The 121896-nt window shown below is 37.1% G+C and overlaps 13 protein-coding genes, 2 long non-coding RNA genes, 1 other non-coding gene and 1 pseudogene across 22 annotated transcripts in view; 11 read left to right on the forward strand and 6 right to left on the reverse strand.

The window, feature by feature from the left end:
- Nucleotides 1–3379, forward strand: part of LOC147520433 (cytokinin riboside 5'-monophosphate phosphoribohydrolase LOG1-like) — a 3416-nt gene extending 37 nt beyond the window's left edge. Inside the window, exons 1-7 of the mRNA XM_086591941.1 lie at nucleotides 1–638; nucleotides 1099–1196; nucleotides 1330–1360; nucleotides 1461–1560; nucleotides 2544–2614; nucleotides 2709–2852; nucleotides 2949–3379. The exon at nucleotides 1–638 is cut by the window's left edge and continues 37 nt beyond it. Coding sequence (XP_086448067.1) covers nucleotides 522–638; nucleotides 1099–1196; nucleotides 1330–1360; nucleotides 1461–1560; nucleotides 2544–2614; nucleotides 2709–2852; nucleotides 2949–3044 — 657 coding nt within the window. The 5' untranslated portion in view covers nucleotides 1–521 and the 3' untranslated portion in view covers nucleotides 3045–3379. The remainder of the gene's footprint in view (nucleotides 639–1098; nucleotides 1197–1329; nucleotides 1361–1460; nucleotides 1561–2543; nucleotides 2615–2708; nucleotides 2853–2948) is intronic.
- Nucleotides 3380–13586: 10207 nt separating this feature from the next.
- LOC147520434 (uncharacterized) lies at nucleotides 13587–16568 on the reverse strand (annotated as a pseudogene). The gene is made up of 3 exons (XR_015212641.1): nucleotides 16010–16568; nucleotides 14570–15371; nucleotides 13587–13945 (listed from the first exon to the last, which is right to left on the reverse strand). The product of XR_015212641.1 is annotated as an uncharacterized LOC147520434 (transcript).
- On the reverse strand, nucleotides 16268–16573 carry LOC147520435 (signal recognition particle RNA). Its single transcript, XR_015214693.1, has one exon.
- Nucleotides 16574–30651: 14078 nt separating this feature from the next.
- Nucleotides 30652–33373, forward strand: LOC147520436 (glycerate dehydrogenase-like). 2 transcript variants are annotated; one of them, XM_086591944.1, is made up of 8 exons: nucleotides 30652–31561; nucleotides 31659–31766; nucleotides 31859–31939; nucleotides 32116–32160; nucleotides 32253–32367; nucleotides 32538–32650; nucleotides 33008–33064; nucleotides 33256–33373. In XM_086591944.1, the coding sequence occupies exons 1-6, from the start codon at nucleotides 31553–31555 to the stop codon at nucleotides 32564–32566; spliced, it is 387 nt and encodes a 128-aa protein (XP_086448070.1). In that variant the 5' UTR covers nucleotides 30652–31552; the 3' UTR covers nucleotides 32567–32650; nucleotides 33008–33064; nucleotides 33256–33373. The 2 variants fall into 2 exon arrangements, with proteins under 2 accessions (XP_086448070.1, XP_086448071.1); XM_086591945.1 differs by lacking the exon at nucleotides 33008–33064.
- Nucleotides 33374–33710: 337 nt separating this feature from the next.
- Nucleotides 33711–34162, forward strand: LOC147520437 (uncharacterized). Its single transcript, XR_015212643.1, has 3 exons — nucleotides 33711–33766; nucleotides 33868–33940; nucleotides 34032–34162. It is a non-coding gene; the product is annotated as an uncharacterized LOC147520437 (long non-coding RNA).
- Nucleotides 34163–34276: 114 nt separating this feature from the next.
- On the forward strand, nucleotides 34277–37299 carry LOC147520438 (putative mannitol dehydrogenase). The gene is made up of 4 exons (XM_086591946.1): nucleotides 34277–34462; nucleotides 36503–36656; nucleotides 36777–36942; nucleotides 37218–37299. The coding sequence occupies exons 1-3, from the start codon at nucleotides 34331–34333 to the stop codon at nucleotides 36800–36802; spliced, it is 312 nt and encodes a 103-aa protein (XP_086448072.1). The 5' UTR covers nucleotides 34277–34330; the 3' UTR covers nucleotides 36803–36942; nucleotides 37218–37299.
- On the forward strand, nucleotides 37298–43140 carry LOC147520439 (uncharacterized). The gene is made up of 5 exons (XR_015212642.1): nucleotides 37298–37827; nucleotides 38244–38359; nucleotides 40280–40363; nucleotides 42387–42487; nucleotides 42609–43140. It is a non-coding gene; the product is annotated as an uncharacterized LOC147520439 (long non-coding RNA).
- Nucleotides 43141–48266: 5126 nt separating this feature from the next.
- On the reverse strand, nucleotides 48267–50815 carry LOC147520440 (GDSL esterase/lipase At1g71250-like). The gene is made up of 5 exons (XM_086591943.1): nucleotides 50460–50815; nucleotides 50206–50333; nucleotides 49754–50014; nucleotides 48989–49244; nucleotides 48267–48805 (listed from the first exon to the last, which is right to left on the reverse strand). Exons 1-5 carry the CDS (start codon nucleotides 50731–50733, stop codon nucleotides 48600–48602), a joined length of 1125 nt encoding a protein of 374 aa, XP_086448069.1. The 5' UTR covers nucleotides 50734–50815; the 3' UTR covers nucleotides 48267–48599.
- An 11361-nt stretch (nucleotides 50816–62176) lies between these two features.
- Nucleotides 62177–62776, reverse strand: LOC147520441 (uncharacterized). The gene has a single exon (XM_086594282.1). It carries the CDS (start codon nucleotides 62774–62776, stop codon nucleotides 62177–62179), a length of 600 nt encoding a protein of 199 aa, XP_086450408.1.
- Nucleotides 62777–69045: 6269 nt separating this feature from the next.
- On the reverse strand, nucleotides 69046–72617 carry LOC147520442 (endoglucanase 24-like). Its single transcript, XM_086591947.1, is given in 7 exon segments — nucleotides 69046–69663; nucleotides 70131–70297; nucleotides 70733–70871; nucleotides 71321–71758; nucleotides 71879–72109; nucleotides 72111–72163; nucleotides 72274–72617. Coding segments are annotated over 7 exon segments (1569 nt in total). The 5' UTR covers nucleotides 72485–72617; the 3' UTR covers nucleotides 69046–69333.
- Nucleotides 72618–76237: 3620 nt separating this feature from the next.
- Nucleotides 76238–77984, forward strand: LOC147520443 (L10-interacting MYB domain-containing protein-like). The gene is made up of 3 exons (XM_086591949.1): nucleotides 76238–76436; nucleotides 76850–77191; nucleotides 77292–77984. The coding sequence occupies exons 1-3, from the start codon at nucleotides 76266–76268 to the stop codon at nucleotides 77844–77846; spliced, it is 1068 nt and encodes a 355-aa protein (XP_086448075.1). The 5' UTR covers nucleotides 76238–76265; the 3' UTR covers nucleotides 77847–77984.
- Nucleotides 77985–78628: 644 nt separating this feature from the next.
- LOC147520444 (uncharacterized) lies at nucleotides 78629–82549 on the forward strand. Its single transcript, XM_086591951.1, has 7 exons — nucleotides 78629–79125; nucleotides 79330–79736; nucleotides 79868–79946; nucleotides 80115–80206; nucleotides 80305–80474; nucleotides 81530–81610; nucleotides 82304–82549. The coding sequence occupies exons 1-7, from the start codon at nucleotides 78960–78962 to the stop codon at nucleotides 82350–82352; spliced, it is 1044 nt and encodes a 347-aa protein (XP_086448077.1). The 5' UTR covers nucleotides 78629–78959; the 3' UTR covers nucleotides 82353–82549.
- Nucleotides 82550–83684: 1135 nt separating this feature from the next.
- On the forward strand, nucleotides 83685–87997 carry LOC147520445 (uncharacterized). 5 transcript variants are annotated; one of them, XM_086591952.1, is made up of 7 exons: nucleotides 83685–84245; nucleotides 84531–84596; nucleotides 84674–84772; nucleotides 84865–84921; nucleotides 85039–85102; nucleotides 85197–85406; nucleotides 87294–87997. In XM_086591952.1, the coding sequence occupies exons 2-7, from the start codon at nucleotides 84565–84567 to the stop codon at nucleotides 87804–87806; spliced, it is 975 nt and encodes a 324-aa protein (XP_086448078.1). In that variant the 5' UTR covers nucleotides 83685–84245; nucleotides 84531–84564; the 3' UTR covers nucleotides 87807–87997. The 5 variants fall into 5 exon arrangements, with proteins under 5 accessions (XP_086448078.1, XP_086448079.1, XP_086448081.1 ...); XM_086591953.1 differs by having other exon boundaries at nucleotides 83784–83912; XM_086591955.1 differs by having other exon boundaries at nucleotides 83792–84245; nucleotides 87297–87997.
- A 4651-nt stretch (nucleotides 87998–92648) lies between these two features.
- Nucleotides 92649–99362, reverse strand: LOC147520446 (transcription factor E2FC-like). Its single transcript, XM_086591948.1, has 14 exons — nucleotides 98987–99362; nucleotides 98433–98664; nucleotides 98260–98301; nucleotides 98066–98151; nucleotides 97797–97885; nucleotides 97658–97712; nucleotides 94200–94252; nucleotides 94070–94120; nucleotides 93930–93978; nucleotides 93781–93846; nucleotides 93629–93705; nucleotides 93345–93540; nucleotides 93209–93266; nucleotides 92649–93127 (listed from the first exon to the last, which is right to left on the reverse strand). The coding sequence occupies exons 1-14, from the start codon at nucleotides 99221–99223 to the stop codon at nucleotides 93000–93002; spliced, it is 1419 nt and encodes a 472-aa protein (XP_086448074.1). The 5' UTR covers nucleotides 99224–99362; the 3' UTR covers nucleotides 92649–92999.
- Nucleotides 99363–100745: 1383 nt separating this feature from the next.
- Nucleotides 100746–104115, forward strand: LOC147520447 (RNA demethylase ALKBH9B-like). The gene is made up of 6 exons (XM_086591957.1): nucleotides 100746–101261; nucleotides 101381–101866; nucleotides 102335–102420; nucleotides 102700–103010; nucleotides 103313–103384; nucleotides 103476–104115. Exons 1-6 carry the CDS (start codon nucleotides 101096–101098, stop codon nucleotides 103924–103926), a joined length of 1572 nt encoding a protein of 523 aa, XP_086448083.1. The 5' UTR covers nucleotides 100746–101095; the 3' UTR covers nucleotides 103927–104115.
- A 1063-nt stretch (nucleotides 104116–105178) lies between these two features.
- Nucleotides 105179–112695, forward strand: LOC147520448 (Calcium-binding EF-hand family protein). The gene is made up of 6 exons (XM_086591958.1): nucleotides 105179–105534; nucleotides 107455–107729; nucleotides 110770–111066; nucleotides 111232–111447; nucleotides 111681–111809; nucleotides 112352–112695. Exons 2-6 carry the CDS (start codon nucleotides 107478–107480, stop codon nucleotides 112556–112558), a joined length of 1101 nt encoding a protein of 366 aa, XP_086448084.1. The 5' UTR covers nucleotides 105179–105534; nucleotides 107455–107477; the 3' UTR covers nucleotides 112559–112695.
- Nucleotides 112696–119550: 6855 nt separating this feature from the next.
- On the forward strand, nucleotides 119551–121660 carry LOC147520449 (protein WUSCHEL-like). Its single transcript, XM_086591959.1, has 3 exons — nucleotides 119551–120354; nucleotides 120455–120552; nucleotides 121202–121660. The coding sequence occupies exons 1-3, from the start codon at nucleotides 119970–119972 to the stop codon at nucleotides 121508–121510; spliced, it is 792 nt and encodes a 263-aa protein (XP_086448085.1). The 5' UTR covers nucleotides 119551–119969; the 3' UTR covers nucleotides 121511–121660.
- Nucleotides 121661–121896: the final 236 nt, after the last annotated feature.

Raw genomic sequence — 121896 nt, forward strand, 5'->3', positions numbered from 1 at the left:
GCAATAGCATGTTGCTTTTTATTCGCGAAGATTATTAGTTCATCAGCATAGGCGTACAGTCATATATATAGGAGTAAACAAAACATGTAAAATTTCATTAATAAGAAGATAAATATGTTCATTCTCGTGCTAAATCATGTTTTTTTTTTTCGATACATGTTTTTTTTTACTCGTTAAAGTGTTAAACCATTTGGTCTCGTTCTTGTGAAATGTGGAGTACATTTTCCTTTCCTGCGAAGAAATAAGAAAATTTCTCATAAGATGAGAAGTTAGATAGTCATTTTCTCACGAGTCCAATTAATTGGTTTTAAAAATTGTAAACTTCTATATATAACTACTGAGTTAGTACATGACAGTATGACACAGCCTCTCATTTGTTATTGTCTTTGGTTTTTGGCTTTCAAGGAATTGTGGACACACACGAAAGCCTTGAAAAGGAGTTGGTCTCTCTCGCTATATCTAGCTCTCTCTCTCAGTAACGCAAGCAGTTAGTCATATTTGCAGTTGAAGGAGTTCCTGTTATGGAAAGCCCACAGTTGATGGAATCGAGGTTCAAACGTGTTTGTGTTTTCTGTGGAAGTAGTCCTGGGAAAAAGCCTACTTATCAACTAGCAGCTATTCAGCTTGGTAATCAACTGGTATGCTCTTCTTTTGCCTCCTTAGTACCCAATTGAGAAACGAAGGGATAAGAGAATAACACGTGCTCAATTTAGCTACCAATTGTGTTCCAAAAGCCCAGCTATTCTAGTTACTAACCATAGTATCAGACTCAGAGTGATAGATGCTGTGCAGCCTAGTTTTTTGTATAATGATAGGAATCGTCATGCTAGTATCAAAACAAGCTAAATTGACGAAGATCATATTTTTGCTTTGTTTAAACTGAAAAATATGCATTAGCTCAGTTAGTCATTATGTTGATTGGCGTTATGAAGCAAATACAAAGTTGGGATATTACGTTTATTACTTAAGTTCAATGAAACAAGAACTACTTGTATAGAGATCGTTGTTTAACCTGAATAACTACTCTGTTACGTTGTTTGTTAGTTCTATTAGTTAAGTTTTGTTCTGTTTTTTAAAATAAATTCAATGCAAGTGCAGGTAGAAAGAAACATTGACCTTGTTTATGGAGGTGGGAGTGTTGGTTTAATGGGCCTAGTCTCTCAAGCTGTTTATGACGGTGGTCGTCACGTAGTAGGGTAATTACAATATTCTTTGATTTTTTTTCTTTAATTATTAAAAATCTCTACCATATATCGATTTTTAAATGGGAACAATTTATACTGGGAAAAGTGACTAATTCCTCCATTTATTATGTAATTGTGTTTGCAGGGTGATCCCCAAGACCCTCATGCCTAGAGAGGTACTAACAAAAAAAATTATTTTCAAGTTAAATCACAGAAATTAATTTTTATAAATAAATTGAAGTGTAATATTGGAATTATGAATTGGCGAAAATTCAGATTACAGGAGTGACGGTTGGAGAAGTTAGAGCAGTGTCGGGTATGCACCAAAGAAAGGCGGAAATGGCTCGCCAGGCTGACGCTTTCATTGCTTTACCAGGTATTTATTTAATTTCTTCAAGCATGTAGCATTTTCATGCAACGTCCAACTCTTCTAATAGTTGCACAAGCACCACTTCAAATAGTTTGTTAAAAGTTGAATTGCTTACCACATAAGTTGTCGTCGTTGTAGTCGTCATTTTGGTTCAATTATTTGAGGCTATCTACGTCAACTTTGATTATGACATGACCTAGATAGGTAGGTTAAATTCCAGTTAATACTAAAAGGAAAATTTCATAGATATTAGAAATCATCCAACAACGCTAACAAGTAACAACAAAATGGTTTTGGCGAAATATCAATCACGCGATAACGTGCAAGTACCGTCACAAGTTCACAACAATGATTGTGTTCTCCCAAAGCCATTTTCATCCTACACTCACTCTCAAAGAATTTCTCTTTTTAGTATCTTTGATGTTGGGACTTGTGAGTTGTGACTAGTCAATACATACTGCATTTAAAAGACATTTTCGGGTGCCCTTTCTTTTCATTGCTTTACTGCAGGGCCCAAAATATCGCCGAGATATCCGATATCTCGCCGATATATCTCGGTAAATTGGTACACCGATATCGATTTTTCCGAGATATATCCACCGAATAACATCCCCTTTTTTTCCGAGATATATCGGAATTTTATGAAAGTTTTAATCGAGATAATCGATATTTCGAGATAATCGATATATATCGGTTACTTTTTTGACCAATTGTTAATAATTTAATATTGAAATTTGAAATATCCTATATATCCGAGATATATTTCCGAGATAATCGGGTGAGACATCCGATATTTTTTGGTGGATATATCCGATATATCCGATATATCTCGGTTTTTGGGTACACCGATATATTAACCGATATCGAAATTTTGGGCCTTGCTTTACTGTACATCTAGGTCCACAAAATGATAAAATCCAGCATTTTCTTTTTAAAAATTTTGACAGTATTTTATTTTGAGTAACGTTAATTGTTCATCGAAAAATTAGGTGGATACGGGACCCTTGAAGAGCTCCTCGAAGTGATAACCTGGGCTCAGTTGGGTATTCATGACAAGCCGGTAGACTAAATGCTTCCACATTTCATTATTGCACAAGGTCAGAGAAAAAATATGAATTCTATACAAATTTAACTTTGTTACTTCGTTTGGGTAGGTGGGCTTGTTGAACGTCGATGGGTACTACAATTCACTATTATCTTTCATAGACCAAGCTGTGGACGAAGGTTTCATACCACCTGCAGCCCGTCACATTATTGTTTCTGCACCAACGGCCCACGAACTGATGTGCAAACTCGAGGTATTTCAGTTGCGAACACATGCTGGTACATTATTTGCAGTATATATGATTGCATCAATAAAAAAAATTATGACATTTTTCTCCACATTGATACAGGAATACGTGCCTAAACACTCGGGAGTCGCATCGAAATTAAGCTGGGAGGCAGAGCAACAGATAGGATACTCAACCAAGACAGAAATTGCCAGATAACCCATTCAAATATAACGGACCATTGATGATACAAAAAATCGTACAAATTTGATGACATCCACCAAAAGAAATGAAAACAAAATTAAGGCCACAGTCATTTTAGTTTACTGTGGATAGCTCTTCTTTGTATTATTTCTTCTTAATTTTGTGTGTATGCTTTTTCTCTTTTTCAATTATTTATTTTGTAATCATTTACCTTTAGAATCTGACCATGGAGAACATACTCTAGACTCTAGATAGATACTTTTTGGAACATATCATGTATGTGATCAATGTAAAAATATATTTCTTGTGATAGTAATGAATGGTTTGTTTGAGACTGTTCATTGACAAAATCAGCATGAATAGCGAATTAGTGATATGTTCATTGTCATGTTAATCATGTATCAAGGTGAATTGTTTCCGTTCCCATCCCTTCCTGTCTAGCTTGTAATATCTGAGTTGTGTAATACTTCTCTTCCTATGTTCTCTAGAGCGGTGACGGAGCTACATGGGGAACGTGCTCAGGTGAACTCGGAGAAAATGTCTAGTATACTTACCTGCTTACCAATATATTTTAGAAATGATTCCAGTCATATGGCCAAGTCTAAAACCTTGTTAATATTAAAGCTCTCATAAGGAGTATTTTTCTATCTCTCTTAAAATTTCACATCATCAACTCCTCTTAAAACGGGAATTTCTCTCCAATTAAAAAGAAAAAATTCTAGCACTTCTAATTAAAACGGGAATCATTCTCATATTATAATAGAAATTCCTCTCCTACTGAAAAAGAAAAATCTTGCACTTCTAATTAAAACGGGAATCACACTTTTAAATTAAAACAGATCCCTATTCCAATTAAAAAACATGAATCATTCTCCAATTATAATGTGAATTCTTCTCCTATTGAAAAAAAAAAATCTAACACTTCTAATTAAAACAGGAATCATTTTCATATTAAAAAGGGAATCACACTTTTAAATTAAAACAAAATCCCTCATCCAATTAAAAAACGGAAATCATTATCCTATTATGAGAATTCATTTACTATTGAAAAAGTAAAATCTAGCACTTCTAATTAAAACGGGATTCCTCCTCCAATTAGAAAACGGGTTTTTAAAGATTTGATTAAAATAATTTGTTAGGAAATTATAACGGGTTATCGACGAAAACAGGAATCACGATTTGTTAGAAAATACTATAGTTATGATTGTTGAACAAGTTTTTAAAAGAGTCGGTACGTATGCACGGGTCTACTTTCTAGTTAATATTACAGCTCCCACAAATAGTATTTTTTTAGCTCTCTTAAAATTCTACGTCATCAACTCCTATTAAAACGGGAATTCATTTTCTATTGAAAAGAAAAATTATATCACTTCTAATTAAAATGAGAATCATTCTCCTATTATAATGAGAACTCTTCTCCTATTGAAAAAGAAAAATTTAGCACTTCTAATTAAAATAAGAATCCTTCTCCTATTAAAAATGGGAATCACACTTCTAAATTAAACGGGATCTTTCCACCAATTAAAAAAATGGGTTTTTAAAGCTTAATTAAAACAATTTGTTAAGAAATTAAAACATACACAAGGGTAATTTTCTAGCTCTCTTAAAATTTCACATCATCAACTCCTATTAAAACGAGAATTTCTCTCCTATTGAAAATAAAAATTATAACATTTCTAATTAAAATGGGAATCATTCTCCTATTATAATGGAAAATTTTCTCCTATTGAAAAAAAAAGATCTAACACTTCTAATTAAAATGGGAATCTTTCTCCTATTAAAAATGGGAATTACACTTCTAAATTAAAACGGGATCCCTCCTCCAATTTAAAAAATAAATTTTTAAAACTTAATTAAAATAATTTGTTGAGAAATTAAAACTGGTTTTAAAGAATTGATTAAAATAATTTGTTAGAAAATTAAAACGGGTTAGCGACAAAAACATGAATCACGATTTGTTAGAAAATTTATATATGTATAGTTATGATTGTTGAGTAAATTTTTAAAAGAATCGGTGCGTGTGCGGGTCTACTTTTAAAATATTAAAGCTCCCACAAGGGATATTTTTCTAGCTTTCTTAAAATTCCACGTTATCAACTCCTATTAAAACGGAAATTCCTCTCATATTGAAAAAGGAAATTCTAGCACTTCTAATTTAAACGAGAATCATTCTCCTATTTTAATGGAAATTTCTCCCCTATTAAAAAGGAAAAATCTAGCACTTCTAATTAAAATGTGAATTATATTAAAAACGGGAATTACACTTCTAAATTAAAACGAGATCTCTCCCTCAATTAAAAAACGGGGTTTTTAAACTTATTTAAAACAATTTTTTGAGAAATTAAAACGGGTTTTTAATACTTGATTAAAATAATTTGTTAAGAAATTAAAACGGATTAGCGACGAAAACAGGAACCTCGATTTGTTATATATATAAAGGTGAGCACCCCCAAAATAATCAACATTCCTACCACACTTAGCAAAGAGCCAAAATTAAATGGTAATTATTTTGTATTTAGTATTCTCATCAGCTTGAAATATTATTTATTGACCATTAATATTACATATTTACATAACTGACTCTGTCATAATTATTGACTAACAAAGTGATATGGAGTATTTTGTCGGTCAAACATGTTTACAAGCCATAGAAGATAGTTTTGATAATGTAAATCTCGTAAGTCAAGTCTAAGTTCGTATGAAAACTTGATATGTAGACTTTTTTAAGTGGGTCGGTGTCGGAATATGTGATGTATACCATGTCGAATTTTTGAACATTTGGAAAATCTTCTTTGAATTTTTGGAATTTAAACCTATATTGTTGTCTATGACTCAGTGATCGATTTCTATTAACTCCTAGTGAGGCTATATTTTTCTAATTATATTTCACAGGTTGGGGAAAACAAAATGGATTTAGCCCTAGATTCCCAGTGCCCTATGTTCCTTCGGTGACCGATCCAACTGAAGCCCTTTTTTCTTTAAAAATTCATTGAAAATTTGAAAGTAGTGTGTGAGAGAGAGAGAGGACTCAAAAACATTGAGAAGGTTGGTTACTATGCCTTTAATGTATATGTTTTAATTTGTTTAGTTAAGAAGAAGTGGAAAAGGCGCATAGCATGTGGAGATTCTACCATATATTGTGGGATTTTATATTTTTTTTATTCTTTCTAATTAAAATATCTAACTAAATGAGGACACTCTCACAAAATTAAGATAACTACTCCAGATGCAAATTTTGTAGTGGTCTATTAGATTAAATTTTCTTCAAACCAATTCTCTTCCGAGATTTAGTATGTGGGGAGAAAACAAATAGATTCCTAATATCTTTTTTTATGTTTTTTTTCTTTAGGAAATTTTGAGGCGTTCTAAATCTGAAGCCTTAGGAGTAAGGGGCTATTTGTTTTTTTGGGTTAAGTTATAAGAAGGTCTTATAAGACCATGTGTTATAAGAGGGTCTTATAAGATGGTTTTATAAAGTGGTTTGTTTTTATTTTAATTCTTATTATAACTCTTAAAAATATGGATGACATCTTATAGATGGTTATTTGACAAATATAACCCTACTTTACATCACATTTAATGAATATATTAATTTGAAACAAACGATAGTTTGATTTTCGGTTTCAAATCAATTTTGATAATTAGAATATCGATTTTAGGAAACTACTTCAAACCAATGGTGGTGGTAGTGGTTTTAATAGCATGGTGGTGGTGGTAGTGGAGGTGATGATATTGGTTTTAATAAAGACGGTGATGGTGGTGGTAGTAGAAGTGGTGGATATCTTAATAATGGTGGTGGTGGTGATAGTTTTAATTTACGATGGTGGTGGTAGTGGAGATGATGATATTAATCTTAATAAGACATTGGTAGTGATGGTGGTGGTGGTAGTGGTGGTTTTAATAAATAAGTGGTGGTGATGGTGGTAGTAGTGATAGTCTTAATAAGAATGCGGTGGTAGTGGTGATAGAGGTAATAATGGTGGTGGTGGTGGTATATAGGGTAATAGAGTTATTTGGAAAATAAGATAATGAAAAAAGAAGAAAAGAGACATGAAATTTGGGGTATATGGGTTTCGGGTGTTTCCGCCATTTTTCTGCTTATAGAGATTATGAGATCCATTTTAAAGGCTTATAAGTTCTTTTATAAAAGGCAAAAACAAACCAAAAAAAATTCCTTTGGGTCACATCTTATAAGAGGTTATAAGACCTCAAGGTCTTATAAGAGGCAAAAACAAATGGCCTCTAAGTCGCCTTATGGATGAGCCGGTATTGTTCCCATGTGGAAGTGTTTCCGGGCTCCGCCACTGCTCTAGAGTATGCACGTAAAGGCAAGTTCTTTTAGGTAACTTTCGAAATGCTATATAGAGATGTATCACTCATTCATTGGGCCTCCTCATTCATTGAATGGAGCAAGCAAAATGCAAAACTTCCGTCTGTTTTTAGCTTCAATTTTCATAAACAGAACGAAATTATTTCTGTAAAACTTGTCCTTTTCCGTAGTACAAATGTACATCAAGCTTCCAAAATCAAATGTACCCAAGTGAGAGAACCATGTGAGAACCAAAAGATAAACTAGAGATGGTCCTTCACATTTATTGGTGGTGCTGCTATAGTAGATAAGATGAGGCGTCGAAGACCTGTGTACTACTACGATTAGGGTGATCGAGAGGGGGAGCACGACATTCTACCAAGAATGGTAAATTATTATCCATACATCACCATATAATGTCACTGTTTAAAAGAATCTGTACCTAATTAAACAGTAGATTCATGTCCGTCACACTGTCAGAGTGGTAAAAAGGTAATTATGCTGTTTTTTGAAACTCTAATTTTTACTATTTGGTCATCATTTTAACAAAAGTCGCTGTATTGACACTCTACTTTTTGGAATTGGCATCATTTTGACCAATTCAAAGGTACTGACACCTTTCCATTAATCACATAAAAAAACACTTACAGTAAGAAGTTGTCGTGTGATTGCACAATCCATGGCATCGGATTGCCGCAAGATCTTATATCCCATGAAAGGTGGTTGTCGTGGGTCATTTTTTTTTTTTTAATTTTTTAATAGCCATCGTAAAAAAAGTAAGTTGATGCGAGATGATTGTGTTCACTAAAATAGAGTCTTTGTTTGTGTTAATTATCAAAACTCTTATTCATTAATTTGATCACAAGTTTTTCTTATAGCATATGAAATATATTTGTCGCGAGATAGCAAAATTATGTCTCGATTGTATATTTTTTTTGTCATGGTTTTGGTGTTGTTCTTAAAGTTTATAAAGAAGTTTTTAAAAAAAAAATGAGGTATTCATATGTCATGTGTGTTCAATACGCAAAATTTGAAGTGAAAAAAAAAACAAAAAACACAAAAAAAAAAATGTTTCGCGGCAACTCCCTGCCGTGGGATATGGGATCTCGCGACAACCCGATGCCGTAGATTGGGCAATCTTGCAACAACTACCTGCCGTGGGATATGGGATCTCGCGACAACTCGATGATGTAGAACTATCGGGTATGTGGGGTGTAAAAGGACATATAAAGAATAACCATTATTGTTTTACTTTTTGCCATAAGTCCCAAACTGGGTTGACGTCATCATTTTTTACTTATAATTTCGGCTCAAGGACACATTTGGTTGTTGGATATGAGGATAAAGATTATGATCTCTTAGAGAATGAGACTAAGTTGTTTTATGGATGCTGCTACAGTAGCCCCAACAATTGGTTTGCATAGGAGCTCATCATCATAGGTAATGCCTTCTAAGGATCAAAATCAATGGACTAATGTGAAGCAAAAAAAACAAAATGATCCAAGAGTGTTCTTCATGAGAAATAGATCGAGCCTACGCTTGCAATTATGAAGAAGTTAAAGTCGCTAATGAAAAACAAAAAGATGAGAAATCTTGAATACTACACCAAAGAGTTTTGGGATGATACTTTGAGACTTACTTATGTGTGTTGTGCTTGTGAATATTTCTTTTGCAACTATGAGAAAACGCAGACTCATCTTAAAAAGGATCATCCTTGTTAAAGAAATCATGACTAGGAAGTAGGACTATTATCTCTACTTTCTTATGTTCGATTGTAGGATGACTAATATGTTATCTTATGTATGTTAGACTTAGGAGGGTAAAAAAAAACCATTAACCCATTATCCAGTAGGGTACCCGGTTTTCACCCGCCACCCAAACCCGCACCGACCCGAAAACAAACCTGTCTCCGCCACCATTTTTACGCGGTCAGGCTATGGGTGTAGGTTCTATGCTCAAACCCGATCCGTCAAGCCGCCTGACCCACACCGTGTCAAAAGCCGTTGACCCGCACAATTTCTAGACTATAACTCTAATATTTTTGTATTTTGTTTATATTTTGTTTTAACTTTTGTAGGAATTTGGAAGATATGAACACAAACGTATGAGTTCAACATCAATTTCAAATATTCAAGTTTAAACATTGGGCAAATATCAAAAGTTCTAATTCAAGTTTGAACATTGGGCAAATATCAAAAGTTCAAATTCAACTTTCAATTTTTGGAGAAGATGAATCATTCATCCTTGTATTAATTTCGAATTCTTTTAGTTTACATTTTATTGTTTTGTACTATAGATCCTAGCTCCCATCTTCATTTTATCATGTTATGGAAAATAATCAATTTACAAATGATAAATCACGAGAAAGAAGTTTCAAATTTGCAAATATGGTTTTGGGTTCAAGTTCAAGTTTTATTTATTTATTTTTATTTTTTATTGATTGATTCCATTTTTTTCTCTATGTTGTGAATTGGAAATATATTACTTGCAGAATTAGAAAGTTTTTTTTTTGGTGAAATTGGGCTAAAATGATAATTTCCACCTGACCCGGATAACCCTCCCCAAAAGCTGACCCTAACAGGCCGGGTGATACTTTTAAGACATGACATTTCAACCCACCCCGCCACACCCCATCGGGAACCACTGGATTTGTATCGCCTAGGCCCACTCCAACCCGACCCATCATTATTTGACCCGCAATTGACCCGGCCCATCGAGTATTACACCCCTAGTTAGGCTTGAAGCATATTAATATACTGATATAGTGTCTTTGTGTTCCTCCTTTCAATGATCTAATTCTTATGAAGGCTTGTAAGGTTTAACATTTAGCAATAATATCATGTGGGGGTCTGCGTTAACCCCTAACTTATTTTTATTTTTATTTTTTTTAAATGACACATTTTCAATTTTCATTTCGTCACAAGTCCTATGTGAATTTAATTTTGCATATGAAAATAGAAATTTACATATAAAATTTTAAATTTACATAGTTTTTTTTTTTCATATGTAAATTTAAATTTATATATTTACATAATTATATATTTATATATGTAAATTTAAATTTGCATATGTAATTTTTTTTTTCATATGTAAATTTAAATTTACATATTGTGGCGAAATTAAAATTAAGTGGACTGTTGGCGAAAATATTTGAAATTTTTGGCTCTCAGCCCAATTACTTGTAATTTAAAACCATGTTATCCAAAGAAGTCAGAACTGAGGTGATAATGTGATATGTCTGCAAAAAAAAAAAAAAAAAAAAAGCCTTTTGATGGTTTAAACCTATGTATGAATTTATTCTCTTTCGGTAAAATTGGGGATAATGTACAATTCCAGTGGACCAAAAAGAGTGGTACTGGTACAAAAATCCATTTCTCAAGTTACAAAACTTGAACTGCTGTACAATGCATGCTACGCCAACTTTTCTAACAAATCGAATGTTAGCAAGGAAGCTTTCTGTCGGTCCAATCTACTGATAAGTCCTTCCGAAAGTGTGTTGTAGGCATTGTCCGTTTAAATGTACCATACCACTTGGCTTGCATGTACTTATGTTTCCTCCATGACCCATGTGTATCTTCTTCTCGCTCATGCGGTGTTTTTGTAGCAGAGCACATGATCTTGACTAAGGTATGTAATCTGCTTTCTGCCTTTCCATCAAAATTTCAGCTCGAAAGTTCAACTCAATCACTACCCTCACTTATCATTTCTCCATATTTTAAATTTTTTATCCACCACATGTCCACATCTATATAGATTTGTTTCCCTACAGATACCATGACATATACTCTTAGCAAATGACTCCAATAACGCTCATTTAAAATTACTATTCAAATCCAAATATTGAAAAATACAAATTGCAATTGAGTTTTTCACAGAGATTTCACAAATCAGAATTTTTCTAATAAATTTTATATATAGTTAACCATATCAAATCAAGGGAGTAAAGAAGAAAACCATTCTCTATGTGGTCAACTAAGGTTTTGCAGATATAAACAACCACGATTATCAAATTAGTGGTCAAATTACTCATCAAAAGAGTGAATATATATAGATCATAGATGAGATGCGATAACTTGCCATAAGATTAAAAAAATGTCATTCTATCAAGGACTTTTGGTTATCAGTCAAATAACTATACCAAAACAGAATTAAAAAATTATATTTGGAAAACAAAAAAAAATATAGGGAGTAAATGCTCACAGGAAGAAGCATGAGAATCAAATAGAGCGACAAATGTTAATGCATTATGTTACGAAACTTCTAATCATATTGTGACTACTTCCAACAGTCGTACCTCCAACACCTCCATTTCTATGTTCTCCTGCAATGTTTCAAACTTCTTCAATATCCAATGTTTCTTGCAAACCTAAGACCAATAGAAGTAGTATCACTTTTGCCTCTAGCTGTAGAACCGACAATGTCTTGAAGCTCTATGTAATTAATTCCATTTCCATTGGTAAGTTATTAAGATTTAAGTTATCCATTACCACTTTTCTTTTAATTAAATTATAGGGATATCATATATAACACACTTCCCAGCTTCTACATATGGTCAAAGTATCTCAGCCCCCGCAATCAAAACATAATAGTAAGATGTACAATCAACACGCTTCTTATTTCATTAGGTTTTAAAAACCATTATTGATACATTTCAACTCACCAAAAACTTTTGCAACACAATATTGTCTAATGCCTCAACAGCTCCATATTGCTTGTTTAGCTATTTCTCCAACTTCTTTAGACTCTACAACACCAAGTGGTTATGCTTCACTCAGTCATTTATTGTAATGACACTAATAAAATGGTAATATTTGTCAGGAAAAACCAAAGAATCAAAATGCAAGGCCAACTTTAATCGCAACTCTCCTACTCGCGGTAAACTTCAAAGTTTCTACTTCCATAACCAAAACCTAAAGGCATTAGTGCGGCCGTTTTGAGTTAGGTATAAATAAGTCACCTTTATGGAAATTACCGTGTCCTTGTGATTCTAAAATCGAAACACCATTAAAAAGTCAAAAGTCTGGGTGAGCTAAGCCCAAAGGTGGGTATAGTTCTCACCGAATTTAATAATTATAGGAATAGTTATAGATCTAACTTCATATTAATTGGCACCATTGAACTTATCAAACCCTCTGAAAACACAGTGCTCACTTGTTGTCAAATAATCAAAAGTCTGAGCACCCAAAAATCTATTATCTTCATCATTCCAAATTCCATCTCCCATTACACTCTCCTCCTTAATCTCTCTCATTCAAAACCCAAAAATCTAACTGCCCAATAATGTTTCTTTTATTCAACATTAACCAAAATTAGTCCTACCCATTACCTAAAACTTCAACCCCATATCTCAAAACCAACTCATTTACCAAAAAACAACGTTTCAAATACTTTTTTTTTTTTTTTTTTCAAATTAACTAACATTCATAGTAATAGAAAATTGTGAAAAAAGAAAAAGAAGATAATGGCAAATAAACATTCATCATAAGAAGAAGAAGAAGATATCAGAGTGCGTACCTAACAATAGCAACATTTTCAGAGAGATGCATAGCTTTTTCTTCGATCAAACCCTCAATATGCATATGGCTTCCCTTTTCTAGCTTGATCTGTTTCAATTTATTTGTTCAAAACTTTTTTTTTCCTAATAAATAAAAAAAATTATTAATAATAAACTTTACAAATAATTAAAACAAACGGGCAACAAACTGCCGCCGCAAGTCTTTTTTGAATGGCAAATTCATACTAAGCCGCTAAAGCCTTATCAAAAATTTGATCTTGATGTATGTACACACTGCACAGTAAAACTGGTCGAGTGGATCTCGTTGGGTAGGACTACAGTAGAAAATTTAGGTTTTAACTTTCAAATCATATGATGCGAAGTCCCTGTGTCAGTTCAGTCATCATATGCTCAGAAAAATCAAAACAGTCAGAATCATCCTTCGAAATAGAGTTTAAACTATGACTGAACTGTTCGATGATCACCAAGATTTAGCCCATACTTCCATACGGGCATACGGCCTGTACTTGGAAATACATACTTCCATACGGGCATACGGCTTGTACTTGGAAATAAAACTCGGTAACCGTAAAATTATTTCCCAACATATCTAGGACATATAAAAAGATCACGTCAACCTTCAGATAGTACTATAAAAGAAAAAACACTGAGCGATAATAGACTACCGAGGACCTCCCTTTATGTTGCACCACCACCCGATTCTTCCACCTTGAGGAAGAGAACAAGGAAGACAGCCTGTTGACTCCTTTTTCCATTTAAAATCAACTAATTTGGGGATCTCGTACATAAGAGGTATTGTAAATTTGGCTATCAGGAGAAAGGTGCCGTTAACGAAGTTAAAAGCAATACTTCTCAATGTTTACTTTCATCTGAGAGCACTAAACAGATTGTGGATCAAGTCCGAAGATGATAAGAACTAGACACTATAGGTGTTTAAGAGCCATTTCTTTACATTGTTCATTCATGGCCAAAAGTTGGGCCTCTTTCTTGTCAAGCAGAGACGCAAGCCTGATATTCTCTGTCATAAGTTTCTTTACTTCAGCTTCTTTCTTTACCTTCTCTCCCTCCAACTGAGATGCCAATGCAACTAACCTGCTTCCAATAAACCACACATCCAGTGAATCATCTTTCAATAATGAAAAAGAAATAGAGACTTAAACAAGAAAATAAAGGTTTGTGACAATCTAAAGTACTCCGAAATTTCCACACAGACACGATTCATTTCAGGTCCAGAACCACAAAGGAACTCAACTTTTCATTTCATTAACTTTGGAGGTATCATAATTGCGGCAGTTGGTGCTGAAAGCTATGCCTTCATAGTTTAAGCATAATAGATGAACTTTGCTACTGTGTTAATAATGAGTTTATTCGTTTTCATATTTGACAGTGCTAATTGTGTGTTGAATGATATTACTTAGTTGTTTCTTCTGCTAATTATGAGGAAGGGAGAAGTAAAATGTGACGAATATCTGATCTTTCATTGGAAGCACGAGCAAATGCTAGTATAAAAACTGCATGAATTATCTACTATCTAGACATGCATAACAGAAATAACATTAGATAGGAGATGAGATTACACTAAGTGCAAGATGAACCATAAAAAACATTTGATTCATACATATAGATAACAGAGAATATAAGGAACGAACCAACTTTATGAGCATTTAAATCTCTGAAAAAGGAATATCTGAGAAATATGCCATGAACTTGACGCACCTTTCAAATTGCATTTCATTTGTTTGGTGCTTTTCTGAGGATAGAATCATTTCTCTTACACTGATGAGACTACTGACATAGGATCTCAGTGACTCAAAATCCTGCTTGACACGACAAAGTTCCTGTTCATTTTCTGCTGCCCGCTGCCTTTGCCTCGAAGTTTCTAGTACCATATCTTCAACCTTCTGCTGCATTTCATTCAAAAGACAATTTGTACTGAGTGAAAACCTTTCCATCTCCTTTACCTTGGCAGACATGCTCTCAATTTGGAGAACTTTCCTTTTGATTTCCTCTTGGCCTAAACTTACCTTCTCTTTCTCAATGGAAATTTCAGTTTCAGCCATCATAACCATCTTAACAAGGACCTCCACCAGATCATTTACCATATGTATAGACTTGAGTACTTCTCCAATTAAAGAACAATCACATTCATCTAATGATCCATGCCTACTGCTTAATCCCATACTTGTTTCCTCACTTGGACAGTCAGAAGAAGTAAGACTGGCAACCCCTTCCTGATGTTTAATCCCATTCAAAGTATGAAGACGTGAAAAGACATGCGGTTTGCCTTCGATTTCAAGCAGGTCAGTAACGTTGCAGTATCTTTGACCCTTTGCCGAAGTCCTTCCAAGTCCTTTGCATTCCGCTCTGAACCTTGTATACAAGTCTTCACCTCCAGAAGCTTTGCTTGCAAATTAGCTAGGGACTGGCCTTGTTCAAACTCTTGCTTCCCTACATTGTTTGTTTGACTCAAAGACCTGGGGGACAACAGCTCTACAACTTCCTCAGCCATCACCTTTCCCTGAATAACACGCCAAGTAAACGAAAATAGACCTTGGAAAACTATCTGAGCCAAAAAGACCTGGAATATTCAATCCTAATTCATCGCAACAGGAAGATTCAAACTTAAAATTAAACGTGTAGAAGACATCCTGGCATTTGGTGACATTAAATGTACCAAAACATTGACACAAGACGTCACAGTTTTAACTCATCCTACTATACAATAGTTTTCATGGTTTTGCTTCACTGATGGTTAGCTCTTAACAATGGAAAATGCTCAAGTTGAAAGCAATTATAATCTCATAGTTAGTCCCAATGTCAATCCATACGACATTTTGATTAGCAGACTTCCACAACAGGTTTTTCACATAAAACTTTTCATCAGAGTTAAAGATATATAACGCAATTTGCTACTAAAGATATATGCCTGTTTCTTCAACTACAAAATCTAACATTAGTATCATACTTGAAACTGGTTAGCCGAAAACTACTGTCACTGATCAACATTTTTATATCGGCATAGTCTTGAAATTTCGAATTCCAAATAAGTTATTCTAATTGGAAATCTATTCAAGAGTTTTTAGAATAAAATCAAAGAAATGAATAAAAGTCGGAATTATGATTCTAGAAATCGGATTGAGAGTTTGATTGGTTTACCTTGATTTGGAGGTTTCTAGAATCCAGAAAGAAAGCAACACGCGTTCTGATAAGAAAGAAGAGAGAGAAAATAAATTGTTGGAAAAGAGGTTGGTGATGATGATTGATGACACACACAACACAACACACTGTGTCTTCATCTTAACTCTCTTTCTTAAACTAATATTAATCACTTCACTTTAGTTTCTCCATTAATAATCCACTGCTACACGACCCTACACAGTTAACCTACATCCGTTCATCGAACCTTACAACAAAAAGAGTGGTTGTCTGATTGGGCTAGCTGTCCGGGCTTTGAATGGGCCTATGAAGCACTGGCTCGTTATCCTTCCACGGTTGAGAGAGGAAGGTGACGCTGCTCTGTTAGACCAGCCTGACGTAGTACCCTTCTCTTTAGGACCCACATGGATCAGGCCTTCGTCTGGCCCATGGAGATCAACTCCCAACTTGGAACGGGCGAGCCAGCATATTAACTTCATTAAGCCCAACCCATCAAGTCAAGCCCAACATTCAACCACACTAATGCTTCCACTTGAATTACAAGCCCGCGTTACCGAACTCAGCGATAAATGAAGCATCAGAAGGGTTTATAAACATTGCACGCTGATTGTATTTATACCATGTGGGACTAAACACAAATCACTGATAGGAAAGATCATTTCTCTGCATTGTGAATGACTATCCTAACATACCCTAGTTAATTTTCGTATATCAACTGAGCTCTTGTGTTAATTCAACAACTTGTAGTTCACTGAGCAAAAATTTCTTTTGTTTACCGAATTTTATTTTGGGGAGGATGTTTGGAACAATCTTTATGCTGTTGTTGTTGTGATGGTTATTAGACCTATATTTCTCATGTAGAGTGTGCAATTTACAAGTCAACCTATTGACAGCTTTGCATGCTTAAGAGTACTTGCTTTTCATTAACTAATTGATTATGTTAAAATTTCAAAACCTGAACAAAATTGGCTCTCCTAGTACAAATCCAATTTCAATGACTAAATTTTATGATTCAGTAATCCCATTGTGTCTACCAATTTTCAAAAGCCTTAGACTTGTCTCTAATGCGACTAGTTACATTTGTGACGAGCTTCCACTGTAACTACTGTGGTAGTACTGCCAGATTATTATGCAAGCCAAGGCAGAGGAAGATGCATGACGAGGGGTCAAGGGTTAATGTCAAAGAGCATCAAGAGTCGTCTCGATCAATTCATACTTATGTCAATGAGATCCTTATGTCTTACATAATCAAACTACAACCATGAAGGCATTCTTGTTCTTCTGTCCATGTAACTTTGGATACAATGAGTCTATCACCTGTTAGTGTCTCAATTGCAACAAAAATCACCAAAGAATTGTACTTCTTTTTTTAGTTGTAATGAATGGCATTAACTAAAAAAAATGGTAGCTTGCAACTGCACTCCAAGTTGACACTACAGTCTACAGACCAAAAGATCCACTACAGTAGCTAGGTTGATATATATAGATTTTATGTGTAATACAGCAACAAGGGATTAAACAGCCAAATTATGAGAAAGACTACACAACAGAGGAGATCTTGACCAAGCTGGATAGAAGACCCACTAATAGAGCACTGTTGTAAGTGGTCGGTTCTGTTTGGAAGGTGTTGTTCCTTGACTCATTAAAAGTTTCATTCAGGAAAGGCCCGCCAACAAGACCTCCGATCGCCACATTAGGATTAGGCATTTGCCGTGTTTAACCAATGGAAACCGTCACAGCCCGTGTTTGCATTAGCCGGAATGGAAGCACCAACATGGTGTACATGTTTTGGATATTTCCTCCCGTAACTAACGAGAAAGCTCATCTTTAGTGGATTCTTCCCCAAGACGTAGTCAGCCTGGATAAAATTTTGAAAGAGGTTAAGAAGGCCTATAGAATTTCTTTGGAAGACTATGTATGCGAAGGGGGATATGGCTCTTATAGATGTTGCAACAAGAAGGACCCAAGATTCAAAATCAACTCTAAAGTATCACGACGATTGACAATCTGATATCAGAAAGTTCTGAAACACTCACTGAATTGCCCTGTGACTTAAGCTATACAGGATACACTCTACACAATAACTCATTCGATGGTAAATTATGAGTAGTTGGAGAGATTTTACTTGTGATATAGCAAACTTGCGGAGGTCTTTAGGTGTGTACAACTTCCCATTGCAAGAAAAGGTTGCTCTCCTAGAGGAAAGCATGTAGTCACTGGCAAGAGGGAACAACGGGTTGAAAAACCCTTCCTTCATACATATTAGTGGGTTCCGGGCCCCCAGCCCAGTAGCAATTAATGATTTGGATTAAATGGACCTGGCCCAATTGACGCTGTTTGGGCCGAAGCCATTGAACCCATAGATGATAGATCGATTGACGTTTTTGATGCACAAACGTCAGACGTAGGGGTTCTCTTTTTCCGAAAACCCAATTTTTCGGAATTCCGAACTGATATTTTTAAAAAATTTGGCCATGATATTTGTGTTCCGATATTCAAAATTTCGATATCCGATTTTTTTCGAAAAATAGTTGGATCGGAATTGGATGTGTTTTAAAAATCCAATCCGATCCGATTTCCGATTAATTTTGAATTTTTAACATATAGCGGTCTATTTTATATAGTTACTAAATTAAAACTGCAGATAGTTTACAAACCAAATAAAAACCCTAGAGAAGTAGAACATTATCTCTCACACAATTTCAAAAAATCAATATCTTTATATCTACTATCTATATACTAAAGTAGAGCTTTTTTAAAGGAGGATTTTTCTCCATGTATGGTTTTCTAATATGAGAGTTAATTTTTTTCTATCATATGTAACACTCTAATATGAAATATAGTATTTTTTAATAACCTACAATCCCACGCATGGAACCTCTTTGGAGTTTGAGTGTATTTTTAATTCCTATATTTGGAGTTTTGGGTGTATTTCCAATTCTTATATATTTTATCAAATAAAAAAAATTACTAAAAAAAATAAGTAATTTGTAGAAGGTAATTTTCTATTACTACTGAATCAAACACTTTTAGTGTTCCAATTCTTATATATTTGATCAAATAAAAAATTGCTAAAAAAAAGTGATTTGTATAAACTAATTTATATTTGATCAAATAAAAAAATTGCTAAAAAAATAGGTGATTTGTATAAACTAATTTTCTATTACAAATCATACAATTTTAGTATCTATGATAAAACACCTAACTTATTTGAATATATCCTTAACATGGCCTCAAAACATAGTTAAAAACAATTATACAAAATATATAATAGAAAATGAAAAAAAAAACTTGACAAAGCAATAATGACAAATATTTTAAAAATATATATAATCTTGAATAAAAACTAACGACAAAAACAATTAATGGGGAAGCGAAAAAACTGGATGCAAATGCATCGAACTAACCTCAAATAATATTTAACGGAAATCGAAATGAATGCAAATGCAAGCATTAAACTAATCTTAAAAAGTAATTAATAGAAAATCGAATGGAGGATACAACTGTATTAAACTAACCTCAAAGAATAATTAATGGAAAATCAAAACTTGGATACAAGTACATCAAAAAATTATTGTCGAAAAATCATAAACTGGATGCAAATGCATTGAGCTCACCCTCAAAGATTAAATTAACAGGAAATCGGAAACTGGATGCAACTGCATTGAACTAACCTCAAAGAAAAATTAATTATAAATTGGGAACATAATGCAAATGCGTGGAACTAATCTTAAAAACTAATTAATGGGAAATCAGAAACCGGATGCAACTGCATTGAACTAATCTCAAAAAATATATTGGATGCAAAACCTCAAGAAATAATTAACGGAAAATCGGAAACTGGATGGAAACTCATTGAACTAACCTCAAACAATAATTAACGGGAAATCAGAAACTAGATGCAAATGCAACTTTATCAAATAATAAATACGAGAAATCAGAAACTAGATGCAAATGTATTAAACTAATCTAACATAATAATTAACGGGAAATTAGAAACTGGATGCAAATGCATTGAACTTACCTCAAAGAACAATTAATAGAAAATTGGGAATTTGATGCAAATGTATTGAACTAACCGAAAAGAATAATTAACGATAAATCAGAAACTGGATGCAATTGTATTGAACTGATCTCAAAAAATAAATAACGGGAATTGAAAATTGGATGCAACTGCATTGAACTAACCTTAAAACATAAATAACGAAAAATTAGAAACTAGATGCAAATGCATTAAACTAACCTCAAAACATAGTTGGGTTATATGTTGTGGGAATGTCTCGATAAGTATAGTTTTGCATTTAAAATGATGTTTATCTTATCTCTCAAGTAGCTTCAATATATATGAACTTCGCCTTATTAGGCAATCTCACAAAACTTCAATCAAACTTCTATTATTAAACAAAAAATGAAGTTGAAGGATTTTATCAAAGGGCGAGTTATTTTTTTTTAATGAAGAGTGAGATTTTCATGTTATAAGAAATTTGGTTGAGTGATCAATATAATATTAATATATAATAGTTATGCATATTTGCAAATATTTTTAGAATAATTAATATAACAACACCCGTTAAGTAGATAATTTTTGAAGATTCCACATAGTGAGTCATGCATAATTTAAAGAATAATTAACGGAGAAATCGGAACTGGATAATTTTCGATGATCCCACATAGTAAATTAAGCATAATTTACTTTTTATGTCATGTTTGCAAGGACACTACAAATGGATCGATAGAAGTTGGTATTACACACCACATTAGATAATTATAAAGAAATCGAAACTGGATTCAAATACATAACCGAGCTTAAGGAGTAATTAACGGAAATCATAAACTTTATGCAAATTGCATTAAACTAACGACAGAGAGTAACTAACGGAAAATTAGAAATTGAATGCAAATCCTTGAAAAATATTTAACGGAAAATCGGAAACGGTATGCAAATACATCAAACAAACTTCAAATAATAATTAATGGAAAACTGAAAACTTCGATACAAATGCATTGAACTTAACTCAAAAAATAATTAACATAAAATCAAAAACCGAATGCAACTGCATTGAACTAACCTCATAGAATAATTGGTGGGAAATTGAAAACTAATTGCAAATGCATTGAAATAACCTCAAAGAATAGTTAACGGGAAATCAGAAACCAAATATAATTATATCGAACTAACCTCAAAGCATAAATAATCAGAAGATGCAGATGTATTAAACTAACCTTAAAGAGTTATTAACAGGAAATCGGAAACTGGATCCAAATCCAATGAACTAATCTCAAAGACTAATTAATGAAACATTAAAAAATGGATGAAACTACACTGAACTAACCTAAATGAATAATTAACGGGAAATTATAAATTTGATGTAATTGCATTGAACTAACCTCAAAAAATAATTAACAGGAAATCATAAACTTCAAAGAACAATTAACATAAAATCGAAAATTATATGCAACTGCATTGAACTAACCTCAAAGAATAATTAACGGAAAACCAAAAACTGGATGCAATTGCATTAAACTAAAATCAGAGATTAACTAACGGGAAATTAAAAATTGGATGCAAATGCATTGAAATAACATCAAAAAATGGTTAACTAGAAATCGGAAGTCGGATGTAACTGCATCGCACTAACCTCAAAGCATAAATATCCACTTTTTTAGCCTTCTCATATGAGTAATTACAAGTAATTAGGAACCCAAAACGAAAGTGAGTTTATACAAACAAACTCTTACATGTATGCAAACTGTATAGAAATTGTAAACTATCGAACTAACCTAGAAAAACAATTAACGAAAAATCAAAAACTGGATGCAAATATATTGAACTAACCTCAAAGAGTAATTAACGGGAGATTGGAACCTGGATGCAAATGCAATGAACTAATCTCAAAGACTAATTAACGAAACATCAAAAACTGGATGCAACTGTACGTACTAAATTAACCTTAATGAATAACTAACGGGAAATCATAAAGTGGATGTAATTGCACTGAACTAACCTCAAATAATAATTAACGGGAAATCGGAAACTTGATGAAACTGCATTGTACTAACCTCAAAGAATAATTAATGAGAAATTAGAAATGGGATGCAACGTACTACATTAAACTAACCTCAAAGAATAATTAATGGAAAATCAGAAACTTGATGCAAATGCATTGAACTAATAACTCGAAAACATATTTGTATTTTATGTATGGGGAATAAATGTCTCGACAAATATAGTTTCGCATTTTAAGTAGTGTTTATTATAATTCTTTTTATGGTGATTGGGAATACCTTGCTATTCAAGTAGCTTCAATATTATCTTCGCCACATTAGGCATTCTCACAAAACTTCAATCAAACTTCTATTATTAAACCTAACAATAAAAAAAAAAAAAAATCGAATAGTTTTATCAAGGTTTGGTGCTTCCTTTTTATAGAGAGTGGTGCAAGAAATTTAAATGAGTAATTAATATAATTTTCATATCTCATAACTATGCATAGTTGCTAATATTTTTTAGAATAATTTAATATAACGACACCCGTTCGTAGGACACGTGCATATGATACATCTTTTCAAGTGGGAGTAGTGTATTCTTTGAGGATATGGAAACAATTAATCTGTTTTAGTGATTTGTACACATTAGTCACGTAAAGCGAGCGGTGATGATTTACCGTTAAATCACCATAAATCTAATAAAACTATTATACAAGCTAGATCGAGTTTAAAATAATTCTATTTGAAAATTACAGATTAATATTCTAAACCACAAAGTGAATAGGCTATCTCAATTTGATTCCTTAGTTTCCAAGTACTTATGCACCATAATCGCTGCTCATTAACGTATTTGGTTTATTTTCAATAAAAATATATTACGATTCAAAAATTTGCCGCTAAATCACCATAAATCTAAGAAAACTATTATACAAGCTAGATCGAGTTTAATATAATTCTATTTGAAAATTATGGATTAATATCCTAAACCACAAAGTGAATGGGCTATCTCAATTTGATCAATTAGTTTCCAAGTACTTATACACCATAATCTGCTTCATTAACGTATTTCGGGTTTATTTTTAATAAAAATATATTACGATTCGAAAATTTGCGCTAAATCACCATAAATATAATAAAACTATTATATAAGCTAGATCGAGTTTAAGATAATTCTATTTGAAAATTACGGATTAATATCATAAACCACAAAGTGAAGAGGCTATCTCAATTTGATTCCTTAATTAGTTTCCAAATACTCATGCACCATAATCGTTGGTTATTAACATATTTCGGTTTATTTTCAATAAAAATATATTCTGTTTCGAAAATTTGTGTGAGACATTTTGTAAAGCATTTTCAGCACACAAAATATTTAATAGATCCCGGGCGTATGTCCGGGTCCAAAATCTAGTATATATAATAGCAGTCCCTTTTCAAGCCTTCTAAAGGTGTCCACGTCAACAGGGAGATTACTAAAAATTTGGAGAAAAAAAAGGGAAGTTCTCCACAAAACCCGACTTTCTTTTTCACGTAGGAAACATTACTAAAAATTTGGAGAAAAAAAAGGGAAGTTCTCCACAAAACCAATAAATCAGGACAGAAAAAAAATGGAAACAAAACCTACAAAAGAATTCACATGCACTATCTAAAACCCATCGCACCTTTTTCCAAAACCAAGCAATGTGCTCTCCCTTCTGTTAAAACGCAAGTCTACAAAGCAATATTCCACAGGATCTCACAAGCCATTGATGCAACAAGTGTCACAGCCCGAATTTCTAAACAATTAAAAAAAAATGAATATTTGAAATATAAATATCTCAAACATCACTTGGTTCAATTGTCTAAAAACCCAGGCTATGACGGGGTGGATACAACACGTGTCAAAACCTAAAACCCACCTCATAAAGAATCTTAACAACAAAATAATCTCCAAAAATTCTCTTTATTACTTTATGCAAGTCTATCTTCCATCAAAAATCATCAATATAACATTCTAAGAATAACAGGTCCTCAACATCGTATTCTCATGTCATATGAAAAGAAAACTACGTTATTACATCCTTCCAATAATAACAGACCTAATAAAAGGACTAACGGATCGCCTCGGGCCGAATCCCAATCACTGCGCCCGGCGGTTCCTTTGCGCTTCCACTGTGTTCTTAAGAACACACCCACGTTCTGCCAAAACAAAGCAAACATGGATTGACAAAATGGAATTTTCTTTGGTATGAGTAGACTAACCACATATAAATATTATCATACTTTAATTATTCAAACCATCACTTTATATTATCCCATAACTTAATCATTCACAGCTTGGAAGACAGGTAGTTCCGTCATTTCAACCGGCATAGTGTCTTCCCAAGCAAGACTTCCATTCTATTAACTTCGTTATTATAACTAGGTGGCGAATTAAAACCTCTTGATATCCACGTTTGGATAAAGGGTAGGACAGCGTCCTCTGCACAAAATGTTATTAAGTCCTACCCTCCGCAAAGAAAGTTAGAACTTTAACATTTGTCGATATCCTATAGGTATTCAAAAGTAAACCCAAGCACCCATTTCGCACAATCAAATTAATTTCTCTTATTAATTAATCAATTATTTTTCTTATACACATATTTCACAACCTATGTACCTTAGGTCATTCCCCGCCACATTCGAGGAATACCCAACCTTACATTCCGTACTGTTTCAAGGAATACAACTAACCCTTAAAGGCGAATACCTTAGTTCCTCTCTAGGGTAGTCCAAACAATATGGTCATTCATGGCACATTCAATGAATATCCGGGTCATTCATGGCACATTCAATGAATACCCATAGATAACGCTAACGGGCCATTTATGGCACATTCAATAAATACCCACATAACCAATGACATCAACAGTCATAAAACTCAATTCCAAAACTTGAGACGTGGAGAGTTCTAAAAGAGTGCGGTAAATTTTGTTTACGCATTATTGAACTCTATTGTATATATCATTTCAGAGAACGAAAGAGTATCTTGATTCATGTATTTTTTTTTGTTTACGCGTTATTAATTTCATGGATGTATAAGTGTCATAACGTTGCATATCATAAAAGATTGAAATATCACATAATAGTTAATACATACACGCATTATATATATATCTGGATCTTAGCCTAAAGTTAAGCACCTATCCCAATAGACTTAATCATAGCCAAGTCAAAGGTCTTTATGGCTATGTCTCTTAAAATATAAATCTTGTCACGATGTCTAAAATCGGCTATATCAGCGTCAAAGTCAACATATCGTGGTTGAAAGTCAAACTTTATCATTTCCATTATTCGACGGGTTCAGGTCATAGCCGTGGTTGGTTCATTTAAAGCCAATGTCGTCTTTCATGAGCTCATGCCGTAATAATGGTTAACCGGCCAAGCCCCAAACCTTAACCCTAAGTCTAAAAAAACTTATTTATTTACCGACCCGATTGGGATATATATTAAGTCCCATGACCTACTATGCAATATATTAAACTGGCCTAAAACTGAAATAGAACTCGGCCCACAACTAACACTAAAACTGGTCCCAACACTTAATGAAATCGGGCCCAAACAAAACAATCTAATTGAAAAAAGCCCAACCAAAACCAAAAGAAAAGAATCCGGCCCAACCACCTAAACCACCTAAGGCCCAAGCCCCAGGCCCAAGGAAAACCATCAGGTTGTCTTCCTCACCTCACCAGCCACCACCGGCTAGAATCCCGGCCACCACCATCTCATCTCCTCCTTCCAGCGGTTTTGCTCCAAATCAAAACCCCTATAGCTTTAATGAAAGCTCCAACTCGATTCCTCACCTCACAACAGCGCCAGCGCGAATTTCAGCCCAAATTGCGCCGCCATTAACGCCTCATTCAAGCTTTGTCATCCCCCATTCGACAGCCCACCCAACTCTCCAATACTCAATCATCCATACACCAACAACCAACATCACAACTAACCTCACTACAAAAAGTGCAAACCAACGAACTGGAGGATGGGCGACGCCATTAGCGCCTGTCGAAGCTCCAAGCTTCCAACAGTACCCAAACTTCAATCCCGACGTCCCCCGACATAAACCAAATCAAAATCAAATCAACCACAGAACAACAGTATAGCCGTTTATACAGTTTCAAAACAATATATATCCATACCCCCACAGTATCTCAGTCACGCAGACGGACAGAGGAGCCGCCATTGACGCTCCTCGAAGCTTTGACAGTTCAAAATAAAGAAGCCAACACTATACTAACATTAGCCCATTTAACACTTGGACATTATAGAGAATAACTACAGCAAATGAACGAGACCTTAGACTCGACATTATAGCAGAATATCTACAGAAAATGAACGAAACCTTAGACAGTAACTTTTTGTCTGTAAACCCGAAAACTATAAATCCGGTGAAATAAAGAAATAAATTTCTTCACCTTTAAGTTCCCTGTTCAAAGAAAATCTCCAAAGAAGAAACTTCTCTCTTTCCTCTCTGTGAAACTATCTTTTCTGAAAAACTCTCTGTTCTTCACCAACCCTATTTTTTTTTTTTTTTCGTTTCAAAACAAAACCCCCGAAATAGGGACGAGAGTTTATCCCATAAACCCACGTCTCCTATTTCCACTAACACTTATTTTTATTATATCTATTATCTATTATTATTATCTTTATTATTATTATAGAAAAAAACAAATAATAAAAACACGGGGTGTTATAACAAGATTGTCACAAAGTTTGGTGCATCACTCCACCATCTATCAAGAGATTGATACATGTATAACTTCTCATTTGTTTGGCCAAAATCCTCTTCAATCTTGGTAATTCAAAGGTAAAACGGATTTTACACTTGCTTGATTAGAATGTAGATTTCCTCACCGGATAGAATCCGGTAGTGCATCTGTTGTTAGGCGTTAAATTTTGTCACCTAATATCGGATGTACTCAAGTAGTACCTTAATACGAGTTGTTGATAATTTTCATGTTCAACTAATTAAAACCTTCCATCGGTGTTTTGTCTCTTTTCCGAAGGTGCAACCGATGGTAGAGAATTTCGGCGTCCATCTTTCGAATGAGAATTATTTATCTCCAAATAGGCGGCTGGAATCCTTGGGACCTTCCCGGTAATTATGAAACTTCTTGGTACTTTTATTTTAGTTAGTAGTCTCGACTTTGTGTTGAACTCATTTTTGTTTTGTTTATGCACAAATCTTGCGGGGATCCGGAATGGTACTTCTTTTGTCCAAGAGACATGACTAATCGTGCACTTTGAAATTGGATATTGGAAGGCGGTGGTAGAGATAGACCCATCCGGAATGGCCCGCATTAATCGTGGGGATGAAGAAGACACTGATTTTCCATTTAGGAAGGGCACCGCGAGGAGATAGGACAAATTGGGTTATGCATGAATATCGACTTGAAGTCAAGCAATTGTTTGACACCGGTGTCTCGCAAGTAAGACTTTGTTTCAAATTTGCATGTAGTTATATTTCTTTGGTTTATGACCTGTTTTGTCAAGTTAAATTGTTGTATTATGGTTAATCTAATATTAGAGTATGTGATTCTGCTAAGTGCTATACTACATATTTTGCAAGCAGTCTTTTCTATATTGCTGTCAAATGAGATATGTATCACTAGCACAAAGTACATAGAGCATATAGGCAGCTGCTGAGTCTGCTGAAAGGGCAAGTTTTGCTGCTAGGGCAAGCAGTCTTTTCTATATTGCTGTCAAATGAGATATGTATCACTAGCACAAAGTACATAGAGCATATAGGCAGCTGCTGAGTCTGCTGAAAGGGCAAGTTTTGCTGCTAGGGCTGCAGCAGAGCTGTCAGGCTTCGGAAAGCAATATTCCACAGGATCTCACAAGCCATTGATGCAGTTCGTGTATGCTATACCTTAGAATCACATCTCTGCAAATTGAATTTTTTCGTCTTGCATGACAACTTCACAACATATTAGGCGCGCAACTCGCAATTCACACACCCAATGAAATCAGGCATGTCATCATAATTATATCTACTTGGACCCAAGAACCTCTTTTGGCAGCTTCATACCAGTACCGCAGGTACGTCTTTGTGTAGAATGGTCAAGAAATGTGTTTCTGAACTGTGAAATCTTGCGAACATAAAGTTCATCTCCTTAATTCAATTAAGGTACCCTCTAAGATCATAAAGAGTTACTAATGCATTCATGTAAATCATATAAATCACTAATAATAATGTAAAACCATACGTTCTTAAAATAGATCAAACAATTTGAAGGTCTTAAATATCCTTAACAAATCAGTAGACGGGTTGAAACATCATTGCCTAAATCAGAAGCAAACTACTATGAGCTCTACTTAAAACCTAACACGACAGTAAATTAAATATTGTCTAAAACCATAAACAAAGGACTAAATCTTTGTAACTTGAAGTCCTAAACAATGCACTCGAATACTTGACTTTTAATAAGCCAATCACCATACTCGATATGCTTTTACGTCAAGTGAACTCCATCCCAATTTATATATTGATCCGGATCGAACATGCAAAAACTCCTTCCATCCCGCACATACTCATCAAACTAAAGTTGTAGTCACCTCGGTTCATAACATACTTTTAGAATAGACTTTGTTTCAAACCCTAAAATTCAAAAAAAGCGAAGTTAATATTAGAATTAATTCATTAGTACTTGACATTGCTTCGGACATATTGGTGTATAAACTTACCAAGTTGAGGAGCATTGGTAAGAACCCATTCGGCTGACTTGATAGTAATCAAGGCATACACTATTGCCACATTAGGGTACTCTAACCTTAAGCTGTTGCAAGGCATTTTGTAGATACCGATTGATGATACGGCAAAGCGTGTTAAGACCCTTCAAACAACCTTTGTCATCGTAAGAAGTTGAATCATTGTTTTAAAGAGCGTAAAAGGTACATAGGTGAGCATCAATTGGAAAATTCGGGAACAACTAATCGAGTAGCTCCAAGGTCAATCGGCCGTGATCCAAAGACCCAATATCAAAGCAATTTCGGTTAGTATTTTGCATGCTAGCTTAAATTAATTATAACGTAGTAAATCAGCAATACATATATCTCCAAACAATATTATTGATATATATAACTAAATCTTACCTTGGCAAGCGTCTCGATGTTGTTAACCACAAGAGGCACTAAAGCGGTGGCATCCTCGATGCTTTTACCTTGTAAAAGGCATAGTTGTAATCATTACCTCGGTTTAAGCCCACCATGAAGAGAGACCCTTTGAGTATGTTATATGTCTCTTAATCTACAAATAACCAATAAAAGAAATAAATTAGTTATGAGGGTACAAGTATTCAAAGTTCATATAAAATTCAATAGTATGATAAATCTCATTACTTTTGGCGATCTCCGCGAGAGGTTCCGTAATGGGCCAAGAACCAATCCAGTTGAACAAGAAGAGAGCTATTGGTGGTGGTGAAAGAATTCGTTCGAAGCAAGGCCGAAGTGTTAAGTGTCATTGATCCCTCACGGCAAAATTCACTCCATGATTGAATGAAACAGCCGGAGGTTCACCGAGGTTCGAGTAACGGATTGAGTAGGTAAACCAAGTTCAGTGCGGCGGAGTAGGTAAACCAAGTGCTTGTGCTGCAAAATCATCAAATTAATACACCGCGATAATGACTAAAACTGTATCTACAATATAAGGTACCCAATGATATATCAACAAACGATTAATAAGTGTCTTAGGGAAATCCATCTTGTGGTAGTTCAGTTATGGGTGCCAGTATTCTTGGGAGGTTCGTGTACCAAAAGCCTCCAAAGAATAGAGACGTTGATGTTTGTGAGAGCTCCTTTAATCCAATCCATCCAAATACTATTAAACCCAAATTTATTTAAAACAGCACACATATACAAATTCTCCCATTAGCTTTATCTTATGACTCCCCTCAATCTGGGTATCCTTTTTTGTCCTAACTTTCACGTCCGGTTTTGAATTCTTTTGCTAGGCTCGTAATTAAAAAACAGACCCACTTTCTTATGATTATGATTATGAAAAGGTTACGACAACAGTCAACATACTCACCACGCATGGCAGTTCACAAACCCAAGAGTATACCATGCATGCAACATGTTAAAAAGGAAATTTTAAATAAACATACACTTACCAATAAAATCAATCATAAGACGACCATTGGAGCATCGACCAGTGGGTTCACCAATAAGTTTCTGACCATAAGGGTTGTGCGCGCAAGGAGAGCGTGAACCAGCAGCCTCACGGATCTGATTTCCAGTATCTGAAATTGAGTCGCCAAACTGAAAAATCCCATCGTACTTGCATCTTTGTGGTTCTGGTTGTGGTCTAAGGGGGCGTGGCTGTGGTCTTGATCTGTGGGTACGTGCTAAATCTATCTGGTCTTCGGCATCACATTGAAGAAGGGCAATAAAAAAACTTGACAGAACCAAAAAGAGAACTAAACTTGTCTTCGCCATAATTGAACTAAGATTTAATATTGGTACCGTAGAGGGTGAAGCTTGTATTTATATAGACATAAGGGGTGTCCTAGTTTTAACAGGATTATACACTCATTAAAATTCGTTGTCCTGATGATGCTCGAATTCTCCCAATTAGGATTTAAAACTTCTACTTGGAGTGGTCGAGTGGAATATTCCAGTAGATAATTTGGACTACGAAAACATTGGAGAAAAAAAAGGAAGTTTAACTCGACTCCACAAAACCCACACTTTCTTCTTCTTCACGTAGAAACCCAATAAATGAGGGCAAAAAAAAACGGAAACAAAACCTACAAAAGAATTCACATACACTATCTAAAACCCATCACACCTTTTTCCAAAACCCAAACAAAAGTTATTCTTCATCTTCTCTCCCATCCCAATCTCATCCTATCAAGATTAATTTACTAGATGTCGATCAGAAACAGTCCAAAGTATTACAACCCAGAAGCTGACCATACTCATCTCTGGCAAATCCACCAACTCTTCAAACCCAGAAGAGAGAGGGTTTGAGAGAATTGTATTAAAGAAGCTGAAGAGGCTAAAGAAGACATTGCTGAAAAGTGTTATCAAGTGACTGCAGCTTTGAAGACGAGAATGGAAGCTCATCCTGATTACTATGAGCCCATACTTCGAGCAGAGAAAGTCGCAGAACAAGAGGCGATAAAGGAGTTGGTGAAAAAAGCTAAAAAGAATTGGTGGCAGTAATGCTAATATTTAAGGATTAAAATTTTGTTCAGAGCCTTACTTCAATAGTCTATAATTGGACCACTCACTGATGAGCGATGATTGACGCTTCTTCCAGATAAGGCTTCATCCTATCCTGGATAAAACAACGTACCATTTGATCAACAAAGATAGGCTTGCCATCATGCAGGAGTCTATAACCGGGTACAGAGATTGATCATTGATCTCTGTACCACACACACACACGTCTCGTATCTCGACACACATACACACATCTCGGAGCACACACACAGGTATCGAGGCACACACACATCTCGATTTCGACTCAACAGTGAAATAACACGGTTACAGAGATCAATCTCTGTACCCGGTTGTAGAGATCTCGAACCCATCATGCAGAAGGTGTTGTTCTATATTTGTGAATGTCAATTATTCATAATTTAGGTGTGATATATGCAATTCCAAGTTAACCTAAAAACAAAGTGGTTTCTTAATATAGGAGGCAATCCTTATAAACTGTAGTAGGGGGCCAGTGGTTGACGAAGTAGCATTGGTTGAACATTTGAAAGAGAACCCCATGTTTCGGGTTGGCCTTGATGTCTTCGAGGTCTGTTACCTCACTTTTATCTATCAGTTTAGATCTGAGTTACTCAGGTTGAATTTATTGTTTAACTAATTTGTATCATTTTCCTCCAATAGGATGAGCCTTACATGAAACCTGCAGGACTGGCTGACATGAAAAACGCCGTTATTGTACCACATATTGCTTCCGCTTCAAAGGTAAAGCGGATTTTACACTTGCAGATTAGAATGTAGATTTCCTCACCGCATAGAATCCGGTAGTGCATACAGCTGTTAGGCGTTAAATTTTGTCACCTAATATCAGATGTACTCAAGTAGTACCTTAATACAGTTGTTGATAATTGACATGATTGTAAGCTTTTTTGTTTCTATAGTGGACTCGCGAAGGTATGGCAACACTAGCTGCTTTGAATGTCCTGGTAAAGGGAAAATGAGCATCCGTTTTTTTTTTTCTTCTAATGAATTATAACTTTGGGGAATGGAATTAAACTGCCGTCCTCGCATATAACAGGGGAAGATCAAAGGGTATCCAGTTTGGTCCAATGCAAACAATGTAGAACCGTTCCTGAATGAGAACTCTCCCCCTCCAGCTGCTTCTCCAAGCATCGTCAACGCAAAAACCTTAGGTATGGGATTCATCTTTTGAAGTCATGAATTTTGATTCATGGGTTTACTCTATTTCTCCCTCTTCCGGTGTCTCTGTAACTTCAAATTTCTTTTAATTTCATCATTGATTGCATTTGAATTCATCCAAAGTTAGGCTAATTTGGTTGAATGCTTTGACGGGTACCAATAGATGTGCTGCTGATAAGAACTGCATTCTAGCTCAGTATCGACTCAAAAGGTCAACTTCACACCACAACTAATTTCGACATCAAGGCTTCAAGCTTCGAGATATTTGAATTATTGGTTAGTAGTTTACATATTTACAATGCTAAAAGCTGATAATTTAATCTATGCATATTTGCTTTGATTTTTTTTTTAAAAAGGCGACTTGAACTTTGGTTATTCTTATGTACATGTTTGCTATATTGCCTAAAGAACCATTCGATTGCAAATCTTACCAAGTTGTTTTGGTTGAGAACTTTTGTTAACAGTTTTATAATCCGGGGAAACGATCAATGCTAATTAGTAACCTGTTTGGAGAAAAAAGATAATACAAAATATGGGTGTTAGTTTAATGACTTCTGATCATAATGTATGTGAATACATGCGTATATGTCGTTTGAAGAAATGCCATCACCCTAATCTATGGATTTCAATCAAGTGAATTCACACGTGTTCGGTCGGCGTGCTGCGAAATTTTTACAGAGCTAAATAGTGGTAAGTGCATTATTTTCTATAACACATCTATTCAAAAGCTTAACCCTACATAACAACGTTTCTTACAGTCTAAATTTGAAGTGCTTCTAGATAATATATACTTTCCATTAGTCTGTTCAAGATGCTTTATTCATCTACTGATTTGGATTTTATCTATATTTTTTACTGTTTTGATACTATTTCGAATGTAGGCCTTTGTAGTTTAGCAAACACTCTTTTGCTTTGAAAGAAATCATGGCAGACCAAGAAGATGTACCAACTCATTGTGCTATAATGCGAGGACAAGCTCAAGTTCAAAGGGTGGATCAAAGGAGGTATGCAATCCTTTTATTTTATTTTTATTTGTGATCAAACACAATTTCCTAGACGATCCTCAACTGAGAGAATTTTTCCTTCTTGCGGTGGATGTAAGACCTCTGCGACCAAGCAACAACAACAATTTCGAGTTGACATTGTTCTTTGAATCGATGTATGTATGTCGTGTGCGTAATCTTTTCCAATATATATATATATATATATATATATATATATATATATATATATATATTATTTTTAATAAAGTATACATTTTCACTTCTCTCTCTCATAAAAACTCATTTTACATTTTCTAAGCTATAATTGAGTATTTATTGTTTCCCATTTGCAGTCGAACATAGGAATTCATGGGGAATGGTGCGTAAGAAATTTCGGAATGAAGATGAGGTTCATGTGATTTATTTTTGTGGGGAATGTTCCTGTAATGCAATGCTATCACGTCTTGATGTTTTTTTTATTAAATTATTATTTTTTTTTGGCAACAATAGCCATCCATACATGCTAAACGAGGAGAATGAAGTCTATGCGATTGATATAGTAACGAGCACAGGGGACGGCAAGGTAAGTGTCATCTGTTATTAGCTCACACAAGTTTATAGGACAACTCTTTTTGTTGTGTGTCCTTTTTATACTAAGATGCAAAATGTTTCAGCATAAGCTTTTAGATGAGAAACAAACTACTAGAGAGCAGTTGACATGAACTATCACTTAAAGATGAAAGCCTCAAGATTTATTTTCAATGAAATAAGTCAGAAATTCCCCGTCATCCCATTTACTACAAGGTTAGCAAACTTCTTATTAATTATGTGGTAGAGTTATTCTTGCTGTGTTTTGAGTTTTGTATTCTTTGCCTTGACCAAGATTTTGCAATTTCAATCGGGGCCTTGAAGAAAGCGAGCTCGCTTGGGATTGGTGGAACGTGTGAACCATGACCTTTTGCTGACACTATCCATGTTTTATAGGGTTAACATTGTAGGTTCATATGACACTTTGTTAGACTTGAGTGGAGCACATTACTTCTACCAGTATTACATTCAAGGATCAATTGATTTCATTTTTGGTAATGCAAGATCACTCTATGAGGTAAGGTCCCAAACCTTCATACGACTAAAAAATTTAAATGCATATCTCATATCTCAGTGTTGTATTATCCCAAATCCTTTTCCAATGCTCATCGTCAATATATATATATATAATAGCAGTCCCTTTTCAAGCTCTCTAAGGCTATCCACGTCACCAGAGGGATTACGGAAAAATAGGATACCCAAAATTGGAAATTTAACTTAAGAGTTCCATGAAACCCTTCGTTCTTCATGTAGAAAACATAGGTTTGAATTTTGAACTAATTTTTCTCACAGTCTCCTCTCTCTCTCTTATCTCCGCGGTGTTGTTTTTCTCTGATTACCTAACTAAGATGATGGCAAGTGCTTCCTTTTTTTCCCTCAACAGTCAACACAACAATCCAATCATCAAAGTATAAAGGCTTTTTTACCTCTTAATCCGATATTTCAATCATATAATATGCTTGATTATAGGTTAAACCGTACTACTTGGACGTCTTTTCTATAGTCAAGTGTTTATTTGTGAAGAAATTATAAGTAGCCATCGTGCACAATTGCACCTGCTTTTTTTTAGGGCTAATGGGGACAATGATATTACCCTGAAGATACTGTATTGTGGAATTTGTCATTTATATATATATATATATATATAATAGCAGTCCCTTTTCAAGCTCTCTAAGGCTATCCACGTCACCAGAGGGATTACGGAAAAATAGGATACCCAAAATTGGAAATTTAACTTAAGAGTTCCATGAAACCCTTCGTTCTTCATGTAGAAAACATAGGTTTGAATTTTGAACTAATTTTTCTCACGGTCTCCTCTCTCTCTCTTATCTCCGCGGTGTTGTTTTTCTCTGATTACCTAACTAAGATGATGGCAAGTGCTTCCTTTTTTTCCCTCAACAGTCAACACAACAATCCAATCATCAAAGTATAAAGGCTTTTTTACCTCTTAATCCGATATTTCAATCATATAATATGCTTGATTATAGGTTAAACCGTACTACTTGGACGTCTTTTCTATAGTCAAGTGTTTATTTGTGAAGAAATTATAAGTAGCCATCGTGCACAATTGCACCTGCTTTTTTTTAGGGCTAATGGGGACAATGATATTACCCTGAAGATACTGTATTGTGGAATTTGTCATTTTGACCTTCACTCCATTAAGAATGAATGGGGCAATGCTGCATATCCTATTATCCCTGGGTAATCTGACATTTTCTAAGATTTCAATATACAATCACAAATGATCACGATATAAGCGGAGAAGCACTCACAAGTCACAATCACCACCAACACACCATAATAAAAAATTTATTTGGTGTAGGCATGAGATTGTTGGTATAGTGATTGAAGTTGGAAGCAACGTAACAAAATGTAAAATAGGTGATAAAGCCGGTGTAGGGTGCATGGTTGGATCGTGCCGCTCATGTGATAGATGTGCCAAGGACTTAGAGAATTACTGCACCAAGATAATACTTACCTACAATTCTCGACTAACGATGGAACTAAAACTTATGGTGGATATTCGATATGGTAGTAGTTGATGAACACTTTGTGATTAACTTTCCAAACAACATTCTCTTAGATGGAGCAGCTCCATTATTGTTGTGTGCTGGGATTATTGTTTATAGTCCAATGAAGTACTTTGGACTTAGCAAGCCTGGCATGCATTTGGGTGTGGTAGGGCTTGGTGGGTTGGGTCATGTTGCTGTTAAATTTGGCAAGGCTTTTGGACTGAAGGTTACAGTGATCAACACTTCACTTAGCAAGAAACAAGAAGCAATTGAACATCTTGGTGCTGATGACTTTTTGGTCAGTTGCAGGTAAACAAATACTTATGATTCTAAGTTCTAACGAGAAGGGTGCACCAAAAAAATGGCTACCAAAATTAAAAGTCTTAGTTGATCTCACTGCCACAAGCTGAAAACTGCCAGCAAGAGACCTAATTTGCTCTGTCATTAAAAATGATAAATTAATTATTTTTGTTGTTCATTACTTCATTATATTGCTGATCTTACATATAATGCTCTAATGATCGATATTGTTGGTATATTATTAGGCTGCCATGGGTACCTTGGATGGTATCATAGACACCGTTTTTGATGTTCACCCTCTAATGCCCTTGATCAGTCTACTGAAGAATCATGAGAAGTTGGTTATGGTTGGGGCTCCTGAACAACCTTTGGAACTACCAGTTTTCCCATTACTTATGAGTAAGTGCAAGCTAAATGTGTTAGCCAAATTGTTATGGACACTATTTAAGTTCAAAGAACAAATTAAAAATTAGATATGATGTTTAATCAAGTTATATGATAATGTTCGTTGTTTTGTAGGGAGGAATCTTATAGCTGTTCTATAACTTCAGTCATTTTCATTATGATGTAATTGCAATTCACTATATTGAAGGAGACATTTTCAGGGAATGTTTAGATCCTTTTGATGAACCTGAATGTGAAGCCATTGATCTCTTTGTTAATGCGACTCTTTGCATTGGAAAAGGTACTATTTATGCCCAAGTTCTTTTATTGTTTGTAGCATCATGAGATAATCATGTTGCTATTAGATATGATTAGATATGTTAGATGGAAGCAATGTATCCTTGGGAATAAAAAAAAAAAAAATGAAAAGGACTAATCCCATATATGTTCCACTCAAGAAGTGTCTATCCTTTCATCCAGATGTCCTCAAAGATTACCTAGAAAGGCTAGAATACACTTTTGGAGTTTGCTAATAATCAAAATACTGATAATTCATTATTTTGAGTACTTTTCAAGGGTGTCCACATTCATGTGTACAAAGAGCACCTCATGCCTTCTCATTCTCATCAATTGGTGCTGCATTAATTAATTTCTCAAGGTGAGCTTATTATTTATTTTATCTTTCTATGTATTTTATTGATAAGATAGTCTTAAATCTTTCATGAGCAACAAGTGCTACCAGTCTACCGCATTCTCTGTTTCTTTGAGGATGCCTTCTTAAAGCTGGCAGAGTTTGTGTCAATGGCAAGATTTAAAAATGGGGAGTCAATTTATTCTTCCTACCAGCCTTATTCTCCTAGAAATTTTCTGTAAATCACCATGTCCTTATAAAAAAAACACGTTATCTTGGCGATAATTTAGGAAAAAGCAATTTCGGGAAAGGAAGGAGAAATAGTGAAACAACTTTACCAAACCGATACACGTACTTTTTTTAACCCATGTCAAAACCCCAAAAACGCTTCTCCGACCGAAACCACTTTCTTCTCCACTTCATCACTTTTGCAAGAGTAGAACGAAGATCAAAGGGTAAGATTGTTGAATCACTTTTTGTTCCCCTCAATTCTCATCAACAAACTTGCTGATTATGTCAAACTGGAGCACGAGAAATCAGAAATCACTATTGAAAGTAAGTTTTTTATTCTCCTTTTCAATGTGTGCACAAAGCGTTGTTATAGAATTGTTAGAATGATTGCTAGGGCAGAAACACTTATCTCACTACTCAGTAAAGACTCCTACCCCTCTTTGATAAATAAATAAAAAAAAAACTTCCCTTAATTAAAATTTTAAAGGTTGAACTATGCCGCTCTTTCAAGCTCTTATCCATGAGGTTTTTTATATGCACACCTTCAACAGTCATTGGATTGTTTAAAAAAGATTAAAGATGTTGAATTATATAAAAACTCTACTAGATATAAGTCTACATTTAGCCTTAATCACCATATATATTCTCACTAACTTCTTAGTTTACGAATATTTTTTTTTATATGCCATAGAAGGTGTTAAAACCCAATTCTCTATTTTAATTTCTAAATTGGTTTCCAGCAAAACAAAACGATAGATTTGTCGCCTTTCCATCATAGTACTGGCTATTGAATATCGACATTGATCTCCCAAGCTTGAAATTAGCTGCGTTTCACTTTCAATCAACTACTGTTCAGGTACACAATGTTTAACAATTGTATTTTGGTTTTTAATTATCAATGTTAGATCATCAATTAGTTTTTATATTTGTTTATATTTTTACTTACCAAGTATCGACATTGATCTCTATTCAGACTATGCATGTATGTGATCAATGGCTACCTAAGCTATCTTTGCTTTGGTGTTGCTCTAGCTCAATGGTTTTATCCATAAAAAAATATGGATAAATAAACAGTAAGATGGTTAGAAATTGAGTGATAGGCGATAGACATAAAGAAAAAGCATACCCCAATGGGATTGTGCATATCAATATCTCAATTATGCCAGGGTTTACTATTGATTGTGTATGTCCATTTCTTTATATATATATATATATAATAGCAGTCTCTTTTGCTGCTCTCTGAGGGTACCCACTTTACTCATGGGAAATCAGGATTGCATACTTCTCTTTTACTATAAAAAAATTTCCCTTTTTTTTTTTTTTACAGATATGGATTTTACTGATCATAATAATACTAGTCATTTTAATTTGGTTTTTTTTTTTTGTATACACAATAATCTGGATTTATTCATATACGCCTTTTTTTATCAAATCTAATTATCAATTTTATTCGGATTATGAATACAATGGATATAAAAGGGTAGTACATTTCTCCACCCACAAAAGAGAATACTTTGGACCTAAGATTAAGAAGATTATGATGATTCATTCCTAGATATAATTGCTAAGCCTAAGTTAAGATAAAGTCATCGAATCATTATCATGTACGAATGTAATATAACACAAGGCGCATGTGATATTTGTTTGCCTTCATATACCATACCGGATATGCCACTTGATCCGCCCATAGGAAATTCATTATCAACTAATTCTTAATCGTGGATACATATGTATCCTTGACATCTTGAAAACGACTACCATTATTGCTATCAAACCAATAGCGATTCATACAAGCTAAATCTTCTAATCGATAATTGGGCCAAAAAATAATTTTAATTTAAAAAATTTATTTGTACCTACATCAAGATGCTTATCCTCATACAAAAATTTACCACAGTTCTTTGCATTATTCCCATTGCAAAAAACTTTGGTTCTTTCCCCAACATTGAAATTTATCGAATTTAAACAAATTTGAATTCTAAGCTCTCTACGACGTCTGGGAGATAAAATATTTTCAGGAACAATAAAATCATTATGATTTTCGTCTCTATTTCCAAACAACTTTTCATGTTGTGCAATGGATTCACTAATACTATACCATTATTATTAATATTTTTTTTTGCTTGATATCTTCGATTAGTTTGGTGCTTACTCTTATGCACCCGCGAAATAGCTATGGTTTGGTACATGAGAAATTGTCCATCCCATTTTATGGATAGCCGAACCGTTTCAATAATAAATATTCCCTTTTTTTTCAATTTTGTAAGAGTTGTAGTCTTCGGAATCAGCATTACAGACTAAATAGGAAATCAAACTTTTGACACAAAACACTAAAATCCTCTATTCTAAAACCCATCCAAAGCCTACGTAAAGGAAGGAATAACTAATACTCACAAACAAGAAACAATGAAGAAAAAAAAAAAACTAAAAGTACAAAAAGTGCCTTTGGATAGCCTCCTTCTCCATTAATGGATTTCTCGGAAAAACAATTTATTGGCCTAAACTTCGGTATAAGTCAAGTCAGGCAAGTTTTATTAATTTTCCTAATCAATTATTCACAATTTTTCATATTATTGAATTGGTTCTTCCCTAAAATGAAGATGCGCTAACCCTGGCTTTCAGTTCACACCCTACTTTTTCTTCACTTCCTCCCTATCAACGACATGGCAAGTTTTTTGTTTGTTGAACTTTCTTCTATTTATTTGAGGCCTGAATTTTCATTCAATTTTGATATATTTTTTTTCCTTCCAATGATTGTTTTATGTGAATTGATTAGGTCTTGGGAGTATAAAGTGGGATATGATCCTTTTCAAATATCTCGGCATTGTTTTGATGTCAATTTACCCCTTGCCTTGAAAAGGTTAGTGATATCTACCTTTTTGTTTTGTGAATCTGACATTGGGTAAAAGTTACACTTTCAATTTAATCGTTCAATTTCCAATTCATTGTCGTATAAAGTTCACCTGATATTCTCATGGTCAAATTCTGCAAGCATTATTTGTGGACAAAAAATATCATGTAATTTTAGTATGGGGAAACTATACTTAAAGAATACAAGTGGTAAAAGTAATGACTCCAACTCCCCTATCCACAACTGACATGGATTGATTTCCTTTCTCTGTGAGCAACACAACATCCGACAAATTAAGTAAACTCCCCGGCATTTGTTTCTATTCTTCCCATCTATTTTTTTCTTTCTTTTTTCCTACTCATGAAGAACAAAACTATTTGTCTTATTTCCTATTTATTCTAGGTACTCTTTTTAAATTTTCTCCATAAACCGGCTAGACATTGATCAAAAAGCAGAAAAAAGAACTCTTTGCATAATCTTTCTCCTCTCTCTTTGTTTCTCATGCTTTTTCCTACTCACAAACAAGAAATAAAATGAACAAAATTTCTAAATAGTAGAATTGATCAAAGCAGGTTCTCAACAAGCTCGGACAATGAAGGTATCATATTTTCTTTTGCTTTAGTGATTCCCAACTTTGTTATTTAATCAATTTTATTCTTATTTTTTTTGTATTGTTAGGTTTTACAATATGGGGTTGTATATTTTTTGTATTTAATTAGTCCAACTTGAGTTCTTATATATTAACCACATGATTAGATGGGTTAGATCGACTTAAAACCTCCATTTCTAAGTTTCCCAAGTGACGATAAACAAATCGACTAACCTAAAATACTAAAAGTTAGTGTCCGATACTAAGTTTCTCAAGTGATGATAATAAATTCTGACTAACCTAAAATACTAAAAGCGATTGTGCGATACTATCTTTAGAAGATAATATCCTCTTATCGGTACGTTACCGATATGTCGTAGGTGAATATGGGGTAATATATCTATTTTGGAAACAAATAATAAGTAGTAATTCCTTTTGACTCTTGGATATAGTTTCCTTGCACTAAGGCTCTCAAACATCTTTGAATTATCTGATTGAGGATATAGTTCCTTGGATGAAGACATATAGTAAAGTTAACATTCACAAACACATAATATGTGTAGTCTTCTTTTAGTATGGTTATATTAAATCGGGTGCAAAGAATAGGAGAGGAGGGTTGTGTTTGGATACCTTTTAGTTCTGAGGCTTATAAGAATTTTCAGGTATTATTTCAAACATTTTGTCTACAACTATTTGAAAAAAAGTAGTAGCTATGGAGAAACGAAAAACATAGTTGTTTTGTAAACGTTGAATTTTATTTTATCTCCTTCAACTTTATCCTGGTCCTATGTGATTTGCTATGAGAAAGGGAGCAAAGAAAGGGGGGTTAATTGCCTTTTTACTTACTGATGGGATTTTAAGCATTTTTCATCTATCAGGTTCAATTTTCTTACTTGCTGGATTAGTTTCCACAAGCCTGAAAGAAGTTTATCAGCATATCCGTGTTATTATATATTTCTAACAATTCATATTTTCCTTAAAGATATATCCAAGTTTATTGACAATCCAAAAATGAGTTTGAGCGATTGTTCTGGGTCAATGTTGATATTTCTTTCATATTTGAGGGTCAGTTGCAGCTTATTGTTTTCATCTATTAGTTTCAATTTTCTTACTTGCTGGATTAGTTTCCACAAGCCTAAAAGAAGTTTATCAGCATATCCGTGTTATTATATATTTCTAACAATTCATATTTTCCTTAAAGATATATCCAAGTTTATTGACATTCCAAAAATGAGTTTGAGCGATTGTTCTGGGTCAATGTTGCTATTTCTTTCATATTTAAGGGTTAGTTGCAGCTTATTGTGCCAGTAACTCCTTTCTTTGGTACTTTGGAAGCTTTTATGATTTTGTAGCATATTAGTGTATATGTTGACTCTTTATCGTCCCCCTCCCTCCGATTATGCTATATGCCTACCTCTCTTCTAACTCAACTGTGTTTTGTAGAGTTTTGAAGCTTTAAATAAAAAAGTAGTACCATGATACTTGGCCAAGAACCAAGGGAGACAACATCCAATCTTGGGCATCTCACCAAGCCGTCCATACAAGTAAGTAGATTCTGAACTAGTATGTCACTAATTGCTCAAAGTTTATTGTTGAATGCACCTTAACCAATTTGTTTTCTTTGGTGACATCCATCTTCCATGCATTGATCCATGGGTTGAACAGACATTATTACTCGATAGTAATCAATTACAGGAAGAATGAACTTGAGGAGAAGATGCTGCTGAATCTACATAAGAAGAAGTGGACTGATGGTCTAATGCTTCAGTGATTTGATACCCATTCCAAAACCAATGAGCAGACCGTCAAAGTTAAAAAATATTCATTCTCTTTATTCAGTTTTCGTGCTGTCATCCTATTTGCTTGCCAACTAATTTTGATTACAGAATTGACCAGGAGATGGAAGTGTCATAGTCGATTGTGTCTATACAATAGTACCACCCAATCTCAAAAGTTCATCCAATTGCGTAGAGATTGATAGTTATGAATTTAATACCAACAATATGCAAAAGAAAGTGTTGTCTTATTTGTTAAAGCTATTACAATGATGATTAGCTTATAGTGAATTTTCCCACTATGCCTAATGTACAGGCTGTCGGATGTCATATATATTCTTTGCAATTAGAGTACTATGATGCGACTTTGTGTTTGTCAAGGTTCGTCAAGGGTTGAGAACGCATCACTTTTGTTCCCTAAACTAACACTTTATTTTCATCTATATCTTTAATCATCATTCTGCCAGAATTTAGCTACAAAATATATTTTTCACAACCACCTTAGGAATTTGGATGTTAAGGTACTCATATTTGATTAATAACCAAAATATTTTGGAAGCCAAGTGGTGACATGTCTTTACAATGACGTTGATATCTCCTTTTCGAATTTGAATTTTGGGAAAATTTTATTTGACTTTTTCTTGAATGTTCTTAGTTTATAGATTTAATTGAATGACATGGCAATAGAGACTTTAGGCAATGCTTTGATAGAAGTGGTCTAACGTAAGAATGGCTGTTTAGAAGCTTAATTGGATTGCATGAACTCTTACGTAAAATGTCTCAGTTTTTCTATGAACAAAAGAACAATATTCCTTTGTTTTTTTTTTCTCGGTAAAGTGACTAAGCATGAAGAGATAAAACTCTAGAATGGTCTTTTTGTTGTTAGCATGGTCTCCTTGGTGATGTGGTCATAGTAGCTAACAGTTGACCTTTGATTCATCTCCTTATGGACCAAACGAGGAGCATGAGAAATGAAAGTGGTTTTGACATCAACAGTTGTTGTTTGCCTATTAGATTAGTGAACTTGGGTTTTTCAAGAGATGCTCAAAATAAAAATTGATCAATTTCTATATACTTATTCCACCTTAAAGGAATCAGTACAAATATAAAAGAGCAAATTGTGGGTATAACTGGAAAAAAATCACGTAGCAAACCTAGCCGTATGCAAAATATAGTGAAATTGTTGGAAAATCACTATCAAATAATGAGCTTTACAACGAAAAAAATCTTGATAGGCCCAAATCATTTTAAAGCCCAATACACATGAATAAGAGAATTAAGCATGTCAAAATTAATGGGCTTTTTCATTTATCAATGTAGCAGGTCCGGCCATGGGCCGGGCTTTAAGGCTATACCATATATATATATATATATATTATTTAATGGGCTATACCATATAAAGTATTGAAATGTTATTCCAATTTTGTTGATGTTGACATGGTTTGAGGATATTTAGGTTAGCAGGTCACATGTGGCTAAATTAAAATTTGAGTTGCATTTCTCATGAAGTTTATGCGATGTTAGCCAGTAATAGCAATAAGATCTGCAAGGCGCTTGAATTGAACGTTAGTTCTGAAAAATGTTCAGCAGCTCTGACCCTTGCAAATGTGTAACATAGCCGATCATGAATTGATATGGATGACAATCAAGTTTGAGATTAAACCGTGGTTGAAGCAATTTTTCATTCCGATATTATAGTTCAAAGAAATGTGGGATGGAGTTTTATTTATTATCTAATCTGATTATATATGTGTGTATAGATTGAGATGATTTAGGAATCTAAAGTCTCAAAATTTAAAGTTCAAGTTCAAAGCTCTCTGAGTTGCAAGTACTAATTTGAAAACCTGATTTATTCCTTTACTTACACTCTCGAGCTTGCAAAAGAAAATTTCCTTAGCTTGACAGCAATATATGGGAACTTCTATTAAAGCCTCCTGTAATGTTATTTCAAAACTTTGAGTCTTTCAATCTTTAATATATGTTTTGAAGTTTGAACTATGTCTACTTTTCTTAAAAATTCCCTTTGTCATGAACTATACCATCCATTACTTTTGTATTATGTTCTTACAATATTGGCTATTATAATAGTTATATTAACATCCATTGTAAGTAGACGTTGATTCTTTTATACCTATGAAAAATGATTGTATAGGATCTTAATGTGAGCTAGGTAATCTAATTAAAGATTTCTTGGTCAATTATGAGTGCCATCAATAAATTCAAGGATTCACCTTGTTGTGGGTGCTATTTACTAAAATTGCATAGAGCAATTGAAGTCATAGAATAAGATGAATGTCGTGGTCGGAGTCTTCTAGATATTAAAATGATTAATGCATATGTGACCTATTTTCTTCTTCATGAATTGCATGTTATCTATAATGTGTTTCTTATTATGGTAAAGAACGCCTCGTAGACCGCCATAGTTTTCGACACAACTCAAGAAATAGACCAATGATCAAGAGAAATACGAAAATCCTACTTCAATTTTCATTTGCATAATTTCACTTTTCACTGTTGTAGTTTGAGATTTTCTTAAAAGGTGAACTATGTTTTTCAAATGGTCAGAGAATGTTAGATTTTTGGCCACCATCTTTTTATAGTGTTGAATACTTGAATGCACAACTTGGATTGTTATTTTGTTTGTTTCACCTTTAATGAATTGAACTTGGGTAGAACTGTAGAAGCCTTAGTCAACTTTATGTATTACAGTCAGTTTTGAGTAATTTTTGCAAACAAACCTACATAAATAATATAGTATATTCAAAACATTTGCTATAGTGCTAAAACACTTTCTGATTGGTATGTGTTCTGCCGGTCTCATGCATATTAGATAATTGCCCTTATAGTAAGAGTAAAGTGTATATTTGCAGGTTTTTATGAAGGCATGTCCCTCAGAGTGATCATTCATTCATCTCAAAGTTGAGTTTACAACCTTTCATACCGGCTCCCATCCAAACCTAAGCACATCACTATTAGTTCACATTTGATGTAAATTTCACAATTATAGTTGGAAACAGAATAAACAAAAGATTGATAGTTCATGCGAAGGATTTGCACAAACCAACACACAAACTTTAGCATTACAATTTTTCCTACACTTAGACCTCATAATTTATAGATACTCCCAATTGCAAATCATTCAATACCCACAAATTGTATTGGAAAATGCATTCAAAGAATAAGCACTTGAAGTTAAATTCATGATTAACTAAACCTTCAGCCCATGTCAGGAGGTGCATGCAAGCCTACCCAATATATTAGAGCATCCATTTTTTGTTTGGTAAGTCATAAGAGCAATCAAACAACCTAGGCATTGGAATCTCATGTTATTCATGACATTTTAATGCCTGATAGAATATTTTAAATTAGAAACCTCTGTATCTGATCCCTATATGATCATAGGAATTATTGGGACTTTGTTATAACTGGGGTCAATGTTGTAAAGTTCCTATGAGTACGAGAATGTCATAATGAAGATGATATTAAGCTATAAGTTACTCGAGTTGTCCCTCCATTGCAGATACTTGCTTCAGTCAAACGTCAAAGAGATCACACAATGTCTACGTAAACTGTTGGGTTGTAAAAGGGTGACCGAGTGAGAAAGGAGTTAAATTTGATGCCTGCTAGAGAGTTATAATTATTTGACACTATAAGGCAAAACATGAATCCAATGTCTGATCATGGAGATCCTTGATGGCATATTAAAGTAAAGTGTGGCAGAAAAAGAGATCACCGACCTGTCATTCTGAATATGTAGAAAATTAATATCTCAAATTAATATGAATAGTGCATGGGAACGAAGAGAACTGCATCTATACATATGTTATGGTGATCAAATGACCACATAAATTACAAACTTGGGTTGAACTAACTCGAAAGAAAATAATTAACGGAAAATCAAAAACCGTATGCAAATGCAATTAACTTAACTTATCAAAGAATAATTAACGGAAAATCGGAAACTAGATGCAATTGCACTGAGCTAATTACCTCAAAGAAGAATAATAATTAACGGTAAATCAGAAACTAGATGCAAATGCATTAAACTAACCTCAATAAATAATTAATAGGAAATCGAAAACTTGATGCAAATGAATTTAACTAACCTCAAAGAAGAATAATTAAAAGCGAAATCATAAACTTGATGCAAATACATTGAACCAACCTCAAAGAATAATTAACGGGAAATCGGAAACTAGATGGAAATGCATTTAAACTAGCATCAAAGAATAATTAACATAAAATCAAAAATTGAATGCAAATGTAGTGAACTAACCTCAAAAAATAATTAATGGGAGATACGAAACTGAATGCAAATGCATTGAACCATGCATCCTCAAAGCTTAGTTGTATTATTTATAGTGGGACTGGAATGTCTCCACAAATATAGTTTTGCATTTAAAATGATGTTTATCATATTTCTAATTTTTGTATGATGGAGAATGTCTTGCTATTCAAGTAGCTTCAATATGATATTTGTTTTATTAGGCATTCTCACAAAACTTCGATCAAACTTATATTATTAAACAACAAAAAATAAATCAAAGGGTTTAATCAAGGATAATGGGGTTTTCACTTTGCAAGAAATTGGATAAGTAATCAATATTACATTCATATCTCATAGATATGCATAGTTGTAAATATTTTTTTGAATAATTTAATATAACGGCACCCGTTCGTAAGACGGGTTCGAAAACTAGTTATCATTCTAATACATGTCTCAATTTCTCTCATCCTCCTGGCCTATTTACTAAATTAATACATTAACATGGAAAAAAAAAACTTGGTGAATGAACATGTTAAAAGGTTTAACTTGTTTACTTAATTAATACATTTCAAAATGATTGCTAAATAAATGTATTAACTGGATAAAAAATGGTTATCCTAAAAGAGAATCCGATTATATAATTCAAATTTCCGATTTACTTCCGTATTTTGTGGATTCTGAAATTTTTGAAAATTTTCCGATTTTCCGAACTTTCCGAATTCGAAAAAAATTATCATCCCAAAAATAATTGGATTGGATTTGGAAAGGATATTGCCATCCGAAAATAATTGGAAATTTTTCCAAAAGCCCTTTATCCAATCCGATCCGAAGTCACCCCTAGTCAGACGTATCTGACAACAATTTTGCTATTTTCTTTTTCTTATTTACCGGCATTTTTTCTTTCGAATCATTTCTTACTTGAGATGAAATTTCTTTCAGTCACCATTGATTTAATGCGCCATGGTATGATGGTACAAATTACAAAAGATATTTTCCTTGTAAACAGTTTTACTGTTGTTATATTGTATTGTATTGTATTGGTCATTTGGTTTTGCAGATACTGGATTTAATCTCCCTGGTGTGTTGATTTTGGATTAGCCATGCCTGTTGCACTTGGTACGTGTTGAATTCACTGATCGAAACTGTCGGTGCGGGACTTTGGAATCCCACAATGCTCGTGCCTCCGACATGGAAACTTTGGAAAGTGCCTTAATTTGAACTATCAGTTGACGCTAGTTTGTTGCCCTCAGGGTGGCATCAATAATGCTCAACTAGATTATGTCATGTAGCATATTTTGTTGTTACCTTTTATCTTTGCATTGACAAGCCAACGAGCATAAGGTTTCATACTTTTACATTTAGGAAGCATAAAATTGAGATAAGGATGAGGTGATATTTGAGGGACCTGAAATTGGGGTTGGATGCTTTAACTGGGTGCGTGCTTGTTTGAATGTTAAAAGAAATTTTCAAGAAAACTCTGTAAGGACCTAGACTTTGTGTACCTTGGATACACAACAACCACAAAATGGCCAATGAGCAGTACGTCAGGAGTCAGGACTCAGAAGTGGTTGTCACATACTCACATTTAGCACCAAAGAATTGATCAAGCTGCAGCTAGAGTTGAAGAAGTTGCTTCACATTCATGGGATAAGTGGTCTGTATAGTACCTTTGTACGCTTGCTTGGCCAAGATTTCATTTGCTACATCCGTAGGGTGAAAATCATCCCAGAACACATATTGAGATCGATCAGGACACACCAAATTCCCAGGTAAACATATTACTATACAGTCGCAACACCCAGTGTGTGAATACTTGAATCCTAATAGATAGTTGAAATTTTGAAATGTATCAGCCAAACATTAATTCTATGCTAAAAGACCTACTCACATACACACACGTTCCCATTATCCCATATATGACCACATTAATAAACTTCGAACACCACCGTAGTATAAAAGTATATATGATCATGAGTACGTGTAGACAGAGATAGATGATTTACCGTACTCCGAAGGATTATCAAGAACCTGTCTCATATTAGTGTATATGTCCCAGTAAAGTATATAGACACCAGAAAGCTCCTGGTTTAATTGTAAAACCATTGTCTTGACCTTGGCATTGTACTTCACTGATATTTCGTTGAACTCCTCGAAACATTGTTTGCTATCCTGGCTGTATGATCTGATAATATTAGGAATACATCCCAAAACTCCTAATCCAAAAACCAAGAACTTCCTTGCACCAAATTTGTACAGTTTCTGCACCCATCAACAGATAGAGAGGAAAAGCTAATTAGAATTAGCGTACTATACCAGTTAAATTATACATTATTTATGATTCATGATTTTCGTTTTCTTTCTTTTGATAACCTTCATAAGTTCATATCAATACTCTCGACGAGCGACGCCAACAACAAAGTCTACCTACAAATTAAAAGAACACAGACCCGCCCATGCCTTTAAGACCATGTTGCTATTAAATGGATCTAAAATGAACTAAAATAGGTTTAGCCCATCTTGTCATTCATGAATCATGATCATTGACATTTTATTCAGCTGGTTCTTATCTATAGAAAAGCCGTTCTGGCTTATGGAACAATTGTCAGAAAGCTAAAACATGGCAACTAAGGATATGGATCTGATTTGAACGGCCTATGATGATGGGCCTCCAGGCTCCTACAACATGTGGAGTGGGGTCTGCTTCATAAAACAAGGAATTAACTGATACTTGCTGAGAAAATGTAAGGAAGAAATAATAATGTGTATACCTTGAGATAGAGTCTGTATTGATCCACAAGTAAATTATAAAAACTTGGTGGAACCTTTTTATGTAGTGGATTCGCCATGTGAACGAAGTAATGGTTGAGAAAATCATCATTCCCAATGTCGGAAACAAAAAGAGATTTGGCTAAATAATCATCAAAATTGGTTGTTGCATCTTCATTGCTTGTCAACAATAGCGACCTCATTTCTGGAAGTACCATATTTCCAAAGGCCTCGACTTGTTGGTACATTGCGAGTACTTGTCCCTGATGAATCACGTCAGCAACGTGGTCAGTTGGTCACGCAATGTACATTAATACTGGCTGGCCAGGCCTTTGGCCGTCATTGCGTTATTTAAACCTTAACACTGGCACCCCAAAATTTTGCTAGATTCCTGGTTCGGGCCCTGGATTAGAGCAAGACCGGGCACTGGCTTAAAAGTTAAAAGAGCACTTACCGCGCGGTTGCCAGTGTCATTGAGAATACCAGCGCCTGATGAAGCAAAGTTAACTCCTTGTAAAATTTTAGGCCCTTGTGTGCTTGGGTCATTGAACGCTGGGATCACACCTAACCCAAGGAGGTAACCTGCAACATTGAACTAGATTTGTTGGAGCACGCATGACTTTTAGACTCGTACGTACCAACTATATAACATTCTTATTTGGTTGTCGACAATATCATGAAAAAAAGATTCAAAATATAGAAATTTACCTAAATGATCTACGATTGTGGCACCATTGCAAAACCGGCCTGTTGCACCATATGGAAAATCAATTCCATTTGGAGGATAATTGGCTTTTGCTAATGTTATGTAATCATTGTTATTTCCTGCATCAAGTAAGGAGTCTCCAAACACAAACATGGCTGGAAGTTGAACTTGCGCTGACGCTAAAGTGAAAGTGAGCATTCTAACTTGAAGGAGGAAAAGTACGAACCATGAGAACGCCTCCATATATGGACCAGAACAACGAATGCTTGAACTCATTTTTCTTGTGTTTGGCTTTAATTTATATACAAAACAGTTGAGGTATTCAATTGTTTTAGATACAAATGAGAAATAATATAGTCATTGTAAAGGTGTGATATGATATTCCCTTACAAACAGTCTCTGGGGACTGGTATGAATGTATAGGTGAGACCGAGTTCGGCTTTTGGAGCGAACTGCCTACGTATCTTGCTCTGGGGGCTGGGCTCAGAGTAGAATCAGGTCTGGCGTAGTTCATAGGAGTGGTATTTATAGAGATTCGGAGTGTATCCTCACCCTCCACGTGTAGAGGATATCACCAACGTGGGGTGTGGATCATGGGAGCATGTGAGAAATATCTACATAGGTCCACTTTGTGATGATGAGGAGTGATACCGAGCAAGTAGCTTTGCGTCGCGTGATCGATGGATCGACGGTCGGGGATTAGTGCAAGTACTCCGTCAGTCATGATTGCTTATGGATAGGGAGTATGTGTCACTGCCTGATGTAGTTCGCGTGATGATGCGATCTGTCTTGTGGCGCGTTGTTGGCTCGTGGATGCGACCTGATATCACAGGTCGGTGCCTTAGTTCCACTATGCTAAGCTGGCGTCTTTGTATAGAGAATATCACTCCCCCACCCCTCTTAGTAGGTTGTGAAAACGACTACCGAGAGAGAAACGGTGGCACGCTGGCACTATGTGATAGTTGGGGATCGGCCACGCATCGATTGTAGAAACGACTAGTGCTAACCGCGTGAGTTGGTTAGTGTGATCGTGTGGACGCTGCAAAAGACGTGACGGATCCGGCGATTTCGCGAAAGGGAACGTGGCCCGTTTTTTTCGGGATGTGAAAAGACAAGACGCTTACTTGGAAGTCGTGGGGGCTAGGGCTACGGTGTAATCATAATGCCTTGAAATTGAGGGCGGTTGTTCAAAAATCTTACTTGCTTGGATCGAGGCTTCATTTGGCTACTTCGTTTGGTAGAGAACTTCATTAGCGCATCAACCCTCACCGGGTTAGTTTTTACGCCATTTTGAACCCGTTTCCCTTGTTTAGTGTTAAGCTACGTGCTAGAGTAGTTAGGGTGCTCTGTTAGATACCGTAGCTAGGTTTGTTAAGTTTAGAGGAGAAGAATGTCGGATTCGATGACACTCGTTCGCATCGAAGTCGCGTGAAATTTCCCCTTGGTTGGGAAGAGGAGGAGGAGACCGGATGAATCACCGGTAGGTGGGTGAGGAAGATAGGGATGAGGCCGAGGTCGTGAGTGAAAGAAGCGATGCTCGACCGCATACGTGGTTGCCGACGCGTTGGCACTTCAGACGCCGGTGAGAGGTCGGCTTCGCGAAGCCGCCCTAGGGCTGTGGATAAACACGCCTTTGAGGGCGTTTCCATATCCGAGGAAAAGATATGGTATAACCGTAGAAGGTCCGGAGATCCACGAAGCCCGACCGGCGCCCCGGTCTTTAGCGATAGGTACGCCCCATCAAGACTACGGGGTGATCGTCTGCGGGGGGCAAACCGAGGGCTTATTACGACGATACCCTTCGGTTGGTTTGTCAATTTTGAACGGCTGTGGGCAAAGCGCTGCGGTAGTTCGTGGGGGTAACACCGGCGGTTGTTAAAGGTGTTCGACTGTTGAGAACGCCCGGTGAATACCGGATCGGGTCGCCGATATTATTGAGCACTTCACTTTGAAGCGATCTAGGGCATACAATTTTAGCTTGCAAACCCGAAGCTACTCTGTCGCCGCTCGGATGGAGTGAGTAACGAAGTCTTGGGATAAAAGACCGTTCCTGCTAGTCGGTAACTACTGTGCGAGCGGGTTCAGTGTGGACAGGAAAACGTGTGATTTCACTGGTGGGTACCAGTACGCTTTCTTAGGTTTTTCGCTGATATCGATTGATTTTGTCGATCGAACATTTGGTGTTTTGTCTTTTGTACACGATATCCGACCGCATGCATTTAACCGAAGCAAGCGATGATCGAGATTCGCCTACCGACTTCGGGACGAAAATCGCCTAAGATTGCCGAGGTCGCCGAATTCTTTTAAGGAGCGTGGAGGACCCGTTGTTCGGAAGAGAAGAGAAGCTCGAAAAGTAGGGCTCGTGGTAAGGAAGCGCCCAAAGTAACGATGTTATGGAGAAGCGTGGAAGTGATTTGGTGACCGGGGAGGATAGAAACCGGGCCGTCTTGGGGGAAGCGACCCCCCGGGGTCTTTGGGGGCCTCCGGTCCGGTCGGGCATGGGTCGGAGGATGCTCCCTTCGGCGTTGAGGACGTTCCTTCCGATGTTCGGAGTACCGACCGCTAAGATCTGCGAGGGTGGCCCGGATCGCATGTGGTGGTGAGGTGCGAATGGGTGGGAGGGCAGCTCGCAACCCGAGGAGGTCGAGGCCGATGCCCGACTTCGTTCTAGCCGAGGATGCCGCTGGAGGTTGCCCCTGCAGGTCATTCGACCCGGTGGTTGGAGATGCCTCGAGCAAAGATGAAGCGGGAAGGTTGGCTCGAGAGGAACTGGTAAGGAGCCGCCCCGCACTTGGCAAGGACGAAATGGAGCGCTAAACCTGATGTATGTTGATGAAGTAATCGGGAAGAAGCGCCTGCGGAAGAGGTCGGATGCAGCTACAAGTCCGCACCCATAGCCGCTTTGCTTGCTAGAAGGGATGACACTTGATGGTGACAGGGAAAGACCTTGACTCCAAGGAACTAGAGTCGAATGTGAGAGCGTGGATAAAGGCGATTTGCCCGGTAAGTGGAAGTGTTATTACCGATTGTGTTATCCCTTATTGTATTAATCGTTGCTTATCGTTTGTTTGCGGTAATATAAAGCGAAGCTGCCGCAGATGGTTGCCGTATCGTAAACCGAAGACAACCGCCTTTGTTTCTTTGAGATGGAGAAGTCGGAGGTTGAGGCCTTGAGGCTTGAGGTCTCCGATCTCCGGGCGATATCTCAATCGGAGAAGGTGGGAGCTGAAACGCGAAGGCGCAACTAGTTACATCGTCTCGGAGAGGACGTCGGTGTGAACGAGGGCGGCCGGGGCGAGGCATGAGGTCGATGATCTAAAGAAGAAGGTATTCTTGCCGCTAATACGCCGCTGCGTTGTAAAGCTACCGCAATGGAGGCTAAGGCGGCCTATCTTGCCATCCGTCTTTGAAATAGAAGAACTGGAGGCGCAGGTATGGCGACTCGCCCGAGGAGCGGCTTCAAGGACTGCGCAATAGATCGACAGTCGACTTCGCCGAGGTCGGTCGTGGCCGGGTTCTCATGGGTCGCTCTTGCTCCCCGGCGGTGAGATGGTTCGCGGATCAACCTCCGTCGTTGGCGGTCCGGGGGACGCTTAACCGAAGCAAAGATTGGCGTCTCGGTGATCCGAAGCCGTTCCCTGCTTTGGACGCCCCTCCGGTTGAAGGCTTTGAAGATGCTGTTTGAAAGTTGAATGTCTGGTTTTTGCGTTTGTAAGCGGCCACTGGCCTAAAACAATAGAGCTGTTTTCGGGGGTTACCAGGCGGTTAAATCTTTTCTTCTTTGTCCGTGCTTATGATAATCGATGTTTTAGCCGGGCTGATTTTTTCGGGTAGACCAGCCATTTCGGCTTATCCGGGCGAATTCGGTATCGGACTGCGGGTCTTCCGCTTGCTAACCGCTTTATATTAATGCCATGTTGTTATCCGTTGTTTTTCTTTCCTTGCGCATCGTGATGTCTGTTTGATTTGTATGCCCCTTGGGTTGGTCGACTTGTATCAATCTTGAACTGTGTTTGCGTGAGGTCGGTGTTAGCGTCCTCTGGTTACTCAGTATTGGTACGACTGGAGCGTCCTGTGAGCAATGGTCACTTCCATTTCAGTGCGTGCTTGGCACGTGTGCGGAGATGAACAGTTTGCGAAATATGAAATGATGGTTGCCAGTTGGATTGGCGTTTGGCGTCTCGATGCCTTAATGAGCTGCCTCGGGAAGAGACGTTTCTTTTGCATAAATAGAAACTGTTCGGGGAGAGCGATGGCATTTGGACTTCCTGTTGCTGCTGTCTTCACTCCGCTGAACGTGTTTGCTTTTGGTGGTCATCTTCTCAGGTATGGTGGTTCTGTCTCTCTTTTGATCATTGTAAAGGTGTTATCTCTTCCTCATTGCCTCTGTTTTGCTCTTTGTGCTTTAGCTGTTCATATGGCTCGTTGTTACGCTTTTGGTGTGGGAGAAGGCAGTAGGCGAGAGAGCTCTCCTCTGCTGATGGAGGAGATGGAATTTCATCCACATGTGCACGACGACCGTGGCAAGAGGAAGGCAGTAGCAACGGGGTCCAAGAAAGCTAAACGGCCCCGGAGGTCGGGGCGAGCCACTGGAGGTGTGGTGATCAGGTCGCCCCACCGAGAGGACGGCCTCCCTCGGGTTGCCGAACGGATGGACGACCTGGCGCAAGGGGGCCACGTCGCTAGTGGGAGTTCTCGCTCTCACGTTGGGGACGTGGGGAGCGAGTTCTTCTACGTCGGGAGGTCGGGGAAGAAGCGTCTTTGTGGAAGCGTTCGATTGCGGCTTCCACTCTGCGCCTATAGCGACGAGTCTTCTGAGGGGTATTGTGCTGGACGGGGACAAAGCTGAGGTCGAGGACGACGACATGGATACGCTCTTGGGGACCATGGACATGGCGAAATCTCGGTGAGTACCGTTTGCTAGTTTCTACCGTTCTTTCGATTGATTTTTATTGCTCTTTCGTACTTGCAGTTTCTTGCCGGTTATGATAAGTTGAAGAACGCCAGGTAACGCTACCGCTATCGATGTTGATGTCCGAAGTCGGTTGGGATGTCCGCGAGCCGCCGGGTAGCCGATAATAAAAAGGCCGGAAGCTATGTCGCCAAATGTCGCGGCTTTATTCGATGAAAATGAAAAACTTCTTCGCGTCGTTGTTGATCCGCAAATGGAGATCACGGAGGTGACCGAGCACGCCGGGCAATGCCGGAGGGTTGCTCGTAAGGCTCAGAACGCGTATACCACTGCCTGTAGTGAGTACGCCAAGCTGGACGAGAAATATTGTCAGCTGAAGAAGGCGGGTGGTGCTCAAGAGGTCGGTATGCGTGTTGCTCTGCGAGCTGCCAGACATGTTCCCTCAACCAGCACTGTTCCTGAGGATAAACATGTGGTCGCTCCGTGATGCTGATTCTGTCTATTGGTGAGGATATGTTTTTTGTTTTGTTTGATCTGACCGCGCGTTTTCTTTGCCCCTATGAGGGTTAAACATTAGAGCTGCGTTTTCGGGTTTACCCGACCAGCTCGCTTCTATTGACTTGGAGAACTGGTTTCCACGAAAGTGGCAGTTCGTTCCATTTGGTATTTTGTAACTCGGTAACCGACCTGGATTTTCTGGGTAGACCCAGCAGGTCGGTGCTCTGGAGATGATTTCACTAGGTCCGATATGTGTGCTTGTTTTGGTTAACACTTGACTAATGCTGTATATGTTTTGGTCTGACTTGTTCATGGCTTTGATTCTGTGTACGCCTTTTGCTTCTGAAATGTATTCTTGCTACCTGTTATGCTGCTATGATAATGTATGGGAACACGCCATGTAAGCGTTTGATCCGTTTGATCTTTTAGGACGAAAACGGGGCTTTGCCCCTGCAAGTTCGTGGGCTACGGTGCTCACTGGGAGCGTTCTTTGCTGATTAACCTTAGGAGTATCGGTCCTTGTCTAGTGAGGATGAAAGAGGCTCCTAAGGGCGTTCTCACTTAGTTGATTCGAAAAGTGTATGCCCCCAACTTAGCGAGACTCGGAGAGGCGTTGAGTCTGTAAGCTCGTAAGGCGTCTGCGCGGCGTATGAGCGTGTTTAGCCCCCGAGGGTTACGCTCTGAAGGCGTTCGCCTTTAGTTGAGTCGAAAAGTGTATGCCCCCAACTTAGCGAGACTCGGAGAGGCGTTGAGCCTGTAAGCTCCCTCGAGGCGCCCCGCTGCGTATGAGAGCGTGTTTAGCCCCCGAGGCGTTGCGCTCTCGAGCGTTCTCGCTTAGTTGATCCTAGAAGTATAGGTCCTCAACTTAGCGAGACTTCGAGGCGTTGAGCCCGTAAGCTCTCGGAGGCGTCCTGGCGTATGGTAGCGTGTTTAGCCCCCTCGTTACGCTCGCCCGAGCGTTGAGCTCGCTTAGTTGATCCTAGAAGTATAGGTCCTCAACTTAGCGAGACTTCGAGAAAGCGTTGAGCCTGTAAGCTCCCCGAGAGCGCCCCCGCGCGATGAGCGTGTTTAGCCCCCGAGGGCGCTCGCCCCGAGGCGTTCGCTTAGTTAGTTGAGTCGAAAAGTGTGTATATGCCCCCAACTTAGCGAGACTCGGAGAGGCGTTGAGCTGTAAGCTCCCCGAGGCGTCTGGCGTATGAGCGTGTTTAGCCCCCCGAGGGCGTTCGCTCCTGAGGCGTTCTCGCTTTAGTTGATCCTAGAAGTATAGGTCCTCAACTTAGCGAGACTCGGAGAGGCGTTGAGCCTGTAAGCTCTGATCCGAGATATAGGCCCCCGCGCGATATGAGGCGTGTTTAGCCCCCCGAGCGCCCGTTACGCGTGTTTCCCCGGGGGGGGCGTGGTTTGGAGATGTGAGTAGGTCCGCCATTTATGATACCATCTTGACTTTCTTTCATTTGAACTTTGTTGTGCCTGGGAACAGGAATTACAATGCGTAATACAACTATTGGAAAAATTGCTTTAACAAGTATGTGTTCCATGGTCGTGGCAGCATCTTTCCTTCTTGGGTTTTAATCCAATACGCGCGCCGTGCCAACGACCGTTCCACGCGATGTAAAGGGCCTTCCCATGTTGGTGCTAGCTTAGCATCATCTTGAGTTTTCTTCAACACGAGATCGCCTGGTTGAAAAGATCGTGGATGTACTCGTTTGTTGTAAGATCTCTTGAGGACCTGTTGGTAGGCTGCTACTCGGACGGCTGCTAGGTCGCGCCGTTCCTCGAGGAGGTCGATCTCTCGAGCTAGAACTGAGTCATTAAGGCCTGTTTCGACAAGTTCAGATCGGGTTGTCGTGATTGTCAGCTCGGTGGGTATGACGGCTTCTGTGCCATAGCATAGGGAGAATGGTGACTTCGCCCGGTGCTTGAAGCCGTTTGTAGTCGCGATGAGCCCAGAGTATGTTCTCCAGCTGATTGGGCCACTGGCTTTTGTTCTTTTCAATTTTCTTTTTCAAATTCTCCAGAATGGCCTTATTGCTGGCCTCTGCTTGTCCATTGCTTTGAAGCGTCATGGTGTAGAGAATGCATGAACGATCTTCCATTTGGCGTAAACTCTTTGATTGTTTTGCCCTTGAACGGGAGCCATTATCCATCACCGGTGTATGTGGTAGGCCAAACCGGGTGATGAGATGAGTCCAAATGAAATTTCGACATGTGATTCTTTGGCGTGTGCTAACGGAATTGCTTCAACCCACTTAGTGAAGTAGCATTGCGCCTAGGACAAAGCGGAAGCCGGCTCTTCTTCGAGGGATGAATGGTCCCATAATGTCCATGCCCCACATGTGGAACGCCAAGGACTCGCGAATGTTAATCGGAAATGGGTTGCATGATGTTGTGACCAAATGTTTGGCATTTGATACATTTGAGGACATACGCTTTAGCATCGATCTGCATACGAGGCCAGAAGTACCCTTGGGAGATCGCTTTGTGGGCTAGTGACCGACCTCCGGCATGGTTGCCGCATTCTCCTTCGTGAATTTCAGCAAAAATTAGCTGGCCTTGCTCTGGGCTGATACATCTCAGATGAGGTCCGCCTGCGGATTTGCGGAATAATTTGTCGTTCACCAAACAATAGCTACGTGCTTGGTGTGGAACCTTCTTGGCCTTGGTGCGCTCCTCTGGGAGTGTGCCGTGCTGGATGTACTGTATAATAGGCTGCATCCATGAGTGACTCGTCTGATCTTCAGAGAGTGGGACCAGGTCGCTAATTGTCAAGACTTGGTCCGCTTGGTAAGCAGGTCGGTCGACTACTTCGATAATCAGTTGTCGAGGGACACAGTTCGGTGTCTGGGTAGCTAGATATGCCAAGCTATCTGCGTGACGGTTCTCGTCACGCAAAAAATGGTGTATCGACGCTCTGCTAAATGACGGAAGCAAATTGTTAACAACCTGAAGGTATTTAGAGAGGTTACCTTCGCTGGTAGTGTACTCTTTTGCAACCTGGCGAACGACCAGTTGCGAGTCACTAAAGATTTGGATCTCCTTTACTCCCAATTTGGATGCGCAGCATTCCCATTATTAGTAGTGCTTCAGACTCGCCCGTTGTTTGACGTTGCGAAGTCTATCCGAACCTGCCTTCTACCATAGCTCCCTCGGGGAGACTAAGACGATTCCCATACCATACGCCTTCGGGGTTCTTTGGAACCATCGGCGTAGAGGACCGGACCGCTTTTGCGTGCTCCCTTTCTTGGGTGCGACCTGCGTTTCACCTCCCAATTAGGATTAGATCAACTGGGAAATCTGCTAGGAAGTCCGCGAACGACGACCCTTCCCGATGATATCGCGGCGGACGAAGTCCATATGGTGTTCGCCAGACTCTTACGCCCATATTGCCATCCCGGGTAGTCTTGTTGTCTTTGTGAAGAATCCTCTTCAAAGGGAGATCGCTTCAAAGACTTTGATTGGATGAGCCCGGAAATACGATCTGAATTTTTCTTGCCGAAAGTATAACAAAGCAAGGACCGCTCTTTCTATATAAGAGTAGTTCTTCTCGGCTGGAGTGAGTGTCTTGCTTGTGAAGTAGATCGGCCTTTCTGAATTGTGTTCGTCCTTGAACAGGACCGAACTGATGGCGAAATCGGATACCGCCAGATAGAGCCCCAGAGTTTCTCCGTCGGTTGGTTTTCGCGAGGGCGGGAGGTGTTGTGGAGGTACTCTTTGAGGGTGGCGAATGCTTGGTGGCATTGATCGTTCCATGAGAATTGCTCGCCTTTCTTGAGTATTTGTAAGAATGGTCGGCACTTGTCTGATGCTCTGGATATGAATCGGTTGAGTGCAGCGACCATACCTGACAACTTTTGTATCTGTTTCTTTGTTTGAGGGTCGGGCATGTCGATGAACGCCCGAATTTGGTCTGGATTTGCTTCGATACCTCGTTGCGAGACCTGGTATCCGAGAAATTTTCCGGAGGACGCACCAAAAAGACACTTCTCTGGGTTCAGTTTCATTCCGGTTCGTCGTAGTCTGGAGAACGCTTGCTCGAGGTGGGTGAGGTGGTCGGCTTCTGCTTTTTTGCTTTTGACAACCATATCGTCAATGTAGACCTCCATGGTATCACCTAACATGTCCTGGAACATGTTAGTTACTAGTCCGTGATAGGTCGCTCCAGCGTTCTTTAGTCGAATGGGAGAACGTTGTAATGATAAGTTCCTTGTTCGGTGATGAATGATGTCTTCTCGATCTTCTTGCCTAGTGGTATCTCGATTGTACCCGCTTATCTGGCGTCCATGAATGATAGCGGCTCGTGCCCACAAGTCCGGGTCGACTAGCCGGGTCGATTCTTGGTAGGGGAAGCCGTCTTTTGGAGTTTCTTGATTGGCGTTGGTGAAGTCGACGCGACAAACGGATCGTGCCATTCTTTTTGGGACTGCCACTATGTTGGCGATCCTCTGGGTAGTCGACCTTTGCGGATGAAACCGACTTGTTTGAGCTTATCTACCTCGTCGTTGATTGCTTTTTGAAAGCGTAGTGACAATCGTCTAGGACGTTGTCGAACTGGTTTGGCACCAGGGTTGACGTTTAACCGGTGGCATGCGATACTAGGGTCTATACCAGGCACATCAATATACGACCAAGCGAACACATCTTTATTCATGGACAGAAACTTTACAAGTTGAGCCTTAAGTGTGGGGTCGAGGTTGGCTCCCACATAGACGAGTTTAGGGTCGTCTTCGGTTCCCAGGTTCACTTGCTGCTTGTCTTGAGTCGGTGCTTGGCTCTGTGCGTTCTGCGCGCTCTCTGGAGGATTGTTCTTTGTAGAGTCTGTGCTAGTAGTCTTGGTTGGTCAGTAGTCGCCGAGGAGGCGGGCGCGTCCTCGTGGTTACGACAACGGTCGGTCGACGCGGATCTTTGTTGGCGTGACAACAGGATCGAAGGCGTTTCCCGCCTTTCTTCTGGTTGGAGAGGAGGCGGTGGTGGTGTCACGAGACTTTGCTTGTTCGTGATGCTTTCCAATGGGGCGACCTCCATGATTCGTGCTGTTGGTGCGCCTGCTGCTTTGGTAGTGGTCGAGATCGGGGCTGCTGAGTGGAAACTCTTGTTGGATCCCCCAGCGTTCTGTTTTTGTGCGCTCGCTCTCACCTCAGCCACTAAATCTTTAGCCATTGTATAACTTGTGGGTTCGTAGCTGATGGTGATGGGAGGTTCAAATGACCTTGCTTGCTGCGATGATCTGGTTACAATGATGGGCCTCGAGCTGATTGCTTCGAAGTTCCATCATTCCCCTCGGGCCGGGAAAACGGATGACCTGATGTAGCGTGGAAGGTACGGCCTGCATTTGATGTATCCAACGTCGTCCTAGAATTGCGTTGTAGGACGACTTGGTATCCAGGACGCTAAAGCGCGTGTTGAAGCTGACTTTGTCTTCCCGGGATCCCACTGAGACCGGGAGGATGATATCTCCTATTGGGTCGGCTCTGGAGCCGTTGAATCCGAAGAGGGGTGCAATGGGGTCTATGAAGACCGACTTTGGTAAGTTCATCTCTTGGATTGTGTGGTAGAACAGAATATCGCAAGAGCTGCCAGGGTCGATCAGAACTCGCTTGACGGTCCAGTCACTGATTTTGACGTGGACCACGAGAGCATCGTTATGTGGGAGGCAGACCTTGTTGAGGTCGGCCTCTGAGAAGGTGATGTCTCCTGTTCTACGCCCTGAATTGCGTGGCACGGCTGCAGCTCGTGAGGAGAAATTGTATACTTCATGGAGGGCACCTACGCGCCTTCTTTTTTCCCGTGAACTTGAGACGGAATCATCTTGGATGGTGATCGTGTGGATGGTTCTGTCTTGGTCGCGACCTCTCGATGGTTGGCGGCGATCCTGATAAACGCGTTCTCTGGAACGTCCTCGGCTGTGAGGGCGGCTTTGAGGCCTCTGATGGCTCCTTCGTGGTGGGGACTCGCCGTGTTCGGGCGTGCCATCGGCTTTGTGGCGCAGTCGCCGTCGGGTATACTAGTGTCTTGCTTGATGTGGCGGAAACCCGACCAGATCTTGTAAGTAATGCTTGAGCCCCCAGCATACGTCGGTCTCGTGGCAATTGGCGCGGTGGAAAGCTTGATAGGCACGGTGCAGGCGTCCATTTGGTTGTCTTATCTCCGGTGCGTAGAATGCAAAGACGCTTTGATCTTTTCTAGTATGTGGCGGGAGATCCGGTGGCGTGGGCGAATTCCCGATCATTTCTTGGTTTGGGTCGGAGGGTTGCCCTTGTTGTCGGGGGTCGTTTCACGGAGGTGCCGCTACGCCGTAAACCTCTCCCCTTCTTACGCTTCTTCTTCTTCTCTTTTCTGCTTTAGCAAAGCCTCTTGCAGCTTGATGTACTTATCCACGCGAGCGTACAGCTCGGCCAACGTTTCGGGCTGGTCTTTCAAGAGCGACCTGGTTAGGTCGGTTTTACGTGTGCGGCAGGCGGTTGTGAAAGCCACTGCGGCGAATGATTCCTTGAGGCCGCTTTCCATGTCCAAGAGTTCTGTTTTGAACCGGCTTAAGAAGGAGCTGTAGGTTTCCTCCCTGCCCAGAGTGAGTTGGAAGAGTGAATTGAGGTCACCCCTCTTGCGTCTGTTGTGTACGTACTGGCTTGCGAACAGGTCGGTAAGCTGTTCGAAGCTTCTTATGGAGTCTGGTTCGAGGGAGAAAAACCAATCGAGTGGGCCGTCCTTCAAGCTTGCTGGAAAGAGCCTGCATCGTAGATGGTCGAACTCCGGGGCGCTGTATAGCGCAAGGCTTTGAGCATATCGTGCTATATGCTGGCCTGGGCAGGTACGACCGTCATACAGTGGAAAACGTGGCTGGACAAAGTCTGGAGGCGAGACCTTGTGAAGGACTTCGGCAGCGAATGGAGAGGCGCGATAGGTTTTCAGCATTTTCTGCACTATTTGAGTGGAATCTTTCTTGACCGCATTCTTGTCGAAGTCTTTGATTTAGCTTCGGTGATTTGTTGGTCGACGTTGATAACGTCGTCGTCGGCGGTGCCAGCTAGTGGGCTTTGTGTATCTACTTGTGCACGTAAGGTGACGTTTTCTTGCCTGAGTTGTGCAATTTGTTCGTTCATGGTTCCTAGCTGGCCGGCCAAAGAGTTGAATTGAGCCGAGGCTTGCCATGCTTTCGTGGGCTTGAGAATCTTTCGGTTTGGTTTTTGCTAATGATTAGTGTGAAAGTGGTTTGGTTTCTCAAATAATCGAGACCACCGCACTGGCCAATGTAAAGGTGTGATATGATATTCCTTTACAAAGCGGTCCGACGGGGACCGGTATGAATGTATAGGTGAGACCGAAGTTGGCTTTTGGAGCTTAAGCGCCTACGATATCTTGCTCACGGGGCTGGGCTCGAGTAGAATCAGAATGGCGAGTTCATAGGAGTGGTATTTATAGAGATTCGAGTGTATCCTCACCCTCCACGCGTGTAGAGGATATCACCAACGTGGGGTGTGGATCATGGGAGCATGTGAGAAATATCTACATAGGTCTTTGTGATGATGAGGAGTGATATCGAGCAAGTAGCTTGCGGTCGCGATGTCGATCGACCGGTCGGGGATTAGTGCAAGTACTCCGTCAGTCATGATTGCTTATGGATAGGGAGTATGTGTCACTGCCTGATGTAGTTCGCGTGATGATGCGATCTGTCTTGTGGCGCGTTGTTGGCTCGTGGATGCGACCTGATATCACAGGTCGGTGCCTTAGTTCCACTATGCTAAGCGCGTGCTGTATAGAGAATATCACTCCCCTACAGTCATAGTTTATGCACAAAAAGGGGAACTTTTTTTTTTTGGGAAACAACTGGGGGGGTTAAGGTAGACCCAAACGGCCAAACCTTTATTAATCATCAATGAATTCTCTCATACATCATTCTAGACACATCCTGCTCTAGACACATCCATTATAGTTCTAGTAAAGATGAGCAACAACACCACCAACAACATTAATAGAAATCTTACCCAAAAAACCCAAAGTTGACCGCTATCTAATAACTAAGAAGTGCTACATGCCATAAAAATATAGAAGCACATGATAAAACAGTACGAAACATATCAAGAAAAGATTCTCGCCCGCCACATTCAGTAACATGGGATCCTGTATTTGCTGCAGAGACACCCACCAACAAGCATTAAGTTTCCGCTTGAAGGATTTCAAATCCCGACTCAAAATAATTTCTGGAAAGCTATGATTGTTTCTTTCTTCTTTCGTTGCTAACCAGTACTACCACAACAGGACCTTTATGACGCAGCGGAACTGATGGTAAAAGTTCACTAAGAACATTGACATGATAATTGTGATAGTGGGCATAACAGCCAAGTGCAGTAGTAACAGGATCAGTAATCAGCTATTCAGTTGGTTATTAGTTAAATGTAACAGAAATTAGTTATTGAGTTTGTCCATGGATAGCAACAGGTTATATCATTTTGTAAGTAACGAAAATATTTTCTCAAGTCTCACTATTAATTTCAATAGCATCCGTACTGCATTACTCCATAGTACACATGACCTCAAATCTTAAAGGTCTATGAAGTTTCTGTTAAGCAGGATCCAGCATTAGCTCTGTGGTACGTACTGGCAGACTGGCTTGAGACATCACTGTACATAACTGCAAGGAATGCAGAAGCAACTGGATGCTGCAGACCGTTCCATTCACTAATATGGATCAGCCCACCTGCATAACAAACTACGGTAAGGGAAATGCTAGTGATAGGTAAAACCGTAAAAGTGGTGGACAAATACGAATTAGTGCTGTTGAAGTAGCAAACATATAAAATTGAAAGAACTGAAAGAAAACTATAATATGTGCATATTTCAAGTAGTTTCACAAACAAAAACTAACAGTGCGTCAGAAATCAGTTTCTTCGCACTGTGTTCGAGCCTAGTTTTGGCACATTTAGAATGAGATTGAGTATTTTTGTAAAACATTAGAAAGTAAGTTCTGTGTGTCAACTTTTTTCAACACAAAAAGCCTCGATGCATTTGGATACTTGTGGAAAGAGTTGTGTCATTCGGAAGATAGTCCGTCAGAAATCTAGTTTGATAAATATTAGGATTTTTACCATTTTCGACCTAAGTTTTCTTCTAGATGGGCTGAGGTTGGGACTTCGAGTTCTACATGAAAAAATATATCTACATACCTTAGTTTCTAAATAATTAAGTTACATGTCATTTGGATGAATGTAGGAAAAACTATAGCATTGACTATGTGGCTGATAAGAACTACGAAGACTTGATTCCAATCTTGAAAGATTTGGATACGTAAGCAGCTTTGAGCAAAAGTGCAGCCACTACACTATACTATATTAGTATATTAGTTATTAGTTATTGTGATAACTCTATGTGTACAATGTTAATACTTAATGGTGTACATGATTGTGGTTGTTTAAAATGTATTCACGAGACATTTAACTAATATGTTATTCCTGATTGAACCTTTTGATATCTATGATTTATATAATTGATAATGAGGTGAGTTGATTAGTTATTGTGTTTGGAATTTTTAGTAATGATTCTATTGTTTGAGACGATATTTGTTTTGTAATGAAAATATTATAATAAATGAGAACTTGAGTGTTAAAAATTCGGTGTAAAAGTATCCGGTGAAAATTTAATGTGTCGCCCACATCTTTAGATCTCTGCACGCCTCTTTGATAAAAAGAAAAGAAAAGAAATGTTTATGACTAATGATGTCATGTGAAAAACCGTCTTAGAGAGGAACTAATGCATTCGCCCTACGGGTTGGCTGTATTCCTTGAATATACGGAAATGTAGGTGGGTATTCCTTGAATGTGGCGGAAATGACCCAAGGTGAACCCGCCTTGCGGGTTGGCTGTATTCCTTGAATGTACGAGAATGTATGTGGGTATTCCTTGAATATGGCGGGAATGACCCAAGGTGAACCCGCCTACATTCCCATACATTCAAGGAATACAGCCAACCCGCAAGGCGAATACATTAGTTTCTCTCTAAGGCGGCTTTTCACATGACATCATTAGTTATAAACATTTCTTTTCTTTTATTTTCATCAAAGAAGCGTGGAGAGATCTAAAGACGGGCGACACATTAAATTTTCACCGGACACTTTTACATCGGATTTTTAACACTCAAGAGTTCTCATTTATTATAATATTTTCATTACAAAACAAACATTGTTTCAAACAATATAATCATTACTAAAGATTCCAAACACAATAACTAATCAACTCACCTCATTATCAATTATATAAATCATAGATATCAAAATGTTCAATCAGGAATAACGTATTAGTTAAATGTCTCGTGAATACATTTTAAACAACCACAATTACGTACATCATTAAGTATTAACATTGTACACATATAGTTATCACAATAACTAATATATAATATATATTATAGTATAGTGTAGTGGCTGCACTTTTGTTCAAAGCTGCCTACGTATCCAAATATTTCAAGATTGGAATCAAGCCTTCGTAATTCTTATCAACCACATAGTCAATGCTATAATTTTTCCTACATTCATCCAAATGACATGTAACTTAATTATTTAGAAACTAAGGTATATAGATATATTTTTTCATGTAGAACTCGAAGTCCCAACCTCAACCCATCTAGAAGAAAACTTAGGTCGAAAACGGTAAAAATCCTAATATTTAGCAAACTAGATTTTTGACGAACAATCTTCCGAATGACACAACTCTTTCCACAAGTATCCAAACACATCGAGGCTTTTTGTGTTGAAAATCTGACACACAGAACTTACTCTCTTATGTTTTACAAAAATACCCAATCTCATTCTAAATGTGCCAAAACTAGGCTTGAAAACAGTGCGAAGAAACTGATTTCTGACACACTGTTTTATGTCAGTCAAACTTCCAAACGTCATAATTAACTCCATGGGACTTCGAATGCGATGAGGCCAATTGGAATAGAAAGCAGACTTCCAGATCTTACTCTTTTATGTTTTATAAAAATACTAACTCTCAACCTAACTATTTTAAAACTGGACTTGAACACAGTGTGCAAAAACTTATTTCTGACGCACTGTTTTCTGTCAACCAAACTTCCAGGCATTATATCTACCACCACAGACCTCGGAATATGACGAGGCCAATTGAGTTAGAAAGAAGACTTATAAAACTTACATTTTCATGTTTTACAAAAACTCTAACTCTGCCCCTAGATTTATGCAATTTGTGATCAAACCCTATGCAGAAAATTGTTTTCAAAAATAAATATTTGATTTCTTTAATAATAGAATTTCTGACGCATAGAATTGTCAAGGTCATATCTTTTTCGTCACTCATCCAAATTAAGTGAGGCTCACTACATCGGATAAATGACTCTCTAAGGTTTCATTAGGTTTTGGTTTCCCACAAATCTACAAATTATAGTGTCCTATACACTTCCTACAATGCAACATATCCAGAATATGTGCACAAACAGTTATCATATATTGAAGTCAGTTTTCATAATCTTAAACACGAGCATTGATAAGATAATCAGTAATCCATTTGAGTGAGTCTTGAGCTGGTTCCAGCTGCTTCACTGCATTCATATGATCTCCATACTCCAAGATGGACCATGACAACATTGTAGCTGTGAATGTCATTGGAAATCCAAACTTTACGTGATGTCCAGCATCATACATTCCTTTCGACAGGTCCACGTTTTCCTCACTTCCATCCTCCAAAGCAGAATCCCCTCTCCAAGAAATCTTGTTATTCACCAATTTACCAGCTGGAATAATAAGGAAACATCAAACTAATACACGTATAAACCAAACACCGGCCATTAAAACAGGACATCCATGCTCAGTTGAAGCCAATACTCTGGGCTGGGCAAGAGGCATAACTGCCCATGCACACACTAGCAAGTAGCAAGTCTAAGAAGATAAAATGCTAAACGATTGAGAAATTAAAATAAATAAGAAGGAAGATGTACATTTTTGTACGTCAAAGAATTGCATAGTGATCCCCAAAGCATCAGCATATTTGGAGTTAATTGCATCTGGATGACTGGATAGTTTCCTAACAGTAACTACAATTGCTATTACAAAAACAGCCGCTACGACTAACACAATTAACCAGCCGCACCATCCTTTCGACTTCGATTCACCCACCATTACAGCAAATGCTTCAGAAAGGCAAAATACATGAAAAGAACTAAGTACGCTTTGTGTGCATGTATTAGCAACTGTAGTAGCAATAAACGATTCAAAACTAACTTTTGTTTGACTTTTCCAAGTTACATGTAGAGTAATTGCATGTGGAGTAAATGGAAAGTATAATAAACTTTTTAGTGGTATTCTGTTTGTTGTGTACCGTGTACGAGAAGTGAACACCGGTACTTGAGAAACGCAGTCACGCTAAAGATATATCTGGTTAATTTTGTTGAAAGACGTATTTGCCTTGACGAATTTTAATACTTGTAAAGTAATGAGCTGTCTTTACTGGTTGACTGACTGTAATATTGCTTATTGTGGGAACGATTAGGCTGTACTCGGAATGTTGTAGATTAGTGGTTAACGGTTTGGCCTGCAGGCCAACTGGTAATAATGTACTTCCAAGTTCCAACTTCCAAGGCTGTGTTAACTAGGAAAATGGCTGGTAAAACGAGGCGGGTAGAAGAATATGATTTGGCAAGTAACGAATCTTGGGTCAAATGTTGTCAACTATTATTGACCGAAGGAGGTCCTTTTGGGTCTAAGGGCCCAAAATTTCAATGTATGTCATCACAAAAGTGTTCTAACACTTCTTCCTTCTTCATTCTCTTCCTCCTCAAAGTCCCATATCTTTTTCTCAACCAAAACCACCAAAACCCCTCCCTCAACCTAACGGTCTTCACTGCCCCTCACGGTTTTTCTAGTTACAACTTCCTTTCTTCTTCTTTTTCTTATTTTCTCTTCCTTCCTAAACCCTCGACCTAAAAGTCTTCACCGCCCGTCATGGTTTTTCTAGTTACAACTTCCTTTCTTCTTCTTTTTCTTATTTTCTCTTCCTTCCTAAAGTCTCGACCTAACAGTCTTCACCGCCCGTTACGGTTTTCTAGTTACAAAAAGCCCATTGGAGGTGTAATGTCATTTTTCAATCACCAGTTCGCCACATATTCATAATTTTCTTTTAAGCAGATAGTGGAATCATATATAAACTCGTGCTTGTATAGTAAAGGCCCAAAAGTTAAGGCAATCATACAACAGTAATTTTTTCGTCATACGAAAAGGAAATTCACCAGATGAACATGTTCTTGTTCTTCTAAATCTGTCACTTTAAATACAAGGAGTCCAATGACCTGTCCCAGTTGCAACAAAAAAATCACCCTAGAATGTAATGAATGGCAAAAAAAAGAACATCCAAGCAACAAAGACAATGACTCCTAAATGATACACTACACACCACGACCCACTACAGTACGTTGATATATACCTTTTACTAATAATACAACAACATAGGATTAAACGGCCAATTTTATGTGAAGGACTGGACAACTGATGACGTTGTGACCAAGCTAGATAAAAGGCCTACGACAAGAGCACTGTTGTACGTGGTCGGTTCTGTTTGCATGGAATTGTTCCTGGACTCGATAAAAGTTTCGTTCAAGAAAGGCCCACCGACAAGACCTCCAGTTGCCACATTAGGATTAGGATCTGTCGTGTTTAGCCACTGGAACCCGTCACAACCTGTTTTTGCATCAACTGGAATGGAAGCTCCTCTGTGGTGCACATATCGTGGGTATTTACTCCCATAACCAACAAGAAAGCTCATCTTCAATGGATTCTTCCCTAAGACGTAGTCAGCCTGGATAAAATTTTGAATTAGGTTAAGAAGACATAGATTGTTACAATGCTTCTGAAGAACATTACGTATGTAAAAGAGGGGTCACCGAGAGAAGTGCTTGCAATAACAGTTCTATGGACCGCAATATTTGGGGGGGAGGGGAGGGAGGAATGGGAATGGGAATGGGAATGGGCCAGGTAGATGGGTCACCGAGAGAAGTGCTTGCAACAACAGTTCTATGGACCCCAATATTTAAGATCAAATATCAAGCATCAGGACAATTGATAATTTGATTTCCAGAATATTCTTTAACACTCACCAAATTGTGTTTTTCATTTAAGCTATACCAGATAACTAGATAAATAACCTAAAGGCACAACGAGCCAATCATGAATTTATAATTTTGATACTTGACATGTTGAAACATAATGATGGATCCTTTACTGCATCACGTCATTGGTAAATGTTAAGTGGTAAGAACATAGTACCTGTGAAACAGCAAATTCTCGGAGGTCTTTAGGTGTGTACGACTTCCCATTGCAAGAAAAGGCTGCTGTCCGTGAGGAAAGCATGTAATCACTGTAAATAACTGCTAAAAATGCAGACGCAACCGGATGCTGCAGAGAGTTCCATTGACTAATCCATATCAAACCACCTGCATAAACGAACAATGCTCAGGGAAATGCCAGTGCTGGTAAGAATAATAATATACCCAAAGAGGCTTCCATTTCAATCATGTATGATTCAAAATGTTAGTGTTTTTTAATAGAAGTGATGTAAGAGAGAGAAGTGAGAAACTGATCTGCAAGCACATAATTACCTCTTTCTATAATTAATGCAATGATTCTTACCAATGAGTTGAATGGCGAAACGATCGTGTTCCCAACCAAAGCAATCAGAATTTAGAAGTTCAATCAGGCTTTAGGTAAGGTGTTGGAGATGATGAAAATGAAGGAAAGGATGATAAAGGTACTTTGAAGGACATGCCAGTAAGGTGCAGCATTTACTAATAAGATGCAAGTGTTCAAGTAGGGATCTTAAATTCAAAGAACTGAAGGATATTTCACGTACAATCACACACACAAATTACCATTTGTTCTGCTTTTTGTGGCGGTCGGAGATTGCGGTAGAAGTCCACACATAACAGCAACGGCCGTTTTCCTGTACATATGGAGCCCAGAATTTGAGGTTTCTTTTGCACCAAAAAAGCTTACCCTGGACAATAAAACCTGCTCCAAATTGCAAAGTTGACAGAGATAATCAGCACAAGAATCCCATGCCAGTTAACTAATGAATTTAATAAAGTGACCCAGTTATAGAAAATAAGAGAAACAAATAGATAAGACGTATACGATGCTTATGGAGATCCACAGGTCCTTCGTTTCTTTTTCGTTGATTGATAGAAACAGTACATTATTCCTTTTTGTTTCTTCCTAATGGTGATCCATTCCATATGGAGTTTCCACCATGAGATGAAGATTATTATTAATTTCCCCGGAAGAATAATACTTTTTTATCACTAATAGTCTAATACACAAATATACAAGGCAATTTTTTTTTTTTTTTTAATAACCAGTTAACTAACGCTTGACAAGTAGCACATCAACGGAAAACAAAATTGAGACTGTAGATGAAGAATGGGGACAAAACGACTTCTCCTTTGAAAACAGAAATGTACCTGAGTTCCTGCATGCTTGTTATCCCAACTAAACCAACTTGGACTTCCCCAGTTAGCAAAGGCTTTTCCAAATTGTACTGTCGCATATTTAAAGTATGACGCCTCACCAGTTGCATGATACAGCCAACTAGCCGCCCACAAGAGCTCATCTTCATATCCAGTAGAATTGTAGTACGTTTGGACTTGGGGTATGCTGACACTGTAAGAACCTCTATAAGTATCAGCGAAAGTAAATAGCTGCTTGGCATGTGTCAGAAGCTTATCCGAGTATGTGGAGTCAGTTCTCTTGAAGACCAAAGAAGCTGCTGCCAGAGCGGCAGCAGTTTCTGCGGCAACTTCTGTTCCTGGAGATGTTGTGTTCACTTGTGTAAGAGGTCTTTTCTCGCCCATTGTTTCAGGTCTTTCCCAACATTTATGGTCAAGATCAGGATCACCAACCTGCCAAAAAACATAACAGACTTCAGAACATAATACTACCAACAAAACGCCCATTCTGATCAATTATTCATGAACACCATTACACAAATAACATAAAGCACCAATGCATATTTGATTGACCTGAACATAGAGCGCGTTTTCAGAATAATGAGCATTGGCTAAATAATCAGTAATCCACTTGAGTGAATCTTGAGCTGGTTCCAACTGCTTCACTGCATTCATCTGATCTCCATATTCCAAAATAGCCCACGACAAAACCGTGGCAGTAAACGCCATCGGAAAACCAAACTTCATATGATCTCCAGCATCATACATTCCTTTAGACAAGTCCACTTTTCCCTCACTTCCATCCATTCAATGCAGAATCCCCTCTCCAATCAATCTTGTTATTCACCAACTTACCCGCTAAAATAATAAACAAAATGTAGACCTCGAGTCAACATAACAGATCTAGCCATGTAGGTACATACAATACAAGTAAATTAAAATGAGAGAGAAGGGTAAAGGGAAAGTACATTTTTGGACATCAAAGAATTGCATAGCGATTTTCAAAGCGTCTGAATATTTGGAGTCAATTGCACCTGGAGGACCTGGAACTGGGGCTGCTTTTTGAGGATGATCTGATTTTTTCCTAACAGTTAATACAACGGCTGTTACTACAACTGCCGCAACAAGTAACACGATTAGCCAACCGCACCACCCTTTCGACTTCGATTCACCTTTCATTACAACCACTTCTCTACAAATGCAAGCACTATTTGGGAATGTAGTTGAGCAGAGATAATGCAGCAAATAAGAGAAGCTCTAAAAAATGATTTAATAAGTTTTAGATCTGGGGAAAGTTGGTAGTAGATGTGGATGGAACAACTGTTAAGTGCTTCTGTGCATTTTCAGTGTACAAGTGAACACCGACACTTCTGAAACGCTGTCAACTCGAAGTATCTTGTTTGATTTTTCTTTAAAAAGTCGAATTTGCCCTTGCGGTTTAAATTCTAATTGAGTTGAGTTTTAACTTCCTTGTGTTGGAACCATTCGATTGTTATCGAATGTGGGTATCATTGGATAAGATGAGGAGCCGATGGCTTGGATGATGTTAATAAATAAACCGGGCTGGTAAACGAGGCAAAAGCAGCAAGTAACGAATCTTAGAACGGGTCAAATGTCGTCTTTTTTTTTATGTTAAGAGACAATTGGACTAGTTTAGTGAAGAGGATTATATTTGACGGCTTTCTCTCACACTAAGCTGTGTTTAGCAAAAGTTAACTGAATTGAGCCACACACAAATTGGCAGATTAAGCAACTTACCAAAAGTTTTGGTTGTTTTCCTTGTTGGATACACAAACAAAAAGCTAATGCTAAAGAAACTCTTGAGAATTGATATATTATCTTAAGGCTAAATCTACTGTGCGTGAGATGTAGGCTACGCCCTCACATCTCGGCCACTCATCACAAGGGGGGTGCGTGTGTATTGTATCAAGAAGTAGTGATCCACGACCCTCACTTCCTGCGCACGATACATCTCGCGCACCGAAGTAGTGCTCTTATCTTAAACCATAATTTTTCCTTGTAATTTTTGCATTGTTAATTTGTTGTTGTGTTTAGTACTTTAATAGTGGTTCTTATATCAACTTGTTTTTCGAGCGTGAAAATGTTTTATTTGTTAGAGCATTCTCAATGCAAGCAACAATTTCTTACCTCTACATAGGTGTCACATAAGACTATTTCCCCTCATAACTATTTTGTTGGTGAAAAGTTACTAGGCGTTACCCAATACAAATATGACTTTAAAATTCGGACATGATGTTTCATTCCATTTGGCTGCATTTGAGTCCGTCTAAATGTAAAAAACAAAAAAATATCGAAAAACGCGAACAGACATAATGAAACACCCCGGCTGGAAAAAAATAATAAATAAATAAACACTCGGGATGGAATAAAACATCTCATCTGGAAAATATAAATAAAAAAAACATGTAAGACGAAATAAAAGGTTCCGTCCAAAGTCCACAACTCAGTAACTATCTCAATAGTAAGTGCTACCCTTATTGTTACTTAGTGAAGAGTACCCTTGTTGTTATAGCATTCCCAATGCAAGTAACTTTGAGGGGAAATAGCAATTTGTCACCCTTATGAGCCAAAAACAATAGCACAATGCAAAGGTGACTATGGAAGTAGCTCTTCACTAGATAATAATGATGGTAACACTTGCTACCCTCATAGCTATTGAGTTGTGAACTTCGGGCAGAACCTTTTATTTTGTCTCATGTGTGTGTATGTGCAGTGTGTGTGTGTTTTTCTCGAACGAGATGTTTTATTCAGTCCGACATGTTTTTTCGATATTTTTTTTTATTTTTACATTCAAACGGACTGAAACATCCCTCCGAAATTTAAAGTCACATTTGCGCAACCTCTAGCAGTTTTTCACCAACAAGGTAGCTATGAGGGAAATTGTCCTATGTGGCATCTATGTGGAGGTAACAAGTTGTTGTTTGCATTGAGAATACTCTTACCTAGTGAAGAGCTACCTACAAAGTCACCCTTACATTGGGTCATTGTTTTTGGCTCATAAAAGTGACAAGTTGTTATTTCCCCTCAAAGTCATCTGCATTAGGAATACTCTTAGAACCACTTGGTTGCACACTGTTAACTGAGAATGAGATTGAATGCAATTATCCTATAGTGAACTCTAAACATATCAACTTAGGATAAGATCAATATGTGATAATTGTTTTTTTTTTTGGGTCCAAGATGTACCTATATGGTCACAATAGCTAGGGTGAACTGCTCGTGGATCACTCAAACTCGTCTGTGCAAAAGTACGAGTCAAGCTTGAGCTTCATTTAAAGCTCGTTCTAGATCGAGATCCAACTTGAGCTTGAGTAGCTCGTGAGCTACCAATTTTACAAGCTCACACCCAACATATATAATTTGTAATCTTTATACCCCACAACCCATGAAGGTTGCACAACATATATACTTAACATTGTAATCCTAAACTACTGAACACTCTAACCCCTAAAACACAACAGCTGCAACTGATCCTCTTTTCATTTATTCTTCGACTCTCATCTCTTCAGTGATCATTGATTGTGGTGTCTTGCTTACTGACACTTTAGAAGGCAAATATTAAGATACCAATTAGCATACATTAAAAGCAAAAGTGTTGTAGTTGTCAAGATTGCAAGATAAGACTCATGATGTAGTTTGTTCATCTGTTTTTTTTATTTTTATTTTTAATATACATATATTTTTGTAGGTTTTAGAATGTAATCCGTGAGTGTAGCGAACTCTTGAGGCCGGTTTTAAAAGTCTCTTTAAAATCCACTTCGTTGGTGTCTGTCTGTACCCCCCCCCCAAACTAAAAAAAACTTCCTCCACATTTTCTCTCATTCTCTCTCACCTCATCTCACTTCGAACTCTTGAGGTTTGTCTTCAAAAGCCTCGCTAGTATTCACTTCGTTTATGTCTATCTGTATACCTCCCCCCTCATCCTTTCTCTACTTCTTCACCATACCCATCCTCTTCTCTTCTCTCGTTGTCTCAATTTTCTCTCTTCTCCACCTCCGATACGCTTACACCCACTGCATAGCAGTAAATCTAGTAGCAAAGTAGGTACTAGACTTTTAGTATTATACTAGTTTCACACTCGGATCTTAATAGATATAATTGCAATGCAATGACATTTGTAGGCTTATTTTTTTTCTTTTAGAGTCTGCAAAATACTCTTAAATTCTATGTTGTGGTCTGCTACCATTTTTTGTTTTTATTATTTATTTTTATTTTTTGAGCTCAAGTTCGAGTTCAAACGAGCATAATTGAAGTTGAGTTTAAATTTAGGCTCGAACTATTATTACAGACAAGTCGAGTTTGGCCCCAAATTAAACTCAAAAGTCAAGCTAGTAAAAGTTTGAGTCCAATTTAAGCATGACAAAACTCGACATTCCTAAGTCTAAAAGTTAGGAACTTAGGATGGATTGATATGGCAGGGATCGGGTCGGATATGGCTATATCCGAATCCAAATAATTTCACATTATCCGAATCCGAACCCGACTAACCCAATCGGATAACACTAAAAATTCAAAAAAAACCCAAAAATTATATCCGAATCCGAACATGAACCCGACATACCCGAATCCATAAACGGATATAAAAATCAACCCGAACCCGGCGTATTAGGTAATTGGGCCGGGTCGGATTCGGGTCTACCCTGCCCTACATATTGACAACATAAAATAGGGGTTCCCCTTAAATATATTTAAACGAGAACAAATAAACGGAGATGTAGCACAAAACAAGCTAATTTATTAACTGCTCGTGCTCCGGAGAGCCGGCAGGAACTCAGGGTTCGAATACCTGCATCTCCTTTTTATTTTATTTTATTTTATTTATCCACTAAATATCACGTGCAAACTGCAAAGTTGCAAAGTGACGCACTATGGGACAGATCCGTTTATGGGCTTTCTTTAATTTGGGCTTATGGGCTATGGCAATTGGTGGGTTCAAAAAATGTTAGGCCCAGTCAATAAACTGAAGAATGCTCCGTTACAATCCCGACTCACCTGTTCGATCACTCCATGGTTCACTCAATTAACGGTTTCTGATGATGTATTAGGGTTAGGGTTTCATTTCCACTGTCTCTCTTTCCCCCTTCTCCACATTTATTTTCAATTGAATCAGGTCAGTTTTTTCTCCCCTTGTTTTTCATTCGTTTTATTTTTACTGATGCTCTATTCATGTGTTGACTAATAATATACATTGTATCAAGGAAAACCTAATTATGTATTAAGAGACGAATTTTGAATTTTACTACAGTTTTTTTGTTACTGGAGATTGACTTTTCAATTAAATAAATTGGACTATGGATGGGTGTTTGTTCACTTATTATTAGTTAGTGTTAGTGAAGACTGAAATGGATAATTTTTTGTAGTTACATCATTTAACCCAATGTCTATATAGGGTTGTGCAAATGTCCCAATTATACATCCCACTTGAAATAACACTGGAACAAATTAATTTTGAGTTTGATTGCCTATGCTGCCGTTTATCAGATGTACAAAACTTGTCTTACCGAATGTTCTTTGTATATGTAGATGGATACCCATCCCCAAGATCAACAATCCAAGCATGATCGTTCAAGGACAAAATGGACAGCATCCCTTGACAAGTTATTTGTGGACTTGGTACTTGAGCAAGTTCTGCTAGGGAATAGGTCAAATAATGTTTTCAACAAGAATGCATGGAAGCATATACGTGACGAGTTTAATAAACAAACAGGTCTAGATTTCAATAGGAAACAGTTGAAGAAACACCTTGATGTTTTGAGGAATAGATACGACAATGTGAAATCACAGCTCCTTCAAGGAAGCTTTGGTGGTGATGAGTCCAGGCACATATTTGTTACTGGAGCTGAGGTTTGGGATAATTTCATCGAGGTATATTTTGGTTCTCTCGTATATTTTGCATATAACTCCACCCACCTTTTGTTTTGGTGGATTTTGTGTCGTTATTCCTCTACCGTTGTATAATTTCCAGGACTATCCCATGGGTGAGCCAACCAGGAGCAAGGATTCTCCGATATATGACCAACTGTGCAAGATTTTTTCAGAGTCGGGTGGCATAGGCAGGTATGCTCAATCGAGTCACTACATTGAGGTGGATAAAGAGACAATTGGTATGGAAACTCCTCGATCAGCTCCTACAATTGTGCAAGATGATTCGTCATCTCGCTCGGGAGTGGATGTAAATTTAGATTCGAACAAGCGTAAACCAGTTACACAAACAAATCCACGTACACGTAGAAAAAGCAACAACGAGTTTGATGACGCTATGGCAGAAGCTATGATAGAGATGGCGACTGCATCAAAGTTGAGGGCAAATGCATCCATTCAGTGTCTTGATCAGTTCTCTATAACAAAATGCGTTCAAGTATTGGATGAAATTTCCAATGTTGATGAAAGCCTGTACTATGCTGCGTTGGATTTATTTGACAATCCCAATCTGAGGGAGATGTTTCTCTCACTTAAAGATGAGAAAAGATTGTTATGGTTACAACACAAGTGTACAGCTTCCTTCAGTTCCACTGTATGAGGACCTGGCGAACTGGGATGTTTTGTGTATAGTTTAACATGGTCAATAGAAACTGTAATTAGGTCACTGTAACTCATTAGTGCATTCTGTTGAATAGCAGATTTTTCATTTATTAAATGGCGAAAGTGGTTTTAGTTATATTTTGTGAATGTACTGTTTATCTGTTCAGTTGATTCATTACAAGCTACGATATGGAATGAGGCCAATGATTTCTGGTTTCCAGACTATATGTGCAACGGTATTGGTTTCGATGTATTAGTGTCATTATACTGTTTTGAAAATATTGATTTTAATTTCAAAGACTAGTGTTATCCAGTGTTCAGTGATATAAATATTTGGAAAAGGAACTTAAGAGCAATTGCTAGTTTTCAAAATCCAAAGAGGGTGTTCTCAATTGACAAATCTTGAGTACCTAGTGCACTACTGGTAACTATTATGATGGAACTACATGCAGATTTGATTCCTTCTGTGCCATTACTTCTTTGTACATGCAGATTCAATGCGATATGATGGAACTTCATGCAGATTTGATTCCTTTTGTGCCATTGCTTCTTTGTAGTTTGTACATGCAGATTCAATACGGTTTTGAAGGATGTGGGAAATGAGTTTCTGGTCCTGTGCTTTTTCGCATGCTGATATCCGCGTGGAGAAAGATTATTCAAAGAGAGTACACTGCAAACAGTGAAACACAGATGGTACCAAATTTAAGACAGAATCAGTTAAGTTCGACAAAACTGCTAAAAACAAGACTACATATGCATAAATCTAAATCAGGCTGTACTGTAGGTAAATGATATAAAAGTGGATATAAAGTTCTGAACAAATCTGCAATTCCAAATCCAATATACACTTCGACGTTTGAAAGCAAAAGTAAAACGCTGGCTTTTTCTTTTCAAATTTCAAGATTATTTTCGATATTTGCTTTAAATATTTCGCCCGTGAGTGTAATATTCCCGATACATTCGTACCAAACGTACGAGACTTTGAGAAGAGGTTTCACTGTTCAAGTACCGAATATTTTTGTTCAGTCTGAGCCAGGCAGGGCTTCCTCTCTCTCGTTCAAATTGCGTTGCCTCAAATTGCAAAGAGAGAGAGAGAGAGAGAGAGAGAGAGATGGGTGAAGGGAGAGAAGGGGATTGGGAGTGTGGAAGCTGCACAAACAGAAACTACGCGTTCAGATCCTTTTGCAACCGTTGTAAACAACCTCGAATTCTAGTCGACAACAAAACCCCTGCTGATTCCAAATGGCTCCCTCGCATTGGTGATTGGATCTGCTCAGGTGACACATCATTCATCCTTACCTTAATATATAATCGAATGAGATGCTATGTCTAGTTCATGTTGTTGTTGTTTTACTTATCGATTTTTGGGAACTTGTAAACAATTGGGTTGAGTGGTGTGTGTGTGTTTTTTGTGGTTTGGGTGTGCGTATTTCTGGCTGGATGTGCGTTGTTGGGTTTGTTTTTGCCAATGGGATCAATAGGTTGCAGTAACAACAATTATGCGTCAAGAGAAAAGTGCAAAAAGTGCGGTCAACCCAAGGAGGTAGCAGCAATGCCCGCAATTGCAATGCCTGGAGCTTCTCTTCAATCTTATGCACATTATTTTGCCAGGGCACAAGGAGCACCGGTGGGAGGATTAAGGATGAATATGGGAATGGCACCTAATTCTGCTTTTCAGCAGTCACTTCCATTGAATTCTACTTGGTCGCTTGGAGGTGCTGATCGGTATGGACTTCAAACTGGTGCTACCTGGCCGTTAGGTGGTGGAAGCAGTAGTTCAGGATTTTCTCATATAAACAATACTAATTCGCTTGCGATTCCTAGCGGATGGCGCACTGGCGATTGGATATGCAATTGTGGTTTCCACAACTATTCCTCTCGTGGAGAGGTAGTATTTTCCACATAAACGTATTAGAATTCTAAACAACACTTGTTCATCTTATTCCAAGTTGTACCAAAATCCACAAGGTGCTCTCTTCAGATTTATATTTTCTTATACCATCTTGTTATTTTGGCCAGTGTAAAAAATGCAATGCTTCTTTACCGTCAGGTACAGCCTCTTCCATGGTGAACACAGCTGTCACAGGAATGTTTCCAAGTAAGTGCAATACATCCCATTCTTTTTCTGTCTCTTCTGTTTTTTTTTAATGATATTTCTAGTTTTATATCACAAAACTGTTGTGTAGATACCTGAACGAAACCACTATACTTCCAATATACAATTCTCTCATGGAATTTATTTATATTGTTTTTTCCTGTTGTAAAGGTCATGGGACAAAGCGATTGGCATCAGAGGAATTTTGTGGTGAATGGGAAAACAAGAGGTTGAATGCAGGAGATATAAACAATCATTTTCTGGTATGTAGTGTACAAGATAATCATTTACCAATGCACGTTAAACTATATACTGTGGAATTAGACTGTTTCTCTTACATACTTTATTTCTGGAAGTATAGACAAATCAACAGCCTTCATACCAGGGCTATGAGCATATTGGGCGTCCCGGCAATGATCAGACATCTGGACCTTACCCATACCGCAATGGAAGCTCCATAACACCTTGGAACTCACAAGGTCAAGTGCAGTTACCACAGCTCACACCAGTGCCTACACTTCTTGGAAAAGGGTAATACTGGTTTTCTGTTTCTTTGTTTTTGGCTTTTCACTCATTTTTTACCAATCAACACAGTAAAAGAAACAAACATCTAGGAATCTCTTTTTTCACTTTTTATTTTCTGCGACCAATTTATTGGACGTGCTATCCAAAGAGTAATTATAAAGATTTTAACTCGATCAATACTGTTGTTATATTTGGTAATGGGTTTAAGTGTTTTAACTTTTAAGTTTGTGGGAGCCACAGAAAGTTATGCTCATCTATCTTACTGCTTTTATATCTAATTGCATTAAGTTTATTCAAATTCAATGGCTGTAGTAAAAGGTGGTGACATCATTAGTAGAATGGATACGACTCGTGAGTCTGTGAGGCTCTCAGGGAGCAATCATGAACTTCAATCACCCAAATAAGCCATCTGGAAGGCTACTATATGTACTGGTTTATGTTTTAGGGATAAATGCTATATTTTCGGATGGTTCTCTTTCGTCGGAAAGGTGGGCTTAGGTTATTTGAAATTGTTGTTAGTTTGTCACTTGCTTATATGAGAACTTCGCACCTTTTAGTACTGTAAAGGAGTCGCTAGCTCACTGCTCTCAACTCCGCCAATGAAACTTTTTGGCTTTATGTTAACTTGGATTACCAATTATCAGCACCACAGTTCCACAAACAACACCATAATTAAGGAGAAGAAAATCAATCAAATGTGAAGGAATAAGTACACACGAGTCCTGAGAAGTTAGTTGTAGAGGATCTAAATGTTGTCAATAATCAATAGTCTTACCACATTACTGATAGCTAAATCTCTTGCTTGATTATTACATGTGCGGCAGAACTGGCTCAAAAATAATCGTTCAATCATTTGAATTACCTAGGCTCCAGTGTTGCAGTGCATGAAACAATTTCCATTATGCAGCCTTCCCAATTTGTTAAAGTTTTACACAATTGTATTGTTTGTAGACTCATATAGAAGAAGTGTGATAGGTATTTTACGTTTAATTTCTAAATCTGTGTCTGGGCATGTATATTTCAAAATTTTGATTTTGTGATGCATCTTTTCTCTGTGTTAGAGCAAAGCAATGGCGTGATGGAGATTGGATGTGCACAAACTGCAGCAACCACAACTATGCATCACGGTCGCAGTGCAATAGGTATGTGTCCGTTCTTCTCTATTTGTCCTCTGGGTCTCTACAACTAAGTTACTCTGTCATCTCTCCATGACTCCATGATTATCTGAGGTTTTGTCAAGGGAAAATGTCTGCCTCTAGCAAAGTTGAATGTTACGTGTTGTTCTCTCAAACTCATAGACGAATCTCTACTAACTTATATATGATATGTAAGGCTGCGTTTGGTAAGCTGAGGACAAAACTTATGGTCCTTTGCCGCTCTGTGTTTCTGAAAAAAGGAAAACCCCCTGCTTCTAAGTTTTCTTAAAATGCTCCAATAAGCGTACACAAATTTCATGCCACGTGGTGAAAATATATACCTTTCTCCATCCTGATAAACTCGCCATGAATATGGCGGATGAAGTTATTGCGGCGTAAAATTACTGCTGACTGAAAAAAATACATTGAGATTTTCCGAAGAAATCTTTACTTTTCCAATCAAAGTCAAGCCAAACTTCTGGTTCAGTATCAACCTCTGGATTTACCATCAATATCACATCATGTTCGTGATTGTGCCTGACTGAGCCATAGTTTTGTATGTTTTGTGCTTTCTAAGTATGTGTTATTTTCGAAATATTTATTCCTAAATCTTTTTGGTTCCTTCCCAGTAACCTCTAGATTACAATTACAATTTAGAATTAGGTAGTAGCTGATTGTTTAATGCATTCCACTCTGCAGGTGTAAGACTGAGAAAGATGCGGTCAATCAATCTGTTAGTGTTGCCTAGATGTGAATTATTATGAAGGACCTGAGGTTGTCGTAGTTTCATCTAATTAAATTAAAATTTTGTTAAGTTCTCCTGGAATTTTGAGTTTCACGCTGTTCCTGGTAGTTCTCTCACGAGCGTGAAACCATGTTTTGTTGTATGGAGGATGATTCAGCCCAAGCATATGAATAAAAATTAGAACAGCAACTTAGTGATCAGAGACGATGTCTACTTGTTCGAGCCCTATTTAAATATATTTTTCTTATCTGTTGCGATGTTTTCTCCCTGAACAAAACGCACCAAAGTATGATTTGATCTCTGATCTTTTTAAGGCAATGAGCTATTGATTTAATCCCTCCCCCCGGTCTAATTATCATGGTATCATTAAGCAGAATTGACAGTTATAAACGAGTCCACTGAAGATCATTAAATGGTGTGACTCAATAGATATGGTTCCAGGCTTAGAAATTTCCCAATGTTTGTGATATTTAGGCTGCAAAATCTTGACGTAAGATAAATATGCGGGATTGGTGTTTTTCAGGTGACATCGGCTTAGATAGGATTTTCAATATTCCATTTCTATTGCGTGGGTGGGAACAGTACTGTTTATCTACTCCCGACACTAAAAAAAAAGATTGAGTGGGAGTGACGACAGACTCATGGTGTCAATGGTCAAAAACGTTATTATGTTGTGGAAATCTAACTGCTCTAACTACTCAAGTGCGTGTGTTGTGGAAGTATTATGAGTTCTTTTCTTTAACAAGAGGTTGGTGCATTGTTGCTTGTTGTTGGTGAAACCGTGAAAGTGAGTCAAGGGATTCCGCATGCAAATTAGGTTTGGACCCATCGGGTTTATTGCTCTCATGAGTCATGACTGTGTCTGTCCCGTATGTTATCAGGGATTTTTCAGACACCCTGTAAGTCTGTAACTCTGTAAGCCAGAGCAAAGGAATATCCCTATTCTTGATCGTTGATTTTGGTCTCCATAATTACATCCATTGCTCATATCCGAACCAGCCAATATGAAACACACAAAAGCCCGCACATCCTGTCAGTCTGTCAGCAATCCAAAACTAACGTCACAGTAGACTTTCTCCATGCAAGTACCTAACTATTGAGAGGAAGGACCGATGGAGTGTTTACCAAAAAAAATAAAAAAAAAAGGAGTGACTGACGATGGAGACCTACCTCCTACCTCCAACGGCTCTATAATAAAATATTTGATTGGTCTCTTATATTTAAGCTAATGATTCATCTTAAGGCTACTAGTAAGATTAACAATTCAACACATTGGACTGATTATTTCCTTAATACGGTATTTATAATTAATAGCATTGGTCTAACAGTCGGGATGATTGAGAAAATGCCATCGAACTCTACCAGAGTTTCCCCTTTCTTATCCATAATTAGGTCAACTTTACATAAAGATATTTATTTGATTAATTAATACTTGGCTTGAAGGGCACAACTTCCCCTCCTTTTACACAATACGTCTTGAGCGTCCATTAGATACAAACTCAAATGATTAGCAGGAGAAAGTGATCAATTAGTACAATGATGCTGTCTACTTCCTCGGAACACGTGAGCCGTTGGATCCACGTTCCCTTCGATCCAAAGATCCAAAAATAATCGTCACACGTGTCTTCTTATCTTTTAACGGAACTGAACAAAAATCTCAATTTAATTTTGTAAAAAACCTAAACAAAATTCCACACGAACGTTTAAATTCAAAACGACCTCTATACAAAATACAACACTCTCTTTTTTACACCGACACATAACTGTTTTTCCTTGATACCGTTTCGGCCACACCGGTTCGGGTTTCTGGGTTAAACCGAAATCTATTTAAACCGGTGTTTTGATGTGAAACAGTTTAAAGCGTTCAGATCAAAAGGAATAAGAATCTTTACAAGTGTAATATATTCTTTTACTTTAATTTTCTTTTTAACCTTTATTTTTTTGTTATGTATTAAATTTGTAGTTAATTGAATAGTAATTTTAGGAATTGACTCATTTACGGTAATGTGCATCTGTAGTACTGGTTTTGTTTTCAAGTGATGATTAGTTAGTTAGTAAGTAAGTTTGTTGTTTTTCCCCAATTATCTTTTACCTTTCTTCAAATCTTAGGATTTGTCCTCTTTTGTGTGTTTAGATAATATATTTCACAGTAGTTATTAAACTAATATTTATTTTTTGCAGTTAAGATTTGGTTCAACATTTTAGTGGATTCAAAATGATGGGATCATTTCTAACCAGAGGACTAGTGTAAGTTGTTAGATTTTAAACTAGAGGTCAAATTTTGTTGGAGTTAATAGACTAATTAGTCGTGGGGGTTTTTCCAGAATGATATTTGGATATGCATATCCAGCGTATGAATGCTTTAAGACAGTGGAGAAGAACAAACCTGAAATTGAACAACTTCGGTTTTGGTGTCAGTACTGGTATGTATTTTTGAACTGTGGATGTATCGACATGTTTTTAAATGTGGATAAAGAGTTTCGAACTGAATAACTTTATTTTATTAATCATATAGGATTTTGGTCGCAATGCTGACAGTGTTTGAAAGGGTTGGAGACACATTCGTTTCATGGTAATGAACTTATAGTGGTTGAGATCTTTTTTCAACATATAATGTAAATGGCGGGTTTTTTATCATGATACGTTCACAGCAGTATATTTGATGTTTTTCTTTTGTTGCTTTTGAAAGGGTTCCAATGTACAGTGAGGCAAAGTTGGCTTTCTTCATATATCTGTGGTATCCTAAGACAAAGGTACAGATCTTCAAACCACACTGGAGAGTTTATGTCTATAGTTTCTTCGTGATAAGTTTTTATGTATTCTTGATGTCTTCTTATCTTATTTCAGGGAACTACATATGTATATGATTCCTTTTTCCGGCCATATATTGCAAAACATGAGACAGAGATTGATCGTAACCTACTGGAACTAAAAACTAGGGCTGGGGATATGGCTATTCTTTATTGGCAAAAGGCTGCAAGTTATGGGCAGACTAGGGTTTTTGAGATTTTGCAGTATGTTGCATCGCAGTCAACAGCAAGGCCTCGTCCTGCTCAGGTATCCAATGATAAGAAGCTGTAGGTCTTATTGATGTCACCTCACTATCATTTGTTTATAGGTATAATGTAGTACCATCTTGTGTCCACATACCTTGTCTAACCAGCACCCTGCTGCCGTTCTAACTCCTTTTTTCAGTGTCTTGTAAGTGGCATTTGAACATATTCAATAATGTTACTCATTACATAATTAACAATCAAAAGAAGTATATGAAAGCATTTTTTTATTCTTTACATCCATTTTGAGTTACTGACAGGCGACAATTTAATGTGAAAATTTAACGGTATCTGATTTATACATCTGATTGAATTGCCAATAAAGTGGTATACCCATTACATAATGTTTTAACCAAATTAACATGTCACATCCATTTTTCCACTGTCGATTAATTTTACGGAAATGAGAATTAGAAATTAGGGCTATGGAGAGGAAAAGGCGTGTGCGTTGGTGTTGGCGGTGACGTAGCGTGACATTCCTACTGTGTGGCACGTTGTGCGATGTGGTAACTTTTGCAGTTTACTGCTTTGAGAATTGCTAAAGAGCACTTGTCTTTACATGGTTTAAGAATTGCTAAAGAGTACTTGTATTTACCTAGTTCTCGAAAGATATTGTTTGGCGGCCTTTTGTCTTATTACCTCAATCCTTGTCTTCATGGAATGGATCACGTTAGTTGTTGAAGCTCACTCCCACTTGAAATTCCAAGCTACCTAAATTCATTGATCATTCCTCGCATACAATTGCTCTCCCCTACCGCACATTCTTTTGATGTACCACCACCATTTGCTGGCACAAGGTGACTAAAGCGCAATTTTGGGTGTATATGATATCACCACCAGAGATATCGTCTTTACCAAATTCAGCTCCACTGTATATTTTTAATTTTGTTGAAAGATGTTCTTAACTTTTCGAACAAATTGAACTTTTGTGAGGCTAATCTCTATAGGCAGGAGATTGTTTTGACCAATACCGTGAGCTTAATCCATCTTCTAGGTTCATTGATGTACCTTGTCTTGAACCTGGTTATTTACTACTATGTCGCGTTCAAAGAAAAGAAAGGAAGTATAATTTCCATTTAAGCTCACTGTCGTCTCTCCCTTACTATTATTAATATACTATATTAATTTACAGTAATAGATGATGATTTATAAGTGGAAGCTTTTATGATTTGTGCTCATGTTTATTGTCTATATCCTCTTTAGCGTGACAGTGGAATCGAGATGTGTGCTGTATTGAGAATAAAATTCACTTTATTGTGCATTGGTAACTGATTTACAATGTAGATTAGAGCATGTTTTATTTGGCAAGTGGGATTTACTCAGCTTAGCAGGATGGTGCTTAGTTGATAGATTGTTCTCTAGAGGAGGGTTTTGAAGTTTAATATATCAGTTAGTTTATCTTAGGGTTTTCTGTCTGATTTGGTTGGCAATAGCATGTGCTTTGGTGATGGATTGTGTTAGTGTGATGGTTTAGAAGTCGTATAGACTCTCTTTCAACCTTGATATAAAAGCTGCCAGTATAGGGCAATTGCAGAGCTCGTAAGTCCTAATTGAGTGATAGCACTTTATATCTAATAAATATACAATTGCAAATTACAATATTGTCAATGTTTTCTCCCTTTAGTTTGTTGTGTGGGATTACTTAGCTTTGCAGTATGTTGGGGGTTTTCTGTCTGATTCAGTTAACAATAGCATGTTGTTGGTGATGGACTGTGTCTGGGTGCTGGTTTACAGGTCATAGATAGATTCTTTTTCAACCTTTAGTTAAAAGTTGTCAGTATAGGTTATTATAGAACTCCTAAGTCCTAATTGAGTGATCACACTTCTTATCTAATATAAAATTGCAAATTACAATATGGTAAATGTTTTCTCCCTTTTGAAATTACAACAGCAGGAGGCAGGGGTACGCCATCCTCCGCCTACTGTAAGAACACAACAAGCAGATGTTAATGCACAGCAGCCTCCACAACAACCACCTGAGCCTCCACAGCAGCCACCCCAGCCTTCACAACAAGCACCTTCTCGTACTTCAAGTACAGGTTCAAGTCAGAAGCAGCCTCCTTCCAGGACTAACAGTTTAACTTCGACCCAGCAGCAACAAGCACCTTCTCGTACTTCAAGTACAGGTATTACTCAGCATCAGCAAGAAACTGCACTGGATAAAGCCCCTCCTGTGCCTTCAGCGCCTGCAGCTACAGTTCAGGTGGAAGCAGCTGGTGCAAGTCAGCCTGCAGCTCAGCTCAGTAGCCAGCCCACCCAAACTGAAGCAGAGTTGATGCGGATCGAACAAGTGTCTTCAACTGGTGGAAATGTGAATCCACCTGCACAAGATACTGTTATGGAGGAAGTGATTCGCGTTACACGTAGCAGATTGAGGAGGAACCGTGCAGCTGCAAAAAGTTAATTCATCAAGGCTGGATAAGGAAAGCGCTACAAGCCGCAGTTCATTAGTTCACCACTTATCTCACTTTTTTACTTGTAATTGTGCTGCGTGAAGCAAATTGTAAGTATTGAATAGAGTCGTCATAGATTGTTAGTTAACGCCTCTGTACATTTATTTCCTCTTTGTTTTGGATAATGGAACAGTTAAGCTGGGAGTGACTGAGATGGGGCTTGACCAACTGGAATTGGAGAACCATGCATAGAAAATTAAGACTGAGTTGCAGGTAAACTTCTATAGTCTAGCTAGAAGAGTCTAACACTTTTACTCTAGGAAGTAGTATGCTGTGGTTTGTTTCATCCCATTCTAGATAACGTTGTTGGTGGAAAAAGCGTGCTGGGTTTTACAATCCTTTGTACGTGAGAAGGTCTAGGCAAGGACGCACGTCCCAGATTTTGACTAGGACCATTATTGAAAGTTCGTACTTCCAGTATTACTTTTCAGGGCACTTGATTATGCATAAAATCTGTGCAGCCACAAAGGGGCAGTGATTCGGTCATTTTGAAACTACATCCCCTGTTTGAAGCGTTCGACCATTTCCTTTTACTGGATTTATAGCGATGACTGCCGCGATAGGAATGCTGTAACAAGTTACAATTGAAGTTTTCTAGTTGTTTAATTTTCATTTTGTACACCAAAAAAATTACGATTCTACCTTTACACATCTAATCTCTTTTAGGATTTCTTGATTGTAAAAAACTTTCAAGATAAAATTGTTGTTTTGTGTTATGACTCTAGGCCATTTAAAAAAAAATTGCACTCTCATCACAAGGAGACACTAGTGTTATCCTGAGGCCTCTGGGTGTTGTTCTCTCTCTTGAGGAGACGTTACTTGATAGTGCATTCCGTATACCCTTTCACACTGTGAAAAGTATACCACGTGTTTGTCGTTTGGCCTTTTATGGTGCATTGAAGTATGCTCTCTTGAATATTACGGCTGATCCTAGTTTAGTCATGTCATGGGTTCGTCTTCTCTTTCTTCTGTGCTGCACTCTACAGGTTTTTCAGCCACATAATCGTCAGGAACGTCGGTCTGGTAATAGGAAAAACCTTTAACAGAAACAGATTCTCTATGCTTTGTCGATATGGAACGAGTCTGGTGGATTGTTTCGCCCCTTAGAGTCTGCAGTAGAGCGTCCTTCAATCCAGCCACCCCAGAGATCTCTTTCCACTCAGAATGTGCGTCAATGCTTACAGAAAATTGCTGATGGGCATTTTACTACAGTGGTAAAAGTGTTGTCATCATCAAGGGTTGCCTCTAACTCGGCGGCGACTATTCAAGCATTAAAGGAGAAACACCCAATGCGACAACCACCTATGAGACCAACTGTTCCTTTTCTGAGCCCCTTTTATTGGTAGAGAGAGACACCCTTTTGTCATGCATTAGGTCGTTTTTGAAAGGTATTTCTTGTGGCCGTGATGGTCTCTGAGCTTAGCACTTGTTGGATGCTATGAGTGGTGCTGCAGCAACTATATCGTATGATTTGCTAGATGCATTGACCCATGTGGTGAATATTTGGTTATAGGGACGATGTCCACAGCTGTTAGCAGAATTCATAGCGAGTGCTCCGCTTACTCCACTTCTTAAGCCGGATAATAGTATTTGTCCTATAGCTGTGGGCATGGTTTGGCATCATCTGGTCTCCAAGATTACAATGAGAGGAGTTTACAAAGATGTGGTTGGGTACTTACAGGATTTTCAGTATGGAATGGGTGTTTCTGGTGGAGCAGAGGCGATTTTGCACGCTGCCAACCGTATGGTGTATGCTAACAACGACAATAACTTTTTTTCTATGCTGGTAGATTTTCAGAATGCTTTTAACATGGTTGATCGGACCATTATGTTGAAAGAGGTTCGTATCCGATGCCCAGCTATTACCCCTCTTGGGTCGAGTACTTGTATTGTCAACCTGCAAAGTTATACGTGGGGGATGGCTACATATGATCTGCTACTGGGATCCAGCAAGGTGACCCTTTGGGTCCCCTTCTATTTGCACTGGTGTTGCATCCTCTGATTCTACGAATCCAGTCCAGTTGAGTTATTGTTACAGGTGTGGTACCTAGATGATGGAACTCTGATCGGGGATACAGAACAAGTGTTGACAACTTTGGGTATGATTCAGGAAGAAGGACCTTCTTATGGGTTGGTTCTTAATGTAACCAAAACTGAGATATTTTGGCCATCACTGGATCCACGTCGCTCTACTCCTGGTCCCTTTCCTTCAGATTTGTCCCATCCTCAGCAGGGGGTCAGGTTGCTTGGAGATGTAGTTAGCACTGATGCATCTTTTGTCATGGGTCTTGCTCGCAAGCGTATTGACAAGGTTATGACTCTGATAGACTGTTTAGCTGTATTGGAAGATCCACAGTGTGAGCTAGCGTTCTTACGAGCTTGTGTTGGGCTCTCTAAGTTGGTCTTCGCGATTTGTACTTGTTCACCATCCTTTTTCAGAGAAGTATCTCAGACTTTTGATCGGTATTTTCGTAGTGTTCTCCAGGGTATTGTGGTTTCTGATGGTCTTGGCTTCGGTGATTTACAGTGGCATTTATCGACACTCCCATTATGTCTGGGTGGTTTAGGTATTTATTGTGCCACTGATGTCTCTACATTTGCTTTTGTGGCATCCCGTTTTCAGACTTCTGAACTTCAGGACCACATTTTTAGGAGTTGTGGTACAATGTCTTTGGATGAGATTCTTGATGTTGCTAGCAGTGCATTGAGTCTCTGCCTACCTGATTTTGACCTCAATTCTCTGGCTGCGAATGCTACCGTCCCCTCAAAACCACAAAACGTTTAGCAGAAGCGTTCTACGGTAAGATTATTGCTGGTATCGAGAGGGAGTTTGATTTATTTGTTCGTCAAAAGGCAGTCATGGGATGTTTACATTCGAAACACGCAAAAGATTTTCTACTTGCTATTCCGATAGAGGAACTTGGACAACGTATGTCGCCGGTGGAGTATCGTTCTATTCTCCGATACCATCTCATGATTTCTTTGTACTCTGACGGTGGTTTATGCCATGTTTGCAAAAACAGTAAATTGGATGCTTTTGGGGACCATGCAGCACATTGTCGACATTTTTCAGGTTTCAAATACCGACATGATCATGTCAGAGATATTTTATGTGATGCATTTTGGAGGGCTGGGGTACAAGTGTAGAAAGAAGCTCCTGTTAACTTTCTCACTGATCTGAATGAGGGAAGATCGACTCTTCGGCCTGCGGATGTCTTGATTTACAATTGGTCTGAGGGAAAACATGCATGTGTTGATATAACTAGAGTCTATCCGTTGGTAGGGTTGGAGAATGGGGACTTTGAGGTGGGAGAAGCAGTTAATTAAAGGCACCTCCAATGGAGAGTGTAAACCGTATAGAGTGGAAATTTTACACTCCAAATATAAAAAAATTCTCTCCAATGGGGGTGTTATACTGTAGGTAATAGTGTATTAGCTAGCTAAGAGAGGGTGGGGAATTTCTCCTCTCACCATTTATTAGTTAATAAAAACTTCGGGCGACACTTTCGAAACGACGACGTCTGAGTGAAATAATTTTCGGATGTCACTTGGAGTAACGTCCCTTTCTAATTCTAAAGTAATTTTTTAACTCGGACGTCACTTGGACGTCACTCCAAGTGACGTCCCAGTTTAAAATCTATTTTTTTTTTACACTCTTCCATTGGAGAGTATAGAGTGTGGATATTTATAAGCTATACAATACTATACAATTAGAGGTGTAAAATCCTAATGGCACCTACGTGGAGCCTAGGTGGAGGTGTAATTTTACACCCCCCATTGGAGATGCCTTAAGAGAGCAGCGACAAGAAAGATGGAGAAGCATGAGGAAGTTTGCAGGGCTAACCACTATTGTTTAATTTCATTTAGTTTCGATACTTTCGGTTTTTTAGAACAACAGTCTTTTGAGCTTCTTAAAAAGACTTGGTTTTGGAACAACGTCTTTTGAAAAGATTATGAATAATAGCGTTATAGCGTTATGGAATTTGGTTTGGTGGTTTCACTTGAGTTTGTTTTTAGAAGGATAGGATTTGCTATTTAGAAAAAATGTGGGGCAACTTATTATTACACGCTTGTCCTTTTTAGGCCACAACACTTTATGGAAAGTTTCACTTTGGGCCACTGTAACCACTACGATACAAAATGTGCCCATGTGTACAAACGGGTGCCTATTTGTACTAATGAAAGCTGATGTGGTGCCTCTCCAATTAGCCACGTAGGCACATTTTCTAACAGAATGGTAACAAGTCCGTGCCCTAAAATCCCTAAATCAGTCGAAAGAAAAAAATAATCATGGCCTAAAATGATAAAAACGTTCGTGGTACAAAACGACACTTTTATGAGTTTTATCAACTTTCAACTAGTTTTCGGGCAAAGTAAAGAATAACCTGACCAACGTATACCAAAGTCAGCCAGGCTCTTCCACTGGACACTGGAGTAAGCCTAACACAACAAGAATTTTGCTAACTTACTTTTTATATATTTTTTATTTTTTCTGAACATCGCAACTTATGTTCGCTCAGTTGTATGTTTACTATACATGCCTTCAGTTCAAGTCGTGAAGAATATCACATAAGGGCATTTCTGCTGTTGGATGAAAGCTGTGAAGTAATTATTTTGCATACTGGTTAGAAGTTCGAACTCCCTAAATCGTCTTTCTTTCGAAGAGGTTACCGGTATCTTTTTAAACAGGATATTATTAATCATTTGCTAATGTAAACAAGTAACAATTACAATTTATCCTGTACAATCATTCAATGCACCACAAGTTACCCTCTACAAGTCTACAACCATACTCAAAGCTTCAAACTAGTGCTGCGAGTAGTTGACTCTTATGTCATTTATCATTCTCCACTTCCCCAGGCGTAGGACCAAAAATCTATCGACCTGGAATCTGGATATTAATATGTTACACAAGCATAAACAAAAGAGAAGGAAAAAAAAAATCTAAGTTTAAGCTACAAGCAATTTTGTGTATAACAAAGACAATAAACTTTTCTTTTCCTTTTTTCTTTCTTTTTCTCACTATGTTAAACCTCAGCTTGTTTGGGTTATTTGGTGCAACTCCAGATTCTCCACTCCCATGCTTCATGTTAGCAACTGTCCAATTAGTTTAACCACTTTTCTAGCATTAGCTTTACACTCTTCTAAGTTCTTTGCATGCACCGTTGATCAGGGATAGCTGGGGGCTTACGAGGCTGCCTCAGTGTAGCAACACCACTTTGTGGAAAATCTACCTGAATGAATTCTTTAACTTGATCCCAATCATCGTTTGCTGCAGGTGATATGAAAGAGCAATCATTGACATCCCAATTTATTAATAACCTGAAAACAAGTCAAGGATATGGTCACTTACCCCACAAATCAGAAATGTGGACATCACGATCTGTGTTGAACCAGTAATCATCGTCAATCTGAATACAGTCCGAAGATTAGTCAACTAAGAACAAAAAGTTTTTTAGCTGTCAATTTGAAGCCATAAATATCCTTACATTGGCTTCTGAGGGAATGATCTTCTGTATTCCAGTTGCATGCGGCATTGTTGGGGAAGTTTGGTTATATTGGTCTTCTCTTGCCTCAGACAGTAACCCTGAATGTTGCACTTTTTCAAACAATGCAGCTTCACCTCCAACACTATTTTCAATAGATTTTCCTGTTGCTATCCGTTTGACGTGTATGTCTTTGGCCCTATTGCATTTAGTGTAAGAATAAGTTAAGAGTGCAATAAGAAAATTAATCCAATACTAGGTACACTTTCCCTTTACTAGATATAAACCTCACTAGGTACAGATCAATGGGTCCTGTTGTGCTTCTAATGATGATTTCAAACTGCCTTTCTGAACAGTCCATATCCTGTCCAAAAATATATTCGATTAATTAATACTATCCAAACTTTCCAGAAAACTCAACTTCCATCGTGCCTTTTACCTGATCAGGGTCTGGGACTTCAATAGAACTTGCCTTTGGAGCCTTTATAGCAATAAGTGTTTTATTCTGTCACCAAAATATATGTAAGAGAGAATTACTAATGAGCATCAAATATGAAATTAGTAATGGACAGTAGTAGAAAATTAAACCTGAAAGCAGGGAACGCTCGTGATATCTTCTTCAGTCAAGAATAGGAACCTAAATAATCCACACAGAAAACATTAAGTATAGGAACCAATTTGTTAATTTGGAGCACAAGAAAGAAAGAAAGGGAGAAACACTTGCATACTTCTGACTGTTTGCATCAACATCCAGGGCCCTTAACCTTTCTTGTTTCAGTCTGAAAAGGGTAACATGACGTTAGCTTTATTCTAAGAATACTAGAAAGTGTATAAATACACTTATCCAAGGAAACAAACCTTATCTTTTCATCAAGCCTGTTTTCTTCATCACATAGTCTTTGAAGTTCAGCCTGTGGAAAAAGTATGAAGATTCAACAGTGCATTCAGAGTTCAACCACTTTAGAGCAATGTTTGCTAAGACCTTAGTAATTTTGAAAAAAGTTTCTCGAGATATATCAAGTAATATGCATGACCAATATGAAATTCTGAATGGATACCATACAATCATTATAAACATAAGCCATGCATATGCACCATAAATAACAAATTCTTAAAGGAACATAACGTATGTTAATATTGATATTAAGTGCAAGGGGCATGGCATGTACTTAATATGTGCAGAAACATGTGAAATTGAAGGTAATATTGCAACACCGCAGTTCAGTGAAATTAACATGATCCACCAAATCATAAATCCTAGTCGTGTCTCATATCTATAATACAAAACAGCTCAGTTTTTAAGAAACTTATAAAGACTTAAGTGGTGGTCCCGGTTTTCTCGGGATTTGTGCTAAAAATACTTTGAGTCATATTTAGTATATACTACTAAAAACAAGTTAAACCAAAACAGCCCTTCCGGATTGAAACTCTTCCTACCCAAAAAGAAAAGCTAAACCCAACAAAAAAGGAGTAGTACACTGACCTACTTTTTAGACCTACTATTGCGACTCACTATTTGGATAACGTTGGTTTGCATTGCAATACGCACAGACACGTATCTCTATGTAAATCAATGATTAAGACTTTTGACACATCAGTAGGTTGAAATAGTAGGTCAAATAAGTGGGTTGGAGTAACATTACTGACAAAGAAGGCTTTTACGAGTAAACATTTTGTTTCCTTCTCTAAAAATTCGACTACTTACAAAGAAATTTGATTCGATCGGGTTTCTTACGAAAAGAAAAAACCTTCTCTTCAGGTGCGCTATGATTTTTTTTCTTTAGTTTGTTTAGATTTCTTTTATCATTTTTGATAGGCTATAGTTTCCTTATTCAAGAACCTCAAGTTTGATGTTTAAAGGTTATCATCAGGGTTTAACTTTGAAACTTTGTTCTATGTTTCATTTTTAATCCTTCTTTGTGTCCCTAGATAGAGGGTTCTTGCTTGCAGAGAGTACCCATTGATGGAGTAAGAATGGCTACTAACTCTGAAGCTTGAAGCATTAAGCATTAAGCATGAAGACTAAAACCTTAATTAATTAGGATATGTTTTTTTATGAGTTTCATCACATTTACTTTTTTGTCTTTTAAGTTTGAGTTTGCACAAGTCAAGCTCTTTTGAACTCTTCGTGAGTAAGAATTTCATTTTTTAATTTTTTATGTGCCAAAAAGTTGGAGAGAAGCCAATTTTGCGGTCAGATTTGAGAGTGTCCGGGGGATATTAAAAATTCCCAAAAGAAAAACCATAAATAAAAAAGAAAAAGTTCGCCTAACCCCTAATTTTTCTTTTCTTCACACAAAAAAAAAAAAAAACTCCTAAAAAAGCACTCCAAATTCAACTCTTTCAACACTTCTTCAATAACCTTCTTCAAATGGTGGAAATAACGGGTACTCTCTTTCTGGCTCTTTGATCTTCAAATACTTTTTTTCAGTTCTCTTTGTTTAATCCTGTGTAATTGAAAGAATTGTAGTTTACTGTTTTGGGAATTGTCTCGGTTGCATACTAGATTCTAACATTATTATTTTTTTTTAAAATTGGGTAAGGATGGAGAAAGGAAAGGAACTTAGCCACACTGGGACTGAGCAGAGCACGTAGTTGAATAGCAGTTTTAGCTAGAGTGTTGTGACACTATGTTCAATTTTCTAAATTTATTTGTATTAGTGTTCTAGAGTGAATATGCATTCAAATTTCTACTACCAATTCTATCATGCATGTAGCTTTATGGTCGGTTTAGTTCCAATAGAACTATGTCTCTATATATTTAATTTTAAAAAAGTCGAAAAAACGAATTGGAGATACTGCTGACATAATTTTATCAGTATTTTACTTTTCTAATGAATTTGTTGACTACTAAATTGGTTGAATTAGTTTTCTAGAAGTCCCATATAAACTTCATTGAAAAATTAGCTAGGTGAATGTGGCATATTCCTCCAAGTATTAGTCTGCCTAGCACGAACATTTAACTCAAACACAAACTGTAATAACAAAAGCTAGCTTTCAAATTCGGAAAGTACCATACCATCATGAGTAATTACCATTGTCCTTTCTTTGCTTAATATATATATATATCCTTTCTAGAGAAATTTTTGAGAGAATAATTGTTAGACACTTATACGTTTTTCTTCCTACTTATATTGGTACTTCACGTAAATTTTTCTTTTTCATTCCTACAGATTTTGGTACTTGCATAAAACGATCTACTCAAATTCAAATTATTATAGGCAAACAATATGCACAACTATAAAATTCAGTATGTTTCCTTTTGTTTTGGTAAATCTTTGATGATCTATGATTTTGAACTTCCGGTTTTAATGAATAGCCTTACAGAATCTGTTTAAGGATAGTGTTTCGGGCCATTATTGTTAAAAGAGAATGCTTACAATTGTGTGTTAAAAGAGAATTCTTACATAAACCGCAATAACAAAGGCCAGCTTTCAAATTCGGTAAGTACCATGTCATCATGAGTATTACCACTGTCTTTTCTCTGTTTAATATGATGTATTGTTTAATTTTTGGTCTGTTATAGTTAAAATTATAGCTAGAATTTATTGAATCATAGCTATAAGTTTCTTAATACATATATTTTTTGTTTGATTCGCCGAGAGATTTCTGAAGGCGTAAATAGAATCCAAGTTAGAATCCAAGCTAGAAGATGAGAACTGAGTACTTTTCAGCTGGACTTGGTGTTCCATCCTTTTAACATAAAATGAGAACCAACAATATGATTTGCAATCTGCTAGAGTTTTTTCATCCTGCTTAAGGCTACTCTAGGTAGTTAGGTTGTGCCAAAGCCTACCTAAGCTTCTAAAGTTATACTTGTACCAAATATGCTCATAATAGTTATAATAACACATTGCATTTTAGATCATCATCTTAGATCTACCCCCTTTTGTGTTCATGCAAATAATTTACATATCATGTGTTATTATAATCCAAAACTGGCGCATTGTCGTGTGAAGTTATTTATAATTCATATCATGTCTAATATCAATATGGCGCCATACAAGTTCATTTCAAATGTCAAAAAAAAAAAGGGAAACCATGCCAAATTTTTAAAAAATAAATTGGTGTGAAATGGCATTTGATTCAATAACACCCATAATAACAATCGAGTGGCATCACCACGGGTTAAATTCTAGTTATTTGACATGTTGGATACTTCCGCGATTTGTTTCAGGAAGTATCCATGCTTCCTTGATCACATGTATATCATAGCAGTTAAAGTTCAACAGTAGGCCAGCCAACTACCAAATTAAGCTAAATTACGCAGCAAATATTTAGATGACCAAATCTATTCATTACTGTTTAGTGGATACCTTCAATCTAGCAACTTGACCTTCTACCTCCAGTGGCCTTGACAAACCTAGTCCCCTGTCATGAAGACAAACATTATAGTAATTTACTTGAAATAGTATGTGAGAAGGTGATCAAAAAAAGATTGTTTATCACTCTCACTTTAAACGTATGTGGTTTTTCGATGTTTTTTCTATTAATTCTATTCCTTCAAGAACATTTGTAATGTCGTATATCCTCCTCTTTTGTACCTGCCAAAAGATTAAATCAACATCACCCTCACAAAAAATCTTAAATTTATGAAGTGTGCAAACTATCGAGAGTTTGTTTGTGTCAAAATTATATATGTCCCAGACTCCCAGGAGCCCCTCCCTATTTTAAATATGGACAATGCATGTTTTGCAGCAGCATATATTAGTTCAGTCTATTACCTTTAACACTTCTGCGGTTTTGTTTAGATCTAGAATGCCATCATCAGCCTCCAACATCAAAGTAATGAATTTTTTTGTCAACAAGCCTGCCAAAACATACTGCATCATTACCAGGTATCTGTACGAGCAAAGGGCAGCTATTGAATGATGATAAAACAGACAAGATAAACATTTCCTTACTCATAGTAACGTACCTAAAGAACTGTCAATACGACCGCCTGGAGGCTGACCAGACCCTGAAATCAAGTTTCAAACATGTAAGAATTGTCCAAGCAAGTTCTACGCAGTAGACACTGAATACTTCCAATGACAGATTAAAATGCAGTAATCTTAGTACGGGAACTTATTTAAAATGGGGAAGCGTTACCGTCTTTGGATGTAATGTCTTGATGTTCAGATTTTACGTGTTGTGAAACTTTTGCTTTACTGGTACGCCTAGGATTATTCATCCATTCACTAGACTTTAAATGCTTGCCATTCTTGCCTTCCATGAATGTATTTTCAGACTTAACTGCTTCCATTGTTCTTTGGCCAGCTACCAATCCACCTCGAGAATCATTGTCTGTCGTGCCGTGTGTTTGCTTCAACTGCAACAAGTTCTACACAAAAGATTTGCATTATTGAGCTGTTAGGAATAGAGAAATGTGCAATGCTGAAACACAGAAAACCTCCCATACAGAACAAAACTAAAATCAAACGCAAGCATAGAAACAGTAACTTTAAGTCCACAAGCTTAAATTAGTTTCCAATTCATAATTATCTAAAATAGAACCATATTCAAAGAACAAAATTACCCATTTGCCATTGAAATTACAAATTTATACCAATTATAGGATTAGTAATTCACTTATTTACTTCTAACCAATATAATTGAACACGTGGTAAAAAAAATGAAGGAGTAAAATAAAAGAAGAAACTTACAGAAGAATTAATATTATGATTGTTATTAGTAGTAGTACCAGGGGGGAAAAGATTTAAGGCTAATATTGGTTCGTCTTTTGCTGGGGGTGGGAGAATTTTATCGTAGATGAGAGAAGAAGAGGCGAAATAAGGTGACTGACGGTTTAAAGGACCGTAAAATTGAGCTGCTGATGATTGTGAGGATTGAAATCGAGGGTTTAATGATGATGGGTTTGAGGATTCACGGGAAATAGACATGGTAAAAGAGGAAAGAGTTGAGAGGAGAAGAGGGAAAACTAATTAGTGGAGTGATTAGTAGGGGTAGAGAAGGAAGAAGGGAAGACGTCAAACCTAATAAACAGCGGGAAGGACATTTGTTGGGTTTGCTTTCGAATCCCCCCTCTTCTATCCGCCCATTTGACCCGACCCGTCTAGTTCTCTGGAATTTTTTATAATATATTAGATGCCCATGGGCCTCGATGGGCTTGGTTTGGAATTAAGATCGAAGATTATCCTTATAGGCTTATCCTAAAGAATAATTTAGATTTTGAAGATATGCACTCAAGCTCCATTAGATTCAATTTAATTTGGGATCCGGTTCCGGGACTCAGATTTTTTGACTCAATTTCTTGACCGTTAGATTGAGTTCATCCAATGGTTTAAATTAGAGATGAAAAACCATTATTGCTTTTCTGTAAGATGATGTCATGTAGGACCCATTTTTATTTCTTTAGCTTCTCTTTCATCGTTTTTTAAACAGGGCGTTATTTTAAGTGACGTGGTAAAGTAAGCTAAACTATTATACACGGTTTTAAATAAATTTGATGTAATATGATAGGTTTTGGATTATTTTGGATATTATATGATTATATCATAATTATAGATTTTGAAGCTGCTAGGTAGTAATCATAATCATAGGTTTTAATTTCTTTAATTTTTCGATTTTGAATTATAATTATTAATTTCTTCAATTGCATAATTGTTAATTTTTAATCCTTCTATGCAACAACTCATATTGGTTTTTTTCTAAGTTCTATTTGCACCACAGCTTCTAATTTTTGACTAAAAAAATAGTGGGATCAAAAACGGTTTTAAAGAAAAAACAATAAAACTGTCTAACCTAAAAATTAAAGGTGGTTTTTTAGCGAAACGAACCTATCAGTTTGCACAACATGAACCAAAATACTCGAGGTATGTTTATTTTGTACGAAAATGTAGGTGATGCAATTGGCGAAAATGTAAGTAATCTGATATAAGCAATGTGAAGTGGATAAAAATAAGAGAATGTTGGTTTTTACTCTTCACAAAATAATATAAGTGAAGACGATGAAACATAATCTAAATAAATAAAATTGGGTCCTATATGATGTCATCCTACACAAAGCAATAATGTTTTTTCATCTATAATCCAAACCATTTGATGAACTCAATCTGATGGTCAGGAAATTGAGTAAAGCTTGAGTTAAAACAAATATGAGTCCCACGAATCGGACCCATTCAATTTATGTTGTTGGTGCTCTTTCTTTCTCGAAAACTCTTTTATAGAGGACATGTAAGTTTGATTTGATACAATATCAAACCTAATAACCAATAAATCAATTAGTCGATTTGGTGTTTGGTTTGGAAATATTCAATTTTCTACCAAATATTGAATATTGTTTTTTTTAAATCAACACGTAAAGACTTTTCTCCGATATAAAGTTGATAAAACATGATGCAAAATAAAATTTAAGTTGATATATCACTACTAAAGATGCTTTAAGTCATAACTTCATTTTTTATGTTCACAGAAATCAAAACAAAGTCAACAAAAATAATATTCCCAGGACAAAAAAGTACCTAAAACGAATATCATTTTACCTTCCCTACTAAATTTCTCACATTCCCTAATTAGAAAGAACCATGTGTTCTTGTAGCACAGTCGGAGTCGTTCTTTTAGGGTACCCCCAAACTTTCCCCAAGCTTAGGACCTTTTTAGAATAATTATAATTTTATTTTATTTACCATCGTCTGTGGCTCTTTTAATCTCTTTTCCTAATTGATTCTCTACTCCAACCCACCACGCAAAAACTAAACATTAATAAAACCGAGGAGAGAGAGAGAAACAGAAACAGTAAAAAAAAAAAAAAGATGAATCAGAACAAAGATGACGACGATCCCTTCATTCTCAATTACCAACCTTCAGAACTCAAAATCGCAGCAGAGTTTCTAACCAATTGGCTTCCTTTTCTCACAAAAGATCTCTGTCGCACGTGCACTCACACCCTCTCCAATCGCATTCGTTCTCTCGATCCAGGTGCAATTTTTATTTAAATATTTAAATATTTGTATATTAATTAGAGTTTAGTTTGTGTTATTTCGTTTTAATTGAATTTAGGGTTTGGCTGTTGAATTTTTAAATTTTTTCTGGTGAAGATCATGTGGGAGAGGAAACTCATGATGATTGCGATTCGGATACAAATTTACTTGGGAGTTGGACAGAGAGTGCCAATGGGTTTTCGACATCTGTACCGGAATCCTCTCAAACGACGACGAATGTTGAGTCCCCGAGTGCACGGATGTTGTGGGGTGATATTGAGGAAGATGAGCTGGATGATTATGGTGAAGTTGAAGGAGAGGAAGTGGACAAGCATTTTTTGAGAGTGGAAGTTGATTCGGCAAATTCTGAAAGGAGGGTTCAGAGTAAAACTACATTGTCAAGGGAGAAAAGAGAGTACATTCGGTTTAGAAGTGTTAAGAGGAAGAAGGATTTTGCTTGCTTTGAAAGAATTAATGGGAAACTCGTGAATATTCTTGACGGGCTTGAACTTCACACGGGTGTTTTTAGTGCTGCTGAACAGAAACGGATTGTTGATCTTATATATTCACTTGAAGAGAAGGGACGAAATAGAGAATTGAGAGGTATGCTATTCACGCAAAAGTAGAAGATGGTTTATCAATTGATCGGTTTTAATTTTCCATGCTGAATGTTAGTTTCCAGCCTTAAACTTCATAACTGTTTTATAGTATGTGTCTCATATTGTATCTTCTGAGGCATTTAGTTAGGATATATCTAATCGCAAATTCCTGTCGTCACCAAATCTCAAAAGGGTAATACAGAATATGCGGAAAAAAATATATGGGACTTAGGATAAAAGAAGCAGAAAAGTAAAACTGATTGTGAAGGTATATATCAATTATTGAAAGTTAAACTAAACATGAATGACAAAAGAAATTGAAGTATAAGAAAGATCAACTGCCAGTTTGTTTATATATCAATGAAAAAGAATAGAATTAGAAACTTCCAGAGATCATGTGTTCTACTCTGTGTATGTAATCGTGATCAAGATTTTTTTATCCTATCATCTGACTGCTGTGTTCTACATGCAGCTCGCACATTTTCTGCTCCTAAGAAGTGGATGAAAGGAAAGGGACGCATGACCATCCAGTTTGGTTGCTGCTATAACTATGCTGTGGTATGTTCATGTCCTGCAAAAGTTAAGATATTAGACAACATTGTTGACTTGTTTCTTTTTTCAAAATGCATGAACATAATGGGTATGATGGACAAGTGCATGCAGCAAAATGGATTGACAATCCATGCATGACAAGTAGCTGGTTCATCTATTATTGTTCAGTTTTTATCTGTTGCATGTCATCTTATAAAGACAGCCACAATGAACATATTAAAGTACAGTTAATGCAAAAAGTAGTGAATATGGTAGAAATTCTCATCCATATGTTTTTGGTGACAGTCGAAAGATGGCAGAGAACCAGGTATTCTTCAAGATGAACATGTTGATCCTATACCTCCTCTCTTTAAGGTGATCATAAGGAGGTTAGTTGGATGGCACATTCTTCCTCCAACTTGTGTACCTGATAGTTGCATTGTCAACATTTACGATGAGGGAGACTGCATACCACCTCATATTGATCACCATGATTTTGTTCGACCATTTTGCACTGTATCCTTTTTAAGTGAGTGTAATATAGTATTTGGAACGACTTTAAAGCCTGTGGGACCTGGTGATTTCGGTGGTTCTGCTGCTATACCCCTGCCCGTGGGGTAAGTATTATCTACTTTAACTACACTGTATGTTTTCCTTTGTCTCTGATGTTCTACCTGTTTGACTGTCTTATCAATATATGGGAGTAGTTGATTCTGTAAGTTGTGATCTTTTGCCATGTCTGCCCTATTTGTTGTTTAAAATGTGGGATACACCATGTTATTTTTGTACTTGTAGAAGATCTCTGTAGGTAGAAGGAACATATCCCAGAAGAAAGTTCTAGAGCAAAGATTGACTATGACTAATTTGAAGTGCTTATCTTTCAAGACTCTTAGGCATTCCTCGTGACTTTTGTTTTCAGGTCTGTGCTGGTTTTAAAAGGAAACGGAGCAGATGTAGCAAAGCATTGTGTGCCAGCAGTGCCTACTAGAAGGTGGGTGTAGTTTACTATTATCTATTCTTAGTGGGTTTGGCAACATTTACATAGGTCTACTAAGTTCTAACCTAACCGTTATTTGCTCCAGGATTTCTATTACTTTCAGGAAAATGGCTGAAAGCAAATGTCCACATGGGTTTGTTCCCGAACCTGATTTGCAGGGGCTTCAACCGCTTCCATATGATGTTGACGAATCAAATGTTATGAGTCCTCCAAAATCTCCACCTTTGATGAAAAGACATCCAGTAAGACAAGTGGATTATGATAATAGAAGAGAGTTTTCTAGTAGAGGCAACCGTTCAGAGTCACGCTACTTTGGTCAGAGGCTACAACCGCTTCCATATGATGTTGACGAGTCAAATGTTATGTATCCTCCAAAATCTCCACCTCTAGTGAACAGACAGCCAGTAAGACAAGTTGTTTCTGAAAATGGAAGAGGGTTTTCTGGTAGAGGCAATAATTCAGAGCCACGCTACTTTGGTCAGACTAGGTCACACCCCGAAGGTAGGCGAAGAATGCGGGTGAGTTTGGGCACCTGATGGTCTATCTGGTCGAAGTATACGCCAACAGCCTGTTACAATTATTATTTTTTTCTTTTTGTGTTGCTTGTGCTTGAAGAGTTACATATATATCTTCCTGTATTGGATGCCCCATTTGATGCATTTAACTGTTAATTATAATCATTATGAAAGATGAAGAAATGACGACTGAAAAAGAAGTTTGAGGCATTTCTAGTGCAAGGAATGTGCGTCAAATGGTTCGTTTGGTCCCTTCCTTTGTGTCCCAATGCTTAGATAACTGCAATCGAGAGTATCCTGTTTCTTGTTAATGCCTGTCAATAATTTGTTACAACTAAATATCTACAACTACAATAATTTATTAGCATAATTTTCCTGCTGCAATCTATTTGCTTAATAGTTTTGTATTTTGGTAACTCATTTGTTTAATAGTTAATACCATGGACCAAAATATCGACGATATATCCGATATATCGCCGATATATATCGTGGTAAACATCGATATTTGACATATATCGAATATAGAATCTTTTTTTCCCGATATATATCGGAATTTCCGATATGAAACTTTATATTGCCGATATAATCGATATTTCCGATATAATCGATATATATCGGTTGACTTTTTGACCATTTTAAAATATAGGCGATATTTCCAATATATTTCCGATATATATCCGATATTTCCGATATTATATTTCCGATATTTCCGATATTTTAAATAGTTTTTGTTACCCAAAAAATGGGAAATATCCGATATATCCGATATATATCGGGGTACACCGATATAAATATTTTGGGCCTTGGTTAATACAAGGTGCAGACGTAGTCGTGGAAAATGTGTCATCTGTTTCCAGGACGTATTTAAGCCGGAGTCTACTGAGCGTATCAGGCTATCAGTGCATTCCAAGTTCCAATTTTGTTATGGTTAGGGCAAAAATTAATCTCTGGAATACCAATAAAACCTTAATTTAAATTAATGTATAATAATTTACATGTTCTTTTCAGTTTTTCAATCCCTCAAATCACAGCGATACTGTTCCCGGGGCAGAGCTTTGAAATTAACAAGGCTATGCTTATCCTGGCAAATATAACCTGCTCCTCTTGAGTGTGTTTTTTTTAAGATTTATATTTGATATATATCATTCTATATTTTATTTTGGGTTTTTTAGACATTGGTCTACTATTACTATTTTATGCTACTGTCTCTGTCCCTCTCTTGTTTGTTACGGTTGGAAACCAACTTAATTGACTTGCCATGTGTCAAAATTTCGGAAAATCAACGGTCCAAAAAAATGAGTGGAATTCCTTTCAAAACATTTTTGGCACCACAGGGCACAGGTAGACTTTCACCTCACCTCGAAGCTCTCTAATGGCCGACAAGGCGACAAGTATTGAGTTTTGAGAATTGTTTAGAGTATTGAGCGAAGAAAGGGAAGTAAACAGGAGGAGTTAAATTTGTTTCCCAATCAGATTGTGAACGGACATCGGCACGCAAAAAGCTCTGCCCTTTCCAATTCTCAGTCTTAGCAACTCAAACTTCAAACAGTGAACAATTACAAGAGACTCTTATCTCATCCACATAAACAACGCACAATGTTTCATCTCCATAGCAGAGCTCCAAACAAGGTAGTCCACGCATAGACTTTATACATAATCCTCTTACAGTTTTACTGGCTTCTCACCGTGTTTCATTCTTTAAATCATAAGAAAACACATGACCACATTACATGGACATGATATCATCCAAAAGGGTACCGCTTAAGAAGTTACGACTAAGCATGCTGAATTGGGTTACGATTGGCGATATATTGGGACCATCAGGACTTGGGGTAGTTTCATCTGTTCTAGTTACAACAACCTGATGTAGATCACAAAAAAGAGGTTCCAGTGTCAAGGTTGTTGATACTGATGACCAAAGAACAAACACTGCTACACTCTCACCTGTGATGTTTCCAAAAAGGAGATTTCTCGGATCTCCTAATAGGATAATTCCTAATACTGGTCTCTCTTTAATTCTCGTATGGTAAAATTGGTATCCTTGCGTAAAGTTTCTTCTTGTTTTTGCTGTTGTTTGAAATTGCGACAGTGCTCATTAGTTTTTAGTTCTAGCATTCACGATATAAGTAGAACTTGAGATTTTAGTCATTGTAATTTCTTTTGTTTTCTAGATATGGAATTTACATAGAGATGGTTTTGAGAGACAGTGAGAGTGAGAGAGGACGATGTTTGGAGAGAGAGAGAAAGTGGAGTGAGAGTCTGAGAGATAAGGTGTGAAAAGAGTCTCACCAGTGAGAGAGACATGTTGCATGTTTTTTTTTTTTTGTTATATCTAAAAAGCATGCAACATACAAATGGTTAAATAGTAAAAATGGACTAAAAAGTCACTGATGGATTCTCATTTTTTCAAAAAATATTTTTTTCTTAAAAAACTTTTAGGACTAAAAAAGTTTTTAATAAACATGTTTTTCAACAAAATTATTTTAAAATCAGTTTTTACATGTTTACCGATATATAACCAATGATAAAAAACCCTTTAAAAAAACATTTTCAACCCTTTTTATTTTTAAAAAGTGTTGAAAAATAAAATGTTTTACTTTAATTTGAGTTTTTAATTGTTACCATAAAACTATTTTTTTTAAATAAAATTAAAAAAGTTTTTATAATATTTTAGCAATAAATAAATAAAATCCAAAACAACAACATAATTAAAATTGTTACAGTAATATATAACCAATGTATAAAAAACCCTTTTATTTTTAATAGAAAGTTGAAAATGTTTGATAATTGTTACCATAAAATAATAAAATTAAAATAGTATAATATTGTCGGACAAAAAAAAAACAACAATAACATGAGCAATTGTTACATTAGACTGGAAATTTACGTGGATTATTTACTATTATTATTGTACGTGCTTGTGAACAAATTGTTTAGGAAAATTTAGGGTTCGAATCCCTTCACCACATTTTATTTTTCATTTGGTCCTTAAATATCACGCCATTTGTGCGACTTTTATGGGCATAATCTGATAATCAGTTGCTAATAAGTTTCAAAAAAAATAAAAAAAATAAATTTCATAATTTCTCCCAAATAATTAGGGTTATCTCAATGGTATTATGGTAATTGCCTTAACTTGAATGAATCCTGATAACAAACTCAAATAAACCTTCCCCACTCAGAGTCTGTCACATAAAAGAGCGTGTAGAAAACGCATTTTCAGTTCCTTCTCAAAAAGATAAAATCATGGAATGGAATAGTACCGACCAGCTCAAATTCACACTGCTTATGTCACACGCGGCAATAGAAGACAGGCCGTGAGGCCGACAATAATAAAGAATACAGATTACAGAACACAGGACATTTTTTTTCAACACGTGTCCCCACCTACACTCTACTCTATAGACACGTGTAAATTTATGTTTAGTCAATAGTCCACCCTACACTATTTATTTATCAGTACTGTGTTTTTAAAAGTCAAAGAAGAACACACTAGAATAGCTCCAATTTGGTATTTTTAAGACTCTCAAAGCTTCACTCTGTTTGTAGTAGTATACTTTGTTAGAATTGAAATGAAGAAAAATAGAGGCGAAGAAGGAAGTACCCATAATCAGGAAGTGTTGGACGGCAGTGAAATAGTGGAATTAATTGGAAATAAAGAAATGTTCAGTAGTTTTGCGGATCATAAGTTTGAAGAACTGGATAGAGATAGAGATGGGAAGTTATCAATGAAAGAATTGAAACCAGCTGTTGCTGACATTGGTGCAGCTCTTGGTCTTCCTGCTCAAGGCACTTCTGCTGATTCTGATCATATTTACTCTGAGGTAATTATATAATTCATGATGCTGGTTTATTCTCTTTCTCTATGTTCTTTGCTAGTTGATCATTTAAACAATATTGTGGCAATAAGCTAGCTGTTCCTTATTATATGATTTTCTTAATTTGGTTTTTGATGGTTTGAGAATTTACCCGTTCTAATTGAACAACTAGAAGTTTAATTGAGGATACACTTTAGTACTTTAGTTATTTTGTTCTCGTAATTTGAAGAAACTTATGGCTTGGTCGTTAGTATATAATTGAACAACTAGAAGTGCAACAGATATTTCTCGAGATCACACGTGTAACATGTTTGGCGGCTCTGAAAATCGAGTCACGTCACACACGTGTAACAAACTAAAGAAGCACATTCTCAATTTCTCATTATCAAAGGCATATGTGGTGAATACCGGTCGGCAGATGATTTAACGAATCTTATTTTTAGAAGTTAGAAGGGATCTATCCTTTCTTATGGAATATGGAATATTAATATGGGTTTGTACTATAAACTTATAAAGTAGTAATTACTATACTTTCAGTGCCGGCCCTGACATTCTGGTGGCCCAAAGCGATAAAGTGGAAGAATTTGGGGGGACGTGGAACCTACCCCCACCTAAAGATAGATTGACTAAAAAAACCTATCACTTGAATATTACTCTTCTCAAACAATGAAATAAAAATGCAATATAACCTAACAGATCGAGTGATGTGATTTTGTTCTTTGACAAAAGTCAAATGTTTTTTAAGATAAAAGTTTGGGTTTTTGTCTAAAAGACCACTTTTAATAAGAACAAGGTGAATTGGGATATTGTTTTAATTGTTTGTAAATTGTAACGAGTGGGGTAAGGATTAGCAAAGAGTTTGATAAGGATCGGGGTTCTCGGGGATTAAGGGATTAACTGAGATCATGTACTTTTTTTCTCTTAAATTTGGTAGGATAAGTGTAACTTTGTCTGGGTATTAAGTTGGAACTAACCGAATCATTTAATTTTCCTGTTTTAAGCAGATAATAATATGGTTTTGCATCAGGACTGACACTGTATACTTGTACTACTCTACAACTTTGAAAGTTAGCATGACTTTATACAGTTGAAACTAGTAATTACAAATACTTCCAGACTTCAAATGATACTAAATTAGAAAAAACAAAAAATGGAGACAACATAAACAGATTACGGATAAGAATATACAGTACAACTTAGTAATGGTGCCCCATAATGGATTTTGGTCTGAATTTGAAGCCCATAAATGGGTCAATCCGATAACAAGTTGCACGTGATATTTTTAGTAAAATATCTCTACATTATATGATAGTTGGCTTTTCAGGAACCCTCCCCCAACTAGAACTGTCAATGGATTTCGATAATCCGATAACCGGCCCGAACCAAATCGATAAAAAACAGTTTGGGTTTTGTTAATTTGGTTTGCCATCCACCGAACTGATAAAATATTGGTTTGGTTTTGGGTTTGCCCTTCACCGAACCGATATGAACCCGAACCTATAAGATGATATTTTAGTAATATTTATGATTAGTTTTGTATATGTTTATTAACTGTGTGGCTGAAATTAATCAATTTAATTTAGGATTTAATTGATTTTTATCGTTTTCGGTTCGGTTTTGGGTTTCAAATTTTCTTATGGGTTTGCATTCGAATTTTCCATAATCCCACCAAAACTGATCCATTGACAGCCCTATCCCCAACTCTCGAGTAGGCAAATCAAAATCTCACATTTTTCATTGTTTAGCCATTCCTCCTTTATGAGTTTGAAATTATCAAACAACTTAAAAAATATTTACAAAATAACCCCCCTACTCTTGACTTACGTTTCTTCCAATCCTACAATCAAAATTAGAATTATAATGACCTCTGTTTCTTCCAATCGGTGCGAAACACGGTCTGCATACTTGTATAAAAATATGGGGATGCAGGGATTCAAACCCTGAATTTCTGCTGGTTGTGCAAAGCACAAGTAGTTAATTCAACAACTAGTTATGCGTACTACATCCCTGTCCATTCACTATATACAATAAGAATATTTAAGGGAAATTCCCACTTTTATGTTGTCAAACAATCCTAACTAATTTTAGCAAAAAAAAAAAAATCCTAACTAATGACTATTGCGATCGTAGGTATATCTCAGATTAAAAAACAACAACAACAAAATTGTATAGGAAAAATGGATAATGGCGTTTAATCTCAATCTCAGTCAACCATGTGCAACCTAGTGGTTCTGTGCAATTTAGTCAACTGTGGACTTTGTAGTGCACTTAAAAGGGACTAAAAGCATCTCCAATGGAGAGTGGAAAAATCCACCTCCACATAGACTCCACATAGGCGCCATTAGGATTATACACTCTAGAGAAATTCCAAATACATCAAGTGTATATTTACTATTTGTGGCTATTCCAATAGTAGGTGGAGGCAAATGTGTAAAAATAGATAGCAACAGACTTAAATTGTCACAGCCCATTCAAAATAATGTAAAATAACGGATTTGGTCCGTCGCAAAAGCTTAAAACAAATAGTGGTCCACTTTCAAACGTCATTCAAAACAACGTCCGTGTTTTTAACATTTATAAATCACTGAGCGACGGACTTAGACCGTCGCAAACAGAAAAATAAAGCTTCAGACATGTGTTGAAGTGACGTCCGAGTTTTTAAGTTAAACAGACGTTATTTTAAGTGACGTCCGGGCTTTTTATTAACTAATGAGGAGGGAATTCCCACCCCTCTATTAGCTAATACACTATTACCTACGGTATAGCACCCCCATTGGAGAGAGTTTTTTTATATTTGGGGTGTAAAATTTCCACTCTATACGGTTTACACCTCCCATTGGAGATGCCCTAATGCTTATTTAATTAATAGGTAAGAATAGAATAGCTGTTAATTTTAAATGATTAAAGATACTTTTAGGGAAACTATAAACTATTTTTCTTGAAAAAGTTTACCAAAAGAATTCTCGGGATAAAGCTATTAGATCGCACCAAATTATATTTGTCGATAATTATGTGCTAATTAATTTTTTCCATAATTTATTTGAAGGTTCTAAATGAATTTACCCATGGCAAAGAAGATAAAGTAAACAAGACTGAGTTCAAGGAAGTGCTCTCGGATATTCTACTTGGCGTGGCAGCTGGTTTGAAGCGGGACCCTATTGTGATCCTTAGGATGGATGGTGAAGACCTCACTGACTTCATCAACAGTCCGAGTTTTGAAATGGAGATGGTTTCTACATACTCTCAATTAGATCTTGCTGAAGGGTCTCTTACTGATTACATCACAAAGGCCTTGGAAAAACTTAGAGTTGTTCAAGGGATGCCACCTTCTTCAGATCCTTGGGTAACTATTAATTGAAAACTCTATTTAATCCTATAACTAACATAAGAGTATTATAATTTGTGAATTCGTGTTCTCGCACATTCTTATTCCCGCACAGTTTTGCATGGAAACTTGTTGATTTGAGATGCAGTTGAGAACTTGAGATGTTTATTCAAAAAATTCCAGGTTAGGAGTAATGTTGTGGAACCTGCTTTGCAACGTTTAATGCATGGTCATGAGAAACCAGTCGCACAAGAAGTCTTTCTGGAAGAATGCAAGAAAGTTGCTGAGAGCATTGCACAACATCTCAAAGAACAGCCTGTTATAGTTGCCCATACAGAGAACACATTTGATGGGAGTGGTATTAAGAGACTATTAACCAACAAATATGAATTAGACAAGGTTAGTAGTTTTCAAATTACATATTTTTCGGATTTTGTTGTTACTTGAACATCAATGATCTTATAGGCGTATCAAAGGCAATGAAATTGGATGTTTTCCCCTCTCAAAATACATCTACCGGACCCAAAGCCATTTGTAGCATGGGGTGTTTCAACTAATTATTTTTCAGGTGATATACTGAATTACTGATACTAATGCAAGTGATAATGGTCATCACTTTTGGTAATTTCCAGTCCCTAGATGCTGCTATGGAAGTGCTACCCAAAGACCCTCACGACAAATTGTCCAAGGAATATCTTCGTGTTGCAATAGATACGGTGGCACCCACAGCTGGTTTGCCTCCATTTGGGGCAGTTGATCAGGTAATTTTACCATTTAATATTATGCTCATAGCACAAAATGAACCACCGAACAAGACTGCCAATTTGCCTAAGCACAGTCTCAAATCTCTGACCAGCAAAATAGTCCAAGTCACATATTTGATTCATGGTGGATACAGAGATCCAATGAAAGTTGGATTTGGTCCTAAAAGGCCTCGTACTAGTTGTGCAAAAGTGGGTCTTCAACTCTTCATGTGGTCCTAAAATCCCTGACATTTGAGTTTTTAACGTAAATCTAGTAAGGCCCGGCTCACTTGGAAAATGTATCTCCATTAAATACATCTCCACCATGAAGTTCATCACAGATTGCAGTATTGCACTTCAATGCTGGGAAACAAATCAATTTTGAAACGTTGATAGATAAATTTGTATCCAATTGATATGAAAATGACCAATCCATCTGAGTTCATGAGCTACATCAAGTACGTACGGCACATTGATTTTATCTTGAACCATGAAGTTTCAGCTATTCAATCCCAAACTGCATTTTAATAATATGAAACAAATTAACTTTTGAATAACAGATGGATACGGTTGTGAACGAAGTATTTAAGATGGTGAACGCAGACGATGGGAAATTAGTAGACGAAGATGAGTTCAAGAAGTTAATGTTAGAGATCCTGGGCAGTCTCATGCTACAACTACAGGGTAACTCAATATCAGTTTCTGCAAACTCTGTCGTGCATGAGCCTCTACCGTTTTCGTCATCCCTGCTGAGTCCAATGTCATAACCGTGAAAATATGACCAAGTAAGAAACACTTAATCTAGCTTTTTTATAAAGTCCATGGCAATAAACTGTTGAAGTATATATGAAAGTTTCACGTTTTAACTATGGTGCATGACTATATGTGAAAGTTATTTTGTGCTTGTAGGAGTTGTAGGACAATTTCTTGTTTCCCAACTGTTGTGTCATTATTTATTGATAAAAAAAAAAAAAAAAAAAAAAAAAGCAAACAAACTATTGTGTCATTTTTTATTCATCATTACATTTGACATAATTATTAAAATTTTAAACCCCCACCAGTCGTAGAACTGTATGTAGATATCAACCGTGTAGAACTGTATGTAGATATCAACCGTGCGGGGTTTGGTGCAGCAAAACAATAAACCACAATAGCACAGTTGATAGGGTAAGTGCAATAGAGTTTTATGAACCCAATGGTTTGTTTTTTTACCTGTCAGTGGCATAGGCGTCCAATAAAAAAAACAACCAAAACAAAGTCAACCCATCCTAGCTGGCGGACAAGGAAAAAAATTTAGCCTCACCAGCTGCCACTCGTTCTGACGTATGGAGCATATGTTATATCGTTAAAATTGGTGGTATACACAACAAAATTTATACCAATAGCGTTGTTGGGTAAGCGTTTTAATGCACCATTGGATCACAATTTCCGTGATATTTGGTGTTTGGCCGCACCATTAGAATTAGATATTGAGCGAGAAAGCAATTCAACGACTTCAGAATTTCAGACGCTAGTGGGCAACTTTGGCTGTTGTAATGTTAACATGTTAAGAAGTTAATATGTTTAGGAGCCGCCTATTGCCAAGGGCTGTTTTGCTTTTCCCCATTGCCCTTCTCCGAATTGCCCAGATTACCCTTCGAGAGCTAATCAATCTATATGAGATTTTTTTTCTACTCGAGTCGCTAAATCAAAATGTACATGCCCCCATAAATTTAGAGCTGGCTCATAAATGTATTTTTCAAAAGAAAAAAAGGGGAAATGAGAACAAGGATTTCAATGGTTCCTAACTAGAAAAAGAGAATTTCATACATCATTTATTTTCAGTGTACTTGGTTTTAGAATCTTAGAAGCTGACTACTTATAGTTTTAGCATCTTAGAAGCTGAGAACAAATTATTACTGCTACCCATGTTGGGTTTTGTAATTTAAATTGCTTTGCAAATGTTCGCACTAGTGAAACCAAACCGATTTGTGTAGTGTTTTTAATTCAGCACTTGATAACATGTGAGTGTGTGACATCCTTTAATTTAAAACGAAATACGAATTGATATCTCCGGCAACATCATTCAAAAGTCAAAACAGAGAACAGGCCCCTATGACAGAATTGGAAATTAATTTAACTTCTAGTTTGAGTTGGCAAAGTCGGCAGATAATTATGGCTCAAAGACAAACCGGGTTGACCACTGTTGAAAGACGATATTATTTTCTTTTAAGTTTTTATCAGTTAAATCAAAATCCTACATGATTTTTCAATTTTGTTTTTGACTTTCAACACACTCACATTTTATGTTAAGACTTGACATAAAAATTTCATTTATTTTATGTTGTACACATGTATAGTGGTGTTTGCATGTTTGTTGGACACATGTATACTGTAGTAGTAGTAATGTTTGCATATTTGTTACACACATGTATAATAGTATGTGTATGTATGGTATACACATACATAATGATGTTTGTATGTTACACATCCATAATGGTGTGCATGTATATATAAAAAAATTCATAATTTGTATTAATAAAAAATAACTTGTTGACGTCAATCCGAAAAATGTTTTTATATCGAAATTATTAATGATAGATGTTGATGTCAGTCCGTTTTGGTCCTAAAACCATTTTTATTGGTCAACGAGGCCTAAACCGAAATTGTTGATCAATTTATGTGTTTGGGCCTAAATTTATGAAGTAAAAAATAAATCATCATATTAACACCATTATCTTGTGGGCTTGTACGGTAGGCTTGTATATCTAGGGCTGTCAATGGGTTTCGATAATCCGTTAACCGATCCGAACTAAATCGATAAAAAACGGTTTGGATTTTGATAATTTAGTTTGCCTTCTACCGATCCGAAATCGAACCGAACCGATAAGATATTGGTTTGGTTTTGGGTTTATCCTAAGATACCTAATTTATGATGAACTTTGTATGAATCAATTGTGTGGTTAAAATAGTAATTTTATTTAATATTTAATTGATTTTAATTTTGTATGTGTTTATCTTAATTGTTTTAGATTGATTAAAATTAATTTTTTTTAATTTAATTTTTAAAAGACCTAAATTTAATTGATTTTATAGTTTTGGTACAAAATATCGGTTCGGATATTTGGGATAATATATCTTATCGATTTGGTTTGGTTTCGGATTAGATGTAATATTATGGTTCGGTTTCGGGTTCCCAATTTTCTTATCGGTTTGGATTTAGATTTTCCAAAATTTCCAAATAAAATAAATAATATATTAAGAAATATCCCAAACCGATCCATTGCATCCAAAAAAAAATATATATATCCCTCCTAGAAAAAAGGATAGATTTTGTACTATGGCCAGGTGGCTAAATGTATTGGAGTTTCTTGTTGCATTAAAAGCAATGAAAATATCCAATCACCGCTAAGCCCTGTTTCATACTTTCATGTGACATCAATTCATCAAAGTTTGTGGGTCTCGTTAGCCACTAAGATTTGGAGAATTGGAGATCAGAAACATCAACAGTTATTATATTGTTTACTATGAATCTACAATACCCTATTTTTAAGTGTTTTTTAATCTGCTAAATATATGTGAAAAGTTACGAGTGTGCAATTTTTAGAGGGCATTTTAGGCAAATTGGAAAATAGCCATTGGCATTAGGAAAAGGACCCTTGGGCAATAGCCGGTATGTTTAATATATTGGAAATTAAGTAAAAATTGGAAAAGAACACCCCGGTCCTTGGAGCACATGCACTGGTCATAAGGCGCAAGACGTGGAGAGAGATTAAATCGTTGGTAAATTGGTCGGAGTGTTGATTAGTTATTTTCTGGTGACTTCAACAGAATAAAAAAACAGAAATAAATTGTTAGTGTACAAACTACAAAGTACAAACTACTATACAAAGTACAAACAAAAGTAGACACGTTGGCTAAAAGCCTAAAACTGAAGCACCTTGAATGATTTGTAACTATTAATCAAAATCTTGACCGAACTCACTAATGGTCTACTTGGCTAGTTGGAGGGAATGTATCATGTACATATGCATGTTTCACTTGTTAAATTAGAATACGTAATTTTGAAATGAGGCAAAAATTACATGAAAGTTGATGAAGATTGAAGGATATATGGAAAATGCGATAATAACAGGAGTGATGAATGATTGCAAAGTATTAGGGAGAAAAGAAGGGAGGACTAGCAACCCAGTGTAGACTGTAGAGTGAGAGATATCTTTTTAGAGATATGGAGAGGGTATGATTACCCCAAAGAAAAGGGTATGTACCACTGCGGCTGCACAATAGGGGCTCACTCTGTATGAGGTAAGCAGCTCAGTCTTGGATAAGAGAGGGACATATATAGAGCTTCACTGCCACATCAATGTTAAAGCTACAAAGTTTTTCATACTTTTTCCTTCCTCTTAATCGTTTTACCATTAAAAATTTAAAAGTGACCATTTAAGTTAGATAGGCAGAAAGAGAAAGGCAGTTTGAATGTAATTACATGATAAGGAAAGGTAAATCTCATGATGGTTGTGTCAATATCAACCAAATAAACACAATCTGGAAAGTTGCAGTTTGATATAAAACAGTGATATGAGAGATGGAGAGAGAGAGAGAGACCTTAGTTTGTGGAAAAAAAGGGAATGAGAGTGTTGCAGGATGAATTCAAGGAGAGATCATATTGGCTGGAGTCTGGTTTGCCACAGGGATCCTATGCTCCAAGGACTTCAATTGGACCTTCAATACAGAATGGCCTCATATTTTCTAAATGACATATGACAGGATTCAAAACTGATATCTTCGTGAAAGAATTATGGTGTGGTGTTCTCCTGGGCATCAGCAAAAGTGAACAAACTATCTTGATGTTCGAACAAAACGTACAATCAAAAAACCATTATATTCATGTCATTGTGAGAGTTATATTATGAGTGAAATTGCTCTCACTCAAGGTTTTGTTTATTCTGTAGAAATGTGTCCTGATTATTGCTCGATAGACGTACAAGTTACAAAACCATTTCAATGGGTTTTCCACAAGATTTCTGTCAGATATTTCATTTGTATTTCCAACGATGTCTCTGGGATAAGTACTTTTGATAGAATCAGTTTATAATTTCTAGGATCTAATCATTAGTCAAGTAGTGAATAACAGCAGAGTTTTGATATAGCCAGCCTTTGAAATCAACAACGACAGACATGTGGATAGGGATCGGGGATTATCAATCTCAGTTCGTAGCTAGAGAATTAGACAAGCTCATTACCACCTGATTAAGCATGCAATGGCTAGGAGAGGCAATTGATAATTCCCACTTAAAAAATTTGGAGAACCTATGCAGTTCATTTTGTGCAAAGTATTCATATGTTGTTCAATGGCCTGATAACGCTGTATTATATCCTCCGAACCGAAAGGATGGTATCTGTTCAGCCCTTCAGAGCCCAAAGCTGATACCTAGTTTTTTTTCCCGGTAAAGAACTGAAGAAGCTGATACTTAGTTGAGATATAGAATATATATATATATGCATAGAACTCAGGTTTAATTGTCTAAACCTGAACAATAATGCACCTTAACCCATGAAACAATTTTTTCTAGGTAATTTGCTTCATAGTTAAAGAATGGGATTATATAAAAATGTAGGTGTAACAAAATATGTATAGGCGCGGTCAGATCTATGATGGTTCTAAAGAAACATATGCCTTGTTTCATTGCATGCGCATCTCAATAACCATCACAGATCCGGCGGTTTTAGCTTCTAATGTTATTTTGGCTGGTCTGCCCTGAGACCTTGAGTTGAATGAGAACTATGTACCAGAAATTTTCCCTCATAAACAGACCGACGATATAGGCATATATCCAATATGCATGAAATGCTCATTCAAGATCCACTATACAAGCAGTCGGGCAGACTTGCCTAATGCGGTTAAAAAGGATAGGTATATAACCATGATCTTACAAACTGGTCAAATGCAGTCCAAGCAAATCAATAGCAAGACCAATCCCAAACTATCAGATGCTGTTATAGAACTTAGTCAGATCTTCACATTTTTAAGCTGGTCTACCTGAAAGAGTGAAAGACATGTTGTTACAGTCTATGAACGAAAAATAGACTGGAGGAAGTTTGTTTAAAATCATACTTAGACATATTACTTGATGTATCATGTATCTCATAGATTGTCCCTTTTCCTATGTTACAGCTCTTTAATAAACAGAGTCATGCTTTGATTACTTTCTCAAATATTGGCAATACTTTCTTGAGATGCTGACTACTGCAGTTAAAAATCATGAACATTGTATGCAACATGTTTCTGTTAATAGTTTAAGACACAATAAAACCCAATGCTCTTGAAGAATCATCCTACATTCCTACCCCTATCATGACAATCATCTTAAAGAAGAGGAAATGAAGCAAAAAGAAAACACTTGACACTGTTACAGGTATCATTCATCCATCCTCATGACAGCTGTTCATCTGTTCTTAATTGATAAGAAGATGAAATGAATTTTTAAACAGAATCGAGCAAGTTTCTAAAATAAATCATTCTGTCAAATTGATACAAATCAAGCAAGATCTTATAGTTTGACTAGAACAAGCCCATGAGTGACAAATTCATGCAAATCTTTATATAAAAAAAAACAAATTCATGCAAATCAAGAAAATTTGAAAAAGTGACACAACCCCTATTACCTAATTTCAATGTTGTTTTGGCCACTTTAGATGGTGAAAATAATATAGTCTGTTGACCAAGACCCACTAGAAGGAGGATTCTGTAATAATGTACACTGTAATACTGTATATCCTAATCTCCTAGGATGCTGAACACTATACCTACAAGCCTGACCTCATATAGTAATGTATGTAGCTTATGAATCTTGAGTCCTTGAGTTCGTGCTCTGCTCAGTTGAGCTTTTTAAGAGGCAGAAAGCGGCAGTGAAAGAGCACAAAAATGACAAGCTTTTGATGATCTGGTTCAGCACATTTAATGCACTATATTTTCCTAGGGAAGAGTGGTGTGACACTGTGGCATACAACTATACAGTTATACAAGTACCACTAGAAATTCTCTAGTGACACAGAGGGAAAGAGATTTCCCTAAAAATTGGGGTCCTTACTCCTAAGCCCTAAGTGTATGGTAGACGTAGACTACATAAAAATCAAGGTCTAATATCCGCTTTAAGTTTAACTAATCCATTAATCCTTTTACTAATTGTATAGAAAATGTTTTTAATATATATTGTGTTTCCTTATGCTTCTTTGGAGGAAATCCATGAAAAACTATAGTGTACATACATTTGTTCTAAGTGTTTTTATCCAAAAAATATATATATTCTAAATTTTAAATAGAATTTAAACTGATCTCAACAATTCTATGGTCAAAGGAACTATCACTATCAAATTGATCTTTAGCTAGCAAAGTTGTTCCTCAAGTAACCAATTAAAATTTTGAACTCAATTATGTGGTCCATCTATCATTATCAAAATGATCTTTAGCTAACAAAGTTGTTTATTATCTCTGTGACATCCTGAATTATCAAATGTAGGGGCCCAATCACTTTCGATAACTTTTTCCCCCTTTTCCATTTTTGTCATGAGCCACTGCTGGAGGTACAAAGGTAGTTGATAGTTGATAGACTGATCTTTGTGATTTTAGAATTTTACACAAAAGAGAGCACTGCGCTTCTTTGTTCAAACTTCAAACAAAAGCCTTTGTAAAGTGAAATCCATCATTTATTTTTTTTTCGCATTCATCATTCATCATTCATTCATTCAATATCTATTATTCATTTGTTTTCCTAATCTCTCGTATATTGTTATTTACATTTCGGTACTGTCTCTCTTTCACTCTGAAATCTGAACACCTTATAATCATAATACTATGACTTTTAGCACAAGCAGTTTCTCTGAGTCCCTAACTTTCTAATCCCTCTTTTGTCCCCTACCTTTTTATGAACCTGTGTCTGTCAACTTCAGTCCTTCTCTCTCAGATATCTCTCTGATCTCCTCTCTTCACCTCCCCATGTGCTCTTCTCTCCTCTTCTTATAAACACTCTTTCCTCTCATCAACACCATTTCATGCCAAATAAACCCTCACTTGAGATCTGCTCATAACTCCAATATCTATCTCTATCTCTATCACTCTCTTTGTTTCATTGCTTTTGTTTTCTTGCTTTTGTATTCTTCTCAAACTAACCCCTCGTTCAAGTATTCAACTAACTGATCATGGAACCTCAACAAGAACCTCACCAACAACAACAATCCCATGAAGAAAACAGCACTGGCAGTAGTAGCAAGAGCAGTTTTCTTTGCAGGCAAAGTAGTACAAGGTGGACTCCCACAAGTGATCAGATAAGAATCTTGAAGGACCTTTACTACAACAATGGAGTTAGGTCTCCAAGTGCAGAGCAGATACAGAGAATCTCAGCTAGGTTGAGACAGTACGGGAAGATTGAAGGAAAGAATGTTTTCTATTGGTTTCAGAACCATAAAGCTCGTGAGAGACAAAAGAAGAGATTCACTGTTGACATGGCCATGCAAAGAGGTTCTGGACTTAATGGTGTTTCCTGGAAACCTGCTGAAGACTCCATCCACACCAAATACTCTCCTGGTGAAATTACAAACACATACATGTCACTTTCCTCCATGAAATTCATATATTCTTCTTAGCCCTTTTTTCTTATTTTTTCCTCACATGTAAATGATTGCAGGGTCACCTTCATCATCTTCTTCTGTTGGTGTACTTGGTGTTGGGCAGATGGGAAGCAATATAGGATATGGATCAGTTGTTGTGGAGAAGAGTTTCAGAGTAAGTTTCATAAAAGGAGGTCATGTAACCTCACACTCTTTTTGGTCTTGTCTATGTTAAGATTGGGAAACGTTGTCCATAAATCCATATTAAAGTTGCACCAATATGGCTAAGAGAGTGAGTCTAACTACACTAACAATACATGTTCAAACTTTTCCATTTTAATGAAAAGGAAGAGTATCTAGGCATGCTCAACTTCCATTATAGTACTTCAAAAAGAATACCTCAATGGTAAATGGTACTCTCCGTATATTTTCCGTAAACAAGTCTACCACCAGTTTAATAATCCACACACACACCAGAAAATAAAGAATACAATCCTTAGTAATGTTTACCTTTCTAAATATTTTAGTGTGATTGGATTCATACTTGAAGAAAGTGAACTCACTCTACGTTAGTGAAGCCTTAATATCACAACGTAACCACCAAAACTTAAACAAAGGAATTCTTCTTCAAAGGCAAGTCATTCTAATTATGGTTATTGGACGTTGATATAAGTCCAAGGTCATTCCACATTTGAGCCCTCTCTCTCTCACACACACACACATCATCATCTTTTCATTTTTGACTTATATCAGTGATTAATCTTGTCTCTTTTGTTTTTAAATTCTTGTATTTTGAATTTTGTTATTTTGTTTTCTTAAAACAGGATTGCTCGATTTCTCCTGGTGGCAGTAATGTGGGTGGATCTATAAACAACAATTTCAGTTGGGTCAGTGGAGTTGATGCCTACCCATTTTTCGACAGATCAAAGCCCATTCAAATCTTTAGAGAAGACTCACCAGCTCAGATTGAAACTCTTCCCCTTTTTCCCATGCATGGTGAAGACAGTACCGGGTTTTGCTCCAGCAACCCAAACCCGTTTGGTAACTGGTTTCGATCCGACTATGACAAAATGGGGTCTCAAACCTCACTGGAGCTCACCCTCAACTCTTACACTGGTGGATCACATAATTAGTTACCATTTTAATTATCTGGTGGTTCAGGATCTACTTAGTTTTGTTTGTGGAAGGTTGATAGATGTCCTTGATGCTTTAGTTTTTTTACTAGTTAACAATACATTTTGTAAAAACAAAGTTCTTAATCAACCCGACACGTGTTCAAATCAGATTCTTGAATCATATATATTCCTTTGTGATCTTTCATGATCTGGTGGTTGAATTCTAGACTAAGGAAAGTAGGGAACAATGTACGTGGGCCCATAGATTGGAAATATTGACAAGTGGGCCCATAGATTGGGGAAATATTGAAAACAAGTGGAGCTGGGAATATTGAAATAGGGTTGGAACAAAATTATCGGGTACTATCAATGGATACCCTCTCCGATTTTTTGAAAACGAGAGA

This window comes from Coptis chinensis, chromosome 2, assembly GCF_015680905.1.
Source record: "Coptis chinensis isolate HL-2020 chromosome 2, ASM1568090v1, whole genome shotgun sequence".
NCBI classification, from domain to species: Eukaryota; Viridiplantae; Streptophyta; class Magnoliopsida; order Ranunculales; family Ranunculaceae; genus Coptis; species Coptis chinensis.

Excerpts from the sequence above, each read along its gene's own strand:
- LOC147520436 (XM_086591944.1), top strand. Across the intron at positions 31,767-31,858 it reads TTGGCCTTGATGTCTTCGAG|GATGAGCCTTACATGAAACC; the intron begins GTCTGTTACCTC and ends TTCCTCCAATAG. Across the intron at positions 32,161-32,252 it reads TAGCTGCTTTGAATGTCCTG|GGGAAGATCAAAGGGTATCC; the intron begins GTAAAGGGAAAA and ends CGCATATAACAG.
- LOC147520441 (XM_086594282.1), bottom strand. The coding sequence starts at position 62,776 with ATGCTGAAAACCTATCGCGCCTCTCCATTCGCTGCCGAAGTCCTTCAC.
- LOC147520449 (XM_086591959.1), top strand. The coding sequence starts at position 119,970 with ATGGAACCTCAACAAGAACCTCACCAACAACAACAATCCCATGAAGAA. Across the intron at positions 120,355-120,454 it reads CCACACCAAATACTCTCCTG|GGTCACCTTCATCATCTTCT; the intron begins GTGAAATTACAA and ends AAATGATTGCAG. Across the intron at positions 120,553-121,201 it reads TTGTGGAGAAGAGTTTCAGA|GATTGCTCGATTTCTCCTGG; the intron begins GTAAGTTTCATA and ends TTCTTAAAACAG.
- LOC147520447 (XM_086591957.1), top strand. The coding sequence starts at position 101,096 with ATGAATCAGAACAAAGATGACGACGATCCCTTCATTCTCAATTACCAA. Across the intron at positions 101,262-101,380 it reads CATTCGTTCTCTCGATCCAG|ATCATGTGGGAGAGGAAACT; the intron begins GTGCAATTTTTA and ends TTTCTGGTGAAG. Across the intron at positions 102,421-102,699 it reads GCTGCTATAACTATGCTGTG|TCGAAAGATGGCAGAGAACC; the intron begins GTATGTTCATGT and ends TTTTGGTGACAG.
- LOC147520448 (XM_086591958.1), top strand. The coding sequence starts at position 107,478 with ATGAAGAAAAATAGAGGCGAAGAAGGAAGTACCCATAATCAGGAAGTG. Across the intron at positions 111,448-111,680 it reads ACAAATATGAATTAGACAAG|TCCCTAGATGCTGCTATGGA; the intron begins GTTAGTAGTTTT and ends GGTAATTTCCAG. Across the intron at positions 111,810-112,351 it reads CATTTGGGGCAGTTGATCAG|ATGGATACGGTTGTGAACGA; the intron begins GTAATTTTACCA and ends TTTGAATAACAG.
- LOC147520443 (XM_086591949.1), top strand. The coding sequence starts at position 76,266 with ATGTTAGGCCCAGTCAATAAACTGAAGAATGCTCCGTTACAATCCCGA. Across the intron at positions 76,437-76,849 it reads TTTATTTTCAATTGAATCAG|ATGGATACCCATCCCCAAGA; the intron begins GTCAGTTTTTTC and ends TTGTATATGTAG. Across the intron at positions 77,192-77,291 it reads TTTGGGATAATTTCATCGAG|GACTATCCCATGGGTGAGCC; the intron begins GTATATTTTGGT and ends TATAATTTCCAG.
- LOC147520444 (XM_086591951.1), top strand. The coding sequence starts at position 78,960 with ATGGGTGAAGGGAGAGAAGGGGATTGGGAGTGTGGAAGCTGCACAAAC. Across the intron at positions 79,126-79,329 it reads TGGTGATTGGATCTGCTCAG|GTTGCAGTAACAACAATTAT; the intron begins GTGACACATCAT and ends TGGGATCAATAG. Across the intron at positions 80,207-80,304 it reads ATATAAACAATCATTTTCTG|ACAAATCAACAGCCTTCATA; the intron begins GTATGTAGTGTA and ends CTGGAAGTATAG.
- LOC147520440 (XM_086591943.1), bottom strand. The coding sequence starts at position 50,733 with ATGAGTTCAAGCATTCGTTGTTCTGGTCCATATATGGAGGCGTTCTCA. Across the intron at positions 50,015-50,205 it reads ATGACACTGGCAACCGCGCG|GGACAAGTACTCGCAATGTA; the intron begins GTAAGTGCTCTT and ends GTGATTCATCAG. Across the intron at positions 48,806-48,988 it reads TGATAATCCTTCGGAGTACG|GATTCAAGTATTCACACACT; the intron begins GTAAATCATCTA and ends ACTATCTATTAG.
- LOC147520446 (XM_086591948.1), bottom strand. The coding sequence starts at position 99,223 with ATGTCTATTTCCCGTGAATCCTCAAACCCATCATCATTAAACCCTCGA. Across the intron at positions 98,152-98,259 it reads TCGTATTGACAGTTCTTTAG|GCTTGTTGACAAAAAAATTC; the intron begins GTACGTTACTAT and ends ATGTTTTGGCAG. Across the intron at positions 93,979-94,069 it reads GTTGATGCAAACAGTCAGAA|GTTCCTATTCTTGACTGAAG; the intron begins GTATGCAAGTGT and ends TGGATTATTTAG.
- LOC147520445 (XM_086591952.1), top strand. The coding sequence starts at position 84,565 with ATGATGGGATCATTTCTAACCAGAGGACTAGT. Across the intron at positions 84,597-84,673 it reads TTTCTAACCAGAGGACTAGT|AATGATATTTGGATATGCAT; the intron begins GTAAGTTGTTAG and ends GGGTTTTTCCAG. Across the intron at positions 84,922-85,038 it reads GGAGACACATTCGTTTCATG|GGTTCCAATGTACAGTGAGG; the intron begins GTAATGAACTTA and ends TGCTTTTGAAAG.
- LOC147520438 (XM_086591946.1), top strand. The coding sequence starts at position 34,331 with ATGTTTTATAGGGTTAACATTGTAGGTTCATATGACACTTTGTTAGAC. Across the intron at positions 34,463-36,502 it reads ATGCAAGATCACTCTATGAG|GCTGCCATGGGTACCTTGGA; the intron begins GTAAGGTCCCAA and ends GTATATTATTAG. Across the intron at positions 36,657-36,776 it reads AGTTTTCCCATTACTTATGA|GGAGGAATCTTATAGCTGTT; the intron begins GTAAGTGCAAGC and ends GTTGTTTTGTAG.